We start from the raw sequence: 122,941 nt of genomic DNA on the forward strand, positions 1-122,941 counted from the left end.
AAAAATCTAAATTTTCATTAAGTTGAAATTATTCACATAACTGGGGGACACAAGTGGGTTGGAGGGCTGTTGTTTTGTTTCAATGATGTATTGAAATTACACGTTTACACCATACATGCTTATTAAGATAGTAAATGTATAACATCAAACAAAACTAGGTGGATATCATTATGATGTCCATCAAAAGTTTCGTGGGTTTGCTGGAGCAGGTTTTGAACAGGGACTTGCGTTAGAGGGGCGTTACTTAGGGGCACAACTTTTTGGACATGATCCCTCGAGTGGGCATGACATTAATATGTTTAAAATGTGGGAAGTGGGGTTTAGGGGTACTCCCCCTAGAATATTTTAAATATTTTTAGTCTGAATTGGTCCATTATGGCGTAATTAAAAAAAAATCTGAGAAATAATGACAAAAAAATTAACCTTTAAGTTTACTTGCGGGCCAAATGGGGGGCACAGGCCCTACAGCCCCCCCCCCACTAAACGATCCGCCCATGGTCCACTTGTAAATAAAATAAATGAATATTTTTTGCTTGCTTGGGTATATAAGTAAAAAAACAACAACTGACAGTGGCAGTATAAATCTAGGTCCGTGAGCCCAGCTCAGATACACCCAACTGCAATTGACTAAATAATATGGTGATTTATAACCCATTTAGGAACATTGATCGTCAAAATAAAATAAAAGATGAAGTTAATTTTAGTTTTTATTGTGAAATAAAGAGAGAGTACTCGAACTTACAACCGGGAATTTACAGGAGGTAGGCGAAGATGTTATCTCCTGTTCTGGACCGATTTCAGTTTATCCTTCCTTTCAATCTGTAAGCAATTTTAGAATCTATATCGATTCGATAGTGGCTTAAGGGAGGCAACTCTTTCATGCTTATCTCGAATTCTTGAGGAAGTTGGAGAGTTGTTGTTCCTTAATTTTCGGAGACATTCGGACTTGTACGTCGTTAGTTTGTGTCTCGTTATTTCCCCTTAGAATGGATGCGCTGTGATTGAGCTCCAACATTTTGGCATTTTGTATGGTCCCGCACACTCTTTTTTCACCGCACGCAACGTTATACGTCTCAACTCATAATAACCTATCGAGATGAGGATAATAAAATGGTGACACTAGCTGTGGATTGTTATGTCATTGAAAATCCTAGTGACAGCATAGTGAAAAAAGAGTCATCTAGGGACAACATATGGACAGCTGGACCAGCATCTACATAGTTACCCACCATATCACGTTGAATCATGGCAGATGAAGAAACTAGAAAACGAACAATGACAGATAAAGGTTTAGAACATTACGAAGAAACGCGTTCAAAGTTTTATAAAAAGGTGCAAACGTCCTATGATCGACTTTGTAGTACATTGGAAGAGACTAATGTGGATCTGGAGAACCCAGAGGCGAATAAAGTGTTGTTGGACAGACTCCATAGTGCTCATGCTACATATTTAACTGTATCATCAGAGTTTGCAGACTTTTTGTCGAGAAGTATAACCGAGAGTAGTAAAGCCGAGCTTGAAGAATTTGACAAACAGGTGAAGTTGATAGGAGATCGCGTAAGTGAAGCCGTGCAAAAGATAAATGACATTATAGGGACTTCAAAAGCCGCTGTTTTTATTAGATCAAAGTCATCACATGGTTCCAAGGAGTCTCATGTGTCATCTTCGTCTAGTTCTCGTGCTCGCGCAGATACAGCTCGTATTCGTTCAGAATACGCTAAGAGAGAGGCCGAGCTGATGAAGAAGATGGCTCTAATTGAAGAAGAACGTCTGTTAGCAGTTGCCAGAGCATCGAGGGTAAAGCAAGAAGTTAGTGCAGACTTAAATGTGTTGAAGGTAGAGGGTGATGTTGCTGTAGCAGAAATAGAAGCGTCATACGCAGAAGAAGCTGATGGTGTGTCAAGAAATGCGGACTTTGACTTGACTTATGAAGCTGCAAGTGAAAGGTCAAAAAACTATATAGATAATTTACCAGAAATTCCTAGAGCTGGAGCAGCAGGCACACAGAGTAAACCTACAGTGTATGCCTCTCGCGATCCAGATAGACACTTTGAATGCGATAATGTGAGTCATAACTCAGAGACATACCTCAAAGAGAATCATTGTGAAGAAGAGCAAGCAAGAGTACGTGTACATCAAGAATCAGTTTTAAGGAATTCCGATGCTGACATTTTGACAAGTTTCCTTTTGCGAAAAGACATTATGCCACAAAGATTGAAAAAATTCAACGAGAAACCACAATCATTCGGTGTGTGGAAAACTACGTTTAAAAGCGTCATGAAAGAATTGAAAGTTACCCCAACAGAAGAGATTGACTTGTTGGTAAATAACTTGGGTTCAGAATCACAGATATGGGCAGAGAGCATACATTCAGCAAATGCTTCCAATCCAGAGCATGGCTTAGAACTCATCTGGGAAAGGTTAGACAACTGCTATGGATCCCCTGAGAAAGTTGAAGCTTCCCTGAAATTGAGAATTAGAAAGTTTCCCCAGTTGACTAACAAAGACAATAAACGTCTGTATGAACTGAGTGATCTTTTGCTCGAAGTATTTTCAGTTAAAAAGGACCCTCAATTTGCCACACAGTTTGCTGCCTATGACTCATCCTCTGCTGTTAATGAAATTGTGTGCAAGCTGCCATTTAATATGCAATAAAAGTGGATCTCCCATGCTGCAAGGTACAAAAAGGAACACAAAGTAACATTTCCACCTTTTTCTGTATTTGTAGAGTTTGTGCGTGACAATAGCAAGATCCGTAATGACCCAGCATTTCAGTGGGAACATCAAGTGGTCGAAGCTTGCCCCAAACCTAAACAGAGACAGAGCTCTTCTATAAACGCGCGTGTAGTCAATCGTAAAACTGACATCCACATAGGCAGTGAAATCAGTGACGACAAGATGAAGAATGATCAGATCACACGATGTCCCATTCACAGATCTGGACACGGTTTGAAAGAGTGCAAAACCTTTGCGAACATGACTTGGGAAGAAAGGCGAAAATTGCTGAAAGAAAAAGGTATATGTTACAGGTGTATTTCTTCAAGTGATCATGCTTCCACAAACTGTCCAGTTTCTGTCACCTGTGAAATATGCATGAAGAAAAATCATCTTACTGCTATGCATCGAGATAGAACTGAATTTAATGTGCGAAACTCGGCTGTACCTGCATCTGACCAAAGCAAAGTGACAGTTTCTTCAAAATGTACTTCTCTGTGTGGCCAAGGCTTTAGGGGCAGATCCTGTGGCAAAATCGTTCTGGTCGACGTAGCTTACAAAGGTCATGAAAATACAGAACGTGTATACGCCATTCTAGATGATCAAAGCAATCGCTCATTGATAAGCCCTGAACTCTGCAACAAACTATCCTCGTGTTCAGGTAGTAGCGTTATGGCGGGGAGACGTGTTTCAGGCCTGACAGTGTCATCTAAAGGTGCTCCAAGGGGTTCCAGATTTGGATTTGAACTACCCACATTAATCGAATGTGATGCCATTCCACAAGATACATCAGAAATCCCGACACCAGAAGTTGCACGTAGCTTTGCACATCTGAAGAAGATTGCCTCATTCATGCCGCCACTAGAACCTGACTGCGGTATCGAGCTGCTAATAGGCAGAGACTTGCTGGAAGTCCACCACGTAATTGACCAGATAATAGGGCCCAAAGATACGCCATTTGCCTTACGCCTTCCCTTAGGCTGGGTTATCGTTGGGGAAGTGTGTCTTGGCAGAGTACACCAGCCAGACTCTGTCAATACATACTTTACGAGCATTTGCAAAGACGGGCGAGAGACCATCTTCAGACCCTGCCCATCTTACCTGACTGTGAAGGAACCAGATTTCTCAGATGATGTGGTCTTCAGGAGACAACCCGATGACAACAGAGTTGGCCTGTCCGCCGAAGACAGAAGTTTCCTCAGAATTATGAATTCCGAGTTTGCAATGGACAAATCTGGACAGTGGACTGCACCATTGCCCTTTAAGTCGCCTAGACCTATGCTTCCAGACAACAAGGAGCAAGTGTTTAAACGTGCAGTATCCTTAAAGAAGAGCCTGGAACAGAATCCAGAGAAATGCCAGCAGCTTGTCCAGTTCATGCAGAAAATCTTCGACAATGGTGCGGCAGAAAAGGCTCCGACTCGGGATGAAGATGGTAAAGAGAACTGGTACCTGCCATTATTCGGGGTGTACCATCCCAAGAAACCGGATCAAATAAGAGGTGTTTTTGATTCCTCGGTTGCCTTCAGGGGTCAATCTCTTAATGATCTATTGCTCTCAGGACCAAATTTGACCAACAATCTACTTGGTGTTTTACTCCGTTTTCGCAGAGATAAGTATGCAGTATCTGCCGACATAGAGCAAATGTTCTATCGCTTCCTAGTGAATAACGAACACAGAGACTTCCTGCGGTTCTTTTGGTTTCAAAACAACAACCCCGAGCTGCCATTCACTGTTTTCCGCATGAAAGTTCATGTTTTCGGGAACAAACCTTCACCTGCAGTTGCCACCTATGGATTGCGCAAGGCTGTTGAGTCTGTCGACAAGGACATACAACAGTTTGTTGCCAAAGATTTCTATGTGGATGACGCATTGACATCTAAGCCAACACGAGAACAGGCCGTTAGCTTGTTGCAACGGACCAGAAAGGCTCTGCAAGAAAATGGTCAAATCCATCTTCACAAAATCGTCTCAAATGATGTTGACATTATGAACCAGTTTCCTAAGGTGGAGCTTAGCACAACCCTGAAAGACATGGATCTAGGCGATACACTCCCTATGCAGCAGAGTCTAGGGCTAACCTGGGACATCAACTCAGATATGTTCTCATTCACTGCTCCAAGTGTTGACAGACCATTTACGAGGCGAGGACTTCTATCAACCATGAATAGTATTTTTGATCCTATTGGTTTTGCTGCACCTTTCACAATTAGTGGGAAAATCTTGCTTCGTGAGGCTTGTTCAGTTGGAAGTGCTTGGGACGACCCTTTGCCAGAAACATTTCATAAAGAGTGGGTTCAGTGGAAGAAAAATCTTGAGATGCTGAATGGCTACAAGGTTTCTCGCATGTATATACCAGACTCTCTAAGCTTGGCCAAAGACTATCAAATCCACGTCTACTCCGATGCATCTGAGAGTGCTATAGCGGCCGCTGCCTATGTCGTCGTTGAATCCAGTGACCAACCACAAGTGGGCTTTATCATGGGAAAAGCCAAGCTGGCTCCTAAAACTGGACACACAATACCTAGACTAGAATTATGTGCAGCCGTTTTGGCCACAGAAGTGGCATCATTTGTATCGCATCAATTGGACATTCCATCATCATCATTTCAGTTCTTCACAGATAGCATGGTGGTGTTGGGCTATATCGGGAATAAGACCCGTAGATTCTATACATATGTGAGCAATAGGGTTGCACAAATCCATGAATTCTCTGAGCCTGAACAGTGGCAATACATTTCTACTGAATATAATCCTGCAGATTCAGCCACTAGGGCATCTTCTGAGAATATCCATACAGTGCTAGAGAAATGGCATAGTGGGCCGAATTACCTTATTGGAGAACAAAAAGAAAGAGATGTGAAAGAGTTTCCTCTTCAGTGTCCTGAGGAAGATTCAGAGGTTCGCCCAGAAGTTGTAGTAAAGGCGACAAATGTAAAGAGTTCCATGGATCCAGTTGCTAAAGCCTGTGAGCGCTTCTCATCTTGGAAGAAATTGGTGTTAGCGTTTAGCTTGCTCATTCATATTGCCAGGACGTTCTCAAAACGCAATGACTGTAAGTGTTCTGGATGGCATGTGTGTGAGAAGAGATCCTCTCCTGCTGTTCGAATAGATGCAGAACAATTTATACTGTCTGAACTCCAGAAACGGCATTATGCTGAAGAAATTTGTGCATTGAAGGCCGGCAAGCCCATTCCCAAGAAAAGCGCAATAATTTCCTTATCCCCTTATTTAGATGAAAATGGGATACTCAGAGTCGGTGGCCGCCTTCGAAAGCTACGGAAAAGCCAGGGAATTAAAGTTGTTAACCCTTTGATCGTCCCAAAAGGTCATGTAGCAACACTGTTAGTTCGACATCATCATGAAAGGGTCCAACACCAGGGCCGACACCTCACGGAAGGGGCTGTCCGCAATGCAGGTTTGTGGATAATCGGTGGCAAGCGTTTAATTGGCAGTGTTTTACATCACTGTGTAACTTGCCGAAAGCTTCGTGGAAAGACCGCTGAACAGAAAATGGCCGATTTGCCACAAGATCGTCTTACTTCCTCACCGCCCTTCACACACGTTGGAGTGGATGTGTTTGGCCCTTGGACCGTGGTGACAAGACGTACCAGAGGAGGTAGTGCAAATTCAAAACGCTGGGCTGTGCTTTTCACATGTTTGTATAGTAGAGCTGTCCATATTGAGCTACTAGAGGAGATGTCTACGTCCTGTTTCATAAATGCAATGCGCAGATTTATTGCAATTCGCGGAAAAGTGTCAGAATTTCGGTCGGATCGTGGCACAAACTTTATAGGAGCAGCCTCCGAGCTTGGTATGAAAACGGTCTGTGTAGAAGATGACCAATTTCAGACCTACTTACAAGACAATGAAATAATTTGGCGTTTCAATCCGCCTTATGCCTCCCATTTTGGTGGCGTTTGGGAAAGAATGATCGGGATTGCTCGTCACATTCTAGATGCAATGCTACTAGACTTCAAACAAGGAAAACTTACTCATGAAGTTCTCTCAACCTTAATGGCAGAGGTTACCGCTATCATGAACTCCAGGCCTCTTGTCCCAGTTTCTACAGATGTTGAAGAACCATTTGTCCTATCACCGGGAATGCTACTTACACAGAAATCTCCCGAGATAGTTTGCAGTTTCCGCGACATAGGTGTGAAAGATATGTACCACTCTCAGTGGAAGACAGTGCAGTTTCTGGCAAATATTTTCTGGAAACGTTGGAAGGGTGATTTTCTGTCATCTCTACAGACGAGGAAGAAGTGGGCGTCGCCTTGTGAAAACATCAAAGCTGATGATGTAGTTCTATTACGCGATCGAGATTGTGCGCGCAATGAATGGCCTATGGGTCTTGTGACAAAGGCATTTCCTAGTGACGACGGACTTGTTAGAAAGCTGCAAATCAGGGTTATGAAGAATGGAAAGCAATGCCTTTATGTGAGACCAATTAAAGAAGTTGTTCTGCTTGTGTCGTCGTAGAAAGCAGCAACAACAGAAGAATGTTTCAGAAATCTTATTTAACTGAGGCATAAAGATTTTGTGTAAAATATGTTTTATTCTTGAAAGTATTTTGAAGTTGTTCCTTTCAAAGTCAGAACTTAAACATAAGTTCCCGCTCAGAAGCCTTTATGCACAATCAAATTTATTTTGCTTTCTGCATAAATATCTTCTTGCGAAATTAGAAAACATACCTTACATGAAATTTTTTAATTTTCTGCTATGTTAATGATTTGCTACACTAAAGTCTTTATGCAACGTTCGCGCAATATCAGTGTTAATATGTGCAGAAGCCTTCGGGTAATTCTCTGTGTGCCTAATGAGTATCTCCTCAAAGGAAAATCATCCAAAACATTTTGCTCTCCGAACTGGTGTCCAATCCGGAAAGACCTGCAATGAGGGCCTTTCTAATGAGACTTATGTGAAACGGCATTAAGAAAGGCATATGTTAACACATGCTCGAGAGAAACTTTCAGCGACTCGAGACAGCAACTATGCTTGTATGAACTTTGAGATATTAAGTCAGTCTTTTAATCATAAAAATATTAGTCTTTGATACAATGTGTTAATATCTCTTCAGATATTGCATTTGACTGTATTTATTCTTAAGTATACCATTTTTTATGTAGTCATGGTATAAGTTTGAATAATTACAGTAAACCTGTGTATTCCAAGACTTACTTGGAAAGATGCTTAAGAAAATGGTTTAAGTCTTGTGGTTATATCCTTTGATATAAGACGGGGAGTGTTCTGGACCGATTTCAGTTTATCCTTCCTTTCAATCTGTAAGCAATTTTAGAATCTATATCGATTCGATAGTGGCTTAAGGGAGGCAACTCTTTCATGCTTATCTCGAATTCTTGAGGAAGTTGGAGAGTTGTTGTTCCTTAATTTTCGGAGACATTCGGACTTGTACGTCGTTAGTTTGTGTCTCGTTATTTCCCCTTAGAATGGATGCGCTGTGATTGAGCTCCAACATTTTGGCATTTTGTATGGTCCCGCACACTCTTTTTTCACCGCACGCAACGTTATACGTCTCAACTCATAATAACCTATCGAGATGAGGATAATAAAATGGTGACACTAGCTGTGGATTGTTATGTCATTGAAAATCCTAGTGACAGCATATCTCCCTTGCTTGATTCGACGGAAATAAACGAAAGACAATCTGAGTCGTTAGCTCCTCCCATTCACCTTCGTTTCTTTCGGTGACATTTACCGTATAAGGTATAGGCGAAATCGTCTATCCTTGTAATTCTGAACTTGTCAATTGACTTTTGTAAACCTGGACTTGTTGGACTGCAAATGTTCATTTTACGAATGCGAGTGTCGACTGTAGGATTGCAGTTTTACATATGCATGATTCGGCTTTCTAAATTACATCATCATATTGTTAAAGGCAAGTTATACGATCTATGTTTTAGTGAGTTTATACAGGGTCGATCTGACAATATACATTTTGACTACTATAATGACAAATGACAAATCAATACAGAAAAACTGACGAATAGAAACAACAAATAGCACGTCTACATTGACAAATGTAAGAGATATTAAGTACGATTAAGAAGCACATTGTGGGAATTACACGTCTTGACTTTTGGCAACGAATAGCCTCCATACACCTTTGTCGTGTATCAATTTAAACTCTGAATGACATGTTCATTGAAGTGATAGTCAATATCGAAGCAAAATAAACGAGCACGCCCGGAACTGAACATTTAACTCAATGCAGATTGGTTTAAACATATTTTATTCAACATATCTCAATATACATATAATACACGTTAAATATAATTTAAGTATTTGCATTATTATATTGAATCGGATTGAAACGAAAGCATAGCTTATAAAGTTTCTCTCCGTGAGAATTAAGTTACACGTTATGCAGAGTAATGAGAAGGTTAGACAATTTTAATTACATGTATATATGTTGTTAATGAAAACATACAGAATATTATCTTAAGAGAACTAAAGAAAGCGTTTGAAAAAGTGTATAAAAATGATGATTTGGGTAACAAAAAAAAGATGGATGGATGAAAAAAAAGTAGACAGAGCGAGAGTATATGTAAGTTTGATGATAGTTAGATTGATGATAGTTGGGTACCTGTACCGTTTGGTAGAAAGGGTCAAGTCTGGGAATATAGCATAATCAGAAGCGTTTCGAGTTTTGTAAGAAGTTATGAACAAAACTGAAGATTTTTGAGTTGCTCTCGTTGTTAAGGGTAGGATCACCGTTGAGAATGATATCAATGTCAACACGTGTGATTCTAGACATATCACGAATTAAGGTTTGTCGAATATCCGTATACAAGGGACAATGCAGGAAGAAGTGAGTGCTACTTTCAACTTCACCACATTCGCATAGAGCAGAAATTATTATGTTTTTGCAAAAGAGGTGATAGTTAAGGGCACTACAACTAGTACGCAGTCGAGCGTGGAGTACCTGCAAGCGACGGCTACCGTTGTAATATTATGGAGGGCAGACTGAAGATTGATTTGAAATAGATCTCTTGAAAGAAGCAATAGAAGGGCTGTCCCGCACATCCCGAGAAAGTTCATTCCATGCACGTACAGAAGAAGGAAGGAAAGAGGAAAAGTAAGAACTAGTACGTGACATAACCGTTCTTGTATTAGATGCATTGCGTAGTGGATAATTATGAGAACCAACAGTTTGGGGTGTAAGGGATGATAAATACTCAGGTACAAGGCCGTTGTCCATTTTATAGAAGAGACATAGTTTGTGATTGAGTCGTCTTTCTGAAAGAGTAGGCCAGCTCAGTTCCTTGTGAAGAATGGAAATAGATACTAGCTTTGTAGCCCCACAGACGATTCTACCGGCCTCATTTTGAATCTTTTGAAGTTCATTTTTTTCGTAGTCTGTACAATTATCCCACACTGTATCAGCATATTCAAGAATTGGGCGAATGTATGAAAAATAGATAATTTCTAGACATTTTCTGTCCAAACGGAATTTTTGCTTTCGCACGATGCATATGCGTTTGAGGGCCTTACTTCTAATGTACTCAAAGTGCTCGTGCCATGTACAGTCACTGGAGAGGACCAAACCAAGATGTTTGTGCGAGTTAGTTTCTGAAATTTGTTGACCATACATAGTTAACTCGGGGTAGAAACGAGGTTGTTTCGGGTTTTTGGCGTATGACCGCACTAGGAAAAGCAACATTTATACAATTTCTAGATTGGCAATTATTTGCAATAATTTGCTAGTAGCATTTTTATCCCTGCATTTTATTTAATACAACACAAAACACAATTTATAATATTTTGATGTCTTTTGCATTTCAATGTAACAATGTATTTTGTTCGTAACAGACTTACCACATTACACGTACATGTTTTTTTGTTTTTTTTAAATATCTTCAACGCCTACCGCCAAAAAAAACACTAACTTATTAATAGTCTAAAGTCAAATTTGGACACCCGTAGATAATCCCCTTTGGACATGCTATCAAATGCATCGTTGATAATTTATGTGTTCAAAAATATTACTTTTTTAACTTGTAATTTCTTATCATCATCGACAAATTATATTACTGTACTCAACAAAGGCGTTTTCCTTAAAGTCTGTTCAAGTGAACGGTGCACAATTTGAGACGTACCGAACATGACGTCATATCAAACATATCGCGAGGGCTGGGATCTCATCCTAACGACGTCATTTCTGAAATGACGTAACGGTAACATACAATTTTGCGTGATTTTCTGAAAATTACAATTAACTATTATTTCGTTTCCATTTTAGGCATAATATTTAATTATTATTATTATTATTTACCAAACTTATATAGCGCCCTTTTCATATACACGTTCAAAGGCGCTTTACAACGATATAATCTGATAGCTAACTACAAGCAATATCATTAAAATACTAGACAGCTTTTGAACAATAAATGTACAACATACTTAACAATATGAAACACAATAAAATGAAATGTGGCATTTAACTGGTCGTCTGAATTAAAAACAATAAATATCAATATCATACGATAAAAAATAGTCTAGCGACACTTTGAAAAAAATTAAAAATGATATTAGTATAATTTATGCCTGGCATCTAAATTGCATTTAGAAACAGAACAGAAGCCACTTAAATATATTTTTTTGCGCTTACAGGGTAAAAAAAACATGTTTGCCTACGTGTAAGATAAGCTCCGTGAACACCTTAAAGAAAGATTTTACTCTTGTCTACGTCACTCATTAAATATAGTTTTTGGCAACCCACTCGGTGAAATATGTTGCGATCTTACAATGAAACAGACTGTTTGTCTTTATATACCGTTAGATATTATCTTCAACTTAACAAAATAACAAGGTTCACAAGATATGTATGTTTCCATTCATGTATTTGAAGAGTTTATTTCAATTGTTTATCATTACGCACTAGTAAATGACACACCATATATGTGCACCCCTGTTGATAGATGAAGTGCTGGTAACAGTGAATGCATGCTTCCTTAACATTAGATAAACAGTAAGGAGTAAACACTCACTCGCTTCCGGAATCTTACTAACTAGAGATCACATTCATATCTTTAAAGATTACACTTGTAACTTTAATTTTGTAAATCTGGTTTCAACGTACACATGAACTTTTAGCAAGATAAGTGCTCAATACGATGGATACTAGGATATGATTGTGTGGCAACACCACTGAAATATATTTCTGTATTTATTTGGCTACAGTTTAACAACGGCACAGTTAATTTAAACAACATGTAATCTATTATTTTTATCAGGATCTTTTCGTCCAATGATCAAACTACAAGAATCTGTTCCATTTAACATTGAGAATGATAAAGATGAAACACACAATGGAATACAAACTTCTAGCGAGTCTACTGATTATTGCTGTGCTTCAAAAGTGGGCCCGATCTGAGGAAAGGAGTAAGTTATGCATAATGTAGAATTGAGCTGTTTAAGGTAGCACACCCGTAAGCTTACATTTTTACAGAAGTCTATATTGTTTTTTTTTTGTTTCTTATCAAATATTAGCTTTTTGAAGAGTTCAATACGTTCAGGCCCGGCTGAAGTAGGTGGTTAGGAATTTCAGACTGAATGAATATTTCTAGAACTTGTTGATCTTGTTTTAAAACGTCTATGTTCCATTTTTACGCGGTCAAAACAGTATTTTAAAATTGTCATACCATATGGCTATTTCAGTACTGTTTGATATTATTTGTTGATGATGATATCAAAAATGTATATTTCTGAGAACAAATATATTACTTGTTACTCTGATATCAAATTATTACCAAAATGTTGAAAAATAAATGAAATAAACGCTATTTCCTCTCTCTCGGCTAATGTTGTTTTTATAACAAAATCTGAAATGGGGGTATGGTAATTTAAGTTTAGATAAAATTGTTATTTGACGGTACAAATCTTTTAAATTTTGTTTTAGATTCCAGGAAATGATACACATTTAGAAATTATCAAGCTGATTAGTAGTTTGAAATGATGCCCATTTGGGTCGTACCTTAGGGGTTACGTTCTGGACAACCGGCTTTTGAGGTTAAAGGGTACTCATGTCAATAAATAACGCAAACAATAATTGAGGTAGAATGATACTCATGTCAATAGATAACACAAACAATTATTGAGGTAGAATGATACTCATGTCAATAGATAACACAAACAATTATTGAGGTAGAATGATACTCATGTCAATAGATAACGCAAACAATAATTGAGGTAGAATGATACTCATGTCAATAGATAACACAAACAATTATTGAGGTAGAATGATACTCATGTCAATAGATAACACAAACAATTATTGAGGTAGAAGAGTACTCATGTCAATAGATAACAAAAACAAATATTGAGGTAGAATGATACTCATGTCAATAAATAACGCAGTGAATAATTGAGGTAGTAGGATACTCATGTCAACAGATAACACAAACAATAATTGAGGTAGAAGGGTAATCATGTCAATAGATAACACAACCAACAATTGAGGTAGAAGGATACTCATGTCAACAGATAACACAAACAATATTTGAGGTATAAGGGTACTCATGTCAGTAGATAACACAAACAATTATTGAGGTAGAAGGGTACTCATGTCAATAAATAACACAACCAACAATTGAGGTAGAAGGATATTCATGTCAACAGATAACACAAACAATACTTGAGGTAGAAGGGTACTCATGTCAATAAATAACAAAGTATATAAATGAGGTAGTAGGGTACTCGTGTCAATAGATAACACAAACAATAATTGAGGTAGAAGGGTACTCAGTTCAATAGATAAAACAAACAATAATTGAGGTAGAAGGGTACTCATGTCAATAAATAACACAGTGAATAATTTAAGTAGGAGGGTACTCATGTCAACAGATAACACAAACAATAATTGAGGTAGAAGGGTACTCAGTTCAAATGATAAAACAAACAATAATTGAGGTAGAAGGGTACTCATGTCAATAAATAACGCAGTGAATAATTGAGGTAGAAGGGTATTCATGTCAATAAATAACTTAGTGAATAATTGTGGTAGAAGGGTACTCAGTTCAATAGATAAAACAAACAATAATTGAGGTAGAAGGGTACTCATGTCAATAAATAACGTAGTGAATAATTGTGGTAGAAGGGTACTCAGTTCAATAGATAAAACAAACAATAATTGAGGTAGAAGGGTACTCATGTCAACAAATAACGCAGTGAATAATTGTGGTAGAAGGGTACTCAGTTCAATAGATAAAACAAACAATAATTGAGGTAGAAGGGTACTCACGTCAATATATAACACAAACAATAATTGAGGTAGAAGTGTACTCCGTTCAACAGATAAAACAAACAATAATTGAGGTAGAAGGGTACTCATGTCAATAGATTGCGTGGTGAATTATTGAGGTAGAGGAGTACGCATGTCAATAGATAACATAAAACAATAATTGAGGTAAAAGGCTTCTCATGTCAATAGATAACAAAAACAATAATTGAGGTAGAAGGGTACTCATGTCAATTGATAACATAAAACAATAATTAAGGTAGAAGGGTACTCATGTCAATAGATAACGCAGTGAATAATTGAGATAGAAGGGTACTCATGTCAATAGATAACGCAATGGATAATTGATGTAGAAGGGTACTCATGTCAATAAATAACGCAGTGAATAATTAAGGTAGAAGGGTACTCAGTTTAATAGATAAAACAAACAATAAATGAGGTAGAAGGGAACTCACGTCAATAGATAACACAAACAATAATTGAGGTAGAAGGGTACTCAGTTCGATAGATAAAACAAACAATAATTGAGGTAGAAGGGTACTTACGTCAATATATAACGCAATGAATAATTGAGAGAGAAGGGTACTCAGTTCAATAGATAAAACAAACAATAATTGAGGTAGAAGGGTACTCATGTCAATAGATAGCGTAGTGAATAATTGAGGTAGAGGGTTACGCATGACAATAGATAACATAAAACAATAATTGAGGTAGAAGGGTACTCATGTCAATAGATAGCATAAAACAATAATTGAGGTAGAAGGGTACTCATGTCAATAGATAACGCAGTGAATAATTGAGGTAGAAGCGTAGTCATGTCAACAGATAACACAGTGAATAATTGAGGTAGAAGCGTACTCATTTCAACAGATAACGCAGTGAATAATTGAGGTAGAAGCGTACTCATGTCAACAGATAACACAAACACTAATTGAGGTAGAAGCGTACTCATGTCAACAGATAACGCAGTGAATAATTGAGGTAAAAGCGTACTCATGTCAACAGATAACGCAGTGAATAATTGAGGTAGAAGCGTACTCATGTTAACAGATAACGCAGTGAATAATTGAGGTAAATGCGTACTCATGTCAACAGATAACGCAGTGAATAATTGAGGTAGAAGCGTACTCATGTTAACAGATAACGCAGTGAACAATTGAGGTAGAAGCGTACTCATGTAAACAGATAACACAACTAATAACTATAAGTAAGGGCAACAATAAATGAGGTTAATGTGTGACTTTGTTATTAGACATAACATAAAGTAACATAAATATATTTTGATTTAAGAATATACACCTTATCCTCATATTCATAAATAAGAAATTCATAAATACACAAATAATGAAAAAAACTCAACCACAATTGATAGTTCTAATTAGCTTCCTTATGCATAACATGCCACAAACTATAATAGAGAAGGAAATGCATAACAATATGAATTCTACTTGTCTCTTTGTTTAGAAGCGTTAACGATATATTACAATGCTAGTTTATGCAATTGGTATTTATTTCTGACATTGAGAAGTTTAATAACTTTGAAAATGCTTGGCCTATTTATATAATATTTAAAGATGGAATATACTCTCTCCTTTAGTCATTATATACGAACACGAAATAGTGTTAATCCGGCTGACGTTCTGACGGCTTCTCTCGACTGGGTGATATAAGTGCCTTTAAGTCTTAATCTAAATTGAGCAATGAAGCAATTTAACATTAACATAACGGAGTCTCTAAACATCCACATTATATATCGAAGCCAAAATTTGGCTGATGTATCTATAATTTGTTATTTTCAGTGTGAGGTATTGTGTGAGAATGTTTTACATTTAGAATATTCAACTCAAGTTTAACCTTATGTTTAGATATTTTATACTATATTTGTCATGCTAGTAAGTCATATATTGAAAATTACTGTTCCAACATGTAAACCAATACGAAAATCAAATAATATTCTTGTACTAACTTTGATGAATTTGATGAACTTTTTCAGTTCACCCTTTATATATCATTAATACGCATAGTATAGTTGCAACGTTGATATATTTATACCATGTAACACAAAAAAACTGTAATCTGTACATGTAATAAAATATTTCTGTTCTGTAAACAGTTCTTGTATATTTGAGTTAGTAGAGCAATCTCATTGACGGACTCAGCTATGTCCTTTTTTAATTTCAAACTGTAAGAAATTGTCGTGATATTCGGGTTGTTCAAAACCTGCAATTGATTGATATCTTTATGATTCTTTTGCAGGTTGCGGAAATGTGAGAGGTGACCAAAATGAAGACATTCTCAAGCTCCGTTTTTACCCGAGCCCCTTTTTTGTGGCTCAAATCACCTACAACCACCGTCGCTGGCTGTTTGAATCTGCAAAACGCGCACCAATCATTGTAATACCTTTGAAAGACAGCCCTAAACTCGATCCGAAATATAATGAGTCAGGTAACTTTCTCACCGTATACAACATAAGCGCAGCAGATAATGGTCAGTATTTTCTGGACTGCTGGCAAAGCGGTTTAACATTGCAGAGTTCACGTTGGACGTTCACGTGGAAGATGCCGGAAACAACGCACGTGAGCACCGTTACTACAACACATAGGGTAACTATGACCGGTACGTTAACGTTTTTAATTAGTTACGGTTGCTTAAATAACGATTATAGTGATTAGACAAATAAGATAAAAATCATGTTGCAACAATTAGTTATTCTGGGCATTAACTATTTAAATGTCGCTAATTTAATAGTCGCTTCAACATGTGATAGAACATGCATGAGCTGAGCCCTGATTTAAGAACTGTTTTTGTGTTGAGTTTATACAATTTGACCGCTTGTACTTCCCCCAACCCTTTAGTTTGCAAGTAATATCTACTCTCTTCCCTGACATATGTTAACATCTTAAATAAAAGTAATTACAATATATTGTAGATATCAATGGGGATTCAACGAAATCAGACACGCCTATAGGCAGTGTGCTAGACGTAGATTCAGACAACAGTGTAAATATATCGACTGGACCAAACATTGCAACTGTGGTTGCCATAGTGATGGCAGCAATCATCGTTGTGGTTATCGTGGTCGGGTCTGTCTTGATTGTCCGCAGAAATCGTAAGTTTTACTAAAATTACCGTTAATTTCGATTCAGTTGTCTTCATTTATATGCTGTTGTCATTTATTTTGTATTAGAAGGGAATTAAACAACCTTATATGAACACAACAGAACATTTATTTCCAAGAAGGGCTTTAACCAATCTGGCAAACATGTACATTTACAATGGCGATTAAAAAAAGCTCAAAATTTATGCATAAAAAATGAATAAAGACTAATACATGAATGCAGACATAGGGAGATGCGCTACTTGTTTATATTTACGCTTCAAAAGAGTGCTTGATTCTGTAATTGTCAATAAAAATAAATGACAATTACACTATACATGGAGCATAGTGCGGTGTTTCTTAATTGAAATGTTTTAAAAATAAAATACTTACAACTTTTCAAAAATTAATTTAGATATTCAAATGTTCCACTTATTTATGCATACTGGGTGGAATGTTCGCTATAATATTTACCTTTATGTTTATTATACAATGTGCACTCAAAAACAAAATTATATTCGTCATATAATAATTACATTAAGTCTGCCATGTCAATCTTGGATGAAGCTACCTTTCAACCGCTGGTTCACTTATGATGACAAAAATAATTCAACATAACCAAATTCTTGATAAAAACATGCCCCATATAAACCTAAACTACAAAGAAGATCTTTGGTAAGTGAACACTAATTCGGTTTGTTTGCATTTCGGTTTATGTCATTTCAAGCATAATATAAATCCTTTTTATGTACTTCTTGTTTCTTTCAAAATTGGTGCAATTAGTTTATAGAATAGATCATGTACATGCTTTAATTACAGACAAGAGAACTTATAAATATACTAATTCATTTAAAAAAAGGCTTAAAGCGCCTGGTCTGCCCATGTAGTTTGGGCGTCCGAAAAGGATCCTCCGTTGCTAAACTCCACGCCTAGATATGAAAAACTATTGACGATTTATAATTCCTCATTATTGTAATACAACTTTAAATTATTTCTCCCTGTCGTACTAAATATCATAATTTGTGTTTTATCTGTATTTACAACTAATTTCCATAAATTAAAGTATTTAAGCAACGCATCTTATCTTTACTTCAGCTCATTTGCTGAGTCTGCAAATATAACAATATCATCAGCATATAAAAATAAGGAATACCTAAAACATATCGACATCAATCCCATCTCAACCTTTATGTATAAAAATATATTCTATGACACTCAGAAACATCGAGAAAAGGAAAGGCGACATACTTTCTCCTTGTCTTACACCGCGAACACAATTAAAATTATCTCCTAAACAGTATTATGTTTCACCTTAGATTTGACCGAATCCTACATAGATTTTACTATATTCAACATATCACTCCTAGTTCCAAGTTTCATCAATTTATACCACATATTATCTCTCATAAATGCTTTTGTTTAATCCATAAAAGCGCAGTATAAACGTTTCCTTTGATTCAACATACTAGTAATAGTTATAATACCTTGCAAGAGGAAAATATTATCAACAGTTCCTATACGTGATCAAAATCCCGCCTGTACTTCTATATATACATGTTTTGCTTAATCAGTTTATAGTTCAATATTCTCGGAAATAGTTTATCACTACGTAATTCGTACATATGTTTTTATTTGTAATAGTATCATTATGATAATGCCCGGTGCATGTGAGCTTGTTGATGGTCTGCCTGTTATCACAGTTTCCATCGCAGGAATATGCAAACTACTAATGTATTCATAGCTTGTCTAACAATTATTGTATCGATATTGATATTTGTAAACAAATATTATCTTTCTATTTTGGAAGTCCTTTGCGACATTTGAAACATATTCAAGTATGGAAAATATTTTAGGCCAACACAAAAGCCACGACGCAGCTCTCGAAACCGAAAAACCAACAGCTCGGATACTGCCTAAACTTCCTGACCAGGGCGTTCCCACATCTTCCTGTGAAGACCAGTATGCAAAAATACAGGATTGCCGGTCATCCGTCAACCCAGCTTCGGGTCGTTTAGATGATAAACGTGTTCCCCCAGAGTATGAATCGGTTACACCAACGTTTCAAAGAAAACAGACCACATGGACGGGAACTATTAACAATGCACCAGAATATTCTCAAGTGATTCCTAAGTCTCAAAGAAATCATAACGCTGAAGGTGATACAAGAAACACTTCGCCGGAATATTCTCATGTGATTCCTAAGTCTCAAAGACGATTGGACATGGGAAAAGAAACAAAAGCGGCGGAATATTCTCAAGTGATACCCAAATCACAAAGACATAACACAATTGGCGATGAAGCAAGGTCTAAAACGTTTTCAGTGACATTTCCCCCTAACGTTGACGTCAGTAAGCTAGGGACAGAATTACCGCGCGGGTCAGGCGACGCCTACGCGAATTACGGGCCAACGTATTCAAACATAACAGGACAGGTTTTGGTCGCTGCCCGCTCATTCAGGCGTAAGGTGGGACTGTAAAATCGTTATTTCATTTTTAATAATGCATCATCATTCTCATCATCATCATCATCATCATCATCATCATCATCGTCATCCAGCGCCGCCACCGTTGTCGTCCTCGATTTCACCATCATGATTTTATGTCAATATATCTGAAGGAAATGTTCATATGAATTATATTCTTACAGAGTCGCATAAAGCACCGTGAGCTCCATTACGCTGCACTGGACTGCACAGACCCGACCGCAGACGCCGGCCATTATGACTGCATAGTGGACATACATAGAAAGAGCGGCTGTCAGTATGCGTCTATCAACTTTGAGAAGAAAGCGTTTATCGCCCCTGTGCGACGCGCCCCTTCCTCGTGGTATCGCCACCAAAAAAGGCGGAAGTCAACTGTGAATAAAAATAACTGATTCTATAAATATCATATTTGTTAAAATATCACATTGGTAGTATTTTATTATACATATTGTGAAGCATCTAAAATATACCGCAAAGATCTTAAACGTAGACAAAACGCACACACATACGTACGGACGCACACACAGATATGCACGCACGACAAACACACACGCACACGAGTATTTGGCCAGGAACATATTTAAATGTTTGAAATAAACGTCTGCATATACAACAATAGGATTGTTTGTATTTAATAATTGTTAATAGTTTGTATGTCTTTCACATTATGCTAGGATCAATGTCATAACCAAACATGAAAAAGTCCTCATAATACGCGTCATGTGACATCTTTAAAACCTCCGAACTGACTCCCTTGCAAAATTTCACCATCCAGGCGTGCCTCTGAGCCGCGCACTCGCCACCACTCAACTTCCGGCGCTCCACAGCCTCGTTGACCGCCTTCTGCAGGCGTGCTTCTGTTTCCTCCTCCGTGACGTCATTGAACTCTCGTTCCGGAAACTCGACGTCATTGTTGTGTAACCTTGAATTTGGAATGCGTGCCATATTCTTCTTGCAAGCTCTTTTTCAGAAACACACCCTTTCGGTATTATTGGCCTATGGTGGCCTTTTGGGGCATACGTACCTACGAGGGTTCGTTACGAGTGTTCTATGAAGTTTTGTTCATTAATGGCTTTATTCACTTCATCTCTTATATGTTGTTCTACGTTTGCTTTATCTAGAATATATTTCACGTCGTCATTAAATGGTTCTTGCTTAGCAACCATGTCTATTTTATAATCACAAGGCATACATATACTGTATATGGGAGCCCAGTGTAAATCCGTGAACTTTCTATCCAAAATCTTACTTGAGATAGACCAAAGAAACTGTCCAAACGTTACATTGTTTCCACATTTATCGCCTTTTATTCCTATAGATCTAGCTATATTCCATTTATTTGGCAAATAAATTTGATCAATATAAGACGAAAACAATCTAGAATACGGACTCCGAGCCACGAGAAAGGAAGTAGTACCATTTAGGCGCTCAACCGACTTCGTGGTAATGTTACCGTGTTGTTTCATTTTCCCGTGCGCGGCGTCACGTGGAAGGTCAAATACCGTGTCGCCAGCGTCCTGTTTTCCCTGGCGCCGGTTGACGCCGTGCAGCGACAGGAAGACCTGCGTCCAAAACGTGCTCCCAACATTTGCCACGCGACAGTAGCTCAGTTTGTGCCGATCCGATAAATAAAACAGCGGCTTGCTGCTCAGCACCGCTTTCACGATCCGTCGTTTTGGATACATTGCGCATGCGCTACGTAGATGTTCCGCTCTTTAGCGGCTTATGGAAAAAATGTACATTATACTCGGTTCCTGTGCGATATCTTGAGAAATTTATAATTCTATAAAAACCGTGGTTTACGGTAAAAATAGTGTTTGTCATTGTAAAAATCAAATCAAATGACTTTTGTGGTCCAAATATATGCTAATATGTATGTTTATTATGTTTGCCTATCAAACGGAAGTTTCGGAATGCATATTCTATAGTAGTTTTGGGAGTTACAATGGCCAACCTCTCTCCTTGTCATGAACCCAACTGAAACATGTTTTCCGATGAATGTTTACAAAGGCAGTAGATACGAGGTTATGCTTTAAAGCAATCAAAAGAAATATACATATATGACAAATAAATACCACAATTATTCAACTTTGTATGTCAATCAATTTATTTATCACGAAACTCTCCACAATAAGTTGCATGCTCCTTATTAGTTTTTTTTTATTTTAAACAAAAAGGAGATATTGCGTCTTCGGTCGGTTTGAAGAGCAAAGTATTTTACCATTGTCGTTTATCAATTTAAACTCTGAAAGACATGTTTATTTAAGTGATGGTTGATATCGAAGCAAAGTAAAAGTGCACGCCCGGAACTGAATATTTAATTCAATGCAGATTGAATTGTCGGTGGTAAGCTTGGCGTATGACCGCACTAAGAAAATCAACATTTTTACTATTTTTAGATTGGCAATTATTTGCAATAATTTGCTATTAGCACTTTAATATTTGTATTTTATTTAATATAACACAATTTACACTTTGTTATATGTTGTTGTCTTTCGCATTTAATGTTACAATGTATTTTGTTCGTAACAGACTTACCAAGTTCCACGTACATGTTTAAATTTTTTATCTTTAACGCCTACCGCCAAAAACACTAACTTATTAATATGCTTAAGTCTACTTAGAAACCAAAGAATACAGATACATCGATTTTTGGACACGCGTAGATACGTCATATTAAACATATCGTGTCGCAGTCAAGCTTGATGTCATCGAATATTTATTTTTTTGTTAGATGCTCCCGTAATTTAAAGATATTAATTGTATTAACTATTTTAACATTGAAATAAAAATCAAATTTCCTTGTTTGAAAGAGTGACAATTTGAATGATTTTACTGTTTGGAAATCTTAGCCGGACCTAACTTCAAATCAAAAGTCAACGAGCAGAGAGGCTGGGATCCCATCGTAACGACGTCATTTCTGAAAAGAATTTGCGCGATTTTCTGAAAATTACAATTAACTATTATTTCGTTTCCATTGTAGGCATATAATAAACAGAGGCGACTTAAATATAGTTTCCGCGCTTACTGGGTATTTTGCGATCTTACACTTAAATAGACAATTTGTATATACAGGCATGTAATAAACAAAACAAAACAAAAAAAAAACATGTTTGCCTACGCGTAAGATCAGCTCATGAACACCATAAGTATATATTTTACACGTGGCTACGTCACTCATTAAATATAGTTTTTGGCGCCCACTCGGTAAAATATATTGCGATCTTACACTGAAACAAACAGTTTGTCTTATGTACCGTTAGGCATTATCTTCAACTTAACACGAATGTTACCAGGTTCACAAGATATGTATATTTCCATTCAAGTCGTTATGTAAAGCTCATTTCAATGATTTGTCATTACTCACTACTGCACCCCTGTTGACAGATGAAGCGCTGGTAACAGTGAATGCATGCCTCCTTAACATTAGATAAACAGTAAGGAAAACACACTCACGCGCTTCCGGAATCTTACTCGCTAGAGAACACACCTATATCTTTAAAGATTGCACTTGTAACTTTAATGTTGTAAGTCTGGTTTCAACGTACACATGAAATGTTAGCAACATAAGTGCTCAGTATGACTGATACAAGGATACATCACTGAAATATTTATGCATTGTTCTGTCTACAGTTTAACAACGGCAAAGTTTATTTGAAACAACATGTAATATATTATTTTAATCAGGAGTTTATCGCCTAATGATCAAACCACAAGAATCTGTTCCATTTAACATAGCGAATGATAAAGATGAAACACACGATGGAATACAAACTTCTAGCGAGTCTGCTGATTATTGCTTTGCTTCAAAAGTGGGCCCGATCCGAGGAAAGAAGTGAGTTATACATAATGTAGTATTGAGCTGTTTAAGGTAGCACACACGTAATGAAAACCTCCACTTTTAACTCTTCAATGTTAATGCTGTAGCCTATGTTGTTAAGCACATGACTACAAATATTTCGAGGGTTTCAAGGTAGAGGTTCGAATCAATCCAAAAGCACATATATCTTTTTCCATTTTTCTTCTTTGTTTTCATAAGCTTTCAAGTTTATATTGCCTTTTTTCAGCTAAAATAGGTGATTCGGAATTTCAAACTAAATGAATATTTCTTGAACTTGTTGATTTTGCTTTAAACGACTATGTTCCAATTTTTACGCGGTCAAAACAGTATGCTAAAATTGTCATACCATATGGCTATTTCAGTACAGTTTGATTATATTTTTTGATAATGTGATCAATAATGTATCATTTCTGAAAGCAAATCTATTACTTGTTACTCTGATATCAAATTATTACCAAAATGTTGAAAAATAATTTAAATAAAGTATATTTCTTGTCTCTCGGGTAATGTTGTTTTCATAATAAAATCTGAAATGGGGGGGGGGGGGGGGGGGTAGGGTAATTCAAGTTTTGATAAAATTGTTATTTAACAATTGTTATTTATCTTTTAAATTGTGTTTTTGATTCCAGAAAATGATACACATATAGAAATTATCAAGCTGATCATAGTTTGAAATGATGCCCATAAGGGTCGTAATACCTTAAGGGTTTACATTCTAATTAAAATAATTTTTGTAAACAAAATTATTAAATAAGCGCATCTAATAATTGTGATAAAAGAAAGGTCATGTCCTAAGTATGGTCAACCGGAGTTTGAGGTAAAAGGGTACTCATGTCAATAGATAACACAAACAATAATTGAGGTAGGAGGGTACTCATGTCAATAGATAACACAAATAATAATTGAGGTAAAAGGGTACTCATGTCAATAGATAACGCAGTGTATAATTGAGGCAGAAGGGTACTCATGTCAACAGATAACACAGTAAATAATTGAGGTAGAAGAGTACTCGTGTCAATAGATAACACAGTAAATAATTGAGGTAGAAGGGTACTCATGTCAATAGATAACACAGTGAATAATTGAGGTAGAAGGGTACTCATGTCAATAGACAACACAGTGTATAATTGAGGTAGAAGGGTACTCATGTCAATAGATAACACAGTGTATAATTGAGGTAGAAGGGTACTCATATCAATAGATAACAGAAACAACAATTGAGGTAAAAGGGTACTCATGTCAACAGATAACACAGTGAATAATTGAGGTCGATAGATGGTGATGTTTATAGATAACACAACCAATAATTGAGGTAGAAGGGTACTCATGTCAATATATAACGCAGTGAATAATTGAGGTAAAAGGGTACTCATGTCAATAGATAACGCAGTGAATAATTGATGCAGAAGGGTACTCATGTCAACAGATAACGCAGTGAATAATTGAGACAGAAGGGTACTCATGTCAACAGATAACGCAGTGAATAATTGAGGTAGAATGGTACTCATGTCAAGAGATAACACAGTGAATAATTGAGGTAGAAGGGTACTCATGTCAGTATATAAAGCAGTGAATAATTGGGGTAGAATGGTACTCATGTCAATAGATAACACAGTGAATAATTGAGGTAGAAGGGTACTCAAGTCAATAGATAACGCAGTGACTAATTGAGGTAGAAGAGTACTCATGTCAATAGATAACACAACCAATAATTGAGGTAGAAGGGTAATCATGTCAATAGATAACACAGTGACTAATTGAGGTAGAAGGGTACTCAAGTCAATAGATAACGCAGTGACTAATTGAGGTAGAAGGGTAATCATGTCAATAGATAACACAACCAATAATTGAGGTAGAAGGGTACTCATGTCAACAGATAACACAACCAATAATTGAGGTATAAGGGTAATCATGTCAATTGATAACGCAGTGACTAATTGAGGTAGTAGGGTATTCATATCAATAGATAACACAACCAATAATTGAGGTAGAAGGATACTCATGTCAATAGATAACGCAGTGACTAATTGAGGTAGTAGGGTATTCATGTCAATAGATAACACAACCAATAATTGAGGTAGAAGGGTACTCATGTCAATTGATAACGCAGTGAATAATTGAGGTAGAAGAGTACTCATGTCAATAGATAACACAACCAATAATTGAGGTAGAAGGGTACTCATGTCAATAAATTGCGCAACAAACAACTGCGATAGAAGGATATTAGTGTAAGAAGAAGCACAACAATCAGGGATGTAGGAAGTGTTAATGCTTTAAGTAAGCGCAACAATAAATGAGGTTAATGTGTGACTTTGTTACTTGATATAACATAACCTAACATACATTTTATTTTGATTTAAGAATATACAGTTTATCATCGTATACATAAATCAGAAATTCATAGATACACAAGTAATGAAATAAGACTAAACCACAATTAATAGCACTAATTAGCTTTATTATGCATAACATGTCACAAACTACAATAGAGAAGGAAATGTATTACAAAATATATTCTACTGTACAATATTGATAATATTGTTTCTTCGTTTAGAAGCGTTAACGATATGCAATGCTAGTTTATGCAGTTAGTATTTATTTCTTACATTGAGAAGTTGAATAAATTTGAACATGCTTGGCCTATTTATATAATATTTAAAAAAGGAATATACTCTCTCATTTAGTCACTTTATAGGAGCAGGAAATAGTGTAAATCCGGTTGACGTACTAACGGCTTCTCTCCACTGGGTGATATAAGTGTGTTTAAGTCTTAATCTAAATTGAGCAATGAAGCATTTAACATTAACAGAATGGAGTCTCTAAACATCCACATCATATATCGAAACCAAAATTTGGCTGATATATCAATAATGATTTTTTTTCAGTGTGAGATATTGTGTGAGAATATTTTACATTTAGAATATTTAACTCAAGTTTAACCTTATGTTTAGATATTTTATACTATATTTGTCATGCTAGTAAGTCATATATTGAAAATTACTGTTCCAACATGTAAACCAATACGAAAGTCAAATAATATTCTTGTACTAACTTTGATGAATTCCAACATAACTTGTTCAGTTCACCCTTTATAAATCATTAATACGCATAATATAGTTACAATGTTGATATATTTATACCATGTAACGCAAAAAAAACACTGTAATCTGTACATGTAATAAAATATTTCTGTTCTGTAAATAGATCTTGTATATTTGAGTTAGTAGAGCAATCTCATTGATGGACTCAGCTATGTCCTTTTTTAATTTTCAACTGTAAAAAATTGTCATGATCTTCGGGTTGTTCAAAACCTGCAATTGATTGATATCTTTATGATTCTTTTGCAGGTTGCGGAAATGTGAGAGGTGACCAAAATGAAGACATTCTCAAGCTCCGTTTTTACCCGAGCCCCTTTTTTGTGGCTCATATCACCTACAACCACCGTCGCTGGCTGTTTGAATCTGCAAAACGCGCACCAATCATTGTAATACCTTTGAAAGACAGCCCTAAACTCGACCCGAAATATAATGAGTCAGGTAACTTTCTCACCGTATACAACATAAGCGCAGCAGATAATGGCAAGTATTTTCTGGACTGCTGGCAAAGCGGTTTAACATTGCAGAGTTCACGTTGGACGTTCACGTGGAAGATGCCGGAAACAACGCACGTGAGCACCGTTACTACAACACATAGGGTAACTATGACCGGTACGTTAACGTTTTCAATTAGTTACGGTTGCTTAAATAACGATAATAGTGAATAGACAAATAAGATAAAAATCATGTTGCAACAATTAGTTATTCTGGGCATTAACTATTTAAATGTCGCTAATTTAATAGTCGCTTCAACATGTGATAGAACATGCATGAGCTGAGCCCTGATTTAAGAACTGTTTTTGTGTTGAGTTTATACAATTTGACCGCTTGTACTTCCCCCAACCCTTTAGTTTGCAAGTTTTATCTACTCTCTTCCCTGACATATGTTAACCTCTTAAATAAAAGTAATTACAATATATTGTAGATATCAATGAGGATTCAACGAAATCAGACCCGCCTGTAGGCAGTGTGCTAGACGTAGATTCAGACAACAGTGTAAATATATCGACTGGACCAAACATTGCAACTGTGGTTGCCATAGTGATGGCAGCAATCATCGTTGTGGTTATCGTGGTCGGGTCTGTCTTGATTGTCCGCAGAAATCGTAAGTTTTACTAAAATTACCGTTAATTTCGATTCAGTTGTCTTCATTTCTATGCTGTTGTCATTTATTTTGTATTAGAAGGGAATTAAACAACCTTATATGAACACAACAGAACATTTATTTCCAAGAAGGGCTTAAACCCATCTGGCAAACATGTACATTTACAATGGCGATTAAAAAAGCTCAAAATTTATGCATAAAAAATGAATAAAGACTAATACATGAATGCAGACATAGGGAGATGCGCTACTTGTTTATATTTACGCTTCAAAAGAGTGCTTGATTCTGTAATTGTCAATAAAAATAAATGACAATTACACTATACATGGAGCATAGTGCGGTGTTTCTTAATTGAAATGTTTTAAAAAATAAAATACTTACAACTTTTCAAAAATTAATTTAGATATTAAAATGTTCCACTTATTTATGCATACTGGGTGGAATGTTCGCTATAATACATAGGAAAATATTTACCTTTATGTTTATTATACAATGTGCACTCAAAAACAAAATTATATTCGTCTTCTAATAATTCCATTAAGTCTGCCATGTCAATCTTGGATGAAGCTACCTTTCAACCGCTGGTTCACTTATGATGACAAAAATAATTCAACATAACCAAATTCTTGATAAAAACATGCCCCATATAAACCTAAACTACAAAGAAGATCTTTGGTAAGTGAACACTAATTCGGTTTGTTTGCATTTCGGTTTATGTCATTTTATGCATAATATAAAACCTTTTTATGTACTTCTTGTTTCTTTCAAAATTGGTGCAATTAGTTTATAGAATAGATCATGTCCATGCTTTAATTACAGACAAGAGAACTTATAAATATACTAATTCATTTAAAAAAAGGCTTAAAGCGCCTGGTCTGCCCATGTAGTTTGGGCGTCCGAAAAGGATCCTCCGTTGCTAAACTCCACGCCTAGATATGAAAAACTATTGACGATTTATAATTCCTCATTATTGTAATACAACTTTAAATTATTTCTCCCTGTCGTACTAAATATCATAATTTGTGTTTTATCTGTATTTACAACTAATTTCCATAAATTAAAGTATTTAAGCAACGCATCTTATCTTTACTTCAGCTCATTTGCTGAGTCTGCAAATATAACAATATCATCAGCATATAAAAATAAGGAATACCTAAAACATATCGACATCAATCCCATCTCAACCTTTATGTATAAAAATATATTCTATGACACTCAGAAACATCGAGAAAAGGAAAGGCGACATACTTTCTCCTTGTCTTACACCGCGAACACAATTAAAATTATCTCCTAAACAGTATTATGTTTCACCTTAGATTTGACCGAATCCTACATAGATTTTACTATATTCAACATATCACTCCTAGTTCCAAGTTTCATCAATTTATACCACATATTATCTCTCACAAATGCTTTTGTTTAATCCATAAAAGCGCAGTATAAACGTTTCCTTTGATTCAACATACTAGTAATAGTTATAATACCTTGCAAGAGGAAAATATTATCAACAGTTCCTATACGTGATCAAAATCCCGCCTGTACTTCTATATATACATGTTTTGCTTAATCAGTTTATAGTTCAATATTCTCGTAAATAGTTTATCACTACGTAATTCGTACATATGTTTTTATTTGTAATAGTATCATTATGATAATGCCCGGTGCATGTGAGCTTGTTGATGGTCTGCCTGTTATCACAGTTTCCATCGCAGGAATATGCAAACTACTAATGTATTCATAGCTTGTCTAACAATTATTGTATCGATATTGATATTTGTAAACAAATATTATCTTTCTATTTTGGAAGTCCTTTGCGACATTTGAAACATATTCAAGTATGGAAAATATTTTAGGCCAACACAAAAGCCACGACGCAGCTCTCGAAACCGAAAAACCAACAGCTCGGATACTGCCTAAACGTCCTGACCAGGGCGTTCCCACATCTTCCTGTGAAGACCAGTATGCAAAAATACAGGATTGCCGGTCATCCGTCAACCCAGCTTCGGGTCGTTTAGATGATAAACGTGTTCCCCCAGAGTATGAATCGGTTACACCAACGTTTCAAAGAAAACAGACCACATGGACGGGAACTATTAACAATGCACCAGAATATTCTCAAGTGATTCCTAAGTCTCAAAGAAATCCTAACGCTGAAGGTGATACAAGAAACACTTCGCCGGAATATTCTCATGTGATTCCTAAGTCTCAAAGACGATTGGACATGGGAAAAGAAACAAAAGCGGCGGAATATTCTCAAGTGATACCCAAATCACAAAGACATAACACAATTGGCGATGAAGCAAGGTCTAAAACGTTTTCAGTGACATTCCCCCCTAACGTTGACGTCAGTAAGCTAGGGACAGAATTACCGCGCGGGTCAGGCGACGCCTACGCGAATTACGGGCCAACGTATTCAAACATAACAGGACAGGTTTTGGTCGCTGCCCGCTCATTCAGGCGTAAGATGGGACTGTAAAATCGTTATTTCATTTTTAATAATGCATCATCATTCTCATCATCATCATCATCATCATCATCATCATCATCATCATCATCATCATCATCATCATCATCGTCATCCAGCGCCGCCACCGTTGTCGTCCTCGATTTCACCATCATGATTTTATGTCAATATATCTGAAGGAAATGTCCATATGAATTATATTCTTACAGAGTCGCATAAAGCACCGTGAGCTCCATTACGCTGCACTGGACTGCACAGACCCGACCGCAGACGCCGGCCATTATGACTGCATAGTGGACATACATAGAAAGAGCGGCTGTCAGTATGCGTCTATCGACTTTGAGAAGAAAGCGTTTATCGCCCCTGTGCGACGCGCCCCTTCCTCGTGGTATCGCCACCAAAAAAGGCGGAAGTCAACTGTGAATAAAAATGACTGATTCTATAAATATCATATTTGTTAAAATATCACATTGGTAGTATTTTATTATACATATTGTGAAGCATCTAAAATATACCGCAAAGATCTAAAACGTAGACAAAACGCACACACATACGTACGGACGCACACACAGATATGCACGCACGACAAACACACACGCACACGAGTATTTGGCCAGGAACATATTTAAATGTTTGAAATAAACGTCTGCATATACAACAATAGGATTGTTTGTATTTAATAATTGTTAATTGTTTGTATGTCTTTCACATTATGCTAGGATCAATGTCATAACCAAACATGAAAAAGTCCTCATAATACGCGTCATGTGACATCTTTAAAACCTCCGAACTGACTCCCTTGCAAAATTTCACCATCCAGGCGTGCCTCTGAGCCGCGAACTCGCCACCACTCAACTTCCGGCGCTCCACAGCCTCGTTGACCGCCTTCTGCAGGCGTGCTTCTATTTCCTCCTCCGTGACGTCATTGAACTCTCGTTCCGGAAACTCGACGTCATTGTTGTGTAACCTTGAATTTGGAATGCGTGCCATATTCTTCTTGCAAGCTCTTTTTCAGAAACACACCCTTTCGGTATTATTGGCCTATGGTGGCCTTTTGTGGCATTCGTACCTACGAGGGTTCGTAACGAGTGTTCTATGAGGTTTTGTTCATTAATGGCTTTATTCACTTCATCTCTTATATGTTGTTCTACGTTTGCTTTATCTAGAATATATTTCACGTCGTCATTAAATGTTTCTTGCTTAGCAACCATGTCTATTTTATAATCACAAGGCATACATATACTGTATATGGGAGCCCAGTGTAAATCCGTGAACTTTCTATCCAAAATCTTACTTGAGATAGACCAAAGAAACTGTCCAAACGTTACATTGTTTCCACATTTATCGCCTTTTATTCCCATAGATCTAGCTATATTCCATTTATTTGGCAAATAATTTTGATCAATATAAGACGAAAACAATCTAGAATACGGACTCCGAGCCACGAGAAAGGAAGTAGTACCATTTAGGCGCTCAACCGACTTCGTGGTAATGTTACCGTGTTGTTTCATTTTTCCGTGCGCGGCGTCACGTGGAAGGTCAAATACCGTGTCGCCAGCGTCCTGTTTTCCCTGGCGCCGGTTGACGCCGTGCAGCGACAGGAAGACCTGCGTCCAAAACGTGCTCCCAACATTTGCCACGCGACAGTAGCTCAGTTTGTGCCGATCCGATCAATAAAACAGCGGCTTGCTGCTCAGCACCGCTTTCACGATCCGTCGTTTTGGATACATTGCGCATGCGCTACGTAGATGTTCCGCTCTTTAGCGGCTAAGGGAAAAAATGTACATTATACTCGGTTCCTGTGCGATATCTTGAGAAATTTATAATTCTATAAAAACCGTGGGTTACGGTAAAAATAGTGTTTGTCATTGTAAAAATTAAATCAAATGACTTTTGTGGTCCAAATATATGCTAATATGTATGTTTGCCTATCAAACGGAAGTTTCGGAATGCATATTCTATAGTAAATTTGGGAGTTACAATGGCCAACCTCTCTCCTTGTCATGAACCCAACTGAAACATGTTTTCCGATGAATGTTTACAAAGGCAGTAGATACGAGGTTATGCTTTAAAGCAATCAAAAGAAATATACATATATGACAAATAAATACCACAATCATTCAACTTTGTATGTCAATCAATTTATTTATCACGAAACTCTCCACAATAAGTTGCATGCTCCTTATTAGTTTTTTTTTTATTTTAAACAAAAAGGAGATATTGCGTCTTTGGTCGGTTTGAAGAGCAAAGTATTTTACCATTGTCGTTTATCAATTTAAACTCTGAAAGACATGTTTATTTAAGTGGTGGTTGATATCGAAGCAAAGTAAAAGTGCACGCCCGGAACTGAACATTTAATTCAATGCAGATTGAATTGTCGGTGGTAAGCTTGGCGTATGACCGCACTAAGAAAATCAACATTTTTACTATTTTTAGATTGGCAATTATTTGCAATAATTTGCTATTAGCACTTTAATATTTGTATTTTATTTAATATAACACAATTCACACTTTGTTATATGTTGTTGTCTTTCGCATTTTAATGTTACAATGTATTTTGTTCGTAACAGACTTACCAAGTTCCACGTACATGTTTAAATTTTTTATCTTTAACGCCTACCGCCAAAAAGTCTACTTAGAAACCAAAGAATACAGATACATCGATTTTGGACACGCGTAGATACGTCATATTAAACATATCGCGTCACAGTCAAGCTTGATGTCATCGAATATTTATTTTTTTGTTAGATGCTCCCGTAATTTAAAGATATTAATTGTATTAACTATTTTAATAGTGAAATAAAAATCAAATTTCCTTGTTTGAAAGAGTGACAATTTGAATGTTTTTACTGTTTGGAAATCTTAGCCCGACCTAACTTCAAATCAAAAGTCAACGAGCAGAGGGCTGGGATCCCATCGTAACGACGTCATTTCTGAAAAGAATTTGCGCGATTTTCTGAAAATTACAATCAACTATTATTTCGTTTCCATTGTAGGCATATAATAAACAGAGGCGACTTAAATATATTTGGGTATTTTGCGATCTTACACTTAAATAAACAATTTGTATATACAGGCATGTAATAAACAAACAAAAAAACAATAAAAAAACAACAACAACAACAACAACAACAAAAAACACGTTTGCCTACGCGTAAGATCAGCTCATGAACACCATAAGTATATATTTTACACGTGGCTACGTCACTTATTAAATATAGTTTTTGGCGCCCACTCGGTAAAATATATTGCGATCTTTCACTGAAACAAACAGTTTGTCTTATGTACCGTTAGGCATTATCTTCAACTTAACACGAACGTTACCAGGTTGACAAGATATGTATATTTCCATTCAAGTCGTTATGTAAAGCTCATTTCAATGATTTGTCATTACTCACTTCTGCACCCCTGTTGACAGATGAAGCGCTGGTAACAGTGAATGCATGCTTCCTTAACATTAGATAAACAGTAAGGAAAACACACTCACGCGCTTCCGGAATCTTACTCGCTAGAGAACACACCTATATCTTTAAAGATTGCACTTGTAACTTTAATGTTGTAAGTCTGGTTTCAACGTACACATGAAATGTTAGCAACATAAGTGCTCAGTATGACTGATACAAGGATACATCACTGAAATATTTATGCATTTTTCTGTCTACAGTTTAACAACGGCAAAGTTTATTTGAAACAACATGTAATCTATTATTTTAATCAGGAGTTTATCGCCTAATGATCAAACCACAAGAATCTGTTCCATTTAACATAGCGAATGATAAAGATGAAACACACGATGGAATACAAACTTCTAGCGAGTCTGCTGATTATTGCTTTGCTTCAAAAGTGGGCCCGATCCGAGGAAAGAAGTAAGTTATACATAATGTAGTATTGAGCTGTTTAAGGTAGCACACACGTAATGAAAACCTCCACTTTTAACTCTTCAATGTTAATGCTGTAGCCTATGTTGTTAAGCACATGACTACAAATATTTCGAGGGTTTCAAGGTAGAGGTTCGAATCAATCCAAAAGCACATATATCTTTTTCCATTTTTCTTCTTTGTTTTCATAAGCTTTCAAGTTTATATTGCCTTTTTTCAGCTAAAATAGGTGATTCGGAATTTCAAACTAAATGAATATTTCTTGAACTTGTTGATTTTGCTTTAAACGACTATGTTCCAATTTTTACGCGGTCAAAACAGTATGCTAAAATTGTCATACCATATGGCTATTTCAGTACAGTTTGATTATATTTTTTGATAATGTGATCAATAATGTATCATTTCTGAAAGCAAATCTATTACTTGTTACTCTGATATCAAATTATTACCAAAATGTTGAAAAATAATTTAAATAAAGTATATTTCTTGTCTCTCGGGTAATGTTGTTTTCATAATAAAATCTGAAATGGGGGGGGGGGGTAGGGTAATTCAAGTTTTGATAAAATTGTTATTTAACAATTGTTATTTATCTTTTAAATTGTGTTTTTGATTCCAGAAAATGATACACATTTAGAAATTATCAAGCTGATCATAGTTTGAAATGATGCCCATAAGGGTCGTAATACCTTAAGGGTTTACATTCTAATTAAAATAATTTTTGTAAACAAAATTATTAAATAAGCGCATCTAATAATTGTGATAAAAGAAAGGTCATGTCCTAAGTATGGTCAACCGGAGTTTGAGGTAAAAGGGTACTCATGTCAATAGATAACACAAACAATAATTGAGGTAGAAGGGTACTCATGTCAATAGATAACACAAATAATAATTGAGGTAAAAGGGTACTCATGTCAATAGATAACGCAGTGTATAATTGAGGCAGAAGGGTACTCATGTCAACAGATAACACAGTAAATAATTGAGGTAGAAGAGTACTCGTGTCAATAGATAACACAGTAAATAATTGAGGTAGAAGGGTACTCATGTCAATAGATAACACAGTGAATAATTGAGGTAGAAGGGTACTCATGTCAATAGATAACACAGTGAATAATTGAGGTAGAAGGGTACTCATGTCAATAGATAACACAGTGTATAATTGAGGTAGAAGGGTACTCATGTCAATAGATAACACAGTGTATAATTGAGGTAAAAGGGTACTCATGTCAACAGATAACACAGTGAATAATTGAGGTCGATAGATGGTGATGTTTATCGATAACACAACCAATAATTGAGGCAGAAGGGTACTCATGTCAATATATAACGCAGTGAATAATTGAGGTAAAAGGGTACTCATGTCAATAGATAACGCAGTGAATAATTGATGCAGAAGGGTACTCATTTCAACAGATAACGCAGTGAATAATTGAGACAGAAGGGTACTCATGTCAACAGATAACGCAGTGAATAATTGAGGTAGAATGGTACTCATGTCAAGAGATAACACAGTGAATAATTGAGGTAGAAGGGTACTCATGTCAGTATATAAAGCAGTGAATAATTGGCGTAGAATGGTACTCATGTCAATAGATAACACAGTGAATAATTGAGGTAGAAGGGTACTCAAGTCAATAGATAACGCAGTGACTAATTGAGGTAGAAGAGTACTCATGTCAAAAGATAACACAACCAATAATTGAGGTAGAAGGGTAATCATGTCAATGGATAACACAGTGACTAATTGAGGTAGAAGGGTACTCAAGTCAATAGATAACGCAGTGACTAATTGAGGTAGACGAGTACTCATGTCAATAGATAACACAACCAATAATTGAGGTAGAAGGGTACTCATGTCAACAGATAACACAACCAATAATTGAGGTATAAGGGTAATCATGTCAATTGATAACGCAGTGACTAATTGAGGTAGTAGGGTATTCATGTCAATAGATAACACAACCAATAATTGAGGTAGAAGGGTACTCATGTCAATAGATAACGCAGTGAATAATTGAGGTAGAAGAGTACTCATGTCAATAGATAACACAACCAATAATTGAGGTAGAAGGGTACTCATGTCAATAAATTGCGCAACAAACAACTGCGATAGAAGGATATTAGTGTAAGAAGAAGCACAACAATCAGGGATGTAGGAAGTGTTAATGCTTTAAGTAAGCGCAACAATAAATGAGGTTAATGTGTGACTTTGTTACTTGATATAACATAACCTAACATACATTTTATTTTGATTTAAGAATATACAGTTTATCATCGTATACATAAAACAGAAATTCATAGATACACAAGTAATGAAATAAGACTAAACCACAATTAATAGCACTAATTAGCTTTATTATGCATAACATGTCACAAACTACAATAGAGAAGGAAATGTATTACAAAATATATTCTACTGTACAATATTGATAATATTGTTTCTTCGTTTAGAAGCGTTAACGATATGCAATGCTAGTTTATGCAGTTAGTATTTATTTCTTACATTGAGAAGTTGAATAAATTTGAACATGCTTGGCCTATTTATATAATATTTAAAAAAGGAATATACTCTCTCATTTAGTCACTATATAGGAGCAGGAAATAGTGTAAATCCGGTTGACGTACTAACGGCTTCTCTCCACTGGGTGATATAAGTGTGTTTAAGTCTTAATCTAAATTGAGCAATGAAGCATCTAACATTAACAGAATGGAGTCTCTAAACATCCACATCATATATCGAAACCAAAATTTGGCTGATATATCAATAATGATTTTTTTTCAGTGTGAGATATTGTGTGAGAATATTTTACATTTAGAATATTTAACTCAAGTTTAACCTTATGTTTAGATATTTTATACTATATTTGTCATGCTAGTAAGTCATATATTGAAAATTCCTGTTCCAACATGTAAACCAATACGAAAGTCAAATAATATTCTTGTACTAACTTTGATGAATTCCAACATAACTTGTTCAGTTCACCCTTTATAAATCATTAATACGCATAGTATAGTTACAATGTTGATATATTTATACCATGTAACGCAAAAAAAACTGTAATCTGTACATGTAATAAAATATTTCTGTTCTGTAAATAGATCTTGTATATTTGAGTTAGTAGAGCAATCTCATTGATGGACTCAGCTATGTCCTTTTTTAATTTTCAACTGTAAAAAATTGTCATGATCTTCGGGTTGTTCAAAACCTGCAATTGATTGATATCTTTATGAGTCTTTTGCAGGTTGCGGAAATGTGAGAGGTGACCAAAATGAAGACATTCTCAAGCTCCGTTTTTACCCGAGCCCCTTTTTTTATGGCTAATATCACCTACAACCACCGTCGCTGGCTGTTTGAATCTGCAAAACGCGCACCAATCATTGTAATACCTTTGAAAGACAGCCCTAAACTCGATCCGAAATATAATGAGTCAGGTAACTTTCTCACCGTACACAACATAAGCGCAGCAGATAATGGTGAGTATTTTCTGGACTGCTGGCAAAGCGGTTTAACATTGCAGAGTTCACGTTGGACGTTCACGTGGAAGATGCCGGAAACAACGCACGTGAGCACCGTTACTACAACACATAGGCTAACTATGACCGGTACGTTAACGTTTTCAATTAGTTACGGTTGCTTAAATAACGATTATAGTGAATAGACAAATAAGATAAAAATCATGTTGCAACAATTAGTTATTCTGGGCATTAACTATTTTAATGTCGCTAATTTAATAGTCGCTTCAACATGTGATAGAACATGCATGAGCTGAGCCCTGATTTAAGTACTGTTTTTGTGTTGAATTTATACAATTTGACCGCTTGTACCTGCCCCAACCCTTTAGTTTGCAAGTAATATCTACCCTCTTCCCTGACATATGTTAACCTCTTAAATAAAAGTAATTACAATATATTGTAGATATCAATGAGGATTCAACGAAATCAGACCCGCCTGTAGGCAGTGTGCTAGACGTAGATTCAGACAACAGTGTAAATATATCGACTGGACCAAACATTGCAACTGTGGTTGCCATAGTGATGGCAGCAATCATCGTTGTGGTTATCGTGGTCGGGTCTGTCTTGATTGTCCGCAGAAATCGTAAGTTTTACTAAAATTACCGTTAATTTCGATTCAGTTGTCTTCATTTCTATGCTGTTGTCATTTATTTTGTATTAGAAGGGAATTAAACAACCTTATATGAACACAACAGAACATTTATTTCCAAGAAGGGCTTAAACCCATCTGGCAAACATGTACATTTACAATGGCGATTAAAAAAGCTCAAAATTTATGCAAAAAATAAATGAATAAAGACTAATACATGCATGCAGACATAGGGAGATGCGCTACTTGTTTATATTTAGGCTTCAAAAGAGTGCTTGATTCTGTAATTGTCAATAAAAATAAATGACAATTACACTATACATGGAGCATAGTGCGGTGTTTCTTAATTGAAATGTTTTAAAAATAAAATACTTACAACTTTTCAAAAATTAATTTAGATATTAAAAAGTTCCACTTATTTATGCATACTGGGTGGAATGTTCGCTATAATACATAGGAAAATATTTACCTTTATGTTTATTATACAATGTGCACTCAAAAACAAAATTATATTCGTCTTCTAATAATTACATTAAGTCTGCCATGTCAATCTTGGATGAAGCTACCTTTCAACCGCTGGTTCACTTATGATGACAAAAATAATTCAACATAACCTATTTATTGATAAAACCATGCCCCATATAAACCTAAACTACAAAGAAGATCTTTGGTAAGTGAACACTAATTCGGTTTGTTTGCATTTCGGTTTATGTCATTTTAAGCATAATATAAATCCTTTTTATGTACTTCTTGTTTCTTTCAAAATTGGTGCAATTAGTTTATAGAATAGATCATGTCCATGCTTTAATTACAGACAAGATAACTTATAAATATACTAATTCATTTAAAAAAAGGCTTAAAGCGCTTGGTCTGCTCATGTAGTTTGGGCGTCCGAAAAGGATCCTCCGTTGCTAAACTCCACGCCTAGATATGAAAAACTATTGACGATTTATAATTCCTCATTATTGTAATACAACTTTAAATTATTTCTCCCTGTCGTACTAAATATCATAATTTGTGTTTTATCTGTATTTACAACTAATTTCCATAAATTAAAGTATTTAAGCATAGCATCTAATCTTTACTTCAGCTCATTTGCTGAGTCTGCAAATATAACAGTTTCATCAGCATATAAAAATAAGGAATACCTAAAACATATCGACATCAATCCCATCTCAACCTTTATGTATAAAAATATATTCTATGACACTCAGAAACATCGAGAAAAGGAAAGGCGACATACTTTCTCCTTGTCTTACACCGCGAACACAATTAAAATTATCTCCTCAACAGTATTATGTTTCACCTTAGATTTGACCGAATCCTACATAGATTTTACTGTATTCAACATATCACTCCTAGTTCCAAGTTTCATCAATTTATACCACATATTATCTCTCACAAATGCTTTTGTTTAATCCATAAAAGCGCAGTATAAACGTTTCCTTTGATTGAACATACTAGTAATAGTTGTATACCTTGCATGAGGAAAATATTATCAACAGTTTCTATACGTGATCTAAATCCCGCCTTTTCTGTATGATTACCTATTTTTAATCTATAATTGTTTTCAACTGACAGGGGCATGAACATAACTTAAATGTTTATTTTTTCTATGTTTATTTTCACCATGCTACTATTTTCTTTACTTCATTCATTCCAAAAAAAAACCTCAATCGATCAAGGTTACATTCCACTGATCCATAAATGCCTTCACAACATATCCCCCCTGTTGATGAAACATACTCATCAAATTCTCAAACTCAAATGCAATAAACAATGAATAACAGACATACTATTTTCACTATAATGTTAATACATGTATATAAGTATTTCTCAACTGTAATGACAAATTGACTATCATAAATTGCTATAATACTAAACAAACTTTTGTATCATATAGTATTCTCAATTCTGTCAATTGCAGTGAAAGTAACATTCAATAAGCATACCATATTTTTTTCAGTTCCTCTGAAATTACCATTAACAATGATATTTAACCATGAACACATTTCAAAATGCATATCATAATTACAATAATTATTAAATGGTTTTCTCTCACAAACAATCGTTATTTAACACTTGTAACTTGAAAATAAAGTAAGCTTTACACATAAAAGTGTTGGTACAATTTTCCCCGCTTGGGAACCAATTCCATTATATACCAACACAACAATTCAAGTAATCTTTTATACAGCCCATGATATATAATTTTCACCAAGTTATGTTTCCTTACACAACCTTACTTCAAAACAGTATTCAATTCTAAAAAACAATACATAATAATTCAAATCATAGTTTAAGCAATTTAAGTGTGATTTAATTTCAAACCGTATGATTTATTACTTTCATGACTCAATTTTAATATACTTATGAATTTAATGACATAATATATTTACCTTTAAATTACTTTTAGCACAACTCAACTATAGTGAACATGTTTTATCATATTGGTACAATTATATTCTAACAATAATTCATAAAAACCTCACAGATTGCATAGTGCTAAGATCAATCAAATATTATTATACAACTATGTTTAATGTTTGGTAATTTAACTTCAAATCAAAGTTCATTTAAATCAAAATATACACAACAGTTTATATTAGTTTTATACAAATAAGAAATCTTCAACTGTAAATACTTTAGATTTCTTCTTTTTCTTCTTTTGTACAATACTGAAGTGATATTAACTTGGTTTTCACTATGAAAGAGCATTATTATGGCTCTTACTCTTCCTAAACACTTGCATTAATATGAAATAGCATTATTATGGCTCTAACACTACATTTTTAAATAACACAACTGTGATATACATCCGGTTTCTTCGACATCTGGAACAGTTTGTTTTTGTTTTGTTTTTTTATCTTTGAAATTACACTGAATTTTCTTCGATAAGACACAGACGTGTTATGGGTCGTTTCATGACCTTGCCACGAACCTGAAGACTAACGACACGAACATGTCCATCAATTCCCGGATGGGTGTTGGTGACTCTTCCGAGATTCCACTGGCCACGCGAAGAATCTGGATCAACAACGAGCACTACGTCTCCTACACAGAAGTCTCGATGAGTGTGGTTCCATTTTCTGCGCATTCCAAGGGTTGGTAAGAACTCCTGGTGCCACCTTCTCCAGAAATGTTTAACCAGCTCTTGAATGAATCGCCACCTTTTTGTAATTGTAAAGCTGGTGGTATCTACTGAATCTGGTGCAAACTGTCCTCCAACCTGACCATGAAGAAAATGATTTGGTGTCAGTACACAATTATCCTAAGGATGTGATGATTGGTATGTGAGTGGCCTACTATTAACAAGCCCTTCTGCACCTACAACTGCTGTGACTTATTCCTCATCAGTAATGTCAGCTTTACTAAGTATTGCGACCATTGCTCGTTTTGCACTTTTGACCATTGATTCATGTACACCTCCGAAATGAGGCGCTAGAGGAGGGTTAAAACGCCATCGTACCCCCCTATTGGCGGCAGACCGCTCAATTCTATCTTTTTCGAGTTTATCATATACTTATAAACCCTGAGTTCTCGAACCGCACCTACAAAGTTTGTGCCATTATCAGACACTACTACATTGGGAAGACCTCGGCGACTCACAAATCTGTAAAACGCATTCAGGAAACTGTCTGTCTCTAAGCTGAAGGCAACCTCAAAATGAACTGCTCTTGTTTTGGTACATGTAAAAACACACAAGTATCTCTTAAGTCTTGTTTTTCCTCGACCTTGCTTCGTCATGAAGGGGCCGGCAAAGTCTACCGCTACATCACTGAATGCTCTCATAGTACCCTCTGTTCTGTTACTCGGTATCGTGGCCATGATCTGTTGTCCTAATTTCTTCTTGCGTCTTCGACACTCTCTACATTCATTTTCATACTCTCTAATTTCTTCTCTTCCAGCTACAACCCAAAACCTAGTGTTCAGTGCACATAATGTTTGATTAGTCTCTGCATGATTTTGTATTTCATGGTGATGTTTCACAATAAGTTTTGTTGTCCAATTCTTTCTTGGGAGAATAATTGGATATCTTGCATCATGTGGCATTTGCTGATGATATTTAAGACGACTTCCTGTGCTTCTATATATACATGTTTTGCTTAATCAGTTTATAGTTCAATATTATCGTAAATAGTTTATCAATACGTAATTCGTACATATGTTTTTATTTGTAATAGTATCATTATGATAATGCCCGGGTGCATGTAAGTTTGTTGATGATCTGCCTGTTATCACAGTTTCCATCGCAGGAATAGGCAAACTACTAATGTATTCATAGCTTGTCTAACAATTATTGTATCGATATTGATATTTGTAAACAAATATTATCTTTCTATTTTGGAAGTCCTTTGCGACATTTGAAACATATTCAAGTATGGAAAATATTTTAGGCCAACACAAAAGCCACGACGCAGCTCTCGAAACCGAAAAACCAACAGCTCGGATACTGCCTAAACGTCCTGACCAGGGCGTTTCCACATCTTCCTGTGAAGACCAGTATGCAAAAATACAGGATTGCCGGTCATCCGTCAACCCAGCTTCGGGTCGTTTAGATGATAAACGTGTGCCTCCAGAGTATGAATCGGTTACACCAACGTTTCAAAGAAAACAGACCACATGGACGGGAACTATTAACAATGAACCAGAATATTCTCAAGTGATTCCTAAGTCTCAAAGAAATCATAACGCTGAAGGTGATACAAGAAACACTTCGCCGGAATATTCTCATGTGATTCCTAAGTCTCAAAGACGATTGGACATGGGAAAAGAAACAAAAGCGGCGGAATATTCTCAAGTGATACCCAAATCACAAAGACATAACAAAATTGGCGATGAAGCAAGGTCTAAAACGTTTTCAGTGACATTCCCCCCTGACGTTGACGTCAGTAAGCTAGGGACAGAATTACCGCGCGGGTCAGGCGACGCCTACGCGAATTACGGGCCAACGTATTCAAACATAACAGGACAGGTTTTGGTCGCTGCCCGCTCATTCAGGCGTAAGGTGGGACTGTTAAATCGTTATTTCATTTTTAATAATGCATCATCATTCTCATCATCATCATCATCATCATCATCATCATCATCATCATCGTCATCCAGCACCGCCACCGTTGTCGTCCTCGACGTCACCATCATGATTTTATGTCAATATATCTGAAGGAAATGTTCATATGAATTATATTCTTACAGAGTCGTATAAAGCACCGTGAGCTCCATTACGCTGCACTGGACTGCACAGACCCGACCGCAGACGCCGGCCATTATGACTGCATAGTGGACATACATAGAAAGAGCGGCTGTCAGTATGCGTCTATCGACTTTGAGAAGAAAGCGATTATCGCCCCTGTGCGACGCGCCCCTTCCTCGTGGTATCGCCACCAAAAAAGGCGGAATTCAACTGTGAATAAAAATGACTGATTCTATAAATATCATATTTGTAAAAATATCACATTGGAAGTATTTTATTATACATATTGTGAAGCATCTAAAATATACCGCAAAGATCTTAAACGTAGACAAAACGCACACACATACGTACGGACGCACACACAGATATGCACGCACGACAAACACACACGCACACGAGTATTTGGCCAGGAACATATTTAAATGTTTGAAATAAACGTCGGCATATACAACGATAGGATTGTTTGTATTTAATAATTGTTAATTGTTTGTATGTCTTTCACATTATGCTAGGATCAATGTCATAACCAAACATGAAAAAGTCCTCATAATACGCGTCATGTGACATCTTTAAAACCTCCGAACTGACTCCCTTCCAAAATTTCACCATCCAGGCGTGCCTCTGAGCTGCGCGCTCGCCACCACTCAACTTCCGGCGCTCCACAGCCTCGTTGACCGCCTTCTGCAGGCGTGCTTCTGTTTCCTCCTCCGTGACGTCATTGAACTCTCGTTCCGGAAACTCGACGTCATTGTGTATGTAACCTTGAATTTGGAATGCGTGCCATATTCTTCTTGCAAGCTCTTTTTCAGAAACACATCCTTTCGGTATTATTGGCCTATGGTGGCCTTTTGTGACATACGTACCTACGAGGGTTTGTAACGAGTGTTCTATGAGGTTTTGTTCATTAATGGCTTTATTCACTTCATCCCTTATATGTTGTTCAACGTTTGCTTTATCTAGAATATATTCCACGTCGTCATTAAATGTTTCTTGCTTAGCAACCATGTCTATTTTATAGTCACAAGGCATACATATACTGTATATGGGAGCCCAGTGTAAATCCGTTAACTTTCTATCCAAAATCTTACTTGAGATAGACATAAGAAACTGTCCAAAAGTTACATTGTTTCCACACTTATCGCCTTTTATTCCCATAGATCTAGCAATATTCCATTTATTTGGCAAATAAATTTGATCAATATAGGACGAAAACAATCTAGAATACGGACTCCGAGCCACGAGAAAGGAAGTAGTACCATTTAGGCGCTCAACCGACTTCGTGGTAATGTTACCGTGTTGTTTCATTTTCCCGTGCGCGGCGTCACGTGGAAGGTCAAATACCGTGTCGTCAGCGTCCTGTTTTCCCTGGCGCCGGTTGACGCCGTGCAGCGACAGGAAGACTTGCGTCCAAAACGTGCTTCCAACTTTTGCCACGCGACAGTAGCTCAGTTTGTGCCGATCCGATAAATAAAACAGCGGCTTGCTGCTTAGCACCGCTTTGACGATTCGTCGTTTTGGATACATTACGCATGCGCTTCGTAGATGTTCCGTTCTCTGACGCATCTCTTCCGCCTTTGACGTCGGTGTGACAACATCACGCTGGATGAGTGGAGGACCTTCAAAGAGAGAGAAATAACGAACGATGAACATCAATCGTTTGATTTCATTGAATTGAACTGTATATCGAAAAGAAAAAGGAATACGGAAGAAGTCGTTCATGTGTGTCTAAAACCAACCTCTTTATGGCGTTATGAGGCGCTAAATAGTCAGTATTCACGACAGCTAACGATCTGACAGAATCACGCCTGCCAAACGCACACTTACACACTTCGGTCCTTCGGTAGCCAAAATAGAATATAGTTTCTCAGGCAAATGAAGGAGGATGGTTTTGTTTTTTATTCTGTCATTGTTTATTACCTATTCCTCTTTACACTTACAACTGACTATAGGACCAATTACTCGTTATTATTGAAAGACAACTGTCAAAAACAAAACATAAGGTTACCTATCTGATAAAAGCGTTTGTAATGGTTATATATTTGGTAACACAATTCTGAGCATTTGTTGGCACTAAAAACCGTAGAAACTGAACCTTTTTCATTTTTTTCTTTTAATGAGGCTCGCGTCTTCCGGGGCATGTGTAAAGCGTTCATTTGAGCAAGACTGGTGGCAATCTTTGCAAGATGTTTCCAAATTGAGTACGCAACTTCAATTATAAATGTCTAATTAACAGTGCGTAGCTGGTAGAAAAAATGCCTAAACTATTAAGAAATCGAAACGTCGAGTTGAACCCTCACATATTTTGTTCTCAATTTGGTCTATTTTGAAGATGATTGTTAAGCATAATGCTTATATAGTTACACCAGTATATGACCAGAAATGGTGTTCACTGTATTCATAAAATTCCTTGTTTTGGAGTTTTAACGTAACTCGCTCATGGTTTGTGAATTGCTCTTTTTAATTACGAAATAAAGTGTGGCAAATCATCAGGAGTGTTTAAAACAAGAAAACCCAATAGCTGGAACCCTTCATCAGATGTTGATATTTGCTCAAATATCGTCTTTGAAGACCACAATTTTCATAAGCGTTAGTAACTTGGCGATTGAAAATAAATTACGGGAGGTGATGTTTGTTGATTGGTTGATTTGCATTATCATATGCTGTTATTAATATATCATTAACAGGTCAACACTTTTAAGGTCCCAGTGGCCGTCTGGACTAGCCGGCTGTTTTTTAAAACGTTTTTTCTCGAATTTACCGGATAGGGTTGGAACCCCACTAAAACCAAGATACTTTTTTATGCTATAACTGTATTTTTCTGCAATTTCGATATCATTGAGTAAAAAATGATAAAATAAGTGGTATCAGATGCATTACCGGGAAAACTGGGGGTTTTATCCAAAAACATGAGCGAGTCACTTAAACGTTCAACTATAAGTTGGTTATAGGTCATGTATTACAAAATATGTTCGTTCAATTCGTTATTCATGAACCATAAAATATATTCATGCATTCGTAAGTATGTCCCTCAAATAAAATTAGCAAAATTGAGCTTAAATGACTGGCAGAAAGCTATTATCGAAAGGTGTACGTAATAAGGAAATAAAGAATCAATTAAAAAAACTTTCGTTTGTCGAAAATGACTAAATACCTCGGGTAAATACCTAGAAATTTTCAGATTGACTGATGATTATAGCTGTCCCAGAAACACAAGAATTTTTTCTGGGATGGTAAACCTTTACTACTGTACTTACCGTGTGCAGTGTTATCCATACTGTTGAGGCGGAGCGTATACAGATCAATCACAACCAAGACGATAATCATAGTGATCAGAGCGACGCCCCGTGGGACTAGTCTTCTTAGTGTGGTCACGCGCATGTTAAGTGCGAAGTGTCAGTAGTTTTGGTAAAATGTCGGTGATTATGTTTCTCTTCAACAAACACACTTATATCAGGCTTTACACGTTCACGATTTCATTGGTGTGGGAGTTGCTGTTTTGTTCTAAATACAGGTGCTTTTAATTACCACCACACTATTACCATATGCATGTACACCAATAATGAAATGATAGTCCACCAAGTTCAACGAATGGACACGGTAATTTCCAACAAGCAAGCACGAAACGGGTTTGCTTTATATTGACACGTTTGTGTATGGTTCTGCAGGACCTTAAGTTGTATCGTTTATTTTATTCCCAATAAACAAGTATTATTATAATCAATGAAAAATGAGATGTTCTACAGATAAAATTGTTTTCTAAATTACCATACTTAATTTAACAAATGCAAATTAATTAAATTTAATATCCTGCGGGCAAAATAATGGTCTGATTTTATCTGCATGAACAAGAAAATGCATGTATAACATCATTAAAGACAAACTACACCAAACTTGGCTTTTCTTTTAGATCTATACCTAATAAAACAGTTTATATCTTATATTCATAAATGGTTTGTTTACAGTTAAAAGCAACACTGGAGACTACGTTCATAAGTCATTTACGACGTTCTCTAAACTCGTTTGAAGGTGCTCCAAGGACATTTCTGGGAGAAGAATGTGCAATAGTGTGTATTCTTTAATAATTCTTTCAGCCTGTAGCTTGTTACTGGACAAAACTTTTTCTAATTGTCTTTATTAGAACTGATTGAATTGATAGCCGAAACACACATATCAAGAACATCTGCATTGTTCAACACTTGAACGAAGATGAAATTCGATCATTGGTGGTAGACCACAAGCCAAATTTTAATCAGGTAGAATGGAAACGTATATGGCGGTTGCGTTTTTTTTAATTAATTAAGCTGAACAATCTTTCAGATATAGGCATAGTGAATTAAAAATCTTACATGTTGATTTAAGTTTTTCAATGCCTGCTGACACAGTATAAACAATAACAAGATACACATTTTCCCATTTACACGTATGTTAACATGCGATGATTCGCGAATCGAACATATCCGATTATATTGAGTTTATAGGAAAATATCCGCAATTGCCGAAAGGCAGTTCAATTAAGGAACGAAAGTTGAGATATAAATATCTGGTGCTTTTCGGGCTATCATCATATGCAAAGAAGGAGGTGTCAATAAAAGTGTGGCTTTAACACTGCTAGTCCAAGAAAATGGCTGCCACCTCAAACAGGTACTGAGAGACTAAGAGACCTGTTTCAATTTTAGATAAATTGCATTGACACTATAGGGAGCCATGATAGTGTTCTACCCATCTTTGTTGGAGGTGGATTACTTAAATGAAGCAGTGGTGGCAAATAGAATACGACTTTGGTCCGAAAGCGCACTTTGAGACATAAGGTGAACTTCTAGATGTCTTCAAACGAAAACAGAAAAGAAAGCTTTTGAGCTTCAGGAACACGTTTGAAAAATAGGATTATGTTTGTTTTTTAAACATATGCAATTGTTTCTCATATCATGATATTATTCGTTTCAAAAGAGGGGTTCCCAGTTTTGAGCAACAGCGATGCTACTCAAGTTCATATTAAAAGTAGTTATTAAAGTTGATTAAAGTTTCACTTCTTAGTTTGAATTGAAAATGTAACTGGTAAAACTATATATTCAGCGACGATCATGAAAAACGGGATTATTTAAGGATTGATCGCAATTTGTCTCGCGAGAAAATTCCATGAAGCGCGAAAGCTTGCACTACTGTGTTCATGCAGTATTAAAGCAATATGAACGTCTATGAACGTTTTATCTACACAAAGGGCAAGGGGAATGTTAATATTTGTAAATGATTGGTAAAGATTAAATCAGTTCAGCCTCTAATGCAAAGTAGGCTAGGGAATATTATCTATAAAAGCGACACATACAAGTTTCACGACACCGATTGAACATACATTGTACATACGTGTCGGCACGTTACATACTCATTTGAAGAAACTTATTTAGTCCAAGCCTAAGGTTATTCTGGTGGTTTTAAATTGTTTTTCTTTTTTAAGGAAAGACGTAACATCGTACGTCGAAAATCGTAACATAATTATGATTATATTTGTTTTGACCCATTTTCCTTATTACTCTATCAAATACAATATATTTCATAAACCTATAGTCATAAATAAAATGCGGATCTGATCCTCTATTTCAAATTCAATAATTTTGAACAACTCTTAATTATTACATCATTTTAGTGGCCATTTTCTACCAAAAAATGAAGATGACATGTAACTTAGATTTCCGACGGAGACGACGAAATACGCGTTACAAACGTTAATTATATTTTGTTTTGCGGGAATTTATGTCGGATTAAGTATTTGACGTCATTTTCAAGCGTCTCAATTCAAAATCAAACAGCATGGATGCAGATCGGGAGGAAGGTAATATAAGTGGTACTTGTGTTTTTACATGTTGGTTTTTCGTTTTTCCAACTTTAAGGCCTTATTATATTCGATTGAATGTTGAATGATACCCTTGTTCTCGAGCTAAATAATGAGTTTTACCGTAGATTAGCTAGCATGTTATTACTTTTAATATCATTTAGTTGACCGGTTTTATTAAAATAATTGTTATGTCTTAAAATTGTCCATTTTGACGCCGTAAATCGTGTGTTATCACTCTAGCGACGATTTAATGCTAACTACTATAACTTATTTTGGTGTCATAACAATGAACAATATGGATGATAATACATTTGTTATGTAAAAGCCACACTGAAAAGGTGATTATTTTGTATTAAAAGACACGAAATGTATTCTCTTTTTTTATATGTCTTAAAATTGTTCATCAACGTTATGATAAACGTTAAAACGTCATACAACAACTATAAACTTTTCTGCATTACCAGCAACGGGTTCAGTTAACATGTTTGCGGCGAACGTTTGCTGTTTGGTTTCCCGCTTAACGTGTATGCGCTGCGTTGCAACAGAGATACAAAACAAAACGTTTGCGAGCGTTTTGTAAACGCTCGCCTTACTGAACGCACTGCAGGTATACAGTTGAGTTAAAACTATCCAAATTTGGTGCATTTTTTTTTCAAATAAGTATTTGTTTCAACATAATGTAATGCATTTCAGGTTCATCATCTAGAAAGAAAAATAAACATAAGCTCTCACTTGAGAAATACAAACAAATTAAACAAAGAAAAACAGCATCAAATGAAAAGTGAAATAAACAAAACATATTACAACAAAGTGAAACGCGGATCATGAAACGAAAACTAAGACACAGAAAAAAAGACATGGCTGAAACAGATTTGAAAAAAAAAAGACATTACTGCCCTTGTCTTAGCTTTCCGACATACCGGTAGTGAGTGAGAAGCAAGTAAACTTACTGATGCTTGTCTTGCCGGGCATTCATTGTCCCGACATGTGGGCTGGTTTAAATAAAGGATTGAAGCCGTAACTTTTATCACCTTAAGCCTGTATAAAGGTTACAAAATTGCAACACACTGACATTTTCTTTAAATTTTCTTCATCTGTACTATTGATACTGTGACTAAAAAATATTTCAGTGCCATCGTTTCATTATTTTGCAAGATATTTGGGTGAATTCAAATAAAGTCAGTATAACAAATGAACACGAAGTTGGGAAAAAATACAAAATGCGTTGCCTTATTTGCCTTTTATACATCTTTAATTTTATTTACGTTAAAAATCATACCTTTCATTGACATGCCCCTGGGCCCTGTTTTAAAAAGATCTTTGTCGTAATGTCAAATACTTTTTTGTGCTCTATTCTTGTTATTTGTCGATATTTATTAGTGAGAATTGAACTTTTGCCAGTTACAAAGCACTTAACTCATTGCCATCTTTGAAAACTTACAGATTTATTGATTTGCAAGTTATGATTTCAATGCATGAATTTAATCTTTACGGAGCTTACGTCGAATATCAGCCTCCGTCATCCAGCATTCGTTGCAAGTTTTACTATTCAATTATTTCATTTTTATTAATAAGCACGTTGTCAAATTCCTTGTTCCTTTAAAATAAGCCTAGAGTATGAGGCCGATAAAACATCATTGAACAGGATTAAAAGAATATTTTGTCGCTGACTCATCTAAGTTTACCCGTTCAAAGTAGTGCATAATGGTTTCCTGGTTTATAGTGTGTATATTGATCACGTGAAAGTCACGTGATTAGAACAGAAACATATACCAACGCTATTTTTAAATTTACTGATCTCAAACCGTCTCCATGGCCTAGTGGTTAAGGCGCGCGCCAACGGAGCGCCAGGTCGTGGGTTCGATCACTGGCAGGGTCATACTGAAAGACGTTAAAAGTTGGTACAAGTACTGGTTCAATTCTGGAAAGTTGTATCCTTTGTATCGATGCTTTACACCGAGCACGTTAAAGAACCAAGACGTCTCTTCGCAAAGAGCTAGGGTGTCGCACCCATGTATCTCACTCTGTTTCCTAAAGTCTTCCAATGTCTGGATTTGACTGCGAATTGCTGTCACTTCTTTCGCATGTCACTTATGGCATTTCAACACAATTTAAGTCGTGATGGCGTCACGTCATAATGTAGCCAATGGGCGCGGGCAGACCTTGATAATTTCAAATAAACAAATTTACGTAGTAAACAACCCCAGTCAAGTTACAGGCTTTGCACTTAATTGAAAGTAAGATTAACAAAGTACAAAATGAAACTGAAACGTAACGGGGCAAGATAATTTTGACACATGAGCGCCATTAACTGAGCTCTAAGATCAGACAATATGTGTGAACAGTTCACCACGAGTATCAACTCAGAAGTTATCGTCATGTTAACAGGTACTGTTATGTGAACAGTTTGCCACGCGTAACAACTCAGTAGTTATCGTCATGTTAACAGGTACTGTTATGTGAACAGTTCACCACGCGTATCAACCCAGTAGTTATTGTCATGTAAACAGGTACTATTATGTGAACAGTTCACCACGCGTATCAACCAAGTAGTTATCGTCATGTAAACAGGTACTGCTAAGTTAACAGTTTACAACGCGTTTCAACTCAGTAGTTATTGTCATGTAAACAGGTACTGCTATATTAACAGTTGACAACGCATATCAACCCAGTAGTTATTGCCATGTAAACAGGTACTGCTAAGTTAACAGTTTACAACGCGTTTCAACTATGTAGTTATTGTCATGTTAACGGGTACTGTTATGTGAACAGTTTACCACGCGTATCAACTCAGTAGTTATCGTCATGTTAACAGGTACTGTCATGTGAACAGTTCACCACGCGTATCAAGTCAGTAGTGATCGTCATGTTCACAGGTACTGTTATGTGAACAGTTCACCACGCGCAAAACGGGAATGAAAATATTTAATTTGTAGCGGTCACATTTTCATTCACAATGGGTATGATAAATGTAACCTATAGATCAATCCCTGCAAAGCCAAGTGTCAAGCTAAAATTAGATCTCTTCCTTATGTCATCGTCGACCAATCAAAATGCTCGTTAGATTAAGCATGTTGAAGTATTGAGCACTGACCATCGATCTTTTGTTTTGCTATTTACTTATTTTTCATTAATTTTGTAAAGTTAAGCTCTTTGTTTGCAAATATCTTTATTCAGTGATTTACCAATAACACAAAATGCATTCAGGTACGTAAGTACATAATAGACTAACAGTTTAATGAAGCAATAGTTTAAAATGCAAACAAGTCAATTACCAAATATTGAAATAAAGCTAGAAAACATAATGTTAATCTTAAGGCCACAACAAATTGATCATTTGTTCTACGGATTTTGCCCAAAAAAAGTAGGAGCGAGCGAGCGAAAAAAAAATAAAAATACTTTTTTTTTAAATTTAAGGCAAATCAGAGGCGAGCGCAAGGCGAAAAAAAAAAAGTATATTTTTTTACCAAATTTATCATACAATTATGTCAAGAAATGCTTTTTAATTGCAAACATATGTTCAGTTATTAACGAAAAGGTTTTGATTGTATCACAGTGACATGCAAATCTGTCTCAATATTTAACAAATGGCAATAAGGTCCAGTGCTTTACTATTAACTTCAATTTAAACGTGGATTATTGTAAAGACAACATTCCTCATAGTAACATACAATTATTCGAAGACCAAAAAGAAAACTATGGTATTCATTCCGTAACTTACTATTAGAAAAAAAACATTTTAGATTTGTAAGAGTTATTCATGATTTGAGCATTTCTTAATATTGGATCAGGTCTAAATTTGAACCTCTTGAAGCACATGATTAAATTGGTGTCAACTACTAGTGACTTTGACATTTCAGAAGATCGAAAATGTAAATAACACAGAGAACATATCTAAAAAAGACACTGTGGATTAAATTGCGGGACAACATAAATGAAGCAGTATCAAACAAATCTGCAAATGTGGCACCAGTCATTATATTAGAGCAGGTGGTGGAATAAAGATATTTCCCTTTAAAGAACCCGCGTTACCCCGAACCTATGGTTTATAGGTCCGTGCCTTGAAAAAGAATATCATGTCGGCCTCCATAGCTTCAATGCCCATAGGCCACTTTAATTACAGGCCATTTTATACAAATGGATCAAAGAAAACAAGTGGATAAAAACGAAGAATTGAGAAAATTAAAACACTCATTTTACTTATAAAAGGTTTTATTTTCTGATTTTACTGTTTTTTTATACTGTCCATGTGTATGTAATGCACTAGTCAATTGTAACCACGCCTCAAGGTCCGGGGAATAGCGGGGACTTTGACTTTCAGTCCAGCCAACCCCGGGTATATCCACTGCATTCATCCGGCATTGTGGGGCCACCTGGAAGGTAAAAACTTGGCCCATTTCCCCGACTATCCCTGGTATACCCCAGGGCCTGGGGGGAAGGGGGCGTGGATTGACTGGTTCATAAATTCAATGTACAGGCTGTTTCTAAAACATTTACAAGTCCTACTATTTTTATCTGTTTATAACGATTATGATTATATGAAAACTGAGAAATGCATTTTAGAAAATTTAAAAAATAACTCACCAAAACATGTTTAATTGTGTTAAGTCGTGTGTCCGTGTATTTTAATATAAGTTTTGCACTCAAAATCCGATTTAGTTATTATTTTACACAAAATTTTGAGTACAAAACAATGAATTACTTAAAACACACATAGATAATTATTGCCTTCGACGCTGTGAAACTGTTGTTGTTTACTGAAGACTGTAATCCATTGACTTTGACACTGATTTTCATTTAAAACGTGTATTTTAAAACTGAAAATAACCTGAAAATTAATACCGGAAATAAATAACAACGGTGCGTCCTGCAAAATATTCCCGACAAAAAAGACTGTCAACAAATATCGGCTGTTTTGCGGTTACCCGGACCTGATTTTGTCCTGACACGAGGAAATTTTGCTCGCGAAGAATGTAAAGCATGGAAATACCTTCAAAAAAGGCGAAGTTGACGTTGAAGGATTAAATTCTTAGTAAAAGAACTTCAGAAAATAGAGGAAATTCAGAAGTAAACAAAAAAAAAATAATATGCGCGGCCAAATAGTAAGTGCGGGCGCAAAAAAAAAAGTTTTTTTTTATTTTTATTTTCGTTTTTCGAATTTTAGGTGCGGCAAATCCGACGAACAAATGATCAATTTGTTGTGGCCTAAACGATTTATTTACGATGCACAACATCATAGGGAGCTAACACTAGTTTCGCACTACATGTAGTATAATCAGCGTGTGTATGCTGCTTGATAAATTGCGTCATAAATGCTACGTCGGAAGGCAATATTTTGCTTCGAATGAATACTTTAAACAAAGATAACTTCACTATTTCTTCACCATTTTAAATGAAACAAAGCTCAGTCTACGCAGCTTACGGACAGAGTCCCGCCTTCGGTCTTTTACCAGAGTTTCATTGAGAGTCAAAACATTATTTTGGAAACAGGCTTGTCGAAGTGTTTGATAAAACTAATCACCTTATCAAATTCCGGTAATTAAACGAAGGCGGGGCTCTTTAAGCGACATAGACTGCCCTTTGTTTATTCAAAATGGTGTAGTAAATGAAAAGTTATCTTTGATTTAAGTTTTTTTTATTTTAAAGAAAATGTTCCCTTCCGACGTAGCATATATGACGTAATTTATCACGTGGTACACACCCACTGATAATATACTTGACGCAAATATATAGTTGTTGTTTGCACATATTTGTGGGCCAATGACAATCGAGGATTAACCCTATTTACTGTAGCTCCATATCATGTAGAGCAGATTTGACGGTGAATATAATAGGGCTATTAGTACTGCGTTTGGATCAGGGAGGTTGTATTCGACTCGAGTGGATCTTTGCAGATTCGGATTACATTCCGGATCAAAAAGCAGTACTAATAACCCTTTTATTATATACATTACTGGTTAGATCACTTAAAAGCCACATGTTTTCTTAATAAATGTCATTTTAACGACGCACTATTTTGTTTTATGACGTCATTTTAACATCACGCAACGATACTTTTTATGACGTGATGTCACAACAGTGGAATACCGCCGTATTGCACTGGAGTGGAATCAAACATCTGGCAGTCAGAACTTGGTTAACTCATCGCGTTGTCTCTAGCTTGTCACTGAGTTCTTGCTACGTCAATGGAGTTCTCACCACAACCTCTCCACGCTTTTACTACGACTATGGTACGTTCGTGTCATGTTGTAGAATACCTTGTTCGGTTGTTAAGACGTTCATTCAGTGCTTTACACGTCTAAGACACGTTTGTATCAGGTTCTTACCCCGTCCTGTCAGGTTATGAACAGTGATCATGTATGAGTACGGGATTCAACTACCTTTTAACTTCATTTTTATACCAACACTTAATATGAATGAAAATAGGCCAGTTATAAATAGAACACTGTAATTCCATCTCGATCACATTTACAAATAAATTCATAAGACATAATTAAGAACGTAATGAGGACGTGATAAGCACTTGGTAAGCGCGTAGTACAATCTTCCTGGTCGTAGTAAGAACGTACAAAGAACGCATTGGACGTGTTGCACGCGTAATAAGAACGCATTGGAGGTGTTGCACGCGTAATAAGAACGCATTGGACGTGTTGCACGCGTAATAAGAACGCATTGGAGGTGTTGCACGCGTAATAAGAACGCATTTGACGTGTTGCAAGCGTATTAAGAACGCATTGGAGGTGTTACACGCGTAATAAGAACGCATTGGACGTGTTGCACGCGTAATAAGAACGCATTCGACGTGTTGCCCGCATAATAAGAACGCATTCGACGTGGTACCCGGGTGGAGATGCGCGCAGTAAGAACGTATTTTGAACGTGTGGAACGCAGTGAATGCCTAGCAGGGACGCAGTAAGGACGTAGTCTGAACTTGAGTAAAGCATTTATTAATCCAGTTTCGATTCCACTGAGCACCAATAAAAAATACGAATCGACTTCCTGGAGGGACGTAAAATAGGGGTCCGGTGTGACAATTCTATACACAGGTGCACGATCAAACACCTTATATGACTAACAATCTTATCAGAGCAATCACCGAAAGGGCCTTGCCCGAGTGTGAGTATAAATAAACGTACACACCTCACGGATTGTATAAGCATGGCACGGACATATTGAATCGACATGTTGGAAAGTTACTTATGATCTATTTAAGGAATTGTGGTCATTAGCATTTCAATTCTACGTTAAAAAGATATTTTAGTGTGGGACTATGCCAAGTTATGTTCGTATCAATAAACGTGTTAACCGGTCGGGTCGTTCTATTCACGGCATGGGTGCGAAAAAACTACTCTAAGGTATTCTTAAACGAAATTAAGATTTAATTTCCAAACGCTTTAACCACCCCAACTGCGTTCATATCCCGATAATGACATGAATCAGGCATGTTATTCCAACATTCCCCGGTACAGCCCCGATACAAATTAAATCATATTGACCTTAAAACCACATGTCACTTATGGCATTTGAACATAATAAATGTCGTGATTGCGTAACGGCGGGGTCAAGCCATAATGCAGCCACTAGACAGACCTTGATAAACTCTAACACATATAAACAGTGACGCGCAGAACGGGGCCACATAATTATAGCATTGCCTAACGTAGGCTGATGTATTGCTTTTGATGAGATATCGCGTTGACGCTCTGCAAATCTTTCCTTGTGTACACAAAATCTTCGGTAAGAGCGATCCATACAAGTTCTACGACAACGACTAAACAGTGTACATACAAACGGCTCGTTACATATTCATTTGACCATATTTGGTTGACCCACGCCTAAATTCATCAGTGATAAATGGTTTTCAATAGCATTCCGAAGTCCTTTCAGCAAAATTTAAGGGTGAAATAAAGTCATCAAAGTTCCTGTCATATTCGTTTCAGTTATTGTTTACAAATAAGCTTTTATATAACCTTTAATGTGTTTTATTGTTGTTACCAGCATACCATGGTCTTATTTTCCACGTCTCTATCATGAAGCGTTAAAACGTATGTTCATCATAACTATATACTTACACTCCCCGTCCTCCAAACAAGTTGATATTGTTATTCGTCATGCAGTTAAACAGCATGGATGAATTATTCATACAAGTGGATACACGATACATACACACTGGTATTACGTTTATTGCTGCTGATCGAAGCCTGCCGAGGGCATTGTGAATCACTGTACAAGTGACTGCGTATCGATCTGATATATGTATTGAATTGGTTTCCATCTAGGTCATACCTGTGTTGTCCAACTGCCATTTTGAAATATAAATATCTGAATGAGGTGAAGGAGATTTTGTAATACAGTAAAATGAAAGTATAACAACTTATTCGTTAAAACTTCAGGAAATAGTCATGACCACTGAAGGTACGTTATTATTATTTATCAATAAACTAAATATACTTGTTGTATACTTTATTATATTTATTGTGTTAAATGATCAATGAATATTTCTTTATATATATGATCTATTGTAAATGGTAGAAATTATGATGATTTATGTAAATTGTTTCTTTGTATGCATAGATAATACTGTTCCTAATAGAGTCTTCACGTTAACTATTTTTATATCATATTTAGTTTTAACAATGTTAACTTAAATGTACATGATACGCCCAGTCCCAGTCGCCTATGCCACTATATTAGTATACCGTTTCTATATTGAAATATTTCACGAGAACATCGTGAACATAGTCTTTTTAAGGTCGGGCTATTGTATTAAAATAGCGACGTCCTTCACAGTTTTCTTATGTCTCTTTAATGATAACATACATCTAAAAATAGAATAACTATACAAATGATTGCCACTCATCTGTCTGGGTTTAAAGAGCCTATTAAATACGTTTATATTATAGCATGTAATTAAACATTTAAAAGAAGAAGAATCCGCATAATAAATATAAAACAACTAGCAATACATCGCCTGGAACATTTAGATTATATATCTTATACAAGGTTTTTAATTGTTGTTGAAAGTGTTCCTACATGAATGTTTTATTCTTCATCTTAGTCACTGACAACATAGCAGTCAATCATCAATTCTCTCTGCTTCTTCGTAACTCATCTGAAATGCATCTTGTTTCTTTAAATAACATGATCGCTCGTTATTATTGTTTCACTCTGTAAAAAAAAAACAAAAAAAAAACAAAAAAACATGAACGTTGATATTTTAAACAGGGGAAGGCCGTGCTGTGGCACTTCAGAGATACAAGATTTTAGCCGGTCTGATGGGACTGTTGTCTGCCGGACTGTTGATCATTGGAATTATCGCCGTTACCAAGTACCCGGATAGTGGCTTCGGACCCCCATATTTCATCGGATGTTTTGTCGTCGGATGTTTGGTATGTATTGATGATGATGAGATGATGATGATGATGATGATGATGGTAGTTGTGGTGGGGGTGATGGTGTTGTTGTTTTTGTGAATGTTGTTGTTATTGGTGGTGGTGGTGGTGGTGGTGATGATGATGATGATGATGATGATGATGATGATGATGATGCCGATGACGACCATGACGACGACGATGATAATGATGATGATGATGATGATGATGATGATGATGATGATGATGACCACGACGTCGACGATAATGATGATGATGATGATGATGATGATGACGATGATGATTTAATACAAATGCTGCATTTTACAGGGTCTGATTCACGCGCTGGTGTGTACCTTCATCGCTTTTAAAGGCGGCGATATCGATAATGATGACATCAAGAAAAGAGAAATAGGATGCGCAGTAAGTGAAATAAAATTGGTCATATACCACGCTATGTTTATCTTTGTTTGGCGGTTTCAATTTACACATGAACATAAAACACTTATTTGTATCTGATCGCTATAAGTTATATCGGTGAAAAACATAAGTGTTTTCAATAGCTATCGACACAACTGAACTAGAATACAGTACTTTATATCCGGTATAGCTCATAACAAGATATGAGTCAATACACACCTTCAGTATTGTTTACGTATTTAAGAATTTTAACATGATTAGCATTTTTAAATGTGTCTTTGGCATTTATTACTTCAATAAACTTAGTCTTTATGGACACATTTCATTTTAATACCACTGGTATATTTGAATAAAGCTTTCATATCTAAACAAACCTTAGACTAGAGATAAAGTCGCTTTTAATTTAGCGCTCGCCGGCGTTTTATCAGTTGTTTTTAGCTCGACTATTCGAAGAATAAGGAGAGCTATACTACTCACCCTGGCGTCGGCGTCGGCGTTGGCGTCACACCTTGGTTAAGGTTTTGCATGTAAGCACCTGTAAGTCATTATCTTAGTAAATACATCAGTTATTGCATTGAAACTTTGGATATGTATTCCCAACTATCTTACATACTAAATTAATGAACGTTAGATAACAATTATTTGAATATAATGCAAATAATAGCCAAGGCCTTTATTATTCGACTTAGAAATTCTGGTTAAGGTTTTGCGTGTAAGCACACATAGGTTAATATCTCAGAAACTACTTGAGGTATTGCATTGATACTTGATACAATGGTACTAAACCATCCAACCTACTAAATTAACCAAGTTAGATAACTCTAGTTTGCATTTAATGCAAATAATTGCCCTTTATTATTTGACTAAGAAATTCTGGTAAAGGTTTTACGTGTAAGCACACATAGGTTAATATCTCAGCAACTATCTGAGGTATTGCATTGAGACTTTATATAATGGTAGTCAACCATCCAACCTACTTAATTAACCAAGTTAAATAACTCTAGTTTGCATTTAATGCAAAATAATTGCTCTTTATTATTCGCCTTAGAAATTCTGGTTAAGGTTTTGCATGTAACCACATTTAAGTCAATATCTCAGCAAATATATTATGTATTACATTGACACATTAGATATGTATTCCCAGATAACACTTTTTTGAATATAATGCAAATTATGGGCCTTTATTATTTGACTTAGAAATTCTGGTTAAGGCTTTGCATGTAAGCACACATAGGTTAATATCTCAGCAATTACTTGATGGATTGCATTGAGACTTTATACAATGGTACTCAACCATCCAATCTACTTAAATAACCAAGTAAGATAACTCCAGTTTGTATTAAATCAAAAAAGTGGCCCCTTTTTTATTCGACATAAAAATTCTGGTTAAGGTTTTACATGTAACCACTTTTAAGTCAATACCTCAGCGAATACTTCATGTATTGCATTGAAACTTTACACACAGGCTCCCATCTATTTAACCTTCTTATTTAATCAAGTAAGATAACTCTATCTTTTATAATATATAAATTTTGCCCCTTTATTATGCGACTTAGAAATTCGGGTTAAGGTCGTGCATGTTAGCACACATAGGATAATATCTCAGCAGCTATTTGATGTATTACATTGAGACTTTATAAAATGGTACTCAACCACTCAACCTAATTGAATAACCAAGTTAGAGAACTGTATTTTGCAAATAATGGCCCTTTATTATTTGACTTATAAATTCTCGTTAAAATTGTGCATGGAACCTCATTTATGTTAATATCTCAGCACACCATGTATTGCATTGAAATCTAATCTAACAGTGATCCATGCATGTTCCTTACATTGAAAAGCGGCGGAATAGTCGAGCGCGCTGTCTCTGTGACAGCTCTTGTTACTGAATACAGTATATTTAGATATTTTTTACTTTTTTTCAGATGACTGGACACTACATACTGTCTATGTTTCTATTTATGGGCTGTTTCATTGGTACGATTCTCGCCGGCATCGGAGGTCTAGGTCGTAGTAGTTACTTTGACGAAAAAACTGGATATGAGGACAAAGTGAAGACCCTATCTGGTATTATAATTGCCGGCTGCATATTGACGTTAGGTGTTAACGTGTTCGGCATGTGTATCGTATGCACCTATGGCAGCTATTTTGGTGTTCATATTCAAAATCGTCAACGAGGTAGAGCTGTGATAACATTCGGAACAACTGGAACAGGCACAAACACTGCTTTTGTCACACACACGGGAGGCTTACAAATGGGCGGGATGGGTGCGAATGCCGATATACAAACTCTTCAGGAACAAAATAGACTGCTTCAAGAGAACCTACGGCTCCAACAAGAGCTGTTTAACCAGCAACAACGAGCGCAAGGAAACCAGTATGGATTTAACCCCCCTCCTCCGTCAAACTACCCCCCGGGGGGAGTGTATCCCCCACCGGATCCTTCCTTCCCATCGGCACCTCCGCCTAGCTATGATACAGTGAAATAGAGAGCTATCTAGTATATTGGTCTTAACCATTTTTGTACGGAATAACTGAACTCGTTTCCAGCGTCGTTATGTTTATGCGTTGAACTAACTAGCATAAAGACGCAATACAGCGGCCATACGTTTAAATTGTATTGCTATTTTCATCAAACTAAATATAATTATCTACCAACTATGATGGTTTATAACCTATCAACAGTGCATTCATGATGAATCAGTTCATTTTCTCCACGAATTAAGTAAAAATCGTTTACAATACGACGTGTACATAACCATTTTCTTGTATATTGGTTATTATTTAGTGTACTTGTTACCCCATTGGAACAAGAGTTTTATCTTTCATTAACTTCGAGTGTACGATACACACAATTGTACGATACATTTTATTTGTGCTACATTTTTTTTCTCGATTTTTCTGATGTGTGTGTTTATATCGCAGTACAATCGCACTAAGAGTAAGCTCAAGTTTCGGTACCATTCACTGCTATTGAAACCCGTCCATTCGAAATATCTGGTTCTTAAGTATCCGTTTGTTAAATACCTACCTAATGAACATCCCGAACTAAATATTCTCAAAACAAAATTGCATGGAGATGGTATCTAGGATTTAAAAGCGTGTTTTATTTTAAATCTGGGCTGGTTAATATCTCTGCCACATTCCGATGACTGTTTGTTTTGCACAGCTTTTCTTTATTTTATATCATGATATTATAAATAAATATTTATACCCCAAATTCCATCTTTTTTAAATGACCGACCATTCGGCAATTGCGAATAATTTCCGATGATTCTTTTTTGGTTTTGTCGGAATTGCGAATCATTGCGTATTAATATAAGTAGTGTACGAATGAATGAAAACTTTTTTATTTTCATAATAGATAACATACAGTATCCTGATGATTCATTTCAGTGTGCGCATATTCACCAAGGGCAACTTCATGCCACAGTGGCATTGGTAATTGTTTATCTTAATATTGTTTGTATTGTGTCAGCAGGCCACGAACAACTTGACATGTTAAAAATTGTTATTTTTTTGTGAAATGTAATGTTGTCATTCGTGTTTGGCCGGTAGTATGAGTACTTTTTATGACCAGATCAAATGTGGTAGTACTCCGTAAACGCTGCCCAGTTAGGGCTAATAAAACTTGGGACTATAGTGACGTAACACTTGAAGTAGTCGACAACTTTGACTATCTAGGTAATTATTTAACTATACGAGCACTTTCATTTTGAATAAACAATATGTAGGCGGTAAGGCTCTAAAAACTATGAATGTATTAACAAAGCATAACAATAATTATGACGCACCTACGAACATTGCGCTTCAATTGTTTGACTCATTTGTAGGTTCGATCCTCAATCATGCGAGTTCAGTTTAAGGTGTTTTCAATATACATAGAAAGGATCCACCTTAAATTTTGCAAATCGTTTTTAAGAGTTAAAAATGTACATGTACAGCGGCTATTTACGGAGAATAAGTGCACTGTCCTATACATATTAGTAGACCGTTATGTGCTTATTGTTAAATATTGGTTCAAAGTGCATCAATTCAATAATATTTGACCAGATTTATTCAACTTGTATTAGTAATAACAAACCAACTATTGTAAATTCATGTAAACTCTTGGTACAGGCAAATAATAGAAGAGACTTGTTAATCAAAGGTTTTGTTTAAGATTTGATAGTATACATCAGTGTTGTAACCGCTAATGCACCAGTCAATTCTAACCACGCCCCCCCCCCCTAAGTCCGGGGAATAGCGGGGACTTTGACTGTCGGTCCAGCCAACCCCGGGTAAAATCCCCGCACTGCGGGGACGAACTGATGGTAAAATCCCCGCCAAATGCCCCCGCACCCCAGGGACCCTAGGTAAGGCCCATTCCCCGCTATATTTTGCGCGAGGACAAAACCACCGCATTCAACCCGGCACTGCGGGGACACCTGAAAGGTAAAAACACGGCCCATTTTCCCGGCTATCCCCGGTATACCACCGGACCTGGAGGGGGGAGGGGGTTTACAATAACCTCCCGCTTCGCCACTCTGAAAATATATTTGTCTATGGCACTCGTGAAATAAAATACGATCTTACACTGAAATAAACAAATATCCTCTATTTTTAACGATTTATTATCATGTTGTGCTAGTAAGTTAGCATGACAGAATATACGGGCATATTCTGAATAATTCTGATTTAAAGTCTACACATTTGATGGATTTTCAAAACGCCAATATAATTCAAAGCTTAATTCATACGATTTATAACAAACAAATATTAGTGCCAAACACGATATTAATTGACACAATTTACATTTAACTGTAATACACACGATTGAAAACAAAACTTAATGATTTAAACGAAGGCCAAAAAGGACCATGCCGAATTGATAACGGGAAACCACTGAATTTTATCGATGAAAACGCTATGCTCCAGTGAAGATATTTCATGTCCGTGGTAACGCATGTCGGGGATGAATGAGTAACGTCGATTGATTTATAATGTTAAATTAAACCCATTCAGCCGCGTTTTTGATGCCGTGCATTCGTCATGTTAAAGCAGTGTAATGCAGATACCGACCTCGCATTATAACATTGCCTAGCCTAGACTGATAAGTTGTTTTGGTATCAAATATCACGTTCACATTTTGCAATGTTTACAATGTGTTTACCTATAATCCACAATAAGGAGATATGTTGTTTTTTTGCACGTATACTTCGTATTTATGTTTATCAACGATAAGAAGCTTTACAATGGCTGAATTTCCAAATTTATTATTTCATTGTTTATTTAAGGAATGAATTGCGGGCGTGATGTCATTATCGGGGTATGAACGCAATTGGGCTGGTCAAAGTGTGTGGAGTCCGTCAGTACTGGTTTAACCCAGGAAACCTGTACCCCGTGTATCGGTGCTTTACACCGAGCACGTAAAAGAACCAAGGGGTCTCTTCGAAAAAGAGCTAGGGTATCGCACCCGGACTTCCTTGTATCCCACCACTGTCTCTTCAGCGTGCTGTCCCTTCAGCAAAAACAAAGGACCCCGTTGGAAATAAGTGCTTGCACTTTCACGGGTTATCCTTGACCACAAGGTCTAAAGAAATACATACATGTATATTGTTATGCATTGAATTGCGATCCGAACATATCCGAAGATGTTGGGTTCATCGATTGATGAACGCAATTGCCGAAATGACGTTCATTTAAGGAATGGAAGTTGAGGTGTAAATATTCGTCAATATAAATTGCATACAAAAACATATGTACATGTAAAACAACAGTATTATGCACCAGTCAATTGTAACCACGCCCCCCCCCCCCCCCCAGGTCCGGGGGTATACCGGGGATAGCCGGGGAAATGGGCCGTTTTTTTACCTTTCAGGTGTACCCGCAGTGTCGGGTGAATGCGGTGGTTTTGTCTTCGCGCAAAATATGGCGGGGAATGGGTCTTATCTAGGGTCCTTGGGGTGCGGGGGCATTTTGCGGAGATTTTACCATCAGTTCGTCCACGCAGGGCGGGGATTTTAGCCGGGGTTGGCTGGACCGAAAGTCAAAGTCCCCGCTATTCCCCGGATCTGGGGGGCCGTGGTTACAATTGACTGGTGCATTATAAACTTATGGGATGTTGAAACTTAGGCCAAGCCTATATTTACACTGAGAATCAGATGAAACCCTTACAGGCAAACAGTCAGAGTCAAGAAACAAGGATGTACCATTAAGTAAAGAAGTCATGCCTGTTGAAGCTACGTGTGTTTTGTTTAGACTATGCAGTCTGTTATACATATAAGTTGTGTCTACCCTCCATAGAGATTGTCATTGGCCTTTTAGTTATTTTGATAATACATTGCTTTTTATAAGTCTTGTTTGAGATAGCCGTTGCTTTATAATTTGTGTTCTGCCTGACCTAAGTTTAATCATTTCCAGGGCTCATGAACTGTCTGACCAAAAGTAATCATTTGGCAAGCTTAATTTTAATCCTTTGTCAGGTTCATTAAACTGGTTTTGTTTCAAACATTACATACCATGTACTTTACTGTTTGAGCAGTGATGTCAATGACGTGAGAATCAAAACTTTTCCAAAAACTAAGAATTCCTATACTGTCTGTATTTGGAGCCTATGGAAATGGCAGATTAGTTATGTAACCCCCTCATGCTGTGAGTATAGCCAGATTGACCACTTCATGACAACATGGTTATTATGGAAGAAACAGCAGAGGCCAGATCATTGCGGATGTATTTTCTTGCCATGTACTGCAGGGTGTGCTGTAATTATGGAAGCAACAACAGAGGCCAGATCATTTCTGATGTATTTTCAGGACATGTACTGCAGAGTGTGCAGTAAATATGGAGGCAACAGCAGCAACAAGATTCTTTCTGATGGATATTTTGGTCATATACTGTAGAGTGTACGGTAATTATTGAAGCAGTTTTTTTCCATGTCCGAGAGTGTAAAATAGGTCCATTCCGACCCGAACGTAGTGTGTTTTGCGGAAACGGGGTTTACCGAGTTTCCGCAAAACACCCTGCGCGAGGGTCGAGATGAACATTTCTCCCACCTCGGTAAACCTCGTTTCCGCAAAACACCATACGCTCGGGTCGGAATGAACCTATCTTACACTATCGGCCATGGAAGATACTTATAATCTTACACGAGCGGCTTTGGTAGATGCTTTTTTTTTAGCTGGAACTCTTTTGTGCTTAGTGAAAATAATTGCGTATGGATATGCGATAATTCGTGGTTGTCATGGATATGCGCGCAGTGATTCAGATTATGTTAAAGTCCCGGTATGTTTTAGAAATTACCAAGGCTTGGGGTTAAAAAAATGTCAAAAATGTTAAGAGAAGTTATTTGGATATAAGTACACTTCGATCAGTTTTACATTTGTAAAACATACCGGGACTTTAACGTTTATAGATGAGATAAAAACAACAACAATTACATCACCCTGATGCCTGCAGATTGACTCCCACATGAATAACTCGTTCGTGTAGTTATTAAATCTATACTAGCATACCACTGTAAACAGAACAGAACAGAGTTGTACAAGTTTTATAGTCTTCGTTACCAAATACATATGATGTATAAAGTTATAAACACAAACATGTAGAATGCAAATGTTATACGAACTATTAGATATACTATTAAATGGACACAAAAAGTGAAAAGGATAAACAGAACTATCGTTATAATTCATAATTCAATAAATTCACAATTGCTGCTTACAGAACGAGGCTTAATTCAGGTATTTGACTACGTGAGTATTGCTTGTTTACAGGCAATTTCATTGTGCAATACAGCATGTGTTTTTTTAACTTAAACGGAGTTTACCTGATGTTTCATCCATTAATCATTAATCATACAAGACTTATCCAGGATATATGTGGAATTTTGGACATACACTGATTATTCGCATAAAACGTAACTAAGCCACGTACATATGACCTTTGAAGGTACTGTATGCTTTTTATTTACCAACATTCGACATAAATTTATAGTCAGTATGTAATCCTTGATCATCGTCATAATTTCATTGAGCACATGAGACAAATAAATACATAGATTTTAAGTAAAAATCATGAGATAAACAAATGTATATAAAGCAAAATAGCACGGGAGAGACACATGTTTAACAATGATTTATAAGAAAATATTTTTTAGATACATAATGCACTTTGATAGCTGTTTACATTATGTACGTACTGGCATCGTTACAACTTGTCTCAGAAAATAAGTATCTTATAAACAAACTCGTTAATGCTATTCTATAATATAAGGCAAAACATTTCAACAAACCATAACTTTTTACTTCCTGGTCTCAAACGAGACCATGTTAAATAGATTATATGTACAGCGTCACCTGGCTGGTTGGGCTTCGGGCCTTCGTCAGGGTCCTTTGTCGGGCCTTCGTCAGGGTCATTCGTCGGGCTGGTCGGTTTCGGTCCTTCGTCGTGCTGGTCGGTTTCGGTCCTTCGTCGGGCTGATCGGTTTCGGTTCTTCGTCGGGCTGGTCGGTTTCGGTCCTTCGTCGGGCTGTTCGGGTTTTGGCTTTCGTCGGGCTGGTCGGTTTCGGTCCTTCGTCGGGCTGGTCGGTTTCGGTCCTTCGTCGGGCTGGTCGGGTTTGGGCCTTCGTCGGGCTGGTCGGTTTCGGGCCTTCGTCGGGCTGGTCGGTTTCGGGCCTTCGACGGGCTGGTCGGTTTTGGGCCTTCGACGGGCTGGTCCCTTTCGGTCCTTCGTCGGGCTGGTCGGTTTCGGGCCTTCGTCGAGCTGGTCTGGTTTGGGCCTTCGTCGGGCTGGTCGGTTTCGGCCCTTCGTCGGGCTGGTCGGTTTTGGGCTCGTCGGGCTGGTCGGTTTTGGGCCTTCCTCTGGCTGGTCGGGTTTTGGGCCTTCGCCGGGCTGATCGGTTTTGCTTTGAGACTCCGTCGGGCTTATTAGCGATTGGCCTTCGACGTTTCGATCGGGCTTTGGACGTTCGCCGGGCTTTTGGCCTTCGTCGGGTCGGTCAGGCAATTGACTTTCGTCGGGTTGTTTCGGCTTATGAAACAGAAAGCATCAGTTCGTAAATACATAATCATATTATACCAAGGACGTTTGCATTTTTGAAATATAATAGACCAAGCGTAGATTTATACATTACACGTTTAGCATTAGTGATTTATGCCATCACCTGCTGTATGTATGCTAGTATCTGATATATCTCATCGGTTGAATAACATAAAGGCACTGTGCTTATTGCATTTCTCGTCATATTTTTCTTTCCTTACATGCAGGTTAACGGGAACCTGACACATAAACTCATATTGGTTTGGGCTAATTCAATATGTTTTAAAATCAGAATCAATAAAAAAAACATGGGCCCTATCCTAGTAAAGTAAATACATGTGGTAAGATGAGTTTCGCTATGACTGTAGGTCTATATGTCGCGGTTTTAGACAACAAAATATCGACTTTAGTTTAAAGTGAAAAATGATAAAATCCAAGGTTTGATAGCATCCGGAACCTTAACTCAGATAAACGCATATTAATAAATGTTAATACCACGAGAATGAGTTATATTATCAAATTCCATCCCATGAGCATCCTGAAGAATCAATACCCAAAAGCCGAACCAACATTTTCGAAAAGAAATAACAATTGAATTCGGTTAACAAGGCACGTCTAAAACTGTGCCCTGTAGACCCTTACAGTGACTTAACTAATCTTACAGGATAATGTGGGAAGTCTATGGGAACGGCGAAATGCATTGATAATGCCTTTGGCAAATCTAATTCTAGCACGTCTGCCTTAAATTTCAAATGTTTTTTCAACCCCATACTGTAGTGTGGGAGATGAAGCTAGTTCAGGGCATATACTGTAGTGTGGGAGATGAAGGTAGTTCAGGGCATATACTGTAGTGTGGGAGATGAAGGTAGTTCAGGGCATATACTGTAGTGTGGGAGATGAAGGTAGTTCAGGGCATATACTGTAGTGTGAGGAGATGAAGGTAGTTCAGGGCATATACTGAAGTGTGGGGAGATGAAGGTAGTTCAGGGCATATACTGTAGTGTGGGAGATGAATGTAGTTCAGGGCATATACTGTAGTGTGGGAGATGAAGGTAGTTCAGGGCATATACTGTAGTGTTGGGGGGTGAAGGTAGTTCAGGGCATATACTGTAGTGTGGGAAATGAAGGTAGCTCAGGGCATAAACTGTAGTGTGGGGGGATGAAGGTAGTTCAGGGCATATACTGTAGTGTGGGAGATGAAGGTAGTTCAGGGCATATACTGTATTGTGGGGAGATGAAGGTAGTTCAGGGTATATTACTGTAATGTGGGGAGATGAAGGTAGTTCAGAGCATATTACTGTAGTGTGGGGAGATGAAGGTAGTTCAGGACATATACTGTAGTGTGGGAGATGAAGGTAGTTCAGGGCATATACTGCAGTGTGGGAGATGAAGGTAGTTCAGGGCATATACTGTAGTGTGGGGGGATGAAGGTAGTTCAGGGCATATACTGTAGTGTGGGAGATGAAGGTAGTTCAGGGCATATACTGTAGTGTGGGAGATGGAGGTTATTCAGGGTATATACTGTAGTGTGGGGAAAAGAAGGGGGTTCAGGGCATATTACTGTAATGTGGGGAGATGAAGGTAGTTCAGAGCATATACCTGTAGTGTGGGGAGATGAAGGTAGTTCAGGGCATATACTGTAGTGTGGGAGATGAAGGTAGTTCAGGGAATATACTGAAGTGTGGGAGATGAATGTAGTTCAGGGCATATACTGTAGTGTGGGGAGATGAAGGTAGTTCAGGGCATATACTGAAGTGTGGGGAGATGAAGGTAGTTCAGGGCATATACTGCAGTGTGGGAGATGAAGGTAGTTCAGAGCATATACTGCAGTGTGGGAGTTGAAGGTAGTTCAGGGCATATACTGTAGTGTGGGAGATGGAGGTTATTCAGGGTATATACTGCAGTGTTGGAGATGAAGGTAGTTCAGGGCATATACTGTAGTGTGGGAGATGAAGGTAGTTCAGGGCATATACTGTAGTGTGGGGGGATGAAGGTAGTTCAGGGCATATACTGTAGTGTGGGGGGATGAAGGTAGTTCAGGGCATATACTGTAGTGTGGGAGATGAAGGTAGTTCAGGGCATATACTGTAGAGTGGGGAGATGAAGGTAGGTCAGGGCATATTTCTGTAATGTGGGGAGATGAAGGTAGTTCAGAGCATATTACTGTAGTGTGGGGAGATGAAGGTAGTTCAGGGCATAAACTGTAGTGTGGGAGATGAAGGTAGTTCAGGGCATATTCTGCAGTGTGGGAGATGAAGGTAGTTCAGGGCATATACTGTAGTGTGGGAGATGGAGGTTATTCAGGGTATATACTGTAGTGTGGAAGATGAAGGTAGTTCAGGGCATATACTGTAGTGTGGGAGATGAAGGTTGTTCAGGTCATATACTGTAGTGTGGGGGGATGAAGGTAGTTCAGGGCATATACTGTAGTGTGGGGGGATGAGGTAGTTCAGGGCATATACTGTAGTGTGGGGGATGAAGGTAGTTCAGGGCATATACTGTAGTGTGGGGGATGAAGGTAGTTCAGGGCATATACTGTAGTGTGGGAGATGAAGGTAGTTCAGGGCATATACTGTAGTGTGGGAGATGAAGGTAGTTCAGGGCATATACTGTAGTGTGGGAGATGAAGGTAGTTCAGGGCATATACTGTAGTGTGGGGGGATGAGGTAGTTCAGGGCATATACTGTAGTGTGGGGGATGAAGGTAGTTCAGGGCATATACTGTAGTGTGGGAGATGAAGGTTATTCAGGTCATATACTGTAGTGTGGGGGGATGAATGTAGTTCAGGGCATATACTGTAGTGTGGGAGATGAAGGTAGTTCAGGGCATATACTGTAGTGTGGGGGATGAAGGTAGTTCAGGGCATATACTGTAGTGTGGGAGATGAAGGTTATTCAGGTCATATACTGTAGTGTGGGGGGATGAATGTAGTTCAGGGCATATACTGTAGTGTGGGAGATGAAGGTAGTTCAGGGCATATATTGTAGTGTTAGGGGATGAAGGTAGTTCAGGGCATATATTGTATTGTGGGGGGATGAAGGTAGTTCAGGGCATATACTGTTGTGTGGGAGATGAAGGTAGTTTAGGGCATATACTGTTGTGTGGGAGATGAAGGTAGTTCAGGGCATATACTGTAGTGTCGGAGATGAAGGTAGTTCAGGGCATATACTACAGTAGTTTGGGAGATGAAGGTAGTTCAGGGCATATACTGTAGTGTGGGAGATGAAGGTAGCTCAGGGCATATACTGTTGTGTGTGGGGATGAAGGTAGTTCAGGGTATATACTGTAGTGTGGGAGATGAAGGTAGTTCAGGGCATATACTGTAGTGTGGGGGATGAAGGTAGCTCAGGGCATATACTGTTGTGTGTGGGAGATGAAGGTAGTTCAGGGTATATACTGTAGTGTGGGAGATGAAGGTAGTTCAGGGCATATACTGTAGTGTGGGAGATGAAGGTAGTTCAGGGCATATACTGTAGTGTGGGGGATGAAGGTAGTTCAGGGTATATACTGTAGTGTGGGAGTTGAATGTAGTTCAGGGCATATACTGTAGTGTGGGGGGGATGAAGGTAGTTCAGGGCATATACTGTAGTGTGGGGGGATGAAGGTAGTTCAGGGCATATACTGTAGTGTGGGGAGATGAAGGTAGTTCAGGGCATATACTGTAGTGTGGGAGATGGAGGTTATTCAGGTCATATACTGTAGTGTGGGAGATGAAGGTAGTTCAGAGCATATACTGTAGTGTGGGGAGATGAAGGTAGTTCAGGGCATATACTGTAGTGTGGGGAGATGAATGTAGTTCAGGGCATATACTGTAGTGTGGGGGGATGAAGGTAGTTCAGGGCATATACTGTAGTGTGGGGGATGAAGGTAGTTCAGGGTATATACTGTAGTGTGGGAGTTGAATGTAGTTCAGGGCATATACTGTAGTGTGGGGAGATGAAGGTAGTTCAGGGCATATACTGTAGTTTTGGAGATGAAGGTAGCTCAAGGCATATATTGTAGTGTGGGAGATGAAGGTAGCTCAGGGCATATACTGTAGTGTGGCGGGATGAAGGTAGTTCAGGGCATATACTGTAGTGTGGGGGGATGAAAGTAGTTCAGGGCATATACAGTAGTGTGGGAGATGAAGGTCGTTCAGGATGAAGGTAGTTCAGGGCATATACTGTAGTGTGGGAGATGAAGGTAGTTCAGGGCATATACTGTAGTGTGGGAGATGAAGGTAGTTCAGGGCATATACTCGGAGGGGCTACATCAAACCTGGTGAATATTCACGGCATATAACGTGGAGTGCGAAATAATAATGGAATAAATAAGAAGGGCAATATCAACTGTGTTGGATATTCCGGGCATATACTGTTACTATTAAAGCAATATAGGAGGCCAGATAAGTTATGATGGAAATTCTGACCAGATTGTTTCTGAAATATTTTATTTTGCGCATATATACTGTAAAGTGAGCTGTAATTTTGGAAGCAACAGGAGGTCAGATCAATAATGTTGGAAATATAGGTAGTATACTGTCGTGAACGGTAATCATAGAAGCAACGGCATTTAAACGGGATTAAGTTAAACTTTTATGATATTTCTTAAATATCCATACATTCATGGGGATTAAATGCGACATAAATCAACTTTTTTAGAGAGATAAGAAGAATACATTTAAATCACCCTTTTTATTGCTGACATGTTTCGACTCTTATGCCTTCAGATTGCTTTGAATCACATATTTGGTATTAAATACACGCATTTGAAAAAAAACAACATCATTTGTGTAGTTAATACCAGCTGTACTAAAGTCGGTACAGACATAACAGTACATAGCAGACAGTTTATTAAGATATGTCAAAACGTAGATCGTCTTCGTAACTACACATATATTGTATACAATGATGATGGAGCACAGGTAACAGGATGTAGTATGTGGACATGATGAAATAAGGTGGGGGATCAATACGTGCACATTCGCTGTTGATTGTGCATCAGGCGTAATCCGCATATCGGTCACGAATTTATCGTATGCTTTGTGAAGCGTGCCTGTTTACACGCGGTCCCATTTTGAAATAATTTTTTTTTTTATTTTGTAATAGAATTCAAAACAGGTTTATGTTTGAATACAAAACTAATCCAGGGTATATGTCTTAGTTTGGACATACACTTAAACACTGCCATAAAAGACGGGCAAAAATGACAGTTGAAGGTACTTATGTTTTCATTTACTAAGCAACAATATAAATGGCTGTTTCCTTTTTCGTAAAATCAATATACAGGGGGTATAGAAATTGTATGCTTAATCATCATCATAGTTTAATAAATATAAATGCACGGTTATTCAAAGAACTATATATGTTTTGGCAGTGTTAAAACGTGTTTGATGGTTCTTATTATACTTCTAACATCGAATAGAAAGCAAATACTTATAAGTTATAATGTTCAACATTTTTTAACTTTCTAAGTAAATATGTATATTATGATCATTAAAGTGACTCGCTGATATTTTTGGACCAAACTGTTTTGTTTTTTTCGGTCATTCATCTGACAATACTTCATTGGTCATTATTTTACTCTTGGATATGAATATTGCAGAAAAAATACAATTGTAGTATACAAAGTATTTTGGTTGAAGTGGGGTGCGAACCCACGCTGGTAAAGTCAAGAACAAATTAGAAAACCGACACCTTAACCAATAGGCCAACAGGACTTATACTATAATTATGAATGTTATGACCTTTAAGCAATACTTTGATAGCATCACGTGATAATGTCAATCAACCAATCACGCCAGAACAAAGACGCTATTAACGTTAATGAACATTGTGGTCTATGACGATATTTGACCAAATATCAACATCCTAGTTTTAACACTCCTCATGATTTACAAAAAGTGCATTTAACATAAACATGAACCAATCCCTTTAAGGCTTTTATTTAAATCAGGCAAACTCTTTCATTGTTTGGAAACTTTAATATTAAATTATAATTATTGCCCAAACGTTTGTGAAAGTAGAGCATTTAAGATAATATCGCTCAAGACGAAATTCAAAATCACACGGCAATGATTAATAATAAAAATGTAATATGTTTATGAGTCTTATAACCGTGTAATGAAAAATATATTGACACCAAGCTACTTCCTGATCTCAAATGAAGCCTGTCTGTCTATCGTCATCGTGCTTTGGGTTTCCGTCAGTATGATGGTCGTTGTTGTGCCTTCGTCGGGCTGGTCTGGCTTTGGGCTACGTCGGGCTGGTTGGTTTAGAGGCCTGTGTCGGGCTGATCGGACTGTGGGCTTTCGTCGGGCTGTACGGCCTTTCAATAACGAAAACGAAACATCAGTTTTTAAAAAAGATTATCAAATTATACAAAAGACACATGCATTTTTGAAACTCGTATTCAAATCGATAGCGTAGTAGAATATCATAACACGTTTAGCATTAGTGATTTATGCAAGTGCCATGCTTTGCGTTTTAGTTTTCCAAATGCCTTCACGTGCTATATATACTAGTATCTTATATTTCTCATAGTTTAAATAGCATACGGGTTCTAGGCTTGTACTATTTCCCGAATTTTCTTTCTTTCCTCCCTTATTGGTAAATGGGAAACTGACGCTTAATATCAACCAATTTTGGTTTGGCCTAATTGAATACCTCTTCAAATAGTATCAATTCTCTAAATCACGGGGTCAAACCCTAGTGAAGTGGATGTTTTTTATGATGAGTTTCGATACGGTTTTGAGGCTATAGGTTCCGGTTTTAGACAGGATAATATATCGACTTCATATTTAAGGTGAAAAATTATAAAATCCAAGATTTGACAGCCTTCAAGATAAGCTTTATGACAACCTTATGACAAATATTCACAACTATAAGCACCTCGAGTAAGACTTGTATTATCAAATGCACCATTACATGAACATCCTTCTGAATTCATATCCAAAACCCTTAAAAACATTATCGAAAAGTAAAAACAATCGATTTCGGTTAAAAAGGCGAGTGTAAAACCGAAACCTGTAACAACACAACCGTGACTTAACTCATCCTACATTATGTAGGTTCCCAAGAAAAGTTAATAACATTTGGGCAGTGTTGAGCATTTTGACAAATCTAATGTTAGCACTTCTGCGTTTTGTTTCAAATATTCTTTGCAAATCTGGTGAAATGTCTGCTGACTACCAGAGGGTTTCTCGGCATATTCCAGTATAATATCAGAATTATGATGAAATAAAAACAGTGGCATTTGGCTCAATCGACATATCAGGAACAAAAAATTCTTTGCAATATATGTAACCTTTGTTGTACTTTTTACGGCTTGTAGAAAAATTACAGAACGCTAACTTTATCTTCCGAAAATATTCATTTTTTTCTCTCTTTTTCGTTCAAGTGGTCACTTTAGGTTTTGTAACAAATATTAAGCGGGTTGAGTTTGAAAATTCTGGAATGAGCTAACATTGTGTGACGACTTGGAACTTGTTCGAGTTATGGAATTATTGCTTATGCGATTGTAGTAGTCTTTGGGTTATAACGGATTTCAATAAGCATTAATCCTATTAAAAGAGTCATTGAGCAAGTCGTTTAAACTTACACTTACTTGTCACATGAAGTAGTATGCCTACTGTAAAGCCCCAAGCATATCATTCAAAGAAAAATGTATTAAAATAAAGTAAGTAAAGCACCATCTAATATCGACATTTCAATTAGAGGCTGAGCGGTTCAACCGTACTTTGGCGCTGCAGAGATACAAAAGTTTAGCAATACTGATGTATGTGCTGTCAGTCGGACTGCTAGTCATTGGAGTAACTGCCGTTATCAAGTACCCGGTCAGCGGCGTCGGAACCCCATATTACGGCGGATGTTTTATCGTCGGCTGCTTGATATGAATAAATGTTTGTAAAGAAATTAAAAGAAATGATAGCCAGTAGAAGATGATTATGGTCATTTGGACCACAATATTTCGACCAGTGTTTTGACGGCCGTATATTTGTTTGTTTTGTATTGATATTTTTAACATATTGTTAAATAAAAAGTATAATAAAATGATGTGTATATCATGCTTAACTGTTTTTATTTCTATATAATTCTGATAATGTTTTACAAACACACAGGCACTGATCTATGCATTGGTATGTTCGTACATCGCCTTCAAAGGCGCCGATGACACAAATAATGGAACCAGCAAAAAAGAAGTAGTCCATGCGGTAAGTGATTTAGTCTGCAGGTACAAAGTTAGCAAATAGGAACAGCAATGACACCCATAGGGTTTATACAGCTTCCAAACTATGCTGTTATTTCGTATTATGGTACAAAGATGGAGAGACATATATATTATCAACAAAAAAGCACAATACTTCGTAACAAACGATAGTAAATATCAATAAATCATTTACCTTAAATGTTGCGATGAACGCGCTAAACCTCACATTTACCCAAACATAGCCAAAATGCAAGAAAGAGATTAATGATATAACTTTGTCTCTTTAATCGTTTTCTAAATTTAATCAGCAATAAATGTTCGCTAAGCTCGCTTGTGATATATACCATAAAATTCAACATTTGTACGATAACTAATATATATCCTTGTTTGTTTTTCAGATCACTTGTCAATTCATTTTGTCCGTGTGTCTATTCATTGGCTGTTTGATAGGCACAATTTTCGCCGGCTTTGGGGGGCTACGCGGAAAAAATGAATTTGATAAGGAAACTGGATATGAAGACATAGTAAGAGCACTATCTGGTGTGACTATAGCTGGCTGCATATTGACCGCAGGAGTAAACCTGTTTGGCATGTGCACTATATGTAATAACGGAAGCCATTTAGGAAATAACATTAAAAATCAAGGTGCAGCAGACGTAACATTTGGGACAGCAGCGACAGGCTATTCAACACAAACTGGGGGTATAGAAATGGGCGTGATAGGTACGGAGTGCGGTATTATAACTCTGCATGAACAAAACAGATTACTACAAGAGCAAGTTCGACTCCAACAAGAGCTTCTAAACCAAAAACAGCTTGGGGTTCATTCCCCTCCCCCGCCTAACTATCCCGTGGGTGGTGTATATGACAAGTCAGAGCATCCGTTCCCATCGGCCCCTCCATCCCCCTCGTGTCCACCGCCGAGCTATGACTCACTGAAATAAAGCGTTTTTTTATTAATTAACATTTGTTCTGAAATACTACAGACTTAAAACATAAATGCAAACCAGACAATTTTGTATATATATAGTTATTATTATTGTATTGTTATACAGTATTTGTCCTTGTTTATTTGTGTATATCTTCTCTCAGTAATGAGGATCTCATTTTGATATTTCATGCCCTTGTTTTAATTAATTAATTTTGAAGCAATATTATAATCATATAGATTTCAATCATTTTCTACAAATGATTGTTAAACAGTTTTATATGAGAATATTAAGCAACAACGGCGTGCCTGGTACGCACAATTACATTTATAAATATTAACAATTAATACTATATTAGAACTTTAAAGATTGTAATATGTACAGCCACTTGCATGCCATGTGCATGCATTTAAGCTACGTGTTATTAATACTTTGGAATACTGTATTCCTCGAATTAATTATCATGAATGAATTGGTATTAATGAAGATATATACTGGGCAGTTGCCTAATTCCGGATTTGCCTAAATATTCGGAAATCGTTTAAAAAGCGTTTCGGCGACCGTGATCAATATAGAATGATCACAGTCTACGCAACTGACCTCCATAGCAACAGAAACAACACAAAAGTGCAGCTATTCGAGGATAACCCCAAAATAAATACCTCTTAACTTTCGCTTTCCTAAATGTCAATATTAAGTCACGTGGGGGATGACGTCACACAGCGCGAGCTTTTATATTGAGGTTCGACAGGGTTATCTTTAAACACTAGACCTAATATACGATGTTTATGGCTTATCGTCAATCACGAAATACAATGCCAATTACATATAAAGAAAATAAATTGATGATATCATTGTTTTGTGTTGTGCAGCATTTGATATGAAAATGAAGCAAAAATGAAGCAGATTCGTACTTTCAAAATTATGCAAATTTGGACAAATTAGTAGTTCGGATACGCCGAAAATACACATACAAATACTTCAGAGAAGTATAAAATTTATATACAGGTTAAACATTTAATACATGATGTTCATTTAAGTAGCATTTAAATATTTGTTTATTGACTTGATAATGTTTACTTTGTTCTTTGAAAAAATCCGAATATTTAGGCACTGAATGCAGGTTTTTGGACGTCGTTTATGCCCTTATTTCGTACTGAATATTATATTATAGTAAATTGTTTTTTCTTTCATTCTTTTTCCATTTTGGTTGATATAGTACCCAGCATTTTTCTATTAAAATTTCATGCACTTATGTTCAGTAATTATGACAATATTTTAAGAAAACTTCAAAATTGATCCGGAATTAGGCAACTGCCCAGTAGCGTCTAGAAACGTGTTTATGCATTGTTTTGATTCGTTTTATTGATTATATTGTTCATGCGAGATTCTTCGTCTTTTAGCATTAAATATTGATATCAAATGACATATTTCATTATTTATTTTTAACGACGACACTGTTTCTTTTGTTTTGTATTGCAATATTGTTGACATTTTGAGTGTTTAAAGTGTTCCTGATTTCATGCATTGTTTATTATTCTGCATCGCGTTTTTGTGCCATTTGCTTACAAATAATGATACAGAATTGATAGGAATATTTAATTTTGCATATTCATATAATTTTGACATTGAAAAAACTTATTTCATTGTTAAACCTTGTTTTTTTTTATTGTTTTTTATTTTTCAATTGCTCGGCCAATTTTGAATTTCTTCCCCACACCTTTAAACATTCTTTTGTGATACTATACGCATTGTTTAGTAAGTGCATGTCATTGTTCTGTTGTTATTCAGTGTTTCATCGTTTGTTGTTTTGTTCCATTCATTACAACATTTAATTCGTGTACATTTTTAAAAAAAAAAATGCGCCTCATAGTTTTCACTAACGTTAAATATTTCAATTCCAGTTCAGCGTCCATTTTTTAATTCTAGGGTTCATACATTTTTGTCCCTGGAAATACTCTTTTTCAGTTACATTTAACACTTAAACTTCGCATTAGCTCTCATACAAATTTGTTTTTGTTTGAATAAAATTTAATTTACTACAACATTTCAAGCTACTTTATTTTTGGGTTTGCATTTTGCATCTCTTTCACACCCGATGTATCAGTCATCTTATCAGCTTTTCAGTGACTCGTCCAGCTAAAATATTTCCCATGATATCAGTGATGAACTTTAACATTTTTACTTTGGCAATTGGAATTGAAACTGCTTAGTGTTTAAAATATAATTGAGGTGTTTAAATCATTCTTCTTGCATGATTTCAAGGAAATAAATTAGTTTAAAATTACGCATAAGTCATATTTTCAAATTAAGTTCAGAATATAACATGTCTATTATTGTTTATATAAATCAGTTTTATTTATTCCCTCTGTTGTTATTGTATATACCATCTCTATTTTCACTTCAAAAATCATTATCCCAAGTGTAGGTAAATATTCATTGACATCATTTTGACACATAGAATTTTTGTGTGCATTTGAACATTTCGAGGGCGGGATGAAAGACCAACTACTGATACTCGAACAATAACTGAAGAGCAGATGCTAGAAGTGATTTGATAGACATATTCATTTTCCCTTTGTCCAATTTTCATTTCAGGGGCCAGGGACCAAGCCCAAAACCAAACCCCAATCTTTAGCATCACTCATACCCCAACCAGGTGCATTTAACTAATCCAGAGCATTCACTAGCAGCCACTTTGGGTATTGCACCAACTTATGAAATATCGAAAATGCATCCCTTTTCTGGAGGTGACCCTGTCCCAAGGTCAGAATTGGATACCACGAATGGTGTCATGAAGAACGCTGCTGGCGACATGACCCAAACATATAACCAAGCCAGCTACCTAAGCTATTCGGTCGTCCCTTCTCGTCACTGCCCGTAGACTCATGATTTTCCTCAGGTCGGAATGAACTGCATTGCGAGAGACTATGGTCCGTGAGGTAGAGTCAGAAATTAAGGTTTCGTCGAAGTCTCAAGCGTAAACCGCATCACAACAATTACAACCTTCTCATAGTACCAGAAACCAATACCAACTATTGGTACCCTGTAATGTTGGGTATTATGTCAAACGGCGCTGTAGACTGGGACTGGATGCAGCCGTAGTCGCATTTGCTTTGCAAGAGCCCTGGCATATGGCAACATTCAACAGTTGATTACTAAAAATAGTTTAAACAAGAAACATGGAAGAACAGCACAAAACTCCACAAGCAGCACAGTGCATACATACAAAACTAGGTGTTTATCACAACATTGCTCAAGGGAAATAAAACAAAAAACTGGCTGTCCATTTGCATAATCATGTTTGGTAATAAACGTCACCGCAAAATACACATGGCTTCATCATTTCTAAATTGTGTGAACTAAAACCAAATTAATGTGATGAACTAGAGATGGTAGACTTACATATAAATATATATTTATATTCCATATAATCAATTCCTGTTCGATATGGAGGTAAGATTGGGATAAAATATTGAAGCAAAGAAAAATATCAAACAGATATATCAATGTTTGAAACAAAGAAAATTTTAATTCTTATTTCGCTGATCTGTAAAAATCATTAGAAAACATATGGTAAGAATCATTTCAGTATAGCAGTACACTTTCAATATATTTATATTGGATCCATATATTTCAAGAACAAGCACTGTTGCATCAGATTGATTCATTTGTTTGTATGTGGCTGAGGGTTATAATAACCATTTCTTCCCATGCGTCAATGTTTATAATATCATATGAAATCAAATGAAGTTACACATGGGGATATTCTACAGAGCAACATTGACACTTTCGATAGTATATTTAAAACAAGTAAATAACGCAAAATTAACTTTAAAGATACATAATCTGAAAAATATGAATATATAAATAAGGAATGCATTTATACACAATTGTACTAGTTGACTTGTTAACTTCAATGTATACTTTTGGGAGATTGATAATTTTTCAGTCTGATTTCCAGTAAGAGAGAAACTCTGCAAGTCCAATGCAACCAAAATAGCTTGATGTTTTTAATCCAAAATATATCAAGCTAACTGCTATACATATTACAATATGTTGAAAACATAATGTTTAATACCACACATCATCTGTTACAATACTTTGTTCAGTACCTTCATATCTGTCCATTTCTTTTTGACCTCATGCGCTACACGGCCATTACCCCCGATACTGTCCACCCTGCAATATATCAACAATTTTCATAAATTGAATGTGTACAAATCAATCATGAACATTTTGCGGGTGTGAAATATACATAAAAATATATTAGATAATTAAACCCGGTGTTTATCACCCAAGTGTGTGCCAATTTCAACAGCATTAATAATGAGCTAAAATTATTTTTTACAAAGTCAATAATATCAATGATAGTATTTAAATCAACATATAAGTTAAATATACACTTAAAAATCTATTACAAATGAAGTAAGTTATTCGATACAAATCCACTCGTGAAAATTTAACTTTTGTTACTGACTCGCCTAAACATATCTATAATTTTACAAGTGTCAATAAACAGCTAAAAAATAAAGTAAACAATCGAAACACCTGTCAGCAACCTCTCCCCAATTCATTTTCAGTGGGTTAGAACTAGAGCGGCATAGCTAGATAAGAACAACCCTGTTGATAGCAATCGGGTCATTCAGGTATTTGACTACGTGAGTCGAGCTGTTTTCATGCGATTTCACTACGCATTGCAGAATGTACTTATTCGGTTATAAAATGGAGTTTACCTGATGTTTACATCTAAAATTTATTAAATACAAAACTAATTCAGGACATATGTGGCATTTTGGACGTACACAGAAATTTCGAATTTAAAAGTATACTTAAGCCACACAAAGATGACTCTTGTAGGTATTGTATATTTTTTTCATTTACTGATAAACGATAAAACAATGATGATCGATTAACAGTGGAGGTAAATATTTAATCCTTAACAATTTAATTAACGTATATTCAAGTTTCACGTTTTGTTTTTAAAGACTCAAGATTCGGAAAACAGTATGAGCATATGAGGAAATTAAATATGCATACAAGTACGAGATTATTTTAAAGAAAAGTACAAGAATTATACAAATAAAGAAAGCAAAATATCACGGAAGAGAATATGTAACAAATAAAGAAAGCAAAATATCACGGAAGAGAATATGTAAAACAATGATTTATACGAATATGTGATACATTTCTAAGATACAAAGTGCACTTGTATAAATATTTACAGATAAACATATACGTTTGGAAGTGTTAAAGCGTGTCAAAGAATATAAGTATGTAATAAACAAAGTCGCTATAGCTATTTTATAATTCCAGGCCAAACATTTCAATAAACCGAAACGTTGTTTTTTTATTAAACTGAAACATACCCTAAGGGTGAAAGGTCGAAAACTGTCAAACTTTTATGTAAGAGAAAGAACAGTCCGAGGCACGTGTTGACAGAAAAAAAGTCTTTTGCTGACTTTATTAGTTGTAAGTTCCACCTCACACGTAAAGTGTACGCCATATTGCTGATGGCGGTATTCGGTTTCTTAGATAAGTGAAGTTTGTCGACACGTTATACCATAATAAGAACGGGCGATTCAATGATATTGATTATGGACGACAACAACGACGGTGACGACGAAAGTGGTGGAAATGAGGATCGACACGTTATAGATGTTAAGGAATTTCACCAAAATAACAATGGGCGATTCAATGATAGTGATTATGGACGACAACGACGTAGATGACGACGATAGTAATGGTAACGAGGATGAGGAAGGTAATGTTTTATTGGTGTTAGTATTGATACGTTTAAAGGTGAAATATTTACTATTGTTTGCTTTACAGTCATTTAAATGATTTTTTTACAAAAAAAAATGACAGAGGGCCCTGTAAAATACAAAATATGTCAATGTTTTGACTAAATGCTGTGTGACTTGGCCTTGTAATTACCCTGCAAAGGTACAAGATTATATCAACACTGATGCACTCAGTGTCCGTATGACTGCTGACCATTGGGATAACCGCCGTTACGAAGTGCCCGTACAGCAGCCACAGACCCCCGTACTAGACCGGATGTGTTATTGTCGACTGCTTGGTATGAAACTTTGTTGGTAAGAAAAAAGACATATTGTTAATAAAGATGATGATGATGATTTGGGCCAACTATTTCGTCAGGTATTTCTGACAGCGGTAGTTTGGTGTTTTAACTGAGAATAATTTTAACATATTGAAGATAAAAAAATGTATTTAAATAACCTTTTTATCATGCTAAGCAGTACTTTCGATCCCTATCATTCTGACATATTTAAAAATCTGCAGTCCCTGGTGTGTTCATACATCTTTATCAACGGCGGCCATGTCTCAAATCATGAACTCATTAAAAAGAAGTCGGCTATGCGGCAAGTGCATTATCATGCTAGTTCAATGTTAGCAAATAGAAGCTGTAATGAAACCTTCAGGGTCAATACAGCTCCCAAACCATGCCGTGATTTTGTAGTATGGTTTGAGAGATAAAATGAAGTAAAAATGAAATAAAAGTTTACTTTACTTAAGCTCGTAAATATCAATAAATCTTACATTCGGGTTACCTCACAGTTATCCAACAGTGTCCAACAAGCTGCAAGATTGTTGATGAAATTACTGAGTTTCTTTCAATATTGCAACCGTCCCATGTAGCTCTAAATGTTTGTGACAATTAACACTCTCTTTTAAAAGTTACGGCCTTTGAGTTAGTAATGTCGGATGCATTTCTAAATTAGCTGCACATACACACATATTTCATTCATATAAAGGCTGGTCAGTATGTAAAGTCGTGCACCTGCGATTGCGTTTACAAATCAGAACAGAACAGTATTTTATTAGACGTGTACCAACGAAGTACATAACCAAACAACATCAAACATTTACAAATGTAAATTCAACAAGTCAGGTTAAACACAACCAATGTAGGCTGAATACAACTAGAAATAACTAATTTGTCAAGAGAAAATGCATATTCATGCATGAACAATAAGAGAATGAACATACATATACTTATTACCAATTATTAAGTAGAAATCTTAGAAATTACAGATTCTTAAATATGTTTAGACAATTTAAACAGTACTCTTATTTTCAGGTTTAACAATTCTATAAACTTATACATGCTTGATCTGACGTAAATAATATTTCTAAATGTTCATTCTTCTTATGCCAATATAACAAGGAGAAATTATAATCGTACAATTTTAACAATCCACTATTTTCTTTGTCTTAACACCATGTTTGCTTAAAACTATCAATTTATGTTTGTTTTAAAATGCTAACAAATATGTAAATTTCATACAACAAGGTTTACAAAGTAGATCTTTAACATGAGCAACCCTTTTGTGCTTTTCTTTCTCGCAATCATTTTTAGACATCATATATGTCTTTGTCAGTGTCAGTAACTTTATATAAATATTTCATTTATTTAAATATAACGTAATACAAATAATGGATAACATCCTTATTATCCATGTTATGCATTTTGTTACATTTCACTGCATCCAAAAAGAGTTATGGCGATCACATGCCTCATGTGAATGTATATTAAAAAAAATCTTATTGTAGGAAAACAATTTTTAGTGAGTATTCATCGCAGCTAGCGTGAAACAGGAGGGAACACGTACTATGATTCTGCAGGTATTTTGGTTTTCGATTGGTACGTAGTAGAAATTGTAAATTATTTTCTAAAAATCATGACGTTCTATACTCATGAATAATAGTCTCAAAGGTTAACTTAACAATCGTCCTCTTTACATACGCAACAAAAGTACGATATTGAAATCAGAAATGACTGTGAAGAAGTAAATCTTGCAAATTCCTTAATATAAAATCGCTGTTTTCCAAAATCGGCTGATATGGCCTTTTAGTTTCATTTCTTTTTTTTATTAATTTTCATATTTATTTAAAGCGTTTTACTGTCTCATATTATACAGTAAACGTCGATGAACTCGGCAAATATCCTCTCTTTTAAATCTTTTAAATTTAAATATTTTGTCATATTATAAATGACAAAACAATATGATTGAGAAATTCTTTGTTTATCTTTTATGATGAGATTTTTATTAGGAAATATCTTCACCGCTCTCGGAAGTTTACAGAATTCACAGAAAGCGGGTCTAATTTAGATTGCAACTATCGGCTTAAACCATTTTATTATCTTTGCAAAGTCTTTGAAAGAGATTTTGTAAGCACCGATTCAATCATCTTCTTAACAACAATATTCTGACCGATGTCCAGGTTTATGCATACTTTGATAAAATTTACCTTATACGTTTTTTCTTTATCTAGGATTGTTGGGATAAAAGTGAGGTTTGTGCACGTAAACTGGTTAAAACCCCCCAGTAAATTTACATTTTACCGACCGTTTCAAGGCGGTACCTAACAATCCTTGATAAACATACCTAGTTTTTTTTAGATATAGTATGTACTATGCACCTTGCTGTTTCTGGAGTTTTGTGCTGTTCTTCATGTTTCTTGTTTGTGATTTTTTTGTTTTTGTGTTCTATGTCTTTGGCGTTTATCAGTGCCATTAAACCGGGTTTATGTTTAAACTTTTTGCTACTGAGCTTGTTTCTGTAGTTTTTCACATAAATATTGTTTCAGACCTCGTGATTCAACTGAGAACCAATGCCTTCATTTTGCTGGGCATTTTGTGAGACGCTTGATCATGAAAAGGAAGTTCGTGATAATCGACATAATTAAAGCGTTTGACCGTGTTTGGCGTAGAGAACTTTTCGCCAAACGATATGCTATTGTCATAAAATATGTTTCCAGTTCATGATGGCTACCAACAGAATTGAAAGCATCGAACTTTACTTCAAGATCGATGTGCTCCCATTTGTCCACTTAAAGCATGTGTACACAGACAAGTTTTATGCATGCGTCCTCCAGTAAGACTTACTGATCGACCTTATGGACTTTTAAATAAATATTTGAATAGAGGTAATAACTATTTGATTTTACATGAAACATGAAGTTTTGTATTTGGAAAAGTATTTTTTCTCGACGACATTAATTGACATGAAACGTACACCATTTTTGATTGAGGTACCCAAGTTGTGTTCATATTATCTTACTCTGAAGCAAACACAACTTGATAATAATGACTTTTACCTAAAAAATTTTTTTACCAATTTAAATATTGTTCTCACTACCGTTTTCGATTGAGGTTAGCGTTGGAGTACGTGGATGGTTTTATTGCTGATTGAGGGTTATCTTTAGAACCGTTTTCAGTTGCCGATGATGCCTCATTAATAAAGTTTTTGTTCCAATTTATTATAACATCACGAAGGTTCCTCGACAGCATCTAATTATTTTTTTATTGCTTTATTCATTTTTATTGCGTTGTTCTACAATGATACATTCATTTTAAGACCACATTAAGTCAAAGACTCTGATAAGCTTTATCAGTTTGATGTCTTTGGATGCTTTTATCATACCTTTTAAAGGGGCTACAGAAAAGATGATACCGTAGCAAGAGAAAATGAGAATTGTATAAGACCTCAAATTGATAAGAGTTGTGTACAACCCATTGAATTTTACTTACTGATGTATTAAATCGCCTTCGACACATGCATCTTTCGAGCAGATTTTGTTGCATTTTACAAGAACATACTGGGCTTGCATAAGTTTAAAAATAACGTCGCGATTTTTATCTGTACTCATCACGTGACTTTCACATTTAACTATACACACGTCATGGCTTCCCGGAAGAACGGATATTGCTAAGGAGCGGAATACTGCTGCGAACTAATGTAGACACAAAGCCCACATATCAACATCGGGGATCGTTTCGTTGGAAACTGAACTCTGCAGAGAATAACTGAGAGCTGCTTAACGTTTATTGGCGTTTAGTGGGTTAAACGAACACATGACTTTTAAGCTGTTCGTTGAAACCATTTTGTTCTTGTTTAAACCTCGAAATCATTATGCGCTATTTTTAAACCGAAATACTCAGCTGAGACAGCGACATAATTGTTGCGTTTATTTTTTAATTATGTAAAAAAATGTATGATCTACAGCATACATATTGACATTATTAAGCTTGTTTCAAATATGACGATTTAGATATCCCTTTAAGAGCTAGCATTGTTGATTCGGCTTGGATTCATTCGTTTGCAGGCGATGTTTATTTCCGGTTGTTGAGTACATATAATTATAATAATTTCTTTAGTTTATTTATTTTGCTTAACTAATTATTCATTGTTTTGAAGTTGATACTGGCCCTTATAAGGTTTATTATTTTAGTTTTAAAAATATTATAAATATCGGACCAAGTGTGAGGTTATGGCCGTTTAAACTTGTTCAATCCCTCAACAGACTCATGCCTCCATTGAATTCGTGCTTCACTGACCGTACTAAGACGCTTATCCCAACAATTATCTATTTTTTGTTTGTGGCGTGTGTTTATATGTACGCGGTCACAGGTGTCCGGTGCGTTGTTTTGACCCGCACCCCCTCTACTACCCAGCCCCCTCTACAACCATTTTTTTCCAAATATCTCAATATTATCTAGATATTATTTAAACATCATAATATGACATAACATCCAACTTCTGACAATTTCCCATCTGTGACAAAGTTTATTATAGAAAGGTAGACATGAAAGCGTGCTGAAAATACACATCTCTTTGCTAAAAACGTCATAACTTTGTCAAAAGATGGACAATCCTGACACAAAGTAGCTCTTTTCGTGGGGAGGACCCCTCTATAATAATAACCATCACAAATACCATCGCTCTTCAAATGTAAAACAGCTACACCTCAAATACTTCCAAAATGGCCAAATGAGAACACGTCTGACTGATTTCTAAACGCCGATTTGTCCAGAGTAAAAATGCACTTATTTCAACATGTGCCAACGTTATTCACCAATAATTTGGATAGAACATGTTTACTTAAACACTAAAGAATGTTCAATGATAAATGTGAATCCTCAGACTGTAACTTTTATCAGAAGTTTGAATCGGCCATTTCCAGAAAAAGTGTCGAACGTTATACCCATGTTATTTTCCACGAATGAATTGGTAGATGATTTTAATAGGAAAAGCATAATTAAATAGCTCGGCTAAATGTATGAGTTCATGCAAATGACACTGGAGAGAAGCGGTATCTGGACAAAATGACAGTTCCAAAAGTGTTATGGCTGGAAATTGGTGTACCAGTGATACTAATGCGCAGCCTTACAAATGGCCTGCAAGGATATGTAATTGGCATCACTGAAGATGGCACTGTTGTCAAATTTGCTGGTAATGAAATTCCAATTAAAAAAGTAAAATGTACAGGTATGTTTGTTTAATTTCATTCTTTTCAATATTTAAAAGTTTTTAAATATTTGTACATTTTTAAAAAAAAATGTTCAACCAAAAGGAACCATTACAGATGACTTATTTAAGATAAAACTGTTGAAAAATAAAATTATTTATTTAAAAGACAATATTTTAAGTGACTTAGTATATCATTGTATATTTTTTCAGTTTTCAGCCAACTGAAGAAAATGGATGTAGCAGTCAGAGAAAAGTATCCACTCAAACTTGCCATATGCAATTAGTATACACAAGTCCCAAGGAATGTCACTGCACAGGTAGTTATGGTGATGATAACAAAGGGTTCTCAATAAGAATCGGTCACCGGCCAAAATTTGCAAAAATAAAATTGAAAGCGCCTTTTTGGACCCTTAGTTGATAGATTATTTTCAAGTAAAACCTATTAAGAACCCTGATAACAGTATGTGCATGAAATTATGTTACATCCCAGTCCACTTATATATGCAGTTCTGTGAAGTCTCATTTTTTTATCTAACAGATGCATTTCTCGACTCAACTAAACCCAAATTTGATTTTCATTTGCTAAAATGTTAAATGTACTACAACAAAACATGTCGATGCTTACTTATGGGGCATATAAAAAAAATATTTTTAGGGTCGAAGTTAACTTCAAAGGTATCTTCAAACCAGAAAAGTTTGGGATAACCCCCCCAGGCAACATTTTAAACCATTAAAACTTAGGTTCTGAGGGAGGGCTGAATGTCAAAAGGTTGAGCCCTAAGTCACGCCCCATTTAACTTCCAATTCCTGGATCCGCCCTTGGCATGTATTTCTTAATACCTGTCTTTTGTCTCTATGTCTGTCCGGATTGTTTGTGTCTGGTTCTCTTTTGGTCTGTCTTTCTTGCCCTGTCTGGGTTGTCTACATTTAATTTTTAATTATGTAACCAATAAAGATAGTGTGTCCATACAATTGCGGCTGAAGTGTTGCTACATTTGTATGACCTTGATGGGTCTGGGCATCGATTTCAATTCTTGCAAGAATCGCTTTTTGGGCTCGCTCTTCAACGTACAGTTGTAAGGCAAGCTGCCTTACGATTTTAACCTGCATTCCTCTTCTGATAGACCATATTTTGACCTGTTGAGTGATTGTCTGTATTGCAATGCACTTGGATGTGTATGAACACCATTGTACGTGGAACGTTGTTGATTAAAGGCGTTTTCAACAACATCCGACTTATCAGTCCTGGAGTAATGTATACTTTATTTGATTGAGTAAGCAGAATTTGGCACAGTTCAATGAAATTATCAACACATGACTGAATATCTTCATGTGCTTGATGTGACAAAATAGCTTTTGAACGAGTTTTAGCGGAGACATGTATTGTTCATTATTATATTGGCATTTTTTCCCAGTCATTAAAACATTTCCCAATTTCTAAATGTTCAGACAGTCTGGTCATCTACTGCTTTATTTGGCTTCATATCTCGGAAAATTCGATTTAATTTTGATGTTTGTTTTAGAAGTTCAATAACTCCATCTAACACATAACCTTTTTTCCTAGATAGTGTTGATATTGCAGGAATATTTAAAATCTCAGAATCTAAGAATCAATCGTCGGCTAAGTGATTTCTCATTTTTGACTGGTTTGAAGGGAACATATGTTCATTTGTCAGTTTTCTGTGTAATTGTAAGGCATTTACCTTGTCCCATTTATAGCAGCCAACAAACATTTGCCATTGGACTAAATTTCCACTGTTGAGAACTAATTCCGAGTACTTTTTTCAGAAACTCCACTTTTTATAGTGTTTTTCCGCATTTGTTTTGGCAACATGGGAAAAATCCATCATAAAAAAACATACTTGAAAAAATATATGGGCTTTCACATCATTGTCCAATATTATTTTTTATAAAAGGCCTGTTACTTTGTGTACCGTCTAAACATGTATACAATGTCTTAAACCCATGCAATTGTAATTTGTACACAGCTTCCCAAAACAAGGAATATAATTCAGGAGCTTGTACTCCATCTGAAATGAAGTGTGCTATAGGGAATCTAAACCCTGCCACCCCTAAAAAACAAGCTGAAGCGCATGTGTCCCTATTGTTGTCTAATTTCCCCCCTTCTCAACTTATGGGATAAGTTTCTCCTACATCAGTCAGCCCTACTAGCTCAATATCATCTCTATATCTGATTTTGTGATTTTAATATCTGCTTGAATTGCCATTTCATCAATGATTAAACCATCCATATATCCATCTTCGCATAATTATCTCCGTACCGCCTCTTCATACATCCACCGTAACAAATCTTCATCATAACCAACACTCTGCTTAACCTTTGTTTTATAATGAATCAAAATACTTCTAGATGGAAGTTAAAAATATCCATTTTCCCTGACACTTTTATATATCTTTGGGCTTTTGTAGAACCATTGTAAGCAAAAGATCATGATGTTTTTGCTCCGTCTTCTGCCCTTTGGGTGCTTTGAAGCATATTCAGCTTGATTTAATAACATCTCAACCTTTTCACCTTTTGCATTTGGAATTAAAGCTTGAATATCCTCTCTTGTTACCTGTTTTCTTATTGATTGTTTTTTCATTATTATTCTGATCTATGATTGTGAGTGGGTTTAGTATTAAAGTCATTTTTAAACTTTTCCTGCAAGTCTGGGATATGTAAATTATTGGAACCACTCTGTTGCACACCAGTGAATGCAGACGTCTACTTTCACTATTTTTATTGTGCCATTTATTAAGTTCATGAACGCGACTTATTATCACTGACATTGTCACCTTTACTCCTTCACAAAGTCTAACCACAGATGCTGCTTTAACAACAATTTCAATGCCTTTTTTTGTTGAAATAAATTTGTTGCCAGTAAATATGGAATCAAGGTTTATTTCAGTTCCACTGACATGAAGTGACCATATTCCATCACAAAACAATGTTACTTTCTTCATTATTTCATCTCCATCACAGAACTGATTTGTTCCAATGGAGAACTATACACTGTTCTTATTTGTAACAATGTTTAAGATTGTATTGGGTAGATTTCCTCTCAATTCCGGTGTTGCTCTTGGGGTAATATTGCTTAAGTCTGATTCATCCAGCTGTCCTTCATATATTGTGATTGTTGATTTCGATTTTTTTCTTATTTTGTTAGCACTGGGGAACATTTTCAGAATGCGTTTAATGAATAGTCTTTTACTATAAGTGATTTCAACCCGACATTTCTTCATCTCAAAATCAAATGCATTGTACAATGCATTGACCTGTACACTTTTAGACTCATCTTCCGACACTCTGGATAACAACCTATAAAGGAATAATGTAATATTTTATAATTCCTGTAAAATATACAGATAGACAGGCAGACAGACAGGCATGCAGGCAGGCAGACACGCAAACACACACACACACGTTCGCACACACACAGACGCACACACGCACACACACACACACACACACACACACAAAAATAGACAGACAGACAGACAGATACAACAATGAAAGTGACAAACATAATATTGTACAGCATCTATAGTGCTATTGTTTAACTTTCATAATATCTGTTAGTTGTAGGATTTCTAGCAAAGGACAGAACCAATTATTGAGAACTTCCTATACTAAATAGTGTTACATCCCCATTTTATATCAGAGTGAGATCAGATCGACACTTCTAGTAAATAAACCTTAAAGCTGCACCATCACAGATTGACAGTTTTGACAACTTTGACAACAGTTTTATACAAACATTTTTGTAAAAGATGCTTGTACTGTTCTTCGACTATGATCATTTTAGGATTCCACTTAAGAAATGATTTAAGATGTTTCATGAATACCGACCCAGTTCTACTGTGAGTTATCTCATATTACTAGATTGAAGGCATTGATGCAAAAATCAGCTGATTCCGAGACAAAAATTAAAACAAATCCTAACAACAGTCAATCTGAGAGAGTGCAGATTTAAAATAGCTGTTTGTCTCTGTAAACAATTTTGGATAGGCAGATACTTTGTTATACTATTATATTTTTGATAAGTTAGATAGGGAATATGACTATTTTCATTTTTTTATTATATATGCTTGAAATAATGAAACTCCAGAAATATTGTACAATCAGAGTCAAACAGCTTTATTGGCATATGATTTTAACATTTCAATATTTAAAGACACATGCTTTTTCATGGCTTACATGTCTATTTTCTTTAAGGTCAAGTCAACCTCAGAAACTGACGATCACTGTCCCAGAAATGGTTGCTATAGATGATGTTGAATATGATGATGCTACTGACAACGATGAATTTGACAAGGATATTCGACAGATTGATGAACTACAAAATCAAAACGATAATGTTGAATTACCAGAAGACCTGAACATTGAAAATATTTTTTGAAAATATTCATTGCCAGCATGTTGTGGATTGCCAGCATGTTGTGGCAACACACCACTTCAATACAAATAAAATCTTAGAGGATTTAAACAAAAGTAATGTTAAGAGGTTTGTGCAAAATAAATACTTAAAATTAAAGAGCATCTTGGAACCTCAGCAAGAAGCAGTGCAGGTCAACAAAATGCCAGCAAACAAAGAGATCCACAAAGTTCTTGTACCAAACGAGTGTTGAATTTAAATTGAATTGCCTTTCATTCTTTGACAAATCAGCATTGATTGACGAGCATATTGTATTTGCGTATTTGTTTTAATATTTCAAATTTAATTAAAATATTTACTGAAAAAAGTGGATTTGCTCACTATTTCAAACAGGCCTATATCTAAACGCACAGTGACAAATGCATCCATGGCTAGAATTAGGTACATTGGTGGTTATTGTGTTGCAAAGGTGCATTACAAGTACTTGCAGAAAAACAGTCAAATAGGTATAAAACTGATTCCAAAAATATTGCTGCATATAAAGATGCTGCGATTTGTGTTGACCTTTTGTCAGAACTAAAGGTAAATGAAAAATATGTACTAACAACAACAAATTAACCAGATTTGCTGCTTAATATTGAACGCAGACAAACATCTAAAAATAGATCCCTGACTAACATTTCAGATTCACTCACTGATCTTTTAAAAGCTGCAACAGAGCTTTGTTTGAAAATGTTAAGTAATGAATAATTAAATAAATATGAGGAAAATGTATGTGAACAAGTACGAAATGAAATTATTAAACAGGAGGAAATAAGAGAAAAGTTTTATAACGTAGTCAAGGAAAACTGTTCTAGCTCCTAAAGCAATAATACTCCGAAATCACATTGTTTAATAATATACATGTATAAAAAAAAACCATAAAATAGCACTTAATGGTCAGTCAATCAGTATCGGAAATAAATTTTGGAAAGTTTCAATGTGGAGAATAAATGTCACACAAAAAACAGATCCAGGTGTCTAAACCAGCTGGGTAAGGTAAAGGTAAGATAAGCAAAACGAACTAGATAAAGCCACAGAATGTACAGATAAGGCGCAAACAAAGCAAAAAAATAAACGTAAAAGAAAGCAACATCGCGATTTAAGATCAGACAGTGATATACTGAAGCAAGGCCAGAAAAAGTGTCCTCTTTAGATGTACCTGACACTTTGGAGATACACCTGATTCACCACAACCAGGCACTCCAGGAACGCAAGTTGGAACTGAAAGAAACAGAAGAGAGACATAGTATAAGCCTCAAGGCTTTCTTCTCAATTCTGTGTACACTATTGTTTTGTGCATAATTTACATGTTTTTCTGTTTCAATGCATTACGTATTTGGTCTTTGTTAATTTGGAGTATGCTCAAATTTGTAGAACTAAACTAATTGTAAATATTATATCGAAATAAATATTGTTTAAACCAAGTTGGAACTGCTGGTGATTGACAAGGTACAAGTAAAAAGGGTGAATATTTACTTGTGGAACAGGCGGGAGAGGAGGGGAGTAGGATGAGAAAGGCGATGATCGTTAATTTGTTTAAAACTAACAAAATATATTAAAGGGGTCGAAGAAGAGAATTGGATTCAGTTTGACAGTTGTGATTGTTTATCTCATCGTTCATGCGCAGATTAAAACATAATATGAAATGGCGCAAAGCAACAGCAGAAGGCAATCAGTTTTGTTGTAAATTCTGTAAATAGATTGTAAAAATATTGTACAATTTGACTTCTTTTATTTATGACTTCTTGTATTTCTTATATTTAGAGGAAATATGTTTGTTTGGGATAGCCTAGCACATGAATTTTAAATGCCACATCTAAACTGTTTTGATATTGATATTGTCAACCCGAGAGCAGAATGTCACCCGAGGCGTAAGCCGATTAAAAATGTTTTTAATTCATTTAATAAAACAAGTTTAATAAGGTAAACAGAATATAACATAATAATATAATTATATCTAGAACAAAATTCCACCGTTTATTTTCTGTCGTCTGATGGTTTTATGTACACATTGAATAGTGACGTCACTACTGTACGTGTATAAGGGAAGCAATCACGTCATGATTTAGCTAAAATATTGAAGCAGATATTTGCCCTTATATGACCTTCAAAATGTCATAGCGGTCACATGACCTGACAGTGCATTTTCGCTTGGTCACGTGTCAAAAAGGTTGAAAATGTTTCTGTAGTCAAAATGTCCCTTTTCGGGTAATGGGATTTTACCATTGTAGACAACAGTGAGGTATAATAATAGTATATATCAAATTGGGATGGTTTTACATTTTTTTTAAATCATTACGATGTTGTTTGTAGAATTATAATTGCCAAATACAACATTCATGGTAACATACTACATTAAAGTATTAGAAAAATAAAAAAGGACCTTTCGTAAATTGAAATTATGGTCATGTTACTGTTGTTACCCTAACAAACATTTTTCTTTTTAAAATTGGGATATTAGTCCGTTTGATTTCTAGAGCAGCCTTGATAATAAAACATAATAATAATTATAATCATCTTAATGCTTTATAAGACATGGATTTCCAAGATTATTGTCATGGTAAATATAAAATGTAAACATACAATAGATCTAATGAAAAAGATAGTATAATGCCCTCAATTACAAATAGAGCTTACCATCGCTGGGAGTCGAACCAAGATATCATCCTTCTAGAGGATGCATTCTACCACTGATCTACAGCTGTCAAGCTTGTAAGCAGTTTTGAGCCCTTAAAATAAATAAAATAAGTCAGGTTTTTACTTGTTATATATAATTGTATATGCATTTTTTTATTCATGCCGGACAAGGATTCGACCCAATTCAATATAAATATATATATATATATATATATATATATATATGATATATATACCTTGATAAAGTCAACGAAAAATGCATAGAATGAAACAATAAATCATTCTGTAATGCAAGAATGTATGTTATTAACTTCTGTGAATTTCTGATTTAGTCTGTGTGTTTTTTTCTGTAAATAAAGAATGTTGGAGCAGAGGTTTCGGATAGGGGAGGACGGAGATGGGAATCATTTTTTTCTTTGGCCTGGACAATGCCCATCAAGCAGCGTATTTTTTTCTGGACTTTCGAAGTAATCATAATAAACATTAATGCATTTTGTTTACAGGTCTTATGAACTAACCTCGTCACAATTGACATCTTGTACACCTAGATCTTGTAGATCAATAGAAATAAACGAGTTCACGCGAACAAAAAACAACAGAATTTTACCTTTCAAACAAACCCGCCTTTTTTACTTCTATTACGCAAGGATACCATCCGAGGCAAATCCGAATGAGTCAGCAAGCCCCTGGGCGACGTTGACTGAATTTACTTTGAAAGAAAAACAACAACACTATTTTTATCGTTTGTTTTCGACAAACGGATTACAGACACATAATTGTTATAGGTAGATTTATTAGTTTGTCATACCATTCCAAATTATCGGTGAATGGCACATGTTGAAATAAGTAACTCTGGCCAAATCGGCGATTAGAAATCAGTCAGACGTGTTTTCAATTGGCCATGTTGGCAGTAGATGTTTTACATTTGAAGAGCGATGGTATTTTTGATGGTTTGTTTTATAGAGGGGGTCCTTCCAACGAAAAGAGCCATTTTTTGTCAGGCATTTCCAACTTTTTGACAAAGTTATGACGTTTATAGCCAGTAGATGTGTATTTTCAGTATCTCATGTCTACCTTTCTATAATATACTTTGTCACAGATGGGAAATTGTCAGAAGATTGATGTAATGTCAAATTATGATGTTTAAACAATATCTGGATATTTTTGAGATATTTGGAAATAATGGTGGGTTGTAGACGGGGCGGGGGTAGAAGATGGGGTGAGGGGTCAAAACAACGCACCGGAAACCTGTGTAAGCGGTGTGTATTTAGTTAATTGTCGTTAGTGCTCTTATATTGTGCCTCTAACAAGGTTTATTGTTCTAATATTCGACTATCGGGCTAGTTCCTATAGCTTTCATTGCATTATTGGCCATTTTGTTTCAAAATCATGTTTTGGTCTGATGCCCTTTTCTTGTTGTTTTAAAGGTATATACTTCATCGATATTTATTTCATCCAAGGACTGCCGGGGAAGCTTCAGGTTTAAAGTATTAAAGATATCTGTTATGCATACATTAGTAATTTAATGTTGCTTTTTTGGTGTCTCTCATCAGACCCTGGAGGGAAAACCTACTTTCAAGATGTTAGATTATATGTCATATATCGTAAACAAGAAATGTTTTGTTAGATATATATACTTTTTACCGTTGATAAAAACTAAGGTACTTTTGCAACTAAAACCAGACCCCAACAGGTAAATGCTGCCTTGTGATCGGTCAGTGATTGCCATATTGTTAAATACTTGATCTTTTATTCAATATATTGTATGAAGAAATGTTATTTACTGCAATTATCAGGTGTTGATAAGTTTTTGTCATACATAATGACCTTTAAGTTTGGACTTTATTTAAGTCATTGAAGTTTTTATAAGTTATGTTTATGTAAATAGTATACAAATAGTTCTATGTAATAAGTGAAAACTTGAGTTATTCAAATTGGCCCTTTTGTTTATGTTCCTTTTGTTTTGTTTTTGTAAATTTTAACATACAATGTATGAATATTTTTTACATAAAAATGTTTGTTGAGTTCATTGTTATAAAATGTAGTTACACTTATTATAGATGTCTGAATGGGTATGTAGACACAACATATACTGATGTCTAATTTGATAGCGTATTCTTATAATTGCCGCGGGCTTAACAATACTAAAAAACGCCTTGATATACTAAATTTACTTAAAGAAAAAAAGTTGATATAGCCTGTATTCAGGAAACACATTTTACAAATGAGCAGGAGACAACGATATATTCAGAATGGAATGGAGAATGTTTTTTTGGTCATGGTAAATCTAATGCTAGAGGAGTCGCTATTTTCATTAGAAAAATTTGAATGTGAAAATTTGTAATGTAGTAAAAGATAATAGTGGAAATTTTGTTATGATTGAAGTATGTACAATGATATGGTTTTCTTGTTAGCTCATATGTATGCACCAATCCATGATGTCCTAATTTCTTTAATATGATTTTAATAAAATAGATACATTTAATAATGTAGATAGGTATATAATTTGTGGAGATTATAATTTAGTGCTAAATCCAGAGTTGGACTACAAGAATTACAAATCTATGAATAACAATGTTAAAGCTAGAAAGAGATTGTTAAACATCACTCTTTAGAGGGACTTTTAACATATGAAGAGGTTTCAGATACTGTCAAACAAATAAAAAATGATAAAAGTCCTGATTGTGATGGTTTTACAGTAAATTTTTATAAAATGTTTTGAAAGATATTGGAAAGTTTATTTTAAGAGCGATTAATCATGCTTTTTTTATCTAATTCATTTTCTAGAAATATCAAATTGGGAACCATTGTATGTATACCGGTAAGCCTAAACAGTTTTTGAAGAATTGGAGACCTATTGCTCTTTTAAATGTTATTTACAAGATAGCTTCAGGAAGTATAGCCAACAGATTGAAAAATGTTTTAGATACCTTAGTTTCAAAAGGATTCATTAAAGGTAGAAATATAAGTGAAAACACAAGATTGTTGTATGATATGAAAACATGCGATGCTAAAAAAAATCCTGGCCTAGTGATGTTGATTGATTTTGAAAAGGCGTTTGACTCCATATCTATTAATTTTATTGAAAATACTATGTCAATGTTTAATTTTGGTGATATGTTTAAAAAATGGATAAGAATTTTTATGTATAATACAGAAGTTGCGATCCAATTAAATGGACACCTGTCTGAGTTTTTTTAAGATAAAAAGAGGATGTAGACAAGGGGACCCTATTTCTCCATATTTGTTTATTTTATGTTCAGAAATTCTGGCAATTATGATAAGAAACAATGAAACTGTAAAAGGTACATATATTGATATTGATGGTGAGGAATATAAGATCTCACAATTTGCTGATGATACATCTCTTCTGTTAGATGGTACTGAGGAAACAGTGAGAACGGTGGTAGATTGGTTGTATCATTTTTCACAATTATCAGGGCTTAAAGTTAATTATGATAAGACCAAATTAGTTTGGATAGGACCACTAAAATACTCATCACGATCCATAAAACAAAATTTAAACTGTCAGGGGGATGTACTAGATTCAAATTACTTGGGCTACATTTTGATGTGCATTTAAACTTAACAATTTTTCATCAAAATTTATCTTACCCATTTGGGGTAAGATAAATTTTGATGAAAAATTGTTAAAAGTTAAAAACAGCAATATGTATTGGAAAAAAAGGAAACTAACACCAATTGGCAGGCTTACTGTAGTTAAGGCAATTTTACTTCCATTATTTACAAACCTTTTCATTAGTCTGTATTGGGTATTGCAGGATATGGTACATAAGTTGAATATTAATGACTCAAGTACTGTCATTAATAGTATGTGTGTATTGTTAGGTTCTGGAAATAATAATTTCAAATTTGATATACTTTTATTAGAATATAAGAAATTTATTTTTCTATGTAAAAGAAAAAAGTGTGTTTCAACAGTTGTTGGTTTCAAAAATAGCCTTCAGTTAGCATGGAACATTTATGAAAATGCAAATATTTCAGATAAATTTAAAAATGATTGGGCAATTGTAAGAAATTTGTTCTTGTAACTACACTTTTCAGATTTCAAGTTTTCATACTAAAGAATAATACAATGTATCAGATAAACAATTATATTTTTTTTTACATGCATGTTTTATGATATTTTTTTCTCTTCCCCTTCCATTTTCCCCCCTTATTTCAGTCGTTCTTGGTTTATTTGTACATTCGTAGTATTTCAATTATTACTGATTACTGGTACATAAATTTACTGCTTTGGTATATCATGCTTGTAAGTTTTGTATTATGTAATGATTTACTATGAAATGTAAAATGCATCTATATTGTTGAATAAACAAAAGTTTGAGGGAATAAAAATGTTTCCATAATAAAAGGTTAGTTTTGACTATTTTCTAGATAAAATTTTATTTAAACATATCTAGTCTGTATTTAATATCAAAGTTCTATATTAACATATTTTACTGTTTCATGTGAGCTACCCGGTTTTTATCAAAAGGGAGGCTATTATAGTTGAGTTTAAAAGTAGATCCAAAATTGGATAATTTCACTTCTTCTTTCAAAAACGATATAACTGATAAGATTTCATATTACCATAAAGCATGAAAAACTTGATTAATTTGATAGTTTCAACAATAAGGCAAGGTATACTACGGAAGATTGATTTACAAGAGCGATCCATATATTAAGCTCTACGACACCAACTGTACATACAGTCGGCACGTTACATATTCATTTGAAAATAGTTTTGCTAATCCAAGTTATTGCGATGATTTTCAATAGCATATTTTAGGTTTTCTGTCAAATTATTATTAATATTATTAATGATAACACGTTTAGCTCATATTTAAAATTTAAATTATGTTTTAGCATTGTTACGATCATTTAGTTTGCATGTTCGATGACTTTTTCTTTGTATTTTTTGTTTTGTTTTAAACCGTGGATGTTTGACAAAACAGTATACTCCTTTAACATTTTCTCTTCCAACTAGCGTATATTGCTCCAACTATTCATGAAATTGAATGCATATACGGCAACAATCAAATAAATAATAGAGAACCATTGCTTAACTTTCTACCCTACCATGTTTCTTGTATACGTTCATTGCTGTTTATCGAAGCCATACTAGGGCATTGTGGATCACTCTGAATGCGTATCGATCAGATATTTGTAATGAATGGGTTTGTATTGTTTATACCTATGTACTTGAACTACTTTTTTGAAATACAATCACCTGAATTCACCCATTCTTATTACGTAATAAAACGGAAGTACAATACTCCGGTGCATATATCGTAGACATTAACAAATGGCAAGTGAAGGTACGTTCTTTTTGTATCAATAAACCATATACAACTGTTATATATTTTCGTACGTTTATTCTGTTAGATTTAAATGAATATTTCTTTATTTGAACATCAAACAGTTTAAAAGGTAAAATAGTGATTATTTATCGCAATTGTTCTATTTCTACGTATCTTTATACAGTAAACTAGATTAGATTCTTAAAAGTGATAATAAGTATATACATGTACGTTCTGTTCTGGTCGAATGTATCTGTCTCGATCCATTAAAAGATTGTTTTGATAAACATATCATTCTTGTTATTAATACAATTAAACCTACATGGATAAGCCCTGTAATCAATAATTCAACAATAAACACTGTTCAGAGGCGCAAGGCAAGAACCCAAACAGCAATGAACTAGAGACACACATCTAAAACACCACATAAACACCATAAACAGACCACATACTTATCAAAATAGCTTTACCGATAAATGATGGGATCACCGAATTTGAACGGTTAGTGAAACACGGGTTGAATGGTACATGAGTCTACTGGGTGCTTGAACTAGATTTATTACCATGACCTCACATTTGTTCAATAATCACACAAAATCTTACTTGTCTACTACAAAAACATTGTCAGAAACATGTACTCGTTTGATATACATATAAATTTATCAGAGCTTTTATAAAAAAATATCAATAAAAGGGAATCAATGGTCAAATGATTATTGAAATGACATTTGGTTTAAAATCATAATATTACAAGTAAATAAATATATATAATTCATCGCCTTCTTGATAATTCAGTGTTTTGCAACTGTTCCTTGCAAATGGCATGGTCGCTCGTTATCTACTGATTTAAACGCACACCATCAACAACAAAACTAAAACCTGTCGTTATTTGAAAGAATGCATAACAAAACATGAACGTTGATAATTTTAACAGAGGAAGGCCGTGTAGTGGCTCTTAAGAGATACAAGATTTTAGCCGGTCTGATGGGACTGTTGACTGCCGGACTCTTGATCATGGGAATCATCGCCGTTACCATGTACCCGGAAAACGGATTTGGACCACCATATTACCTCGGATGCTTTATTGTCGGATGTTTGGTACGTATGATGATGACAAAGATGGTGGTGGTGGTGGAGGTGTCATGGTGTTGTTGATGATGATGATAATGATGCCGACGACGACGATGATGATGATTGGTTATGATGATGATGATTATGATGGTGGTGGTGGTGGTGGTGGTTTCACGGTGGTGGTTACGATGATGATGATAATGATGATGATGATGATGATGATGATGATGATGATGATGATGATGATGATGATGATGATGATGATGATGACGATTATGCCGACGATGATGATGAGGAGGAGGAGGTTGTTTACGATTCCTACATTTTACAGGGTCTGATCCACACAATGGTGTCTACCAGAATCGTTTCGAAAGGCGGCGATATCGACAATGATGACATCAAGAAAAGAGAAATTCAAAGCACGGTTAGTGTCGAAGAATTAAAAAAGGGAGATATCAATATCAAAATATCATTAACCGCCCAGATTATCTATCTATAGCAATAAAAAACAGCGATCAACTGCATTTATAAGGTACTAACACGTGTGGTAGTTTACATTGGGTCATTTAAGTTTTCATCAAGCTATATGCTTAGTCGATGAGCTTTGCCGATCCTCAATGTGATCTCATTTTCTCGTTTATTTTTGAATTCTAAATAACTCTTCATTTCTAAAGAAGATTGATATATACCTTCACGTGTGATTTCTTTGTGTCATAAGAAACGTTAACAATGGTCAATTTACCTCTAAGGAAAATAATAAATTTGCTACAAATAGGAGCCTTCAGTCAACTTTCTCTCACTACACAGGCTTTATGTATACGATTTGTGTACGAGTTTTGTGTACGCTGTACGATAAACGACAGGACTTTTGCTGTTTATGGAGTTTTGTGCTGTTCTTCTATGTTTCTTGTTTCTGATTTTTGTTTTTGTGTTCTATGTCTTTGGCGTTAACCCAGTGCCAGTAAACCGGGTTTATGTTGAAACTGTTTGCTACTGAGCTTGTTTCTGTAGTTTTTGACATAAGTTTTATGTAAAATAGTTTCGATTGAAAATCATCGATAACTCGACAAAATTATCTGTAAAACAAGGACCGAGTAAAATATCTATAAAGTGCAAAATGGAAATTATAGAACATGATAGCTTCATGAGATAAGGAAACATTAATGAAAAAATCGTAACCTTATCCGTTTCCATTATTTCATAACAGTTGCAATGAAAGATACATGTATGGATTTCACTCTCAGTGACTCTCTTCTCGCATCAGTTGCAATGAAGTGGGTGTTCCAAAGTATTAACTTCAAGGTGTACGTGGTAATTTTTTTCTACTCGGAATAATATGTTGCAAGTGTTGCAGGATACTATTGAAGAATTATATCCGGGTTTTAAACTTTCTCAGTGTGCATTTCTTCATATTTTGCAGCATCACTACTTTTCGAATGTTCATTGGACATCATCATCTCTTGAAAAGTACCTGAACGTTCGTCTTTATCCCTTGACATCATTTAGGCTTGCAAAGCATCGACCACACATACGCTCGTCACTATCGTTCGACATATAATCTTTTGCAAAGCATCGGTACGCTCGTCACTAATGTTGGACAAATTTTCTCTGGCATAACATTAGTACGTTCGTCAATATCATTGGTCATAATCTCCTCTGGCATTACCATCTTGAGGCAAATTATTGGCTTCCTCGGAGCGTTTCTGTTAATGAATCCGTATTTATACGACATTTGTACAATAAAACAGTCATATTGTTTTCACCACTTCGATGCGCTTTTTTTACTTAATGTGTAAAGCACGTTAATTTATTCGGTATGATAAGAATAAAGTAGCATCATCCACATGCAGGTCAATCAAATATCATTCAAAGGCAATATCATTGATTTATGTGGCGAAGTGCAGAGGTACAAAGGAGCAAAAAAGACATTTTTGTTTTGGTAGTTCTTTTACTATTACTTAATAAGAAACACATGTTTGAGAACTACTGTCTTTGTGTTTTCGATCTAACGAAGCATATAAGTGAGAACGTTTTGTGAAAAAGTCAGAAACAGTAGATTTCAAGAGTAAACAGTACAAGACATGTCTTTATATAATTTGTAGTTAGACACCACAAATATTAAACAAATACAAGATAGCAAGGAGATGATGGTTAGAAGCATCATAATATCATGTATAATAATATTATGTTTTCAAACAAAGAAGACTGTATTCCTTAAAGTAACGGCTTTATGGGTAAACATAGATAACCTTCTGCATATAGTCTCATTTATATGTGTTATCGGCTCAATTTGTGTATATTTGGTCTAATCCAATTGTAGCTGCTAATATATTGTCTTCTTAAATTGTTATTCAAAGTTCATTCAAAGACGAAATGAAATTCATATTAAATATATGTAAATCACCCAAACTTTGACATAAGCATGGAATCCAAAAGATTATAATATATATTTATACAATGATCAGAACATTGATCTTTATCTTTAACAACTTTTTTATTGAGATCAACCAAGTTCTCTTGTAGTAAAGTTATTCTGAGGTTGAGTTCCAACAACAGGGGTGTTTTTCAAAGATTTCAACACTCAATACCTTAAAATTTTCTTGTAAACCCCGAACTTCACAACCATAATTTAACACATATGCTAGTTAATTTAAAAAAAGACAAATGGTGACTTACTGTACATACCAGTAAATTTAACTTGATAATAAAGCATTTATAATATGACCAGCTTCAAATGTTGTACTGAAAGAGCCTCAATTTGTGAATACTATTCCTTATTAGGTTTTTTCACAATCTCCAATTGTTGTCCTTAATACAAAAATCTTATAATTCTCCTGACATGTTCCCCCTTTTTAAAGATCATATGTTTTTGTTTTATTGATATTGACACGTAGTTTCCATCTTCAACAATCAGCAGTATCGTGGCCATTAAACATAAAATGTTGTTCTTTATCATATAGGTACAAACAACATAAACATATAGATATTCACCCTGTTGTACACAGACTAGAAATGAAAAGTCATTACTTATCGGATTTGTATATTTCACCCTTTTGTTCATGCATTGGCACTATTAGATAAAACACATAGTTTTTTCCTATTAAAATTCTTCAATTTATACCATACACTTTCTTTGACAGTATTGCCTTTGTAAAGTCAAAAAAATGGCTGCCTACAACTTGTTTAACAAATGATATATATATATATATATATATATATATATATATATATATATATATATATATATATATATATATATATATATATATATATATACCATGTAATACAAATATATTGTCTACATTTCCCATCTTATTTCTTAAGCCGGATTATGCCTTAATATAAAAATAATTTGTTGTAAACCATTCCTTATGTCTCTCAATAACATTTTGTTACAACTTGACAAGTGTCCTTAACAAAGGTATATCTCTTTAATTGCTTACATTTTCCACATCACCATTTATGTGCAAAGGTATGAAAAAGCATTCATACAATTTTCTGGAAAAGTATTTCATATCAAACATTTCGTTAAAAAAGTACACATTTTTTATAATCTCTTCATTCTAAACCATAAAGAAATGTATTTCAAAAATTCATTTAATACTCAGTCCTGTCCAACTGTTTTTCCTCAATTCATTTTCCTCACTTTCTTCAGCTTTAACAATTTCGTTCCAAAATAATGGGATATCATGCTCATCAAATATAACTTGTAGTTAGTGCCCGCACCTATAATTTTGCAGTGACAGACTACTATTTCTTTCATAGTATTTCTTAAAGATAAATGTTTTATAATTATTTTCTTTTAATTTTCTGAACAAAACCTTTAAGAAGAACACGATATAAGTTTTGTTTTCCAGAAGTAAATCAAACTGGCATATTCTATCATCCAGAAACGGAAGTCGATAACTTGAGAATGTTACCAATAACAAATCGGAAATAAAATTTTCTTGGAAATAACTAATTTGTCAAACCGTCTGAATTATGTTTTAACACATGCATATGGTACATACTAACCTGTAACTGAACTTCAAAGCAGGTTCTTGAATAAGACCACATGGTAAAGAAGTTAATGTGAAGGTAAATTACAATCATTCATTTCGGACAAGTTGAGTTTTCGGATGTCATTTTGAGGTTCGACTTATCATAACTTACAAGAGATAATATTTAATTTCATTTCATGAGGCAAGAAAATAAATGAATAAAAAACCCTGAACGCAGGAAGTGCGATTGTGTTATTAAACAGTTTTATAATATTTTCTGCTTCTTGGGACATCAACAAGACAAGACATTAGATAGCCAAAATTTATCGATTATGGCAGTAAACAGGTTGTACTTGAGAATTTGGAGTGAAGAAAGTACATGTGGATTTGACCATATATATATATATATATATATATATATATATATATATATATATATATATATATATATATATATATATATATATATATATATATATATATATATATATGATTCGAAATGAAAAAAAAAAAATAACATTAAAATTTGATACTCTAAATCTGACTCGATGTGGAATGTTGTGTATTAAACAACAGCTTTCGACGACTCAGTTACAAGTTGTATGTCAGAGAAGTAGATTATTCTGTCTGAAACAATGTTCAGAGTACATGTACTCGTGTCCTGGGTCTTTCGCATAAACAGCTGGTGCACAAACATATATCTATAAAGTGGTCTTTGAATATCAAATGCACTGTTAATGAAAACTACTTCTAAGGTGATTTGATTTCATGCTGAGCCTGTATCAATAATGACATTGTTCTTACAAAACCTGCCTTCATCAGAGTAAATTGTGTTTTGTATAAAAAAGATATATAAAATGAACCACTTTTTACTCGCATTCAGAAATGGGTTGAAATTAAGCTATCAAGGGAAATCGGTAAAATATCCACAACTAGATGATTCGGTTATTGTACAATAGACAACAATAGTTAAAAAACAAATTTCACCCTGCTATGCAAAAATTGATTCATTTGTAAATATGAAATGGTACTGATATAACAAGGACTTTTGCTACCATTGTAACTGTAACAAATCACCTTTTAAATCCTTCATTTATCTTAGATGGATAAATGGAGCGTTATTTTTATTTTCTGAATGACAAACACAACACAAGAGCAAACAAACATCGTTAAAAAGTAAATAAGCATGTCCACATCTGTTCAATTCTTTGGTTAAAACGATCTTGGGCAAGTTATGCCAGTGTCAATGTCATTTCTGTAGTATTCTCCGATTATGCCATGAAAAGACCTTAGCCGATCGAGGTACATGCCCTTGATGCCGACTTTGAAAGGGTTTTCAGATAAAACCAACTGTTTCATGGATCCATTATCTCAAACTCGACCTTATGTAATCGGCAAACTCTCTACACTGCACAAAGCCGGAAAATATGGATTAATAAAAAATCATATGTAAGTCAAATTATAATTTTACACTGGAAAGAAAAAAAAACGACAACAACAACAACAAACTTAAATGAAGAAAATTATTATGCAAGTGTGGGTAGTCACTTGACAAGTTAAAACAGAGTATAATCTTTGTTTGGAAATTGAAATGTAATAGAGATTTTAATTTCTTATTAAAGGTAGAATAACGAATGTATTTATAGTGATAGGACGACATATGTTACCATGACTAAATTTACAAAATGGTGGTAATTTCAAATGTTTTTTCATTGGCTTAAAAAACTGCTCAAGATACTCTTTCCAATGGTAGAACTATCCGGGTTTATCGGCATCAGCTACTAGAAAGGGAATTTTATGGCGACTCCTAGATGAGGTAGGCACAGTCGCAACCTCTTCTCCGATCGTCTCCACATTTAACTTTCTTCATCTAATTCAAATTTACAAGAGTGCCGAGAAGAGAATGGAAGTATTCGTGTGTTTGTATCATGTCAAAAATGAAATTTACTCAGAGGTTATTTAAAACATAGTTACGGAAGTTGCTACACATTAACATACTGCATCTGGCGATAGTTTTTGAGAAATGGCCAAAGCAGGTTTCCTTCATGCCACTGACATCAACAAAAAAGCTAAGACAATGGTGATTTCTTTTGAAACGCTTAAGGCTATAGTCCGTACGGTTAGTCATTTAAATAAAACTTGCGACTGTAGGGATTATTGTGTTATTATCAATATATACCTGCTTATAATGCTTACATGTCATTTTTATATTCAGTGCAATGAATTTTACAGGAAAAAATAACAGAATAACTCTAGTTTCTGGTATAATAATTCCTACTATAAAATGTTTTTCATTAAATGAGTAGAAAAACAACAATTTAAGTTCAAATATATTCAAATAAAAGTTTTTCAATTCTATTTTTCATCAGTGAGATACAAATACACATTTTTAGAGCACATTGATATCTTAAGTAAACTCTCTGCATACTGTATACTCTTCTCAAAGTCTAGCTTTTTCATCCACATCTTGTCCACAAGAAGATGTTGAATATGCAAGGGACTGACATAGATCTGCCTTTGGTTTGGCAATAGTAACGTATAAACAGAACTCCTGCTATAACTGCTGAAAAAGACTCCAACTGCCCACCTCATTCATTGTTCATTGTTTTGCAAAAGTAGAATATGTGGGTGGTTTTCAAAATAATGAGGCTTTTTCGTTTATCTCTCCTAACTTTTATTCCTTTCACTTTTGGGAAGTGTTTTCATGCGCATTATGGGCCAATTAATCTTGTTAAGAAATTTGTTGAGTTTCAAATGAATGGCTCAATCAGCAGAAAAGTTATGTAAGAATATGTTGCTAAATTTGTCCCCTGTGCACCCAAAAAAGTGTGACATTTTACATGAAGACCTTTATTCAAATGTGTTTTATTTTTTGAAACTGAATGATATAGTTTTTTTATTGATTTTATGTAACTTAACCCTTTCTCATTTAAAAAAAAAACATACTTCAAATAAAAAAAAAAATATTATCTTAACCAAATTTTAATGTCATATGACGGACCCCTATTCATTTAAAAAAGACGATAGAATATTCGATTCACATTGAGAACACTACCATTTCATTTAAGCACTATTTATATTAAATTACTATGTTATTTTAATAACTTTAACCTGCCAGCTTTATATAAATAACATAGTTTTATTATTTCATACATTATTTTGTCCGTAACTCAGATGCATGACTTATTATCCCAAAATGTTCCCTGTGCACCTTTTCGGTTGTAAGTTGTCAGATTTCTATAATTTCTTCAATAAAATGATATTCTGCTGTATTTACCAGAGAAGAAAGTTACAACAGATGCAACAACAGTTTTCAGCCTCTCACATACAGAGATTTGAGGCATTTGCATGGTTTAAAGCAATGTCCCCTGTACATCCTGTTTTAGCAGATTTCAATAAAATTTCATAAACTAACAAATATGATTTCCACATTCTGAGAAATGTGTATGTTATATTTAGGCATCACTTGCTAGTTTAGCAACTTAATGGTTAGTGTGTTATAAAAACTTTTTTTTATTATTTGATTATAAAGCCATTAAATGTTTACTTTTAAAGGTTTATCAAATTAATTTAAATACAGTTTCAGTATTGAGGCACATAAGATAACATATTTTGTTTAAATATTCTATTTTGATTTTATCATGACAATTAAAAAACATCAAATCAAATTGAAATTATTCATGTAATGCTTTTATATATGCAAGGTATTATATGCTTCATTTCAGTGCACAGGGGACAATTTTTTTCATATGGATAGCAAATATTCCAGATTATAATTTTGTACAGGAAATAAGTACCCTAGTGAAAAACCTTGTAGTTAAGCTTCCTTTTCCAAAGAGATCACATAGAAAATATGAAAACAAATGAAGAAACAAACTGTTGAAAACATTAACACAATGAAGTCTAGGAAGCGTAGAGAACGACTTAGGAAAGATCAAAAGTTGCAGAAAATGTATGACAGAGATCGAGATACTGAGAAAAAGAGCAGAATTTGCCAGGTATTGCTCAAACGCTAAGAAAGAGGACAAATAGATCCTATGTATGATTTACAAATAGAAGAAATAATGATGAAAACATAACTGAATTATCCAGTTTCATACATTATTGTCGACAATGTGGTAGGAAATAAGAATAAAATACCATTTGTTTACTTCGGGTATAACGATTATGTAACTTGACGATTATTTTGTTATTTCGATTTATCATTTAAACGTTAGAAAGCCTAACATTTCAGTAACAAACTTACTAAAACTTACCTGTCAAAATGCGGCAGAATCATCCTCGTCACTTTCTTTATTTGTCTATAATATTATTGTCATAATTGTGGCTGCATTTTGCCTGTGTCAGTCTTATCTTGCATGATGCCTGTCCAGTCAAGACCAGCATCATTTAATAGAATGTTTCAGAATGACTTAAAAGTAGTCTTTCTACTTTGGTTAGCGGTGATGCCTATCGCCAACTCTTTAATTATCAAGCTCACGTTCTGTTGATGCTTTTTCCGGTGCGGTAACATACAATGACTGTATTGCTTGGTTGGAAGCTACCTCGTACCATTTTGTTTAATTTGAACAATCTTTGTTAAAGACATTTCAACCGTAATATCTTGTGACGTTCATAATGTTTAGGCAGAGGAGCACTTTTTTCGATGCACCATGTGTGTCATGTAAGTGTTTATACATCCTTGGCCAATTCTTTAATGAGCTATATTTACACCTCATCTTCAATTCCTTAAATGAACTGCCTTTCGGCAATTGCAGTTATCATCCGATGAACGCAAAATATGCGGATATGTTCGAATCGCAATTCATTGCATAACAATATACATAGATTTTGATGATCTTGTTATTGCTTGGATCGTGTCAGAAGCCTTCAAGGTCCCGTAAAATATGAATCAACATTTAAGAAAGGTTGTTTTTTTATAATATGTTACATGTATTGTTACTATAAGTGTTTCAATTTCACGTTTAAAAGTGATTTTAAATGGTTGTTCTTGACCCGCGTTATTGTGACGTCATTTGATAAAATGTTTCCTGTTACAGTCGGGTCGTTCTATTTACAGAATGGGTAAGAAAGGATTACTAAAAGGATTTTCATATATGAAATGAAGTATTGTTTTAACAATTCTTGAAAGAAATAATGAACTGTTCGTGTAAATATACGTAATAAATTGCGGGCTCCTTCGGCCTCCACACACTTTGACCAGCCCAATAGCGTGCATACCCCGATAATGACATCAAGCCCGCAATTCATTCCTTAACTGAACACTTTGTAGCTTAATTTGAAGCAATTGACACAAAATATCATTAGGTTACCAGCAAGATCACCGGACCAAAAAGCAATGTTGACAAATAAAAATTACAAGGTGTCCACCTAATTTTACATTTGCCATTACAAGCCTTATAAAAGTATGTGTGCTCGATAAGCTTTCAAATCTACTGCATATTGGACGGCCTAGATGCGTAATGCGTAATTGCATCTCAAACTAACGACCTAACCTAAGGTCTTACGCAAGCACTGTTGAAGATGCATTCTGTCTTCGATCCCGTCGCTCGCATCTGTACAGTTCAGTCTTTCTTGGTGGAGAGAATTGATTTTGAAGTTATTACACAAAAGTGCTATAAGCATAGGAATTTCCAGCATGATACCACAAACACCATGCGATTGATATCGTAACAAAGCCATTTAACAGACTACTTGGTCCATCATATGCAGCTTAGACCATTTGATCCATTGTCAATCTTTCACTCAGACCTACACGGTTCTAAACTATATTGCCTAGCCAACCTTAAGTTTTCTGTGCTGTCATCACTTTGGCCGTAATCTTACCCCGGTATAAAAGAAGTCTCCTATAGTTATGTTGATAGCCCTTTAAGACGTCTGTGTGGCATCATGTGTTAAGACATTTGCCGCATTAGTGTTAAGCATCTCCTTTCGCTTTTCAACTTGAGAAACTGATTCCAAAGTTGTATTCAATTCATCCATAACAACTTCCTTATAACTTTACAATAGAGGGATCCAACCGCTGCCACCAATTTCTGTAACGTGTGTCTGTTTACAGAGCTGACAATAACCTTTGGTTATCAATATGAAAATATCCTATAGGCTATCTTGTCTATTTGATTGATTGATGATCTGAATAGATGATTAATACAATGATAAGATTTTACAATCAATAACGTAATGAAAAACCTAAAAGTATCATTACGTTATCAAACTTAGCCCTTCTGTTGCGGAAGCCTATAGATATAGTTCATTAAAATGTCACGGATATACCTGGTTATGCTTTAAACTGTTCATATTACACAAAACCTGATGCCTTAGGTAAAACAACTTATGTTTTTACTGAACGAACGTAAGGCGTTAACAGTTATTTTTCAGTGCTAAATTGATAAACTACTTTTTTTCAGATGAAACGTCACTATGTGCTGTCCATACTCCTTTGTATGGCCTGTTTCATTGGTATATTTTTCGCTGGCGTTGGCGGTTTCCCTGGTTTCGGATCTGGCATAAACGAACCAACTGGATATGAGGACAAAGTCAAAGCCCTGTCTGGTATAACTATTGCTGGTTGTATATTGACGCTAGGTGTTGGCATATTTGGTGCATGTACTGTTTCCACTTATGGACGCTATTTTGGTGTTCATGTTAATGGTCATCGAACTGTTGCAGCTGGGACAACATTTGGAACTGAAGGAATGGGCACGAACACGAATTATGCCACACAAACTGGGGCTTTATATAATGGTGGGACGGGTACGAATGCCATTATACAAAGTCATACGGAAGAAAACAGACTACTTCAAGAGAACCTACGACTTCAACAAGAGCTAAACCAGCAAAGAAGATCACAAAGAACTCATAATGGATTGAACCCTTCGCCGTCGTCCATCTATCCAATGGGTGGAGTATATCACCTATCGGCTCATTCGTTTCCCACGGATCCTCCGCCGAGCTATTATTCAGTGAATTAGGGCGCCGATTTTTTCACCTATAGTGGTAACAAAATTATTGACACCGTTTATTGTTTACTAATGCACTGTATGAAACACAGTGAGTATGTTTGAGTCTGCTCCAGCATAACGACGCATGACTTCTTGTTTGAGACGCTATGAACATCCCGATGTTTGAACACTTTTTGAGAAATCACTATTTTATTGTACGATCCATGAGGCCTGTTTATTAAAGGATCTTAGTCGATCATACGGGTTATATTATCTTAGCTTCATAGTTTGCCACTTCTGTTATTGGCCCTTTAAGATCCTTTAATGACACGGGTAAAAGAGATAGTTTTAGAATTATGTTGTTTTATGTTTCTATTTATTTGTGAGAATTAAGTTTTAACCATTAAAAAATCGCGGAAAGCCATTGTTTGCCCTCTTTCATGTACCTGCATATTACTAAGTTGTTAAAGCGTCTATACTTTCTGGATACAAGAAGTGACAGTGCATAACTTTTAACAGTTTATCCACATTCATATAATATATAATTGTTGTTGTTTTTAATAACATATTAGGTGGTGCGAGACTGCGGAAAGCTAAAAGTGCACTGTCACGGACATGGGTATAACTGCATATACGGTAATTTCAAAGTCAAAATACATTCTATCGAAGGAATGATGCTCCTAGACGAGAAAATTGAACCGGTCCTAAGTCTGTCTCATATTCGCATGTGTATCTTTGCTTCCAAAGCCTTAAGCAAATATTAGGGTTGAATTCGACAACATTGATAGTCAAACCATTCGGGCTAAAGACATTATTAAACGACATTGACATAATTCAATCTTCTTTGAATGAAATTAGTTTGTTAACAAATGAGTTTATTTTGTATCATTTAATTAAGAAAAAACCTTCAATCAAGTAAAGTTACTGTGAAATAAAACAAACATGGTGTAATCGTCTATGATAATTGTTGAACTTGACTACGGAGCGTTACCAGTTACAGTTCCTGACAATGTGCATCAACCAATTTACATACCAATGTTCATGCTAGGCACATAATAACGAAGCATTCTGATTTTAATGGTCTGCCTAAAATAAAAATAAAAAACTATACAATTATGTATTTTGTGAGAATTAAACAATGGAAACGTTAGGGTCAAGTCAAGTAGCCTAGATATTAACCAATATCCTGTTTAAAGCCGAAGGATCAACGCTCAGCAATAGACAACTCGTTACAAGACAACATACATAACACAACTATGAATACATTTCATCATTGGTACATGTTGGGATGATAACCACCAATGAACAGTCAGTTAAAAATAAACCGGAAATCACAGTGAGTCAATCCTGTTTATTAGCACTCATTCTTACACTTTCCATAATATTTATCAAAAACATATAAAGATCTTACGGCCACAAAACGAGGTGTTAAAACAATAACACAATTGTGTATCAACTTGTGTATTCATAAAAATGTTTGTACCGCCATTGGACGATCAATGTATTCAATAAATACTTCCTGCGGGAACTCAACCTCACACATGCCCCAACATTAACAAATCGTAACAATTTAAGCCCGTGTAACGCTCTTCCGATGACGTATCTATTAAGTTGGACATTTCTATCTGTCTGAAAAACAGAACATTTAGTTTTATATGATATTACTACATAATTGTATTCTGGTTTGAGCAAACGTATACCTTCTAAGGAAGACAAACACCATCAAAAGTATCACATAACTTCTATTTTAAAACAACATATTTGCAGGGAACTGAAGGTCCCAAAACTTATTACAAGGATATACTTGGTTCTCTTTAAACTAGACCTGTATATATTCAAACGGGGTGTACATTTCGCAAGACGATTATTCGGCGTATAAGATTGCCTCGATCTGTTTGGTGTACATTAAAAAGATAAAGATTGTTTTCATACTCATTGGCAGTTCTGTATATGTGATATTTAAATGCTAGAAAAAGAAACAAACGTAATTACATTGCAATATTTTTGTTAATTTTATAGACTTTGAACATTATATACCGATTTCACATTACTTGGAGATACCGCTAATAGTCACTACGGTTTAAGCATCTAATTTGCGCATAGCCAACATCAGAGTAGATCACGACACTGGAACAATTACTTTCACGTGTCTCGTCGGTTGAAGTGTGATATATATTCTCTGATGTTTTATTACCAACATTTAATTTAATTCATACTGTTCATATACACTCCTAATTTCAAATGGTCGGATCAATGTTTGTTGTCAATTATAATAAAAGTATAGTGTTGTTTAGTTTGTTCAGCTATCATCCGAGCTTTATAAAAAAATATATTGGTATTTTCTTGTATGTACACTTTTACCCGGACCGCCTTAAGGCATTTTTGTACATGTCTATAGAATAACGACACCTGCGACCCAAGTTATTACCGGTTTATAGCGCCAGTGAGCTGTTTGAATACAAGTTGACCAAAGTAAAAAATACCCGAATTATCAATTGTGCAGAAAATTATTAAATGACGCTCAATATAGAGTTTGCAGGAGTTTACTACATACCGTATATTTGTATTCAATGCAATTGTGTAAACACCGTTAAATGATACGAATTTTTTTTTGCGTCTCATAGCGTTTATCAAAATAATCTCTGGCTTATGTAAATATAAGAGATATCATCATGAGATTTTCGGTATTGCTTCTTGAAAGTATTTACTTCAAATGTCTAATCAGATAAAAACAGCCAATGAATGTCCGAAGGCCAAAACGCAGGATTAAGTTTCTTCTCGACGAGGCTCACACTTTTATTCTAAGAAGTAAGTAGGTCGAAAGCCACAAAATTTAAATGACGGTGTTTGTAGCTCCGATAGAGAAAGTACCTAGTGAAAAATTTCCTTTTCCAAAACGTGACAAAGGATTTGTATGAGCTTAAGTGTATTTATAGATTGATCCTTAAATCTGAATCGTTCACTGTACAAATATTATTTTGGGACAAATCTAGTTATTTCATCGTAAGACCTTTAAACGTTTTCGTTTGTTAATATGTTTAAACCGCTCTGCTTTTACGATGGTTTATCTACTTTCAAACTATTACTTGTCCCAGGCCCTGTTGACAACGGTTCTTTGTTTCCGCTCACACCCAGTTGTGTTAAATATTTAAAATTAATAAAGGTATTTTTGTTTAGTAGAGGTATATTGTTGTAAGAAATGTCAAGAACTTTAATATTTGGCTGATAGTTGAGAAATGAGCATGACACCTCTTTAAAACCACTGTTAGAAACTAGGGATGAAAACCGGATAGCAAATTGGTATCCGGATATTCGTATCAACTATCCGAATACTATCCGGATACTCGTATGAAATTGTTGTCTAAGAATGTGTACACCTTGTTGTGTAACGTTTACCCTCTACTATGTACACCCTTTATCATATCATATGAAATAATAGTACACTTCAGTTGGTATCCGTCGTAAGCTTGATGTGTTTTTACTAATCTGTTTTACGTCATTATCGTTTTAGGTCGTAAACAAATACGTTACATGCATTGTGAGTCATATAAATGTGTCAAAATATTAAAAGGCATACCAATGACGTGAATACAGATGATTTTATTCATTTAATTTTTACCTACATGCCTTTATTTAGACACAAACGTGTACAAACATAATAACATATAATAACATAACATGCAAATACATTAATTACAAAAATAATATACATACTACATACTTATCAATTATTCACACAGTTCCGAATACACTATGCTTTCATTATCAATGGCAATCACTCTTCATCATATTTCACTCAGTGTCACACTTCACAGAACGCATGTTCTTGTTTAGGAACAAGATGACATCAACAATGTCACTGTTAAGTCTGTTGCGCAACTTGTTCAGAACAAGCCCGGCGGACGAAAATACGCGCTCCGATGGCACAGATGTAGCGGGAACCGCGAGGACGCTACGGGCCACTTGCGCGACCTTCGGAAAACGGTTCTCGTTGCGCCGCCACCACTCGAGGGCTGGTGTTGCATCATCCATCTTCTCGGCAAGGTACAGCTGAAGATCGTCCTTCACCGATGACTCCGGGGATGTGACCATGAACTCAAGCCGTGGTCGCTTAGCAGGTGTGGCACAGTCATTGCGCGAGCTGACCTTGAGCGGGACATCGTCAAGGCGGTCCTCCAGCATGGTGTGTGTCCTTCGTCGTAGCTGCCTGGGCAGGAAGCTTAACTTCTTATATCGAGGGTCCAGAAGTGAGGCGAGCATCGGGAGGGACTCGGCAGTTTCATCTCGGCCTGCCTTGAACCTCTCCGTCATCTCATCCCGGAAAGTGGTCTTCATCGAGGCGACCAGCGCTGTGTCATTTTTGCAGGGCTGCAACACTGTCCCAACCAAACTATACACGATGGGAAACATCTCCCCGATGGATACGTCCTTGTCCTTACTCATGAAGGTGGTCACGTGAGTGAACGGCCCAAGGACTGTGAATATGTCGGCAACGATGCCCCACTCGCCGTCTCTCAGAAGGAGATCGCGGTCGGCCTTCTTCGTGACGTCATCGTCAAGCATGATGTCAGTGACCACCCGGCGTAGCTTGTCGAGGCGGCTACACATCAGCTGCGTTTCCACCTCGTGGGGACGTCCTGGATGAGGGCCAGTGTCGGTTGCTTCTCGCCCTCCTTCTGCATCCGCTCCTGGCGACGGTGTAGCTCAGCGTTGAGTGTTGTTGAGTGCTTGAAATGCCCTACCAGCTTTCGACACTTGCTCAGGACCTTGGAGACAGAAGGAAGTTCGAGGAATGGCTTGATGCAGAGCTGGAGGGTGTGGGCGAAGCAGGAGTGGTCTCCCCACTCTGGACAGAGTGTGCCGGCCTTCTGTATGTTGCGGGCGTTGTCATGGACGCAGCATTCCACCTTGCCCGTGAGACCGAACTCCCTTACTCATTCTTGTAGGCGGGACGCGATGTTCTCGGCTGTGTGACGCTCTGGCATTGCTCTGGTCATCAAGATGTCCGAATGGAGGATCCATTCGGCATCAAGGTAGTGGGCTGTCACGGTGATAAAACTCTCGGTAGAATTGGACGTCCACGTGTCTGTCGTGAGGGAGACAGACGTCGCCTGCTCGAGCCGGGAGATGAGGTTGGAGCGTTCGTCTGCGTACCTCTTCTCAACCCTCGCACGAACTGTTGGCCGGGTAGGTACCTGAAATATATCATAGTTATAAAAGTTATGACAATATCAAAATGATGTGCACGTGCAGTACATGTATACAATACATTTGTATAACACTTACTGTATAAGACGGTGCCGCCAAGGCCATCATATCACGGAACCCCTGGCCGTCGACGACGCTGAGTGGAAGGCAGTCACGTACGACCCAGTCCGTCACCGCTCGGGTAACCCTCTCCGTCGTGGCAGCCTGTATCATCGGAGGGGTGGAAACGGTGACGTCAAGTGTCGTCTGCTTCAGGGTGGTCTTAGACGGAGTTGATGGCGGACTGCACACAGGATGCTTCTTCATGTGATTCCTTAGATTTGAAGTCCCACCACCATACACAAGTTTCACACTACACAAGTTACACACAACACTTTTACCATCCTCAGTTTTAGTGAAATACTTCCAAACACTAGAAGTCACTTTCGGAGGCATAGTTCCAGTTTTGACAAGATTGCTCAATTGATAAACTTTGAAACGATGTTAACTGATTGGGAATAAAATAGAAATGAAACGATTTTTTTCTAATAATTTTATTCAGACATCAATACTTGATTTATGCATATTCATTAAGATAATTGATTGGATAATCTACTGATTGCATGACGTTACTTTGTGATTGGACAGTTAAATCGTATGGATTAATGCACATATCATATACGTCATCATTGATGTCAACTACTGCCAATTAGTGCCAATTAGTCACTTCAGACTCCATAAACAACACTTGTTTTTATAAACAGGACCATGGACCCTTCAAAAGATGAAATCTCGCGCCTTGTGCAAACAACCAATTAATAGCAGACGGTTTATGACACCCATCACGCTTCGCCAATCAGTCTGTGCAGCACCTGAAACAGTCTAAACGCTAAGATGTTTAAGACCTACACTAATTAATCGACCATTTTAACCGCATAATTTATACAAATAAATATTAAGAAAATTATACGAATATCCGAATACCAATTTTAGAATCCGAATACCAATCTAATATCCGGATATCCGGATATTCGCTTCCATCCCTATTAGAAACATAAAGTTAGACTAAATATTAGATATAGATACTAATGTTTTCGACATAATGGTTTTTGGTTGAACCCGATTTAAAAGTCACATTTTTATCAGGGTATTTATTTACCATTAGATGTTACCATCGGAAATTCCCTTTTTCTTGTGTTACTTAAACACGTACGCCGGACGGTGATCGTTGACTAATTGCTTGTAAATTTAGAGGCCAATCCATTGTCTTCCCGACTATAGCCGTATGATAGTACAATAACTGTTTGTTCTTCGTCTTCGCAGCCTGTTAATAATGCAAAACATGTACATATACATTAATGCCGTCTAATCAAACAGACTGTCATTATAAAAAGAAATAAAACCAGAAATAGTATTATACAACTTATAAAAATCGAATAATTATGTTAAAGAACTGCATATATAAGCCTCATTTGTATTGAATATATTAAGCAAGGTCACTACCACAATACTGTTCGTCATCGCCATTTGGAGAGTCGACTTTGCCATTACAAATGTAGATTTTAGGAATACCAAAACTTCCGGAACACTTTAGGAACATAGTATGGCACTCATATGCTTATATGACATCAAATTCAAGGTATACCATATGTCACCATTACACATGGTAAAAATGAAAAAGATTCTCTTGTTGCGCAGTCCTAGAATGTTCTATCAACCCCGGTCAGCCAAAAACAACAACACATACTTTAAGTTTCAGTGGAATACTTTATTAACGGTTTAACTAACAAATCAATTCAAAGTAGGTACGGATGGCATCCTCGTAGCGTTCCGGTATCATTTCAATAACCTAAAGTGTTGGTGTCGTACCTTTTGTACAGTTAATAAATGTGCTAATAATAGTTTGTATGTCATTTGAAATATTTTTATTTGCTCAGTTATTCTCGTTCTCAAATGTTGTACCTAAAATAATTTGTTCCAAACAGAATAATTGTAAAGGGGAAGAAATGGGTGTTAACAAAGTATGTATAAGATTAATCATGTATGTACTGCAAAAACGTTGAAACAAAACAAATTGAATGTAATATTTACATTTTATCTCTCAGTAAATAAACATGCATTCGTTAGGAGAAAAGTTGCTAATTTGCCGGTTTTAGATCAAAATAAGACAATATTAGTGTCGGTTTCATAATTTTAACGAACAATATTTTTCCAAAGCGGTTCAGCGCAAGTGTATAATCTCAAGCACTATGTTTGCGGGTGAGGTAACTTTTAAATATATTACAACTGACAGAAACTTTCGACCAAAATGATAGGGTAAAAGTTTAGACTTGATACTGACACTGAGCGAGCCCATCTAGAGCTTGCATGCTTGTAGTTAGAACAAGGAGCACCCATCCCGTCCATCTGTGTAGCGACAATCTCTTAAAAGGGCACATGCAACTTGGTTGAAGGGGAAATCCTCCCGCACCTTCACCGTTAATCTTTTTAATTTATATCAAGCAATCAAGCCGTGCTGTCAGTTGAAATGAGTTGACACATCTTTTCGTCGATCAGTTTAGCCTTTCATTATGCCATGATATGGTTGACAGGCATTGACACAACTCACAGTTCATCTTTTTAGTATCAATATTTCACCCAGCCATGATGTTGATTAGAGGAGGAGTATGTTTATGCCCCCCCCCCCGGCCCACTTTATAGGTTTAATATGCAGCCTGTGTAACAAGGCAGGAGTGTACATCCAGCTGGCACACAATCTTTTTATGAAAAATCTCCCAAACGGACACAGTGTTGCATGGCAAAAAGCGAATATCCCCGCACCTTGCCCGGAACAACAATATTTATCAGGTCACAATCTCTTACACAGCGATAATCTTGCAAAAGCAAAATTAGCTTTTCCTCATCTGTTCAGTACCTGTTACCCGTTCAGTTCTTTTGTTTGTTGGCAATGGTCGAAATCAAATAATTAATCAATGATAAATGACTTATTGGCATATACTGTCCGCTTTACTCATGTTGCACCTTATATAATGTAAATATATTTTAAAATCGATACTTCGAATCGTAAACGATATGTGTGAATATATTTTTCCTGTATAAGATTACCAATATTATTCATATTCTTTTCTATTGAACATTCTTTGAAATATTTAGAGAGCTTCTCATTCACTATTTCCCCTTGTTTAGCTTCTTTTTTCATTAAATCAATTTTTATCGAAACGACCGATTTGGAGATGACAAATACTAGTGTTTGGCAATCACACGCTTAATATGGTATGTGAATTGGGAATGACTGATACCATGACATTTACGTTTTTTTATGATGATATTAGGAGCATTTTTTAAAGAAAATATTTCTACTTTTATACACAGAGGTCGCCTTGATTTCGAGCCCGTTTTAATCATTTAATTAATCTGAAATATCTATAACAAGAATGGGATAATCATCCACCAATAGTTGGCAGATAATTTGAAACGCCTGCAGAGTTTGTGTCTATTCGTTTATTTGAATCATTTCCACATCTCAAAGTGAACAGAAACAGTGTGGCTGTATAGATTCTTACGGGTGTTTTCACATAAAATAACGTTATCAAAATGGTGGATAAAATAGTTTCAGGTGTTACTTCTTTCATTTATATTTATTTCCGGATATATATCACCAAAGCCGGACAATATGGTATATATTTTTTTTTTCATTTTATTGATAAAATATATACTTTTAAATTGCATTCGTTTTTTGTTTTTATCATGACTTTTCTGAAAAATCAAAAAGGTAAATTAAAATGAATTAACAAATTGTAGACATTTAAAGACGAAAAGAGAAACTTTAAATTTAAAAACTTAAAAAGTGGACATTGAAATAAAACTAGATTTTTTTTTAAAAAAGTTTGTTTATTTCAATGATATCGGTAGATGATGAATGTCGAATGCACAAATATTCAAATGTTCAGAATCAAGGGATTTACTGTGACAAGAATACGAGAAATGTAGACACTTCATGTGATAAATGCACAAAACAAAACAAAATATTTTAAAAAGAGTGTCTAAAGCTTATACTATGTTTCATTGCTACTATTCTTTCAAGCTGAGTAGCTTCCATAATAGTGTACCACAGCAGTTGACTACAAATATATTGTACATGTTACAATACACAGATATTATGCATTTATTACATTAAGAGATAACTACCAGTTATCACATGAATGGTTATGTGCTTTTCGCAATTGTTTTGCTCTTCACATAAGCAAACTCATGAAAAACTTTAATCGTGTGACAAGTGTACTTCTTTATTTGATGATTTTCGGTGTTTAATCAAAACAAATGATTTACTATATAATAAACTCACCGTTTGCCACCGGACCTGTAAATAGTTTGGGATTTTTTTTATCTCACCGGGTCAATTATCAATCAAAGCCATGATCAACAATAAGTTATCGTGTATAAAACACTTTATTTCCCGATTTTCATACAGTTAGAAACATTACAAAAGCATTTAAAATCTGCCCAGTATGGAAGGAAACCCTATCAATATTTCCATATTATTGGAAAAAATATGGCCATTGACGTTATGCACCTTTCTTTGAAAACAGTTCACAAATGAGAATATGTTGTTTGCTTTAATTTAGTAACCCTTAAATCAAGCAAAGTAATTGTGAAAAATACAATGTGAAATCGTCTTATTATTTAGGTATTATACATTTTAATATAAAAGAGAGAGAGAGAGAGAAAGAGCTCTGTAACACAGAATACGACACTGCCTGACCCTTCTTATAGCCATGCCAACTTGGCAGAACGTTCTTTTTTGTGATTTATGAACCTGAACAGGTAATAAGAGATCAGGGAAAAACAGCTTTTACACAGTACATATGAGCGATGTGTGAACGGATATAGATGTGACAGATGTCATGTTTGTCTAGATATGAATCAGATATGCGACGGTGTTGTCCAATGTCCGAATGGAGATGACGAACGATTATGCAATTTCCAGTGTCCAGAAAATTGCGCATGCAATGATCTTTCTATTGTTTGCACCGGTGGTAACATCGGATGGCTAGACGTAAATACATTCCCTAATCAAATTATGACTCCTAAACTGGGTCCAACTAATGACGATCATGCCATAAATTAGTAAATATTT

At 35.7% G+C, this 122,941-nt stretch overlaps 8 protein-coding genes across 9 annotated transcripts; 5 read left to right on the plus strand and 3 right to left on the minus strand.

The window, feature by feature from the left end:
• The first annotated feature begins 11,731 nt into the window (after positions 1-11,731).
• Positions 11,732-20,575, plus strand: LOC128233791 (uncharacterized). Its single transcript, XM_052947642.1, has 5 exons — positions 11,732-12,120; positions 16,232-16,591; positions 16,905-17,084; positions 18,926-19,536; positions 19,719-20,575. The coding sequence occupies exons 1-5, from the start codon at positions 12,027-12,029 to the stop codon at positions 19,944-19,946; spliced, it is 1,473 nt and encodes a 490-aa protein (XP_052803602.1). The 5' UTR covers positions 11,732-12,026; the 3' UTR covers positions 19,947-20,575.
• A 2,563-nt stretch (positions 20,576-23,138) lies between these two features.
• On the plus strand, positions 23,139-30,855 carry LOC128234924 (uncharacterized). The gene is made up of 5 exons (XM_052949544.1): positions 23,139-23,389; positions 26,743-27,102; positions 27,416-27,595; positions 29,449-30,054; positions 30,269-30,855. Exons 1-5 carry the CDS (start codon positions 23,296-23,298, stop codon positions 30,286-30,288), a joined length of 1,260 nt encoding a protein of 419 aa, XP_052805504.1. The 5' UTR covers positions 23,139-23,295; the 3' UTR covers positions 30,289-30,855.
• Positions 30,856-33,635: 2,780 nt separating this feature from the next.
• Positions 33,636-43,707, plus strand: LOC128235102 (uncharacterized). Its single transcript, XM_052949836.1, has 5 exons — positions 33,636-33,925; positions 37,180-37,540; positions 37,854-38,033; positions 42,437-43,047; positions 43,236-43,707. Exons 2-5 carry the CDS (start codon positions 37,207-37,209, stop codon positions 43,461-43,463), a joined length of 1,353 nt encoding a protein of 450 aa, XP_052805796.1. The 5' UTR covers positions 33,636-33,925; positions 37,180-37,206; the 3' UTR covers positions 43,464-43,707.
• Positions 43,708-43,726: 19 nt separating this feature from the next.
• On the minus strand, positions 43,727-46,905 carry LOC128235527 (carbohydrate sulfotransferase 12-like). The gene is made up of 2 exons (XM_052950338.1): positions 46,488-46,905; positions 43,727-44,849 (listed from the first exon to the last, which is right to left on the minus strand). Exons 1-2 carry the CDS (start codon positions 46,609-46,611, stop codon positions 43,732-43,734), a joined length of 1,242 nt encoding a protein of 413 aa, XP_052806298.1. The 5' UTR covers positions 46,612-46,905; the 3' UTR covers positions 43,727-43,731.
• Positions 46,906-57,166: 10,261 nt separating this feature from the next.
• On the plus strand, positions 57,167-61,735 carry LOC128233438 (uncharacterized). The gene is made up of 4 exons (XM_052947114.1): positions 57,167-57,478; positions 58,289-58,452; positions 58,765-58,857; positions 60,780-61,735. The coding sequence occupies exons 1-4, from the start codon at positions 57,466-57,468 to the stop codon at positions 61,341-61,343; spliced, it is 834 nt and encodes a 277-aa protein (XP_052803074.1). The 5' UTR covers positions 57,167-57,465; the 3' UTR covers positions 61,344-61,735.
• Positions 61,736-82,829: 21,094 nt separating this feature from the next.
• LOC128235363 (uncharacterized) lies at positions 82,830-113,035 on the plus strand. 2 transcript variants are annotated; one of them, XM_052950173.1, is made up of 4 exons: positions 82,830-83,086; positions 101,560-101,723; positions 102,028-102,120; positions 112,084-113,035. In XM_052950173.1, the coding sequence occupies exons 2-4, from the start codon at positions 101,610-101,612 to the stop codon at positions 112,645-112,647; spliced, it is 771 nt and encodes a 256-aa protein (XP_052806133.1). In that variant the 5' UTR covers positions 82,830-83,086; positions 101,560-101,609; the 3' UTR covers positions 112,648-113,035. The 2 variants fall into 2 exon arrangements, with proteins under 2 accessions (XP_052806133.1, XP_052806132.1); XM_052950172.1 differs by lacking the exon at positions 82,830-83,086 and adding an exon at positions 100,605-100,643.
• A 3,374-nt stretch (positions 113,036-116,409) lies between these two features.
• Positions 116,410-117,225, minus strand: LOC128235528 (E3 SUMO-protein ligase ZBED1-like). The gene has a single exon (XM_052950339.1). The coding sequence runs from the start codon at positions 117,223-117,225 to the stop codon at positions 116,410-116,412; it is 816 nt and encodes a 271-aa protein (XP_052806299.1).
• On the minus strand, positions 117,225-118,260 carry LOC128235529 (E3 SUMO-protein ligase ZBED1-like). The gene is made up of 3 exons (XM_052950340.1): positions 117,904-118,260; positions 117,666-117,812; positions 117,225-117,524 (listed from the first exon to the last, which is right to left on the minus strand). The coding sequence occupies exons 1-3, from the start codon at positions 118,258-118,260 to the stop codon at positions 117,225-117,227; spliced, it is 804 nt and encodes a 267-aa protein (XP_052806300.1).
• Positions 118,261-122,941: the final 4,681 nt, after the last annotated feature.

This window comes from Mya arenaria, chromosome 5 (assembly GCF_026914265.1).
Source record: "Mya arenaria isolate MELC-2E11 chromosome 5, ASM2691426v1".
NCBI classification, from domain to species: Eukaryota; Metazoa; Mollusca; class Bivalvia; order Myida; family Myidae; genus Mya; species Mya arenaria.

What these genes read in the sequence shown, in the direction of transcription:
- LOC128235527 (XM_052950338.1), bottom strand. Translation starts at nt 46,611, where the DNA reads ATGCGCGTGACCACACTAAGAAGACTAGTCCCACGGGGCGTCGCTCTG. An exon ending in TATGGATAACACTGCACACG is followed by an intron (nt 44,850 to 46,487) that starts GTAAGTACAGTA and finishes CTCTCTTTGAAG; the next exon opens with GTCCTCCACTCATCCAGCGT.
- LOC128234924 (XM_052949544.1), top strand. Translation starts at nt 23,296, where the DNA reads ATGATAAAGATGAAACACACGATGGAATACAAACTTCTAGCGAGTCTG. An exon ending in CTTGATTGTCCGCAGAAATC is followed by an intron (nt 27,596 to 29,448) that starts GTAAGTTTTACT and finishes AAAATATTTTAG; the next exon opens with GCCAACACAAAAGCCACGAC. An exon ending in CGCTGCCCGCTCATTCAGGC is followed by an intron (nt 30,055 to 30,268) that starts GTAAGATGGGAC and finishes ATATTCTTACAG; the next exon opens with AGTCGCATAAAGCACCGTGA.
- LOC128235528 (XM_052950339.1), bottom strand. Translation starts at nt 117,225, where the DNA reads ATGTGTAGCCGCCTCGACAAGCTACGCCGGGTGGTCACTGACATCATG.
- LOC128233791 (XM_052947642.1), top strand. Translation starts at nt 12,027, where the DNA reads ATGATAAAGATGAAACACACAATGGAATACAAACTTCTAGCGAGTCTA. An exon ending in GGCCCGATCTGAGGAAAGGA is followed by an intron (nt 12,121 to 16,231) that starts GTAAGTTATGCA and finishes ATTCTTTTGCAG; the next exon opens with GTTGCGGAAATGTGAGAGGT. An exon ending in CTTGATTGTCCGCAGAAATC is followed by an intron (nt 17,085 to 18,925) that starts GTAAGTTTTACT and finishes AAAATATTTTAG; the next exon opens with GCCAACACAAAAGCCACGAC.
- LOC128235363 (XM_052950172.1), top strand. An exon ending in GCTTTATTGTCGGATGTTTG is followed by an intron (nt 101,724 to 102,027) that starts GTACGTATGATG and finishes TACATTTTACAG; the next exon opens with GGTCTGATCCACACAATGGT. An exon ending in AAAGAGAAATTCAAAGCACG is followed by an intron (nt 102,121 to 112,083) that starts GTTAGTGTCGAA and finishes ACTTTTTTTCAG; the next exon opens with ATGAAACGTCACTATGTGCT.
- LOC128233438 (XM_052947114.1), top strand. An exon ending in GTTTTGTCGTCGGATGTTTG is followed by an intron (nt 58,453 to 58,764) that starts GTATGTATTGAT and finishes TGCATTTTACAG; the next exon opens with GGTCTGATTCACGCGCTGGT. An exon ending in AAAGAGAAATAGGATGCGCA is followed by an intron (nt 58,858 to 60,779) that starts GTAAGTGAAATA and finishes ACTTTTTTTCAG; the next exon opens with ATGACTGGACACTACATACT.
- LOC128235529 (XM_052950340.1), bottom strand. Translation starts at nt 118,260, where the DNA reads ATGCCTCCGAAAGTGACTTCTAGTGTTTGGAAGTATTTCACTAAAACT. An exon ending in TGGCGGCACCGTCTTATACA is followed by an intron (nt 117,813 to 117,903) that starts GTAAGTGTTATA and finishes GATATATTTCAG; the next exon opens with GTACCTACCCGGCCAACAGT. An exon ending in CTACCGAGAGTTTTATCACC is followed by an intron (nt 117,525 to 117,665) that starts GTGACAGCCCAC and finishes CTCACGGGCAAG; the next exon opens with GTGGAATGCTGCGTCCATGA.
- LOC128235102 (XM_052949836.1), top strand. Translation starts at nt 37,207, where the DNA reads ATGAAGACATTCTCAAGCTCCGTTTTTACCCGAGCCCCTTTTTTTATG. An exon ending in ACATAGGCTAACTATGACCG is followed by an intron (nt 37,541 to 37,853) that starts GTACGTTAACGT and finishes AATATATTGTAG; the next exon opens with ATATCAATGAGGATTCAACG. An exon ending in CCCGCTCATTCAGGCGTAAG is followed by an intron (nt 43,048 to 43,235) that starts GTGGGACTGTTA and finishes ATATTCTTACAG; the next exon opens with AGTCGTATAAAGCACCGTGA.